Raw genomic sequence first — 126,789 nt, 5'->3', positions numbered from 1 at the left:
ATATATATATATATATAGATATTTAATTTTATTATTACGCATAACATACGTTATGTTGTAATAGTGTCCATAAGTTATTACTTACTTTTTTACTTTTTCTATTTTTGCACATTTTGTATTTGTATTTTTGCACATTTTGAACACCCCTCATTCTTTTGCACATTGCTGTCATTCTTCTCTGCTTTTTGAACTGCTGTAACAATTGAATTTCCCCAATGTGGGATCAATAAAGGATATCTCTATCTCTATGGCTCCTGCTGGGTCAGTTTGAAATGAAACGAATGAATGATTGTAATTTTAATAAAACTCAAATAAGTCCCAAAAGCCCCCAAACGTTTCTACATAAAAATATCAAGTTAAGACTAGACTCCTGGAATATTAAAAACCGTGACAAATAAAATAAATGTAAGTGTAATTGGATGCAATCAAGGTGAATTTTTGAATGACCATTAGGTGGCGACGTCACGTTGGCCATCAGAGCCTGAGCTCCGCGACTCTCATGATCTCATTAACGGAAATGGGCTTAAATGTAACATAACAACATGACGACTCCAGGATGCTCTGTTTACATTAGACCACGACTACACACACGTGCACATGTATGTATTTACACTTACACACACTCGTGCTTTTGGCCAACAGAAAAAAAAAACCTCGCCCCTCCCCTTTACGTCTTCTCGGAGCCCAGCAGCAGCAGCGACAGCAGTGGTTTACAGTTTCTCTTATAGTTTTGTTTGAACCTAAACATGACCCGCAGTTCACCCCCCTGACCTGACCTGGTTCCGAACTGTTCCGTCGGACCCACGCTCGTATGCTTCGCCTTCTTTATTTTCAGAGCGACCAGAGGCAGCGGCTTCTTCCTCTGAGCCTGTCTGCGGGAAAGGTGAAGCCGCCATCGGTTCACCGTTAGCCGCGATGAGGCGGATAACGGGAAACGCCAAGGAGGAAACTTTGATCGAGCTGCAGAGCGCCGCAGACTCACAGATTACAGGTGATGTCACTCTCAGATGATCTCGGGGAATGAACGGGTTCTGCGCGCTGTCTGCATTATAATGTCTGCTTCTGTCAGCCGACTCTCTCGTGGGTTTAGTGGCGCTGTTGCCGGACAGGAGCCACGTTTCTGATGAATCTGGATCCCAGATGATCTGGGCTATATTGTACCAAATCAGCAAGCAGTAAAACCCAATGGAAAGCGCACTGAAGTCATTCGAAAATGTGTTGGGAGGGCTACAGCAAATGAATGACTTATGGGAAGCAGCAAGAGCAACCACACATTCTTATTATTCCTTTTCTCTTTAGATCTTTTCTTAGAGATTAGTGCAGTAAATGATGCAAACAGGTTCCATCACATGACTGTCAAGATGGTTTTGGTCCAGTTTTCACTCATCATCATGTTTCTCTTTCATTCTGCACATTGAGTTGCTTGGTGGGGTTGAGGTGGGTGTTTGGGGAAACTACCAGCTTTATTGTGATTTTTTTTTTCTTTCCCAAGATATCCTTCTTAAATTCATCTGTGAGTGATCACCTCAGTGGTTTGCTTTTGAAACCCTTTTGAAGGAATAGACTAGAAGAGTGGAAGAACATACAATGATAACAGCATAGAACACCACCTAAAGCAAAGATGTGCATGGAAGGTATAATTACTGTGTTTTAAGGGATTTAACCACTTATTGTTAAATCTCAAGGAGACCTCACTTCCAAAGAGAAAACCAAACTTTTTAAACAGTTTTGTTTAGGGAGGCAGATTTATCTGACCTTGTGTTGACAGTTCTTTTTTCCTCCTATTAGTTTGTTATTTTAACTTTTCTGTTTTTCATTTATGTCCTTTTTTAGGTTCATTTACCCTTGGAAAACGTAAAACAAATAAACTATCTTTGCAGGAGCCAAAATGTACAGTGAAAAAATGAACCATTGCATTTTTTGGTAGTTTTCTTACAATGATGTATAAATATATATATATATATATATATATATATATATATATATATATATATATATATATATATATATATATATATATATATATATATATATATATATATATATATATATATATATATATATATATATATATAAATGTAAGCTTAAAACCACACTGCTGATATCCTTATTCAGGATCAGGAGCAAAGCCAGTATTTGAAAGAGCTCTCAGCTGTGATGCAGCAACTGAAATGTTATTTTGGGTTTGTGAACAGCTGGAAGCTAGTGGGAGAGCATGTAAACAAAGGCATGATGGGATATCAGCCTAGGCTTACTTTCGCGCCATTGTTTTTTGTAAAACAGAAATAAACACGCAATCAATGGAACGGACTGAGGCGTAATTAGATGACAGAAGTGCGTCAAACAGAAACCTTTACCCGTCAGAGGCTTCACCAGAAAAGTGGCCTCTGCACTCTTTATAAATGCAAAAGTAAAATACCTGTCAAATATCGTGGTGATCTAGTAAATAAATTCAGTAAAAGTTTCATCAACATCGGAAAAGACACAGAAAACTGCGATAAATGGTTACCTTAAATGTTCACTAAAAAGCTCATGGCAGCTCACGTAAATGAACAAAACAAGTAGAACCATTTATGCATTTAACCAATCGAATTGAGACCTTCATGTTGATGACCAATCAAATGGAGCCCTTTTATGTGAGATGCTCGAGGGTCATTTGGAGTTTAATCTAAGTTCTGTTGACTTTTATTTAAATAAAGCTGTTGCAGAGAAATGGAAATGATGTTTAAGTTGCTTTGTTTTGCAGCTTTTTCATTCATTGCAAATTATATAATCCTTCTTACTATTATCGCACGTTGCATGTTGTCCTCAAGTTGTGCAGCCCTGATCAACACGTTTTCTTTTGGACATCCATTCAGTTGTAGAGATAAAAACAAGCACCAAGTATTTGAATTTCTTCCAAACACATGATTCTATCTCTAAATCATCACTGAGAAGAAAACCAAAAACCCCCCGTAAATAATTCCCAGCATCCACTGTGACAATACACGCTTAGATATCTTGGTCCAAAGCATTCCTGCATACATTTTGATCATTTTTTATGGTAATTGTTGCGTTGCAATAAGAGACTTCTATCACGTTATCTTGGGTGAGTCATGGGGTCTTTATAGAGGCTTTTTGTTCAGGCTCTTATCAGGACAGCCCTTCAGGAGCCCACTAGCGAAGACAAAAAGGAAGCAGAGGAAAATCCTGTCCATCTTTTGTGTTTGGGGGGAACTACCTTGTTCGCAGCTGCCCAAACACAGTTTTATAGACAGCTCTTACTGGCCTACTGCCTCTAGATGAACAGCAAATGAAGCTGAACGCCACGCTCTGTTTTTGTTGTCGACCCAATGCTTGATTGCACCTCGTGTTTGGTGAAATCCTTGTCGGTACGTCTCGAGGGCTCAGTCATAGAGTGGATCTCATTGAATAACCCCTCACCACCTCTTTAATTGCTCACATTTCAGAGATTTATAACTTCCGATGGTGATCTCAATCTGATCTGTGTAGCCTGGCAGATGAAGTCATCCTTTAGGCAGAGGTGAAACAGAGCAAAGGAGTTGCTATGGAAACAGGCTTTGTGATTCTATTACCCCATTTAGTGGAGTGCTGTTAAATCACAGAGAAAAAACAACTTAGACCTAAACAAACAACTACTGTGGTGCAAATAAACTATCGTGGCATAGAAAGGAAATTTTCCGGGTCATGTTTTCAAGAAGATGGATTTCCTGGTCTAAAATGAGACGTGCACTGCCTGATATATCTCTTCTGAGTTGACCTGTTTGCTTCGCCTGCCATGGAACATGAAGAAAAACAAACAGCCTCACAGGCCGGTGAATGATGTTTTATATAAGCGAGCTCCTTGTGCAGCTCAGCCTGCAGAGGCTAATGTTTATGCTTGACAACATGGTTTCTATGCACAATATTTTAGAGAAAAATCAAATTTTTTTGTTTTTAAAGACTAAAATATATATACCTTTGGAAAGATTAAAAAAAACCTTTTTCCTTTCCCAGTTGTTCTTTACAACAGTTGTTCTCTTCTATCCAGGAGATGTTTTCTTCTCTCGGTTGGAATCTCTTTTACTCGAGGTTTCCTGGATTTGCAGCAGAAGTAATAATAGATGTCCTGATCATGAGAGGAAATCGTGTTTCCTAGTGATAGAACAAGCCGGGTATTTTTTCGACATGTTTTGGCGCATTGTCAATGTGTTTGCTCCCCTCAACAGCTTTAATGTATGCAGTTTCGGTTTCTCATAAAATGTTTGCATTTACAATATTTACTTGTTTTTGCGTTCGTGATTTAGTTTCTGAGACTTCCCTGTGCAAAATTTCAGACATATATGAACAGTGTTTGTTTTTTTTTTGTGCACATTTTCTCTGCAAACAGGTTAAACTGACATGACAGGAAATGAGGGGTGCAAGATAGCGATAAGACCGAGCGTGCTCCGTTCAAGCTCAGGATGTTGTGGCCATGCTGTAGCATGGTACACACTGGGCTGACTTAATGGTTGACATAATCTTATGATATGAAATTCAGTTCTTGAATTGCAGTCCTCCTTCTTTACATGCGAGACTCCAACTTTCTGTTAGTTAAAAAGAAAAAAAAGTTTTCCGAATTTTTTTAAAAACTGCATTGATACTCATATTTCAAACTCTGCAACTCTACGTCTCCATTCACTTCAATCTGAGAAGTCGTCCGTTCCTGGCCCATGTGGCATTAATCATATTCCTGGTTGAAGGGAAGTTGTATTTCAAGCTTTGACATGTAACCCCCCCCCATAGAGAGAAGGTTATGTTGACATAATCTGATGTTTTATTTGGTGGTTCAAGGCCACACACCTCTTTGAGTTGAGAACAACCACAAAAATAGGCAGTAAAGCATTTGACAGTAACATGGAGAGCTACTGTAGAGCTGACACCCACAGACTTTACCTGAGTCACAGAAGAAAATATTTGGTTGATACTGGCTGCTTTTTTAGTTTGCTACTGCTTCTTGCATTGAAGCCCCAATACAAATCAATCAGAGAACCTCTTCAATGTCTTTTTTTAAATGAATCAAAGCCCCAATCTGCAACTATGGATTCCTCTTAGAAAAATGTATACTACAAGTTTACATACAATATTTTTAACCAAATAATTTGTATCTGTTTGTTCTTTGAAGCTGGTCCAGCTGTGTTGACTGCTTTCAGGATAAACCTGCACTCAGGTATGGGCAGAGCTCGGGGATACGCCGCACCTGTCTGTCTGTCCTCTCGTCATGTTGTACTCGCCATCACTCATGTCAGTTCTGTCATCAGCAGTGGATTTAGCTTTCTACTGTGTTTAATGTAAATATAAATATACAAAATACACAAATAAATTAATTCATATTTTGAGGTAAAGGAAAAAAAGAGTATTAAACTAAATTACTAGACAGTAACAAAGCCAACATTCAGGGTATCTGGAAGACATTGAATAATATAATTGGGCGTAGTAAAAACACTTCATCTTATCCCGAGTATTTTGTGGAAGATGGCATGGTTATTAGTGACAAAGAAGAAATTGCAGATAGACTTAAAAGTTTTTTTGTTAATATCAGAACTGAACTAGCCAGAAAAATTGATGAATCTCCGTGCAATTTGATTGAAATAAATTCCAAAACAATGTTTCTCATGCCTACTAATGAGAAAGAGGTATTGGAGACCATCAGGACATGAAGCAATAAAAAAATCACAGGATGCGAATGGTGTTGATATGAGAACAATTCAAAATTTTGCTGAAGCTATTATCAAACCACTTACACATATTTTCAACTTGTCATTTAAAAGCGGACAGTTTCCCACCAAAATGAAAACTGCCAAAGTAATTCCTTTATTTAAAACAGGAGATAACCAATTTCTTTATTGCCTCAGCTTTCAAAAATATTAGAGAAACTATTTAATTCAAGATAACTTAACTTTATAGAGAAAAACAATCTGCTATTCAACAGTCAATACAGCTTCCAACCAGGAAGATCTACATCACTTGGCATAATCAAACTTGTGGAAGAGATTACTAACTGTATTGAAAAAATAAATTCATCATTGGAATCTTTAGAGATCTACAGAAAGCCTTTGATAAGATTGACCATCATATTTTACTGAATACATTGGTAAAGTATGGAATCAGAGGATTAACACAAAACTGGTTAAAGAGCTACCTGGAAGATAGACAGCAGTTTGTACAGATTGGTAATAATAAATCTAAAAATAGGAATATCATATGCGGAGTACTGTACCTCAAGGTTAAATTCTGGACCAACTCTGTTTTTACTTTATATTAATGATTTTTGCAAATTATCACAAATTATGAAATTCATACTTTTTGCAGAAGATACCAACATTTTATGTTCAGGGCAGAACTTATAGAAAATTTTATGTGAAATAACTCAGGAATTTTACAAGTTAAAATATTTGTTTAATAGGAACAAAGTGTCATTGACTCTAAAAAAGACTACATTTATGCTGTTTAGGAGAGAGAGTAAGGAAGTGCCAGTGCAAATAATTATTAATGATACACCAATTAAGAAAGTGCAAAAACATGTGTTTTTGGGTGTAGTTATTGATGATAAGCTTTGTTTGAAATCCCAAATACATTATTTGCGTTCAAAAGTGGCTAAATGTGTTGGAGTGATGAAAAGATGTAGATCGATGCTTAATCAATCCACCTTATTTATTTAGCATCATTCCTTCATTATGGCATATTTGAATTACTGTATAGAAGTGTGGGGAAATTGTTACAAAACAAATTTGAATCCTTTAGCTATACTCCAAAAGCGATCCATCAAATTTGTTCACAAAGTTAAATATAATGAGCACACCAATCCACTTTTTCTTATTACATTTAATTTAAAATTACAGGATTTGGTAGATTTAAAACTGCCCAAATCATGTATAAAGCATCAATAAATTCTCTGCCAACTAATATTCAATCTTTGTTTCAAAACAGAGATGCTGTTAATAAATATAAATTGAGAGGAACCAACAAATATTATCAACCTAAAATAAGGACAACCCTAAAATCGATGTGTATCTCAGTAAAGGGTGTCAAACTCTGGAACAGTTTATCAGAGGATATGAAAACTTGTAAAAATCTTTTTCATTTTAAAGGTATGTTTAAAAGATACTAAATGAATAAGTACCAATGTAACAATGATGAGTATGTGTATTCTTCTAGACTGTTGAACAATCAGTAACAATGGGGGGAAAAAAAAGAATGGGAGAAGAGAGGAGGGAAAGGTAAAAAGGAAAAAATAATAAGTATCATGTTTATATATGTGTTGTTGGTTGATTTTGTTCTTGTATCTTTTTTTCATTTGAGGCATCTTGTTTCCTTCTTCCTTTTTTATATGGGGTGTGGTGTGTGGTCGGAGTATTTGGGCATGTCTGTCTGTCTGTCTGGTGTTTCTCATATGTTTGCGTTATAATGTCAAATTGTTTAATCTTGTTGTTTTGTTGTTACGAGTGTTGTTGAGTGGGGGTTTGGTATAAGTATAAGCTTCTTCCATTCTCCTTTCAAATCCTATCTTCCAAGTCGTGTGTAGACTTATTTTTTTCATTTAATGGAAATTTTGATTTGATTAGAAATAAATTGGGTACTACTAATGCACGCTATACTATAGTGTTGTTTTCTATCAGAGCCAAACATGCATCAGTGTGTCTGCTCCATATCAGCTTGAAGGTCTCTTCTTGTTTGTTTGGCTCCTGGCAGTGAAGTGTGTTGTCAGATTGAGGCCTCGCCTCTGTGGTGATGCATGTGCTCTTGTGCTATAGAGATGGGGGCATTTGCTTTGCCAAAAACATGACCTACATGCAATAAAAATACAAAATGAAGGATTTAAAAGATAGTGTCATGCTGTTTAATTAAGCTGTTTAAAGTGATGGCCCGCTCCATTGCTGTTACCAAGTATCTTCTGGTTGGTTAACTCTGACTCTTTTTCTGCATGGCTAATGAGCTAAGTCAGGTGTGTGAGAGTGTTACACATAGTTCAAAGTAAAACATGTATAGCATTATACTTCCACTATAGTTGCATCTTTTTTTTACACTGCTTATAACAACAATAGACAAGAGACAAAAACTCCCAGTGTCCAGCAGATCCTGGCTAGTTGGCATTAAAAACACTTTTTTGAGAAGCAGCTTTGTGGCAGATCCTCATTCATTGTCCATCAATCTGGTGTCAGTAAAATAGCTGAAAAAACCCCAAAACATCCAAAATATTGAATAGGAATAGTAAAAGTAAACTGCATCCACTGTTGCTTGTTAGTATACAAAAATCTTTAACGGGAAATGACTGTTCAACAGTCAAATACGCACTTGTTGGCCTTCTTGAAATATTCAAGAATTTGACGTTTTTTTTTCAGAACACTATATAAATTTTAGTTTTTCAGCTAAATTAAAATCAAATCTGCTTTTGTGCACATGGTTATAATTCCAGCTAGACTTGCACAATAAATCACAAATTTAGCATTATCGCAATATCGAGCTGTGCAATACGCATATTGCAAAAAAAAAAGGGGTAAAAATTGCAATAATGGTTATGCTTATGGCAGCTTGAAGTATTTAACGAATCAAATAAATCCAATAATGCATTTGACCATTCAGATTGACCGCTTCACATTATTGACCAATCTGCCCTTTTATGTTAAATGCTCACATCCTATGTAGACTAGGTTCATTGAGAGTATAATTTAAGTTATGTTGACTCCTATTTGAATTAAGCTGTTGCAGTGAAATGAAAATGATGTTTTGGGTTGTTTTACTATTTGTTCCTGTATCGCAAGTTGTATTGTCATGGCAATATTGATCACTAATATCGCAAATCGCTACTTTTCCTCATATCGTGCAGCCCTACTTTCCAGCCTACATATGATTCTGCCTTGTTGCCATGCAACAACCCATCAAGTTTGTGCCAGCATTTGTGTCAGGATTAAACTGAACTGACTATGTTTACATGTAACCCATAGGGAACAGAGAGCATATTCTGGGCAAGGTAATTTTCAGAAGTGTTGTCTACATGTGTTGCAACAACACAGAGTTTCTGAAAATATTTTGAATACACTTCAAGTGGCCAAAGCATCATTGTTGTTTTTTTATGTCATTGCATGTTATGTAATTTTTGCAAAACAGATGTCCAGATGTCTTTAAAGAAAGAAGCAAGAAAATATGCAACGGCATATTGACACTAGAAAACTCTACAGTATTAAAGTACTAGTACTGCAAGTAAATTCCTTGAATATTTACTTCAGAAAATGTGTTTTCTTGATATAAAATTGTTATGACCAAGTTTCTAAAAAAACAAAACATCAGTGAGAGCATTGAGGATGAAATGTGGCTGGATCTTCCAGCATGACAATGATCCCAAACACATCGCCCGGGCACAGAAAAAACATTTCTAAGGTTCTGGAGGGGACTAATCTTTCTATGGACCTTAACCTCAGTCAGTGTCGCCCAGCAACAGCCCCAAAACATCACAGCTCTTGAGAAGATCTGCATGGAAGAATAGACCAAAATAGCATCTATAGTGCAAACCTGCTAAAGACCTACAGGAAACATTTGACAACCAGGGTTACATGACAAAGTATTTTCTGTTCCATCATACAAAAATATTCTTTAAAAATAAGACAATGGGATTTTCTAGATTCTGTTTTTCTTCATTTTTTGACATTCTAACAGTTTAAATTACATAATGAGCATCACAGGTTTTACTTCTCTTTTTTAGCGAGACAACTTGCAGAATCGGGGACTGCCGAATACTGCTTGACTGTACCTGCTGAGCTTTAGCTGCAAACTGCATTTTATGTATTGGTGCCAACATTTTTTGCAAATTTCTGTCAAAGTCCAGTTATTCTTAGTTTTCTTTATTGCTGTTTTTCATAGGCTGTTGCACTATATGTTCACTAAAACCTTCCCAGTGAAACTGCAAGATCAGCAGCAGCAGCCTCAGAGAATTTGTCCATAAATATGATTTATTGAAAGGTCAAAATGTAGAGTTCCTTCACTGATCTCTTTAATAATTCAGAGTAAAAGGTTCTGATATTTGACCAATGCATCTCGAAGTCAAAGTCAAGCAGGAAAACTTTTTTAGCAGATCTTTAAGATCTGATAAAATTAAAATTACTTTTCTTCCAAATTAGATCCACCATGCACTGTATTTGTTTTTAATATATCATTTATTCTAATATAATCTACAAATGTATTTTTAAGAATCATCAGTTATTACTGTAAATCCCCATGTTTCTTGTTGAGCATCAGGTCCATTATACTTGGAGCTTAGTTCCTTAGAAAAAAAGAGAAAACTTTTTAATATTGATTCTTGATGGGGTTTGGAATGGTTTTAAAATACATAGTGCATGACTGTGAAGCCTTTCAGAGGTGAGGTTTTCAGAGGTTTAGAGAAAACTTTTTAATATTGATTTTAATAATTGATAATATTGATTCTTGATGGGGTTTGGAAGGTTTTTAAAATACATAGTGCATGACTGTGGAGCCTTTCAGAGGTGAACTCTTAGCATTGGCTAATTGTAATTTCATGTCTGTGTAACTTATTGGTTTCATGAGACGTAAAGCTATTCAGCTACTTTTCCGGCTATTTTCTAAACCTGGAGGAGGTTAAAACACACATAGCTGGTCTTTTGCTTCAGTTTGCTCAAGCCAAGAGTCTGTTCAAAGTTGGAAACAAAACAGTGAGACATTTGACTACTCGGCCTGTCGTTCTTCGCACAAAAGTCCACAAAACAATCTCAGTGTGATTTCACCCCCGGGTTTGCTGTTAGTTTAAGTGAAATCACACGTTTACATTCTTCTGTAGTTGGTCTGGAGGCCCACGATCTCGCTGCTGGCCCCTTCTCATTGGCTCTGGCTACTGCTTGCAGTCATTCCTAATGACTGTCGGTTGCCTGCATGGTTTGGCTGGACTGGAGCAATGCGAGGCTGCAGACAGTCAGGAGGAGGGTTGGAGGTCTGCTGATGCAGCTAGACTCCACCTCCTTTTCCAATGTCTTCATGCTGCCTCCCCCAACAGAAGAGCCATTTCCCACAGCAACATGAGCGTGCTCTCTGTGCCAAATCCTGCCATGGAGAAGTAGGGAGACTAAACTGGAATGCTGTGGGCTGTGCACAAAGTGAGTGTGCACCACAGCCTTTGTGTGTCTCAGCCCTCACAGCTCAGCCTCTTTGTGGTGATGCTGCCAGATGACAGGCCTTTTTATTGGACCCTGTGAGACTGAGGCTTTCTGAGGTGGCTGCATGTTAAACAGTTATTGGCTAGCTTGTTATTCTTAAAGAGATAGATTGGTTTGAACAAACACCAAATGGCTGCATGTCTTTGAATATCAATGTTTTATCAGTAATTGCTTTAAATTAAATTAAATATCAGTCAGTAAAGTCCACGGTTAAACTTATTTTAAGCTTAATTTACACATTTTAAGGAGTATTATTCTAGTTTAAGAAGATGACAATCTGAGCATCAAGGAATCAACAGAAAAAAAAGGAAAAAAAACAATGGTTAGAACATTACTGTGCTGTAAAGGAGAGGCCAGACAGTTCTATGTATTTATGTCGGACAGGTTAAGTTTCGCACTGACCTGTTTGGTCTGCACCAGTGTTTTATTCTGTGTATGCTCTGCTGCCACTGGGCATTTTTGTCATTCATTTTTATTTCATTTATTCATTTCTAGAGAACATTCCACCACCAGCCAAGGATAAAGTGCTGTACACAAGGAAAGGGGAATACAATATATAAGAGAATAAAATACATAAAAACAGATTTAAAACAGAGATTGAACCCAACATACTAAAAGGCAACTAGGCAGATACTACGGCGCGATGGTGGAGGAACAGTTTGGCTTTAAAACTCTCCAAGAGTGTAACCTCTCTATAGCTGGTGGGATTTCATTCCAGAGTTTGGGAGCCAGCACAGCGAACGCATGGTCCCCTGGAACTTACATTTGGTTCTCGGAACCAGTAACACACACTGGTCCGCAGAGTGCAAGGACCTAAGGGGAGAATATTTTAAAAGCACACTAGAAAGGTAAGAAGGTGCAGTACCTGCCAACGAATTCAAAACAAAAACAAGAATTTTAATGAAAATCAAATATTGCACAGGCAGCCAGTATAATAAGATCAGAATTGGGGCTATGTGATCAGACTTCTATCTACAGTAAACCCTTGTTTTTCGCGGGGGTTACATTCCAAAAAGAACCCGTGATAGGCAAAATCCGTGAAGTAGAAACCTTTATTTATACAATTAAATACTCTATTATACATTGAAAAGAAAGAACAAACCATTTTACGGGCTCAAGTATTTGTTTCACAAATCAAAGTACTTTAGAAACGTTTTTTTCAACAAATGACTTCTGTACTATACTGTCAAATAATAATTTGAATCATCAATGTGAACAGAAGGCTTCAAATTGCGGAGATTAGCCCCGCCCACCGCGACGCGAGTAATTGGATTAAACGGGAGAAAATTTAAAATGAAAAAAAAATACAAAGTACAGTCGGACAAATAGTGACTCAGGTGTATTTCACTGGTATTCAGACTGAGCCGCTGCATCCTGACTCATCTCTTCAGTGTTTTCCTCTTATGAAGCCCGCGGTGCAGCTGTTTTTGTTCGGGAGAAGAACATAGTGATAAGCAGTTGTTGTTGCTCTTTTTCTATGGGTTTTAGAGAAACTCGAAATTGCAAGAGAATTTGCACGTACGTAATGTAAATTTGGCAAGCTGTTTTACGTATGTGTACACTTTAAACGGCAACGTTATTGTGGCACAGGTAGAGAATAAGTGGAGTGACTTTTTAGCCAATCAGAATGCAGAACACAATGCACGATGCAACACCGTGAAAAGTAAACCGCGTTATAGCAAGGGATCACTGTACCACAAACAAATCTGGCTGCTGCATTTTGAACCAGCTGCAGCCTTGCTATTGAAACCTAAGGCAAGCCAGCATATAAAGAGCTGCAATAATTTAGCATGGACAACACAAAAGCATGTGTCACAATTTCAAGATTTGACTTGGATAAAAAGCACTTTATCCTGGCCAAAATGTTGCAGCTGAAAAAGCAGGACCTGGTTACAGCATTTATTTGGAGGTCCAGTTTCAAGGTAGCATCAAGTTTCACACCTAGATTAGAGGCCACAGACTGTTCATTTCGCCCACCTCCCCTCTGGAAATGCTAAGTTGGATTGAATTTTGCGACACTATTCGCAGGGTGGATGTTAAAATAAAATTGCAATCCCCTCTTTGCATTTTCGTTTTAATTATGACACAGAATAAGCGGTAAAAGTAGAATTAAAGTAGAAAATGAAAAAGCATTTTGAAGTATTGATTTTTCATTTAAATTTTGAGTCATTTGATGCAGTTACATTTTTAAAATGAAACAGCATTTCTGTTAATCCCTTTTAATTGTCAAATTAGACATTTCTAAATGAATTTTGCTACACATTTCCCAGAGAACTTTTTGAAAATGAAATGACAAATACCATTTTCTTTATCATTTTAATTAAGTGACAGAATAAGCAGTGTTGAAGAAGAAAATGAAAAAGCATTGTGGCGGATTGCTTTTTTATCCGCAATCCGCCACAATGTGTATTTTTCATTTTGAAAATAAAAAAGCATTTCTGGTTTTGACTTTTATTTTTAATTATGCTACAGAATCGCTTCCATAGAGATCAAGACCATGTTCCATTCGACCATTGGGGAAAAACACAATTACTTCACTTTTTGTTTCATTAAGCCCAAGAAAGTTAGCCAACATCCACGACCTAACCTCATCAAGGCAGTCAGTTATTGCCTGAACTGTGCAGTCAAGACCCTTGTGTATAGGGACATAGATTTGGCAGTCGTTGCCATAAAGATGGAAATCCACCCTGTGCTTACGAAGAAGCATTCTCAGTGGGAGCATGTAAATAGAGAAAATCATTGAGCCCAGAACCGACCCCTGAAGGACTCCCCACCTCAGGGGGGTAACACTTAGATGAGTGAGGGCCCATGCTAATACTGAAAGGCCTGTCTGTGAGATAAGACCTTATCCACTGTAGAGCTTCACCAGAAAGCCCCATCCAGTGTTCCAGCCGACCAATCAAGATCTTGTGATCAATTGTGTCAAAAGCTGCTGATAGATCCAATAATAAAAGAACCACCAGATGCCCTGCATCAAACATCATTAAAACATTTTTAAAGAACGGTCTCTGTTTTATGTCCAGGCCTAAACCCCAGCTGGAAAAGTTCCAGGATCCTATGCGCATTCAACCAACTGTTTGTGCACAATGTTCTCGAGGACTTTAGCACAGAAATGTCGGTTAGAAATTAGCCTATAGTTTAAAAACTGTGCAGCATCCAGCCCTTGTTTTTTCAACAGTGTTCTCACTGCCACTTGTTTAAAATTAAGTGGAACCTGACTGGAAGCATGTATTCATTATGGTTAAAACAGCTGGAGCTATCACTGCAAACACTTTCTGAAATAACCTGGCAGTTAAAACATCCAAAGAACCAGCTGGTTTTAGACTTAATACTAACTTTTCTAGTTCAGTCAGGAATACCAGAAGGAATTAAGCATGTGTAAGAGAAGAACCTAATACTGGCAGTTTGGCCATGAAAAATACACAAAATACAGATGTGAACGCTCACTTAGACCATGGAGGAGACAAAACAAACCTTGTTCTGGTTGTTCACTTGCAAGGGAATCCTGGTGCGATTCACAACAGTGAAAATGCAGACACTTGAGATAACCGTTGAAATTAACCTCCCAGAGAGGCAGAAAACAGCCCAGAAGGTTAATTGAAGGAAATCCAAATTTTAGAAAGATTAAAAAATGTCTTGTGGTTGAACATGGTTTTATGAGTAGCTGAAGGTGCTTATTAACATGTGAACGGTCCCATTTTCTTCTTTGTGTCTGTTTTTGTCTTGAGGGTCAGTGGTCACTGCTGGTGATACTGACCCCATATGACCAGCCGGCGTAACTGCATGGATGCATGTAGTTTAATGTTTTCATATCAACAAGGGGACTGACAAAATAAAAGTCCTCCAAACCTTCATTTAGGTCATTGCATTTTCTTTTAATATATTATTATATATTATATTAGTATCCAGGAGAACCCAGCCAGTCTAATCTGATCCAGTATTAATTTTCTGTTTAATGTCTTTTACTTTGCAGATGACAGCAGTGGAAATGGTGTGGGTGTATTATCGGAGCGGGCTCAGCTGCCCGGACATATTGAGGTAAGTGGTCTGTGGCTTTTCTACAAAAGAAGAGAGTTGCCAGCAGTTTCTTGGCAGCTGAACATTATAAATGTGGACTTTTGTTGTGTGAGGGATTTAAAAAAAAATGTTAAAAAGTATACCCCAGAGTATGATTCTCATGTGATGCACAGTTTTTTTGTCACAGAAAATGTAGTGCAATGTCTGTTTCATAATTAACTGCAGTTTCTCTATTATAGTTGCACTGTAGCTACAGATGTGCTACATTTCAGCTTTAGCTGTGCCTGTTATCTTGTGTTATGGTTATCTTTGCTTCATTTTTCATTACCAAAAACCCTCTGGTATTGTACTTGATCCCGTTTAACTGAGCCTCTTATGACTCGCAGCTGTGATTCCTGAGTCACAGGACTCTTCCCACAGATTCTGACAGGAACACAAACAAGTTGTTGCTGCTTAGACAGGAAACTGTTCTCCTGTCCGTCTCCTACTAATGGTTCAGAAATCAATAACACTGATTATATTTCGACTCAAAGGTTTTTGTTTGGTTTTAATTGAAGCTATTACTTTTGTCTCTGTATGGTTACAGTAAATAACACTTAAAAGTCTTCTGGCCGTCAGTGGATCCATCAGTGCTGCCTGGGTGTGTGGGTGTCAGCCGGACTCTAAAACAGTGTCAGACTCTGATAAACAGGCAGGGTGGGGTTTAGCAGAGTTAAAGCATTCTTCAACAACACCTTCAGCTTCTGTTAACAAAAATCATCTGATTAGAAAAAAAAAGAATGTTCATAGATCAAGTGAATAACCCAAAAAGGAAAAATACAAGGCACAGCCATAGAATGTGTGAAGATTTGTCGAAAAAAGTAAAAATGATGAAAGAATATTTAATCATCTGTTTACCTACTCAATTCATCCACTTTAAAAATAATTTAATGAGATAAAATCAAGAGGACCCTTTTGAGCAAACTATTAAACAAAAGATAAAAATGAAGCCTGCACTGTTTTGGGAGACAGTATGAAATGCTGGTGTTAAATAGCAGCATATACACAAAGATTATAGAATAAATGTTTTCAATTTGCCAGCTTAGACTACAGACTAAGGTTAGGTATATTTTATTTGCAATACAATTAATAGTTTGTCATTTTGAACTTCTCTGGCCTTCATTAATGTTTTACTCTGTAATGATAAACTGCAACAGCTATATTATTCTGGCTGATGTGGATTGTCTGCAGTCAGATACGATCTTATTTCCGGTGTTTTATGTATGCCTGATGCTTTTGTAGTTACGTTTTGGTTTTGTCAGTGTCACTTTCGTTCCGTCTATGTGTGTTTTGCCAGCTCCTTTCACGTAGAAAGTTTTAAACTCACAAATGTAACTGTTGCTCATTCAGACAGATAAGCTACAGCCCACCAGGGACACTGTGTTCTTCAGGGATGGAGTGCGCAGGATCGACTTTGTGTTGTCCTACGTCGACGATAAAGATGAGAAGAAACAGGTGAGTCTAACAGAAAATCGGTGCCTTTTTTCCTCCTTCCTTTAATTTTTTTTTTTCAAGGCTTCTCCTTAAAGCAAAGAAAAGTGTGAAGGAGATGACACTAAAGCATGAAACTAGAAAGAGGAAGTATGTTTCAGCATATTTCTTTGAAAGAATCTCTGAAAGCACTGCACAAACCAGCTACCAGTTACTAAAAAACAATTCTATTTTTAACTGCTGAAAGACATTGCAATAATGTAAACTCCTAATGCTGACACAAATGAGAAGTGGGTAAAAAAATCAGGTGATAATGGATCATTTATGGAAGACTGAAAGGAGAAGGAAGCACAGTGTACTGCAGCTGCTTTGGTGTTCTCTCTTTTGTAGTCTTTATTAAATATTCATGGGGGAATGTACGGTATTCATTTTTCTGAAGCTCTTGTTTCTCAGCGTGGCTATTTCGGAACTGTTTTATCCCCTGACCTTTACTATTAATGGGATCATTTTAAAGTGACATACAGTAAAATGTGATTTCAGTGCTACAATGCTTTGTTTAAACGGACAAAAAATGTTTATAAAAAGGCTCAAGGTCCAGATCCTGGATGTCCTTGAGAACCACACAGCTGCTGTTTGCTTAAGTCTTGTGCTCACAGCTCATCTCTGTCGCCCCCATGTGGCAGAAAAGCAGTTGCGCTAAATATTACTTCCTTCTTATTGATTTAATCTGAAAATCAATGTCACCTCTTTGTTGATAACAATGTTTATAGTAAAATAACGTTATTTAAAAAAAGATTTAAGGTCATGCACGAGCATTAAACCTTTGGAATTTTAGATACTACATTTTTTTGTCACGACGAGTGCAAGTTTAGAGCCGATGCTGATTCACAACCTTTTACCTACATTGGTGCTGTTGCTTTTTAGAGAAAAAAAAAAAAAAGATCTGGTCTGTTGGCTTTAGTCATGCTCTTTTTACACAACACTTATTTCATATCTGTGACATAAGTCCCAGGCCAAAACACAGACATGGTGGAAGTATAAGGAAAGGTTCTTCTGGTCTTCACCTTTCAGCTTGTCCCGTCAAAACAGCTTTCACTCATCCGCACAGACGGTTTGGCAGAGGCTTTTACCCCAATGCCCCTTATGACACAACCCTGTATTTTATCCCGGCTGAGGACTGACACAGACCCAGACTTAGGCCCCCTTGTGGCCAGATAGTTCAGCAATAGCATGAAGGGTCTTTCCCAAGGACCCACGCTGGAGGAAGCTCATTACACCCTCTTGGGAATTGAACCCTGATTTTCCAAGGTCAGCCCCACATGCAGTCAACTGAGCCATCCAGCCGCTACTGCACAATCTTCTGGTTATTACATTTTATAACCTAAATGGGAGGAAATCCAGGGTCAGTCAGAACAATAGGAAGGTCAATAATAAAACGGTTTCCACCAATTCAACTGCTTCAAATAAATCAAACCCTTGTTTATAAAAAGGTTTTGTGTCAGCTTCCCTTTAGGCACAAAGCATTATAAAAAATTACCCAAACAAAGGAAATGTCTGCGTTCTAATTAAAATTTAAATGAATTTACCGTAAGTGTTCTTTTATTATTTTTTATAAAGCTTTAGTATTTGCTTTGTTAGAAATAAAATACAAATGAGATCTCTGGGTTATAACTCTTGTTTGATTTGACTATTTTGTCAATTTGGATCATAGGTTTCAGCCTCTGCTTCCTTAAAAAAAACTTCCCTGAATGAACTGAAAATCCTACCCTCTTTTATCTCAAAAGCCTTAGCTCACTCTTTTGAGTCTTGGAAAAGTGGGAGAAACACATGAACTGAAGAGCATGAAGTTCAGTACCTTCAGGTGCGGCAATCCCAAAAATCCAAACAGTGACTGTGTTCATTTTTTTTGTCTTACTCCACAGGAGAGAAGAAGGGCCTTTGAAGCCAACCTAGAGAAAACAGGACTCCAGTTGGAGACTGAAGACAAATCAGTAAGAAGTTTAGCCAAAGATCAACTACGCCATCTAGTGGATAGTCTGCCACATCAATTTAGGAAACATCACACTTTTTTAAATTAAAAAAAACTGCATCTGAAGAAACTTTGCATTAAGTTTTTGTTTAATAATTGTTTCTTCATCAGGACTCCAAAGACCAAAAGACATATTTCTTGAAGATTCACGCTCCGTGGGATGTTCTGGCCACTTATGCGGATGTGTTGAAGATAAAAGTTCCCTTCAGGGAGAGTGACATCCCTCATGGTCAGGATGTCCCGCTGGAGTGGCTCTCGCGTCCTTTCCGCCTGCCCGATGACATCATCCGCCCACAATGTGACTATTTCACATACCCCTTTGACAAGAACAAGACAGACTTCTTTCTTATTGAAGACAAAGACACATTCTTCCCACCATCCACTAGAAACAGAATTGTAAGTATCCACAAAGTGGTGCTGGTTACTTTATGCGCAAAGAGACATTATATTAAGCCACAGAGACTAGTACTGATTTGCACGTCGTCTCTAAAAATACGTCCTGTTTTCCTTTTTGGCTTTGAGGTCTTCTACATTCTGGCTCGTTGTCCATATTACGCTGAGGGTCGGAAGGACTGGGAGAAGACCGGAATCAAGCGGTTACTAAGCAACGGGACCTTCAACGCAGCCTTCCCACTTCATGATGTGAGATAGTCCGACAGCAGCCTTAGAGACACAACTCAAGTCTTTATCTTTTGCAGTTAAGTCAAGTGCATAACTAGCATTTGTTGTGTCAGTACTGCCACACGCGTAACACAACCACAATGATGATGTCTCAAAGATCGATTAAAAATAAAAGATTGTTTACTAGTCCTAAAGCTCTCTAGTTAGAGAATCTGAGACTTATCTGAAGCTCATGTCCAAGACGCCACCTCTGGGCTTTTGTTTGCAGTGTCGATACTGGAAGAAGGCGAGGAAAGACGACGGCGAGAGCGAGCGCTACAACCTGTACAAGCACTGGGCCAGGTTCCTCTGTTTTTACAAGGAGCAGCCTCTGAACCTCATTCGGTGAGTCGAAACCGGCGCCGTGTCTTTGCTATTCTTTCCTGATATTTCACGTTGCATCTGAAACTCTTCTGTTGAAAATTCTGAATCATTTATTGTTCTGTTCTCCGTCTTTGTTGCAGGAAGTACTATGGGGAAAAGATTGGGATCTACTTTGCCTGGCTGGGCTTCTACACAGAGATGCTCTTCTTTGCAGCCGTCATGGGCCTTATATGTTTCACCTATGGAGTCCTCAGCTATGATGATAACATATCAAGGTTAGTGTTGCGCTGAACCTTTTTTCTTCAATGATTTGTGATCTTCACTGGTGTCTATGGATTACATGAAATCCTCTTCACCTTTATCCACCTTTGTCATGGTAGGGAGGACACGTCAATAAGGGTGGGTTCATAGGATAGCACAAGGGTTAATATAATTATTTCCCCTGGCTCTTCGCTCCCAGAGGTTGTGGTTTGTCTTGATGCAGAGAAAGCCTTCGACAGAGTCGTGTGGAGCTTCCTTTATTCCGTACTGGCCAAATTCGGATTGGGTGGGGCGTTTGTCGACTGGGTTAAGCTTCTATACTCTTCTCTGTTTGTACTAATGGCATCATTTTCCCCTCCTTTTTCCTGCACCGTGGCACCAGACAAGGGTGCCCTCTTTCCCCCCTGCTTTTTATTTTGTTAATAGAACCTCTAACAATATGGTTACGCTCTGAACTAGCCTTTGAACGGTTTGGCACCATCCATAAGGTCTCACTTTATGCGGATGACCTTTTGCTGTATGTTGCTGACCCTGTGAACTAATTTCCAGCCATACTTAACATCTTACAGAATTACAGTGCAGCATCCGGCTATAAACTCAATTATCAGAAGAGTGAACTTTTTCCCATTAATGATCTCACCACAGCACTCAACCCTGCAATCTTGCCATTTCGATGGTCAACTAACGGTTTCTGTTACCTCTGCGTTCAGGTTACGCTCTCCTTGTCGGTGCTATTTTGTAAAAATTTCACCTCCCTGATTGAACAATTGAAAGGGATTTTGCCCACTGGTCAACACTTCCCCTCTCACTGGCAGGTCGCGTGAGCCTGGTAAAGATGGTTGTCCTCCCAAAGTTTTTATATTTATTTTAACATCTCCCAATCCTCCTGAATAAATCCTTTTTTGATAGACTGGACAGACTTATTTCAACCCTTTTGTGGGACGGCAAGCCGCCACATATTCGTAAGTCTGTGTTACAATCCCCTAGAGACAAAGGAGGACTGGCTCTCCCAGATTTTTGGCATTATTACTGGGCAGCCAATCTACAGAAACTTTTATTTTGGATGACTGACGAGGAGGATTCAATGCCGAGTTGGGTAACGTTGGAAAGAAGGTCTTTGCAAGTCTCATTGCGTTCTGTTTTGTGTTCGCATCTTCCTCCTTCGTACTTTCCTAACAACCCAGTGATTTCCACCTCCTTGAAAATTTGGAATCAATTCAGGAAGCAGTTAGGTCTCGTTGGCAGTACTGTCCTGACATCTGTTTTTAAAAATTGTGCACTTGAACCATCTACTGTAAAACCGACCTGGCTTTTAAAATCTGGCACACAAAAGGAATCAAATCTGTAGCTGATCTCTACACAAATGGCAACTTTTCATCATTTGACCAACTTTCACTTAAATACGGCATTCCTAAGAATCCCCTGTTTCGTTTCTTTCAGGTTCGTAACTTTGTTAAGAAACTGTTTCCTCACTTCTTAAACCGTCTCCCAGAAACACTGTTAGACTCTCTTCTCTCTGTTGACCCTGTGTGTAAAGGTTGTATATCAGTTTTATAGAAACTCATTTGGCTCTCTACTTCAACATCAACCAACGCTGTTGGCTGCTAAGGAGGAAAGTCTTAATTTTAAGTTAACAGAACAAGTCTGGAAATCTGTGTTATCCCTTGTTTACTATTCATCTATTTGTGCTCGCCATAGATTACTTCAATGTAAAGTTGTGTACAGGGTTCATTATACCAATTCAAAACTTGCCAAGATTTATCCTTCTGTTGCTGATGCCTGTTGCTGATGTCAAAAGTCCCCTGCTAACCGCGTTTACATGTTCTGGTCATGTCCTTAGCTCAAACAATTCTGGTTCTGTGTTTAATGTGTTAACGGGAGCTTATACCTATCACATTTCACCTAACCCGATCACTGCAATATTTGGAGTGTCCCCAGATGATGCTGTACCAGGCACGATGAAACGGGCTCTGGCTTTTACCACTCTACTGGCCCGTCGTCTGATTTGACTTAAATGGAAAGACTCCCGTCCCCCTTCGACAATTCCTCTCGCTCCGTCACGTGATTTATAATCTTAAACTTGAGAAACTTCGGTTCTCACTTGGAGGCTCAATTAAATCATTTCAGGCCACCTGGAATCCCTTTCTACAACTTGTCAGCACCATGGTCTTGCCTTCTGATTACAACTGAACTCTACCCATGTTTTCTACTAATTTTTCCTAAAATTGCACTTGTACTAAAAATTACCTATTTTTCTTTATTATTATTATTATTATTTATTTTTTGGTGTTGTTCTATTTTATTTTATTTATTTTTGTATGTGTTTTTTTTTTGGCCAAGGAAATGAGGGAGGGTTTTGGGAAGGGAAGATGGGAGGGCTGGCTGGGTCATGTAGATTGGGTTGGGGGATGGATAGAATGGGAGGGGAAAAGGGGTTGGGGAGGACTGTGACATTCTTTGATTGCTCTCGTTGTTTTCATAATTGTAACTGCTTTGCACTGGAATGTCTGTTTGAAAATGTTCAGTAAACAAAGATGGAAAAAAAAAAGAAGAAACATCTTCCGGTGAAGTGCACCCTCATGTGTGTTCAGACCCATAGCAATAATGCTGATAAAAATGAATTATTAGAGAGACTCAGGGGAAAATAAATGTTTTTCTTTATAGCAAAGAAATCTGTGATCCTGATATTGGCGGCAGCATCGTCATGTGTCCTCTTTGCGATAAGAAGTGCCCTTTTTGGAAGCTCAACTCCACCTGCCTCTCTTCCTGGGTAATTATTCTTGATTTAAAGACAAAAGAAAAATTTGTAACCTATAATAGGGAGAAATGTTTCAACTTGGTATACTCTTAATTTTTCCTGAAAATTTGAAACAATATATCCTACTTTTGGTCTTCTTCTGGCAGCAATCCCATCTGTTTGATAATGAAGGAACGGTTTTCTTTGCCATATTTATGGGGATTTGGGGTAAGTTTTATTTCACTTGTGAAATATTATTTTTACACTGAAACTCAACTTAATGCAAGACCACAGAGGGCAGAAAATGTGTGTTTTTGTTTTTTTAGAACAAAACTAGATGTATGTTGCTAAATAGTAATGTGCATCTGTTAAAACTCTGACAGTGACTCTATTTCTGGAGATCTGGAAGCGGCGTCAGGCTCGACTGGAGTACCAGTGGGACCTGGTTGACTTCGAGGAGGAGCAGCAGCAGCTTCAAATCCGCCCAGAGTTTGAGATCAAATGCACCAAAAGGAGAATCAACAAGATCACGCAGGTGCCTCCGAACCTCCTGTCAGACGTGGTGTTTATTAAATTCCTTGTGATTCCTGCATGCTCACAGAAACGCTGCATTTATGATTCATCTTTCAGGAAAGTGAGCCATATCTTCCCTTTAGCAGCAAATGTGCTCGCTTCTCATTGTCTGCAACCACAGTTCTCCTCTGGGTGAGTGATGGGCAACTCTGCAATGTTCCTGTTTGCCTCGTCATGCACCTTCAACACCCTGTTTCTGCTCCCCTCCAGATCTCTCTCATCGTGGCCTGCATCATTGGTGTCATTGCTTACAGACTGGCTGTGTACGCAGCCTTTGCAAGCATCATCAAAGACCCTCTGAGGAAAATCCAGCTGGTGGGCAGATTCATCACTCCACAGCTGGCAACTTCCGTCACTGCTTCCTGCATTAACTTTGCCATCATCATGATCCTGAACTTCTTTTATGAGAAGGTGGCCGTGTGGATTACTGACATGGGTGAGAGGATTTCATTGGAAAATCTCATAAAAACGTTTTCTTACTTGTTGACTCTCAGATGTTGACTCCTAACACGAGGTTTAAATGCTTTCCGATCGTGCAGAAATCCCCAAAACTCACCTGGAGTACGAGAACAAGCTGACAATGAAGATGTTTCTCTTCCAGTTTGTCAACTATTACTCCTCCTGCTTCTATGTTGCCTTCTTCAAAGGCAAGTTTGTGGGTTATCCTGGTGCATACTCCTACATGTTGGGCAATCTGACCAAACTGAGGAATGAGGAGGTGAGTTTTTTTTGTGAGTTTGTTTGTGTGATACGGAAACAAGCATGTAGCTTTTTGTTAAAGACCCACTCCAATGAAAATGGTGTTTTAAACATGTGCTTGTGGCATTTTTCTAATTATGGAGGACATACAAGCTTATATGCATTTCTGTAGTTAAATCATTGTGAATCAGGAGCAGATGAAAAGACGCTATTTCAAAAGGATTGTATTTGTTAAATTCGCTGGGCAGGCCACAAGCTCCCTGCTCCAGTCTGATGCAGACAACTAGATCCATGTACACCTTTTTTTTCCTGGTCTGAGCTGGCATCTGGTTTAAAACTGTATGGCTAAAAAGCTCTGATATTGCCTCGCCATTTTTGCTGCACTGGTAACGTTAGGTTGGGGGTGAGAGGGGCTGTAAACTAGCAGGAGAGCGTGTAAACAGATAATTTAGTTATGGGTGATGGGAAGGGGGAGCAGGGCTGTTCCAGCAGTCTTACCCACAACTCGGAGGCAAATATCTAATGAAATACTGCCAGTCTGCAGAATCTATAAAAGGACACAGTTTCTTTTAATTTGGCTAAAAAAAACATAATTAAAAGACCAATGGAAACTCTTTCACAATAGAAAAAAAGATGATTGGAGTGGGACTTTAAGCGAAACTTTAAAATCTGCTGCAGGAATCCAGTATTTTGACTAAAAGTCAAACTCTCTCTGTCCCAGTGTGACCCTGGAGGCTGTCTGATAGAGCTGACCACACAGCTGGTGATCGTCATGGCCGGGAAGCAGTTGTGGGGAAACGTTCAGGAGGCTTTGCTGCCGTGAGTTCTTTCCAAAAACCTTTTCTCGTGCACCATCAGTTGCTGAATCTTACATTTGTAAATAAAAAAATGAGTACTGAAGGTGATTAGGAAAGGTAAATGGAAAAGGGAAGCTTTTGTAATCCATCTTTTTCCAACTCAGTATTTGGGTGTGTCTGCATCCTTCTACTCACACAAACACTATAGCAAACACTATAGCAGGGGTGTTCAAACTTTTTAAAAAGAGGGCAAGATTTTGTGATGTAAAAATGTTTGAGGGTCAACCAATTAGCCTGCATTCTTTAAACCTTTCATGTCAGGAGCCTACAGGCCATTAGAAATTTGAATGCGGGCCCTGTTTGGCCTACAGGTCAGACTTTTGACATCCCTGCACAATTGGACAAAAAACAAGTTTGCTCCAGCACTTATAGAACACAGCAGAGGCAGGGTGGCAGTTTAAGCCCTGTAAATTATTGGTTTGTCTTCCGTGAAGCTTCTTTTGATTGAAAAAAACATTTTCTTACAGTTTAATCTCTAATCCTTTATTTTATGCACTGCAAAAATCACACATCCTCTTCCAAACATTTTATTCTGATTTTAGGTCATTGTATTTTTTTTTATAACTTAGGAGGAAAAATTGTTTACTGAAATAAAATGACTTATTGGTAAATAAATTCTGAATAATTTTTACTTAAATCAAAACTAACAAATTTACCTAAAGGAAAATCACATTGGCAGATTTATTAACTTTTTGCAAGCTGATTGATTTATTTTTGCTTTTGTTAAAGATTTGTTTTGCATTTTACAAGTAAAGCTTTTTAATCTTCAGGATGCAGAATCAAATAATAGGTTACCTGTTAATATCAATGTGAAATGGACAAATCCATCTAAAAATATTCTTATTAGGAAATAACTGTTTATTTGATTATTGAGTGACCCATAACAGGGAAGAGCATGAAAGTTCTATTAAATAAAGAATAATGTGACTAAAAGCAAAGAAACTGAACACAAAAGCATCACATGAAGGTCTGATAGTGAACAAAAAAGAATCTATGACCCTGAAAACCTTCAAAAATATGAACAAAACAGAAACAGCTTAGAAACTTCCCCCTGCGATGATGCTGCACCACCCATCAAAGGTCTTATTGGCAGCAAAGTCAAAAGCATGGGCATTTTTCTGAACTGATGGATTTTACTTCGAAAATATTAACCCAAGTACTCTTGCATATCCAAACAGATATTTGTAATAGATATTCCTAAGTAGAAAAATAGACCTTATAGATTCTTTATAATCAGAAGATTTCAGTTTCTACGAAATGTTGCATCTTCCTGTAACCACAATAAGGACATTTCTAAAAGCCAGAAATGATGGATTTCAAATTAGCTTTCAAAAAGTCTTGTCATCTGAATACTTGAGAGTTGCCATGTTAAAATCACATTTTCACATAAATGTTATATTTGTCTAATATTGGAAGTCTCTTAGTCGGATCAATGTCTCTCTTGACATCAGCAAGTCCAAAAGAAACTTCAGATCCTAAAAAACAGTTTAGGATGTGTGTGATGATGCACAGACAGCAGTAAAATACAGAATGTGTTTTTAACTCTTGAATCTGCTGCTATTTTCAAATAAAGTTAATCAATAAAGATAAAAATGATTGTACAAGTCTGTTCATGAAGTATTTTTTTATTTTTGACAGATTGATGCGAAACTGGTGGAGCAGCAGGAAAGGACGACACAATCCAGAGAACCATTACAGCCGATGGGAGCAGGATTATGTTCTGCAGAACTTCAGCCAGCTGGGCCTGTTCTACGAGTACCTGGAGATGGGTGAGATATAGTTCAGCTCTGTGGGCTTTGGGGTTTCTCGAATGAGTCCAAAAGTCACAGCTTGCACATTGATGTTTAAGCATCTTTTTCTGTCTGAATACTCAGTGATCCAGTTTGGCTTCATCACTCTGTTCGTGGCCTCCTTCCCTTTGGCTCCACTCCTGGCTCTTTTCAACAACATCCTTGAAATCAGGGTGGATGCTTGGAAGTTCACCACACAGTTCAGGCGACCGGTGGCCTCCAAGGCCAGAAATATTGGTGCCTGGCAGGAGATCCTTAACGCTGTGGCCATTTTGTCCGTTGTCACCAACGTGAGTTTGTCCTTTTAAGCTAATAAAGTACGTATAACTATAGAAATATAAACATTTGCTTAGAAATGTCATATTTGTTCTGGTTTCAGGCTTTTATCATGGCGTTCACCTCAGACATGATCCCCCGCATGGTGTACCTCTATGTTCTTAGCAAAGACCGCAGCATGAGTGGCTATGTCAACAGCAGCCTATCAATATACAACATTTCGCAGATACATCCTCAAAATATGCCAGAAGAGAGGTGGTATGATAACTCCACCACCACCTGCAGGTATGGAAAATGAAGTGTGTCTGCCTCCAACTTCTTTTAAGTCCCTTTACTGCTCCTGTCCCTGTGTTTACCTGAACTTAAGTTAATCAGACATCAAACTGTTTTTCCAGCCTCCCCTGATTGCTTCCATGTATCAAGAAAGAGAAATGACCCTATGTATGGAATTTAGACATGACTTTGCATCAGTTTTAGCATTTTCTGGCTTTCAAATTGTTCTTCACTGTCTGTGTTGAGCTTGTGATTTAATCATAGTTTTGGAAACATCTCAAATGTTTCTCTTTTTTACATTCTTTAGACTGTATTACTCCAGGCCTCTTAGCCCTTGTGCTATCTTAGATGACCCCACCCTTACTTTGACGTGTTCTCCCTACCATGACAAAGGTGGATAAAGGTGGAAAGATTTCATGTAATCCATGGACACCAGTGAAGATCACAAATCATTGAAGAAAAAAGGTTTAGAGCACTGTCTAGTGGGTCTAGATGACCCAACTCCCAACATTTAAGTGCCGAGGATAGCACAAGGGTTAATGAGTTTAGTTTCAGAGTCTGACAGATGGGAACATAATTATTTGATGCCACGTTTTGTACAGATACAGAGACTACCGTAACCCTCCTGGCCACCAGAGGGAGTATGATCACAACATGCAGTTCTGGCACATCCTGGCAGCCAAAATGGCCTTCATTATTATCATGGAAGTAAGCTGTTTCCTCACTTCCTGCTCGACATTGTGTTCAGAGTGAGTGTAAGCTCTTCATGTTTGTGCTCCTCCTGTAATGCAGCATGTGGTCTTCGTGGTGAAGTTCTTTGTGGCGTGGATGATCCCAGACGTCCCCTCGGACGTGAAGGCGCGGATTAAACGAGAGCGCTACCTGATCCAGGAGTACCTGCACAATTACGAGGTGGAGAGACTCAAAATGCAGCTGAGCGCCAGCTTCATCACGGAGCCATGTTCGGAGATGACCCTAACGTCCGACAAGCAGGAGATGCTGTCTGAGTGCCTGTAGCCTGTTATGTAACTAACCAAACAAAGAAGACAAGTCTGGGAGTTTTCCTCAAAGGGCTTGAACCTGTCATCTAAAAGTGCTAATTATTTGTGTTTCAACACTTGCCAAAATATGCATCAGAAGAAAAATGTAGCACTAACTTTTTTTTAAATTTAGGTCTGATTTCTGAAGCTTAAAAAAGGGATGGCGTGAACCAAGCAGTGTGAATGCAGCCTCCTACTCTCTTGGTGTCTTCAAACTGACTTTAGTCTCCGTATGTCTCTTCTGTTCTGTCAAGAAACGCAGTTTGAAAAGCAAAAACTGACTTCACAGAGCTGAAAGAGTTTTACAGTCAGAATCTTATCTCTGTAATGATTTACTAACATCCTGCATGAACAATCACAATCAAATGAAGGTGTTTGCATATCTGGACCAAACTGATTTTGTTTCGTTTTACAACCATAGTGGAGGAATTTAGGCTGATGTTGTGTCTTTGTGTGCGCTTTATCATATTTTGGTTTAGACTTTGTTCTGTGGATATAAAGAAGTGAGAACTTCCCTTTGGTGAAAAAAAACCTCCTTTATTTTGCTGAAATGCATGCAACAAGCTGCAAGTCACTGTAAAGCTGTAGTTTACAACAAGGGTGAGGAATCCAGGTCTCCAGAGCCGGTGTGTCTGCATGTTTTCCAGATAGCTTTGCCTTTACTCACGGCTCGTTTCCTGGATCAGGTGTGTTCAGCCAATCAGATCACACCTAAACAGGATATGTTAAAAAAAACTAACAAGAATTCAGTCTTCACCCCTTGTTTATAAAAATATCAAGTTGTTGTAAATATCAAGAATTATGTATTTAAAGATATTTGTTTAATTATTCATTTATTGATTTGCTTCTGCTTTGCAGCCTAATTGATTTGCAAACATATTTTCTATTAGATTTTCATCTCAAATTCTACTTTTTGTATTTGTCATCTCTGTGTTTTTAAGCAAAAACATCACAGTTTCTTAAATTTTTTTATTTTAAAGATTTTATTTCAAACTTGAATTATGTTACTGGACCACAACAGTACAATTTATACAATCTATATCTGTATAGTGAGTGGATTATTCCGAAAAAAGGACTTGTTAATCTTCCACTAGTTATTCTCTAATCTGTAATTTACTATGTAAATTAAAGTCTACACCTCAGCAGGATTTCTTTTGACAGTCAAAATAGTCAAAATCAAAACTGACTTAAATCTCAGGATAAAACATTGTCTTCATTAGTTGTCATTAAATATTTGCAGATTGAATGTTACCCACTAAACGCACGATGATCTGCCCAACAAACCATCGCCTTAAATATCTGTGTTTTACTTGTTTTTATATGTATTTCTAAAGAGCAATGTACAAGCTGGAAGCATTTTTCTATTCTTTATTGCTGCTTTGTCATTTGTAATGTCTTAAGTTGTTTGAGTATATAAATATTTTGTTGCTTCCTGACAGAAAGAGAAAATATTTAAAGCTGTTCATTCGAATAAAATCAGGAGAAAAACACTGTTCCGTGTATGTATTTATTAGTAAAGTTATTATTATTACAGTTCATGCAGCATCATGGAATTTGCTTCCCAGGGGGCGGAATGAACCTCATCCAGTGTGGGTCCTTGGGCAAGACCCCTCACTACTGCCTAACTACTGTGTGTAGCTTCAAAGGCGACCCTCTGGGTCTCCCTGTGCCAGTCCCCAGCCCAGAGAAAATACAGGGTTGTGTCAGGAAGGGCATCCAGCGTAAAACTCTGCCAAACCACCTATCCGGATCTGTAAAAGCAGATTCGCTGTGGCGAGCCCTGAAGGGATAGGCCTAAAGATGAACAACAGCATGCAGCATCATGGAAGTCGTGGTGCAGCATTTTTATGTTTGTCCAGGCATTGTTTAATGTTTAAATTTCTGAGTCTTTATAGGCTAAAAATAATTTGGTTTTCTGTTTTTAGAAATGTCTTGCGAAATAAATCGATGTTAATGTATGAGTAGTTTGTCAAATGATGAGGGGGCGATATTCCACCCATCTTCTATGGTTGCTTAATCCTGTGCAGGGCTTTCTTGCAGTGAGGCGACAGTGCTAACCACCATCCCACCATGCAGTATTATGAGATGACACTGTTGTAGATCTAAAAAAACAATGTGGGACTAGGTTGGACATTATTTCAATCCTGGGAACAGGTCTGGAAGTGGTACAAATATATATTCATTTGCATAGCTCCTGTGAATGCACTGATGAAGGGTTAAAACATTTTGTGAACTTAGGTCCTTGTATGTTTGCAGAAAAATTGTCTTGACATTTGTGTGAAAAGTTTAGTTTGCAGAAATCTATTGAAAAATCAATATTAAAATGAGTGAAACAAAATGATAAAAACTGCTTGTTTTGCGTTCGGGATTGGGAGGAAACAGCTGAAATTGCATGAGGTGCACTAAATATTTGAAAGAGCTGCACAGCTTTGCGTAGATAAACAACAGAGGTTAAATCCCTTGCTTTTAAAAATATAGTCTGTAATCACACTAGAATGCTCGGGTCATTTTAATTTTAAAAAAGGCATTTACAACAATTTAATTTCTTTTAAATAATGATTAATTTACCATTCAACTGATGTTTTAAAAACATACACAAGATCAATATTATAATTTATGTGGCTCTAAAAGAAAAACAAAGCAGCCCCTGTCCTTTTATTTTAAACATCAAGTCAGTCAGATGGTTTAACTTTAAAATTCTGATGTTACACAGTTTTTCCTGTCTTTTTGGTGTCACTTCAGGATATCTAGCATATTTTTTCAATTGTATACGATTAAAAATTAAAAGATTTTACTTTTTAGTGATGCAAAAGTCTCTTTATTTATCTCTTTCAACACCACTATGACTAGATCTCTTCTCTTAACAAACTTCCCATCGATGTGATGGTCACTACTTTAAACTGACAGTAAAATATAGTCTTGGTTTTCAAAGGCTTTCCTTTATAAACGTAGTTATGAACCATCATTAGGAGACTGTTAAAAATCTAAACATTAATATAAAAATAGTGCTTCTCAAACGTTATTTACAAAAGTAGATTAATGACAGTAAATTGGAAAAAGTAGATCAAAACTAAATCTTTTTCACAGAAGTCAGTGGATCTTCCACTTTGGCCGCCAGGTGGTGCCCGAGTCCCACGAATGATAAGGAAAGCTTCAAGAGCACAGTTTCATTTTCTTCCTACAGTTTTGCAGGAATTCATGTTGACATCTTTTTGTTATTATTATTATTATTATTATTATTATTTCGATTGGAGCATTTTTTGTTCATGTTTTTGTAGTAAAAAAAACGCTTGTTTGCTTTTTTATTTTTCCTTTTTCATAATCATGATTTTCAAGGAAGACATGTTCAATAAAGTGGAAAAAATAGCTGATGCGCTTAAATTATTGATGGCTTCCAGTGTTGCTGGAAGGAGTAGGAAAGGAAGGGGATGGGAGTGTATGTGTGTGTGTGTGTGTGGGTGGGAGGGGGGGTCCACTTATTTGGTTTCCATAGCACCGCCCTCCAGAGAGCTACAGCTTTCTTCTTTCAGCCCCTGATTGATTCATTTTTTGTAATCTTTATTATACATAATACTAAGATTATTATTTCTTTGTTTTAAGCTGGGTGTTCAAGCAAAAATATGTTTTGTTGAAAGCGTTGTTTTCACGTGGATTTAGCTGCAAACTAAAGATTTTCTTATCTGGTATTATGTAGATCTTTCAACCCAATATTTTTTGAATGTGGTCTCGCGCGCTTGAACTGGGTCCTGCGTGCTCTCAGCAGCTGGACAGATGTTGGTCGCGGCGCTGCTGTCGCTGACCTCGGTGCTGAACGACGTCAGATCAACCTGCGCTCACCACAGGAGACACGAGACAGCCTCACTCCCACTTTGATTTATTCAAGCTACTTCAAACAGAACCTTTACATCCAAATCCGTGACTTCATTGTTTTGACTTTTTTTTTAAATTAATTTCTCCTTTAGTGGTGCTGAGGCTCCCTTTGTGTTTTGGTTTCCAGCTCTGACAGAGTAGACGCTCGCTGTTTCCGTCGTCATGGCACTTGCTGGCGCGGTTACTTTACGCCAGGCGGCAGATGAGCTGGATGAAGGCGCGCACCTCGATTGATTCACCTTTTCTTGTGAGAAGGTGTTTGTGCTTTTTTTTCGGCGGTGAAAATCGTCCTCCTGCGGCTGGATCGCTGCCTCGCTGGGCTGCATTGGTTTTCTAAGTTGGTGTGTTGCTTTGGATAGTCGCTGCAGTCGGCCATCCTGCGCTGTAACATGACGCTGAGGCAGTAAAATAGAGATATACGTTTAGAAAAACAGGCCACCACACAGAAACTGGATATGGAATCCATGAAGACTAAAGCCACGGCGGGGGTCAAGGAATTCGCGGGGAAGACCCTGGGCCATTTGTACAGGTGAGGTACAGCATGATGTGTCCGTTTCTATTTATAAATGACTTATTCAATTCTTTATTTTTATACCGGAATATAGGCATAAGCAGCTCCTCAGGCCGCACAAAAACGTGTTTATAAAAAAAACCAACATGGGTTTGTAGTCACGCCTCTGACTAAGGACAAAATTATGCAATCAGGGGTGCGTGCGTGTGCGCGCGTGAGCAGCGTTTGCAGGGGTTTGCATGCCAACGGAGCCCGCGGTGCAGGGGCCTGAACACGAATCTTATTGGCAGGCAGGTTACACAGGAGGACGCGCGGGTCACGCACGGATTTTTGGGGGGGAATCCATTCACACTTTCTTTAGGTTTTGATGTTAGGACGCACGTGGCCTGCTGCGCCACGACCGACCTTCACGCCGTCTGGCATGTCAGGCTCAAACCACGACTTGCATCGTTTCAATTATGGCCTTGATTTGAGCCCCCTCCCCTCCCCCCATTTTTGATAACATGGTCTGTGGGCTTTATTTTTTTTTTAATTCACAATCTTTTTACGTACATATGGATTGATCTCATGTTTCCAGTATTTTTCTTATGTGTGTATTTCTGCATAAATTCGAGAGCTATGCTTTATTTTTATTATTTCAAATAAATGCCTATGCCATCTTTTTATGCAGGTTTTTGGTTGTTTTTTCTTTATTTCGTTAATCGTCCGAAAAATGCTGCAATTTTTGTTAAACTTTTCATTAAAAACATTTTTTTCTATCTAATTGATTTAAAAAAAAATCTTCATCGGATTACATTGACAAGTAAACACCTTCAAATTGAATAAAGGTGATTTTTGTCTACAGGGGTTAGGCAGAGGGTTTGAGGAAAGCCCGCAGACGGATGTCTGCAGGCTGTAACTCTGTGTTCCTGAATGCTAATGAGATGAGAGGGAAAGTTAGCGCGCTGCTGCAATGCGGTACAGTCAGGGACATGTTGGTCTCTTCTGAGCTGCTCAGACTCAGTTTTGATGCTAGATTTTTATTTTCCACTCCAATATTATTTTTGTCAAACCGCTTTTGGAATTCCACACCAATCAGAGAACGATTAGAAATGTTTTTCTCTCTTTTTTGGTCATTTTTTTTAACCTAAAATATATTATTTTTTAATGTAAATCCATATGATAAAAGCAGCTTTAAATGTCTCACTTCTCTCTGTGATTTAAAGAACTGCTTCATTTGTTTTAATGGTTACATAGCAAGTATGGGGCCCCCACAGCACGCCACCTCACATTAGAATGCACACTAAAAAATAAAATCCTAAACATTATCGTCTTTTCTTGTTTGAATGAGACTCGACCCCCGTTTTTCTGTCATCTGGCTGTTTTTAGGGGGATAGAAAGAAGGCAGAAAACTGGGGAGGTGATCGAGCTGACAGAGGATGGGCGGCCTCGGGAGGCCGCGGAGAAGAAGCCCCCGCTGTGCGACTGCAGCTGCTTCGGTCTGCCCCGCCGCTACATCATCGCCATCATGAGCGGCATGGGCTTCTGCATCTCCTTCGGAATCCGATGTAACCTGGGCGTGGCCATAGTGGGCATGGTCAACAACAGCACCATCCACCAGAATGGCAAGATCATCATCAAAGAGGTGTGGCAACGGCTGGCGCGCGCTTTTACGCACTGATATTTCAACATCCTTACAAGCCCCTCCATTTATATGTATACATATATATATAAACATGTTGGAAACATTTTAAACCCCTCCGCATCTTTTAATTGCCCATTTCACTTTTTTTTTTAGGGATTACGGTTCTTTACTGGGCAATTTTGACACGACTGTCATCAAATAATACATTTTTGAAAGCAGATCTTTTTTTAACAAATTCATCAAGCATTGGTTAGATTGTAAAGATTTATTTCTTAAATGCTTATTCATGTATGCGTCTAAGCTTATATTTCTGTAACATCAGAGATAAGGCAAAATTACGCATTAGTTGTTGACATTCCTAAAACGAATCGGACTATTCTTATTTCTGTTTCATATAATTCACTGAAGAAATCAAGTGTGATTGTTTTCAGTTTCTTTCTCCGTCTATTGGCCTCCAAAAATAAATGGTGGCGGTTAAATTACCATTTTAATCACAAGGAAAATGTTTGGGTCAAAAGATAAACCTCTGCACAGATGGTTTTGGTTATAATATGTTTAATCGTATTTGTATTTTATTAATAACTCAATTTTTTGCGCAAATTAAGAAAGCCAAGTTCAACTGGGATCCAGAGACGGTAGGAATGATCCACGGCTCGTTTTTCTGGGGCTACATCGTGACACAAATCCCTGGAGGATATATCTGCTCGAGGCTTGCAGCAAACAGGTGAGCAGCATCATTTTGTTCCTGCTTTAAGAAGGATCATGGTTGCTAGTATTGTCAACGGAGCAGCTGAATTCATGCCTTCTTTCTATATTTGTTACAACAATGAACAAAACAAATAAAAAACAAAAACGCTGGCGCGCGGAGGAGCAGCGGTAAAACACAAATCCTGATCAGCAGAGCTGCAGACGGGGAGTTTCTCCCGGCGCTGCTGGAGAGGGCAGAGCTGGCAGAATTGGCAGAGCTGGCAGGCCTTCAGCTCTCGGCACAAGGCTTTCTGCAACCTGTTAATGAGCTTCCTGGGGGCAAGTCGGATCTAATCTGCCCCCCCTCTCTAGGGGCATGGATACCAGACTAGGTCTAGTCGCCAAAGGCGTTCAACCTCATCAGCACCGCCTGTGCGTCACTCGGTGTGATTATGGCAGCGCAGAGGTTATGAATATGACAAAGCAATTTTTTATAGGTTGAACAGACGCAATCACTGTTAATTATTGAACCTGTTTGACGAAAAACAACGAGCACAACCTGATTCAACACTGACTGTCTTAGATCCTAAGAATTTAAACAGACCAATTTCATAAATTCAAAATAAGATTTTCCGTTAAAAGAAAAGTGGAACGACGTTTTCCCCTCTTTTTTTTCTTTTCTTTTTTAATCGAAAACGAAGATGGCGGGAGGAAGTGGCAGACATGAAAATATGACTGTGGTTTTGGCCTACATTCATTCTCTTGTTTTAGACTCTATCTGAAAACAAAAGCAGAGCCTCCAGAATTAGATGCAAACCTGCAAAGTCATAAATACTGTTTCTTTTTTTTTTAATCCTAAACTGTGCAGGATGGAAGGATTGTGCTTTTTAAATACCGCATGAAGAAAACAAAAATACTGAAAACGAATGTCCTTCCTCTTTTGACGAGAAAAATAAAAAAAACTATATCAGTTCCAAATGTGAAAAAAGCGAATAGCCATTAATGTGGGAGGTGTTGCTAAGCGACACACATGGATGTGATTCCAAATGCTGCTTAAATATTTATTTGTGAGCACGTCCGAACGCGCTGTACTCCGAAGGGCTTTACATGGGATATATTTAAAAAATAAGGTTAACAGAAAGATAATACAGCATTCCCTTTTTAAGAGTTTTATTTAAATAAAACAGTCTGCCTCACTCTAGGTCATGAGTCTATTTCCCTCAAAATAATCATTCACGTGTCCATCAATGCAGTTTAATGAACATTTTCATCATATTTTCAGGGTATTTGGGGCAGCTATCGTCCTGACCTCCACTCTCAACATGTTCATTCCTTCGGCTGCCAGAGTCCACTATGGATGTGTCATTTTTGTGAGGATCTTACAGGGATTGGTTGAGGTAAAATCATCTTTGCATCCCAATAAAAATAATATCCATAATACCGCCCCCCCTCCAAAAAAAAGGCACCACTACAGCAACAGAAGGCAAAGAACAACAGTATCCATGCATTAGATATTCAGCCAGATGAAATGTGAGAGGGGCTTTATTGATCCAGTCTACCACAGTTTGTTTTTGTATGGCAGTCCAGCTCATTCTGCTTTGCTGTCACACTGTGTACACTGAATGGAAAACAACAGAGGGATTGTGTACCACTGAATGAAAAAAAAGGCTGTAATGCACGCTGATCCTGTGAGTCACAGGCAAGCAGCCAGAAATAAGGCTGCTGTTCATCAAAGATCACCATGCTACACAATAGGTATTCGAAAATCAAAGGTAGATTTTTGTTCAAGCAAACAACGGCAATACGAAAGCAGGAGAATTTTGTCTTAACATTGTTCTGTGGTAAAGGTAAATCAGGAGTCCTCTCAACAGAACAGGAAACAAACCTGAACTGTATTTGAGGATCCAGTCCAACCTTTTTGTCTATCAAAGAGAAAATATGCAAATGGTATTCAACATTGACACAACTTACTCAAATCAGTGCCTGATGAACATTTAACACTCGCAAGCCTTTGTACTCCTGCAGAACAGCTCATCCACCATTCCATTTGTTCATGTAATTAAAGGGGTGAGCGTGCTAATTTGTGTTTGCTTATACTTTAGCCTCATGCATAACTAGGTCGTCCAGATTGACACAGTAAAACTTAAGAGAAACTGAAATGCAGCCTTAAAATAAAGTCTAGAAATGAGATTTAAAAAAAAGTTAGAATAATGCATGTCTGCAGTCAGAAGATGAGAATCTGAGTTAATATATCAAAGATATAAATATTATTGTCTCTGGGGGGAATTGCTCTGTGGTATGTTTTCAGGGGGTGACCTATCCAGCCTGTCATGGTATATGGAGTAAGTGGGCACCGCCACTAGAGAGGAGCCGTCTGGCAACAATCTCATTCTGTGGTAAATCTTTACAAGTTTTCTAGATGGATGACTGTAATCTAATGTGAATGTCCTGCATGTTTACACCTTTTTGCTGCCTTTCAGGCTCGTATGCTGGTGCTGTGATTGCTATGCCTCTGGCTGGGATCCTGGTTCAGTATTCAGGATGGTCATCTGTGTTCTACGTCTACGGTGAGACCAACTGATGATGATCTGCTCATGATGAGAACGTGTGCACTCTAAAACAGGAAGTTCTAAACTGTATTTTGAGCTTGACCAAACCTTGAGAGTGTGATTGCTAGAGTACAGTGAAAGTCAAATGGATTTATCCAGGCAGACTGCATTGATTTCTTTCCCCTGTTTCTTTGGTGTCAATAAATAAGCCTCCATCTTTTCCTGGTCTGTCTGTCTGGGATTTGAGCTTTCAGGCCCTTTTGGTGACCCGCTTTGTGTTGAATGCTTTAGCAGATTTCATTTGTCTGTAATGTGTAGGATGCGTTGGCATTTTCTGGTACATCTTCTGGATTTTGGTGTCGTACGAGAGCCCCGCTGATCATCCGACCATCACTGATGAGGAGCGCTGCTACATCGAGGAGAGTATTGGAGAGAGTGCCAGGCTCTCTGGTCCTGGAGAGGTAAGAGTGGATAAATAATGCCAAGTACAAGATGGTTCTCCAATTTTTCTTGACAGCACAACAAGCACATGGCCAACAGCATCAGCTTTAGTCAGAGAAACATCGATGTGCAGCAATAGGAATATCTGTGACTACAAGCCATCCCTTTATTGTATTTCAGAAATTCAAAACCCCATGGAGAAAGTTCTTCACCTCTATGCCTGTCTATGCAATCATCGTGGCAAACTTCTGTCGGAGTTGGACCTTCTACCTGCTGCTGATCAGCCAGCCTGCGTATTTTGAGGAGGTGTTTGGCTTTGAGATAAGCAAGGTAAGTTTGCAGCACAAAGCAGGTTAGAACTCACAAACACAACAAAGTTTTTTTCATGAGACTGACTGGGACAGCGCTGACCCTGTTACTTTGAACACCCTTTTCCCGGGTTTCCTTTTTTGTTTTTTGTTTTTTGTTAATTAGGGTGAAAGACAATATGAAGCATTGAAACTCAAACCTTATTCAGGCTCAAAGCAATAGTTTCAGAAAATGTTAAAACTACAAAACGACTATCGCGTCATACAAGAACAGCAAACATGATCCGATTAGAAAGCAGAGAGTCGAATAACTGCAAACAGCAACAAAAAAGAGGAAAACTACAACACACAACTATACCTCTGTTTTAAACAAACAGATAACAGTTCAATTACAGATTAAATGTTTGGTAAAGTCAAGCCTCCACTATTTCTTCCTTAATTTGAAGCATACCTGAAAATAACTACTGTCATATCTTTTCAAAAAACCACAAAAGGCTGGTTTCAAATGAGTTCCATGTCAAAAAATTCCTAAACTAAACCAAAATAAACGTATGTACCTCTCAGGTTACAAGTTTCTGGTTAAAATAGTATTTGAGGAACCCGGAAATTCCTCTGGATCTAAATATGCAAGTGAAACAAAAGCTGGCATGAAAGACATTTGTCCTCATAGGTGTTTTCATTCGGAGTCCAGGGCTCTGAAACGTTTGTAGGTTCTAAACCCTATCACATGACTAATGTTTAACAAAATGAAACAGGTAATAGTTTGGTCTTGATGGATTGTCAGATGTCAAACACATTTATTTCTTCAAGCTATTGCCTGGACATCCCCATGTTAAAATATTGGTAGAAACTATTTTTTTTTTAAACAAACCTCTGTTGTACTTATAGAAGAGTTAGGTTGCTATCAAAAGAAACAAGTGTCTTTCATTTGGCCAGAAAATTTCATAATAAAAAAACAACAACAAAATATGAAATCATTGAATTAATAGGAAGCATATTTATGTGACGTTTCCCTACTTAGACATGTTGTTAAGCATTTTTACACACACTAACACATTTATGACATCAGCTATGCTTAATAGAGTTATTCAGTCACATTATGGATTAAAATTCTAAAGTTGCCTTTTGTACACTGAAGTGTTTTTAGAAAATCTTTCTAAAAACATGCAAACTGCTGTAATTGAACATCTCAATCCACAATCAACATTTAAAAGCCACATTTAAAAAATGCAGCTATCATTAGCCTACAGGTGAAACATTATTTTTGAAATATTATTCAAAGAAAAAATATTCTTTTTACACAACAAAATGTCAAGAATAAGCTTTTTCACTTGGTCCTTAAGGTGCAGTTAAAAGTATTAATACATTTACAACCTAAATGTGATTTGAGGCATTTTTGAAAAAAAACAACAACACTTTTTTTGGTTACAGGTCGGCTTACTGTCTGCCCTTCCTCATTTAGTGATGACTATCATTGTGCCCATTGGTGGTCAGCTGGCCGACCACCTACGCAGCAAGAACATCTTGACAACCACCACTGTAAGGAAAATCATGAACTGTGGAGGTGAGATCTAAAGTCCACACCCCTCTCCATATCTGATAGGTCTTACTCTCCACCACTTTTTGTTTTTTATCCTTGGCCTCCAGATTTCCTCATGGAGACGATGTTTGTTTTTCACGTTTGTAAAAATCTATCAGATCAATTTTCCAGTTCACAACTGGACTGTAACTGTGTATCGATTTCGTTTGCGCCACTTGTGTAATAGCGAGCTGAGAATTGCAGCCTGCTTAATTCAATTGGCACCGCATTGACCGACAGCCTGTGGTGTTTTTTTGTGTGCATGTGACCTGCTGTCTCTGTTTGCTAGGATTTGGCATGGAGGCCACTCTGCTGCTGGTGGTGGGATATTCCCACAGTAAAGGGGTGGCCATCTCCTTCCTGGTGCTGGCGGTGGGTTTCAGTGGATTTGCTATATCAGGTTGGTGTCAGTTTCTCTGTATCTGTAATATAATCTAGTTTTTGCATGTGTTGTGGTTTATCTTGGACTTTTGAGGACGAATATTTCATGGAGGAGCATTTACATTCACTTTTATGATCTTATGTCTCATAATACCTCACTGTTTTTGCTCCCTGACATTTATTTTTCTTAAATATTTGACTGCAGGCAGCAATGTCTTTTCTTCTTTCTCTCCTACAATCAATTCCGTTCTGTTTATTCTAAGCCATACAGAATGCAGACTTCTTCGACTGGGTGCAAAACCCGTTTTCTTCCTGTTGTCAAGCTCTCTCCTGGAGTGTTTAATAATTCAGTGCAAAACGTCTCAAGGGAGACACCAGGCAGGCTATGTGCAGCAGCACACAGGAACACTTACTCATTCAGCCACTCGGGGTGGGGGAGGAGGAGATTTTGTGGCGGGCTGAAGCCTATTTGGTCACTGCTTGAGCTGCTTTTATTTTCAGCTCTATGCAGCTCTTTTATTTGACGCATGGTGCTGCACTGACTCTCTTAAGAGTCAAGTTGGACAAAATGTAAGCAAGTCTCCAAAACTGTCTGCAGGACTTTGATTGTGTCACATGTTCTGCACCAGGCTTTAATGTCAACCACCTGGATATAGCTCCCCGCTACGCCAGTATCCTGATGGGCATCTCTAACGGTGTTGGGACTCTGTCTGGAATGGTGTGTCCGCTGATTGTTGGTGCAATGACGAAAAACAAGGTAATACCTTTTTAAAGCACAGACATGTCAAAAGCCTCTTATTTCACGCGAGGTCAAAGGGAGTTTAGAAAAGTCAGGACTACTTTACATTTCACTTAACTGTTTAAGTAAGCAATATTTGTGCATTTATGCAGCGGATAATGTGGGAAACGTGTAAACAATAACTTTCAAATCCTGGTTATATAATGATAATCTGAACAAGTGCAGCCTGTCTAGTTGAGTGCATCGAATCAGCATGGAAAAAGGTAATGACAAATGAATGAAAAATGTTGGATAAAATAAAGAAAGAAATCATAGCAATTTCAACACAATCAAATGCAAAAACATAAATAAAGGAAAAGATAAACTTTTTTTCATTTTTAAGGTGACATGTATGTCAGCACAGAACTTCTTAAATTTAGTTTTTCTATTAAAAAATCCCTGTAATGGTCAAATGTGTGTGATGTATTTTTCAGACTCGAGAAGAATGGCAGTACGTTTTCCTGATAGCTTCCCTGGTGCATTATGGGGGTGTGGTCTTCTACGGGATCTTTGCGTCTGGAGAGAAACAGCCTTGGGCTGACCCGGAACTGACCAGCGAGGAGAAATGCGGCTTCATCGATGAGGACGAGTTGGCTGAGGAGACTGGAGACATCACTCAGAGTTACGGTGCTTTCGGAGGTGCTGCTAAAACATACGGTGCAACCACACAGGTGAACGGCGGCTGGGCCACAGGATGGGAGAAGACGGAGGAGTATGTCCAGGAAGAGGCGCAGGGCGGGGGCTATGGATATAGGCAGGATGAGGGATCCTCTTAGAGCCAGCACACGGGGATGGCCGACTACACCCATTCCCCTAAACGTGCATCAGATTTATTCTGAATGATATCAAATCTGAGGAAAAAAACAACCAAAAAAAAAAGCCACAGTCCATTGTCATATTTGCACAAATTCAAAAAATAAGAATATATAAATAAATCGTTAAAAACTCAATGTGAGAGTAATGAAAATATTAAAAAAAAATATTTCAGATATTTGATCAATAGAAATGTAGCACATATCAAATTGGCAGTCTGTATATGTACTATTATGCATATTTAAAATAGATATATTTATTTTGAGTGCAATTGTGATTAAATGTGAACATTGTCATCATGTGTTGAGGCTTCCCAGCTACACTGAAGCCTTTAGGGTTTCAAAGAAAAGACATAAGAGCTGTCACATATGAAGCAGCAAGAGAACCATTTCGGTGTACAAATACGTCACTTCACAGCACAGTAAACAGAACTAGACACTATGTTAAGATAGACTGTACTGTATATCTCCTGATGCACTCACACTAGTGTCTTTTCAATGCACAACTTTGTAGTTTTTATTTTTCGATCACTAGCTTCTGTGTGTGAGTATGTGTGTATGTGTGTGTCCTGCTGGGACGGTGGGACCTGGTACAGATTTAACTTGTGGCACAATGACTTGCAATGTGGTTTTAACTTTGAATTTGAAGAATAAGTTTATATATAGAAGTTGTTCTCACTACTAAATTTTTTAATTTTAAGTTTTATGTTTTTGCCCACAGTCTGATCTAAGCCATGAATTCCCCTGAATATACTGCACATAATAGTCAGGCCGCTTAAACTTTTACAACTTTACGTTAAACTAAGTAGATATAATATATTTACATTTTGAACATTGTGACATGTCACAAATAGTGATGATAGATGTCCTTAAATAATATATGTGCAATGGGAAACCCAACTCAGTATGAGTGTCTTTGTAGTTTAGAGCCAAAAGTCAAATTATTATATTTTAAAGAAACAGACGAAGATAATTTAGGATAAAGTAAAAATGTTCACCGTGGGATGACTGTAAATTCAAAAGTAATATTGGCAAAGCCCCGAAATAGAACCATAAATTTAAAGTTTTTCATATTTTTATTGATTTCACAACTTTAATTGACTTTTAGTCAATACAAAGTGTTTTGTGTGTACAATTAAGACAGTAAAATGGTGTTTTACACACTTAAAATAGGATTTGTTTTGTCTTTTATCAAGTATTTCATGATAACCGCAGGTATAGTTTGATGAAATTTGAAGGGAAAAAAATCCACTGGTTGCTAAAAAAATGTGTTTCTTTTCAGTGTACTACCTTTTCCCGTTACTCTTTAGATGTGCACTAAAACACAGAACTTTGAGCTTTTGACTAAAATGTCACAAATCATTATAGAAGTTATAAACATTCCTAATCAAGTATTTGATACTTGTTTACATTTAGATGCAGTTTACATAAAGTTCACCCAAAAAAAATGATGCTTTGTTGCAGTTGAAGCCAGTTTAGGTGAAGTTTGCATTTGTAGAAATGATGCTTTTTTGGTTTTGCCAGTGTAGACCGTAAGGAAAATATATTCTGTGAATCATGAATTAGCTTCTGCTAGTAACAATCACGAGATGGAAAGCGACACAGACGAAACAATTCATGCTTTACTTCACATTGCAGATCTGATGAGGAGAAAATTAAATTCATTTAGTCTTTAAATTGTAGTGGGTCCGTGTCATCACTTCACCTTGTAAATGTGTCTGGATGTGTATTTATGCATGGAACAAAGTGAGGTTAGTGTTAGGTCTTTTTTATTCCCATTTTTTACCTGTTCTTTCCAATATTTTTTCTTTTTTCTTTCAGAAACTGTTACTTATGCTTAAATTTCTTTGCACAATAACCAAAAGTGAGAAGCAGTTTGTGGGCTTTTAGCTGGAAATCTAATGTTTCAAAGAAAACCATCAGCATTGAGGTCCACACAAGAGAAACCTGCAGTGGGCAGTCGATACCAAACATGACTCAGTGTACAAAGCAATAAATCCATAGTAACAGTTCTGGTCAAGTGTCAAGAACAGTCTTTTGGGTTTTTCTTTTTAATCATTTGTTTAGAAGTCGTGTTTTTGTGAAAACAAAATGTAGAAAATAAATAATTGTAAAGAAAATAGGAACATAAATGTATGAAAATATAGTAACTCGAGTCCAACACAAATGTCTTTGACATGACATGTCGGGGAGTTTGTGGTTGGGCTGCTCACCCGATGAGAATGATACTAAGAGTCCTGCCAGAGAGGCGGCCGCTCTTCTTTTTCTAAGTTTTTGCTTTGGTGTGGTCCACACTGATTGTACGCTATTGACCCTCCTATGTCTGTCTTTCTCTTTCACTCCTCATTTAGCTGAATTTGTGTCTTTGATTCAGTGGCAGGACCCCCATCGCTCTTCCTGTACCTGCTTCCCCTTGTACAGCCCCCCTCCAGCTCTCTCACTGTCACAATATTCATTGACATTATGGATGAAACCTTAACAAAGCGATTCAGAAAAACTGAAAAACGTGCAACTTGAAATAGTGAGAAGTTTCCTGTTTTTGTGCCTCTGAAGTTGCAGTGTGATTCTATGGCTTCTGTTGCTGTGTAAAGTGAGAGGTTTGTTGATGTCAAAATGAAATACTCTATATCCTTTTTTGATATAAAAAAAACTTAAAACAAGTCTGTGTTTGTTATGTGTACTTTTTAATAGGAAAGGAAAACTGTAAGCACAGTCACTGATACTTTTTTAAACATTGAAATATTCTTTTCTTCTGCGCTTGTTTGCAAATTGGAAAACAAAAGTCACTGAAATTTGTGTTATTGATGATGCCTTAATCCCCTCTTGTGGAATCTGTGCATCCTGTTAGCTGCTAAATTTTGAATAAATTGATTTATTATGAACAACAAGGCATTCACTGTAAAACCACATGTGAACATCTTTCAAATGTATTTTACAGATACAAAAAAACAACTTTAGAGCATGAATTAAGAGATGCTGCAAACAAAACAATTAAAAAAAAATTCTGTTTTCTGCAAAAAAGCATAAAAGCACAAGAAAAAAATATCAGTCAATTGTTTGATTCCTGTGGAAATTTCAGGAAAAGGAAACTGAGCGGCTCATGCAAGGCCACGGAAAGTGCAAAACTAATGGCTGCCCTCCTCCTTCAATGGCTGAAATCAATAGGGTAAGTCCCCGGAGTTTGGCTGGACCTATTGACTGATCTAACCTCTAAATGGACATGAGAAGGAGGAGGAGCACTTATTGAGCTATTTGGAGGTGTAATTTCGATTTTAGAGCCAGGTCCCGTCCCATCAGAAATCTTCGGTTCAGAGAGACGGTCCGAAGACAAAATATTGGGATAAATCAATACTGCTTCAAAGTATAGAAGTACAAAGTAGAGTAAATATTGTCAGATTAGAGTGGGAACAATATTAAAGGAATCTGCGTTTAAGTCAAGCAACTGTGAGTTTCTTGGAAAAAAAACAAAACTGAAAAGGAAAAATACTTATAATGATTGATCAAAATTATGTTTCTTTTAGGATTAACCCTTGTGCTATCATAGGCACTTTAACATTGGGAGTTGGGTCATCTAGACCCACTAGACAGTGCTCTGAACCTTTTTTCTTCAATGATTTTATCCACCTTTGTCATGGTAGGGAGAACATGACAATGCAAGGGTGGGGTCATCTAAGATAGCACAAGGGTTAAAACAAGTAAAGCTACTATATATATTATTGTTCTTTTTATTAATAACAGACAAACAGGGAACATATTGTTTTTGACATAGATTGGTTGAACACACAAAACAAAAGAGTGAATATTATGCCACAGAAATCTCTGACATTTTAGAAATCTGTGTCTTGATTCACACCTGATTTAGATGATCAGCAATTAGTGCTGCATGGATGGCTAAAAAACCCAGCTTTGGATGTGTGGTGAGTTGCAAAACTGCTTTACAGTCAAACCTCAGGTTTTGGCTTAGTCTGTATGCTCTCTTCTCTGTCATTGATTGTCAACTTCAGGGAAAGTTTGCCAGGTAGCGGCTACTATGACACCCTGCGACGGATTGGCTACTTTTGGATGGATGGATGGATGGATGGATGGATGGATGGATGGAGGGATGGAGGGATGGAGGGATGGATGGAGTACTAGGGCTTTCAGCTGCAGAAAACAAGTAGAAATCTAAAATAAATCCTTCCTTATATGTAGAGTAATGCAAATTCTGTCAAGCTTGTGTACTGAGTTTAGTCAAACAACAAATCTATGAAAGGACTTCATATGGATTTTTGTATTCTGCATTTGTGAAATCAAATCCAAACCACATCTCGTTTCTAACAACACTGACATCAGACAACTCTGTGTGAGCTCTGAAAGACTCAAGGTGACGCAGAGACCAGAGTCTAATTGATGCAAAATATCTGCATCAGGTGAAAATTACGTCTTCTCGTCTTCCCATCTGTGATCATGCATGTGGATGTGCGTTTTAATGGGGCCCTTTTCCCGGCTCAGCTCAGTGCTTTTTGTTAATTTGACAAGCTCAATAAATGCGTCATCGGTCAACCACAAATGCTGTTTTCTTACAACCAACCAACCAGAACCGCCAACCTGTCCCAGTACACGCAAGAGAAGTGACCCGTGATGGTTCATGACCATGAATTGACACATGAAGGAAGAGGAAAAAAAACTGCTGCCTGTCACCATCAAAGAAGAAAAAAAAGGCGAGATTTTAGAATATTTCTGTTAATTTACAGATAAAAATAATAAAGCAGCTGGTTGTGCATTTACATAAATTTCATTTGAGTGTATTTTTTTTATTTTTTATTAGTGTAGCACGTGGGTGTGTGTTTGTGGATCCTAACATGACACAATGAACACATATGTTCGGCATCTGAAATGGTTGTTCAGATGTGGGTGGGTGCAGGTGCTGCTACAGCCTCAAGCAAGGGAGGGTAAGAGGGGAGTGGAAGTTGATGCCAAAATCACCCTGTAATGACTTTTGGGGAGGGTGGGGCGGCTGTCCTCAGGTTGGGTTTAGACCCCTGGGATTCTGTCTCTCATAAATAAGCTTCTCATTTGCACAAATGCCTCCCACTCAACCACCCGGAGCAGGTTATTGACTGATGAGGAAGGATTTCCTTAGGATTTATAATCACAAATCATTAGGACTCATACTTCCAAGCTTCAGTAAATGATTTAACATTTGTGGAAAAAAACCTTTGTGTTTGGAGACATAGTCCATTCACAAACCCTCACACGTGAGCTGTCCATGGTGCTTAATGTCCCAGGATCTCTACGTACTATGATCAGGGGTGTGTCTACTAAGAGGCACTGATTAGAGTGGGAAAAACAATGCATTCATAATCTGATTGGATATGCTGTGCAAGTCACTTTCACATAAATATTAACATTTCCTCACCACAAGTCTGGCTTAATGCCGATTGGTCTGAAAGGCTGACGGCTGCACCATCCTCCCGACCGAGTCAGGCAGCAGGATGGATTCCACATGTCAGCCTGTAACTGCAGCTGGTTGATGTTAGTATCGTCAAAATCCTCCGCTCCTCCTGCAACTCTCTCTTCCATCCTCGTGTGCCTTCCGGTTGGGAAGTGCGTCATCAGTTCGTCAAAGGAGTGCCTCTGGGGCGAGGCACTCTGATACCAGGAGAGCAAAAATTCAACTTCATTTCAAAGATCAAACCTGAAGATACACTTGAAGCACAGCGGCACATTTTTATTTATTTGCCCACAGCTGAGCAATGCAGCATGCAGTGTAAAATAGAATAAGATTTTCCTGCCCTTTTTTTGTTGAAAATAATAATACAATAATAACAATAACAACAATAATGCTGTTTTTATTATGATACAGTTTTTATGACATAATTAAGTCTAAAATGTTGTAAAGTATGTGCATTATCTACGCATTTTTACAGCACATATACCATTTTTTCAAAAGTCAGGACCATAAAGAAACACAGTCTTTAACAAAAAAATCCATTAATGGAAACAAGACATTCAGACTGAGTGTGTTTCTGTGCACAGACATGCACACACATGCAGACAGGCTTTCATTCAAACCTGCCTCATGGAGCCCTGTCACCAGATGGGAGGTAATAGTAAATATGAGTGTGCATGGTAAAGAGAGAGAGGGTGGGGGTTCTTTTTTCAAAACCCAAGGCCTCCTTTTGTCCTTCTTGTCTGTCACCCATGGCTTCACTGTGGGGTGAAAAACACACTCCAAATCTCATTAAAAAGTGGGATTCTGGGAGGAGGACCTTCATGTCTAATGGCTCTTTCAGAAAGTCTACAGTTCATGTGCATCGTGACAAATACATTTTAACAAATTACTTACTGAGATAAAAAATAAAAAACAATAAACAAAGAAATATATAAAGGTACCTCTCCCCCTCCAGACACTCTAATGCCACACACACACATTTTTTCTTTGATGCCTTATTGATCTGATTTCATGCTGTCGCCACTTCATGTCCACCTGATTTCATTAGCTGCAGAGATGTGACACATCTGATAGAGTGGTCTCAAAGAGGAGGGATAATGCAAGAAACGCATGATCTCATCTTGCCCCTCTTTTGTTGTTCATTTAGACAGTGGTTTCTACAAGATCTACAAGAGCTGACCAGAAACATCCTCCATGGCTGGCCAGGACAAGATAAACGATATTTGGAACACGCCTCCTGTTTAGCTAAATAGTTGTTAAACCATTTGTAGTTAATGCTGGTATGAATAGCTGGACAGCATGTCCCCTTTTGTGCACACTGCAATTTACCAATTAGAGCCTGAAACTGCTTTGAAATTGCAGGCAATTACTCCTCGTCTATTGGGAAAGAAATGGCTGTCCTTAAACAAGCATTTATTTGACTCCTAACTAGCTGAAGCCATTTTTTATGACAATCTAACAGCACTCACCCGTAACGATCTAACGGTTTGTGCCGAGCGTCGTTGCAGTAAAAAAAAAAAAGAAAAGCCTTGCTGCATGGCGCCTTTAAGAGCTGAGCCTGTGAGCACAGACACCATGGGACAAGTGTGTGGGTGAGAAAGGGGCAGACGACACTCATATGGGAAAAAGTCACAAAGGATGCTGCCTTTAGTAAATGTACGAAATGTCATTAAAAAAATTAAGGTTATACAAAAGAAACCTCAATTTGGTGGATAAAGGGGTTTATTTAGGGATTTTGATTTACCGCACGCACGCAGGCACTCCTTAAATGTCAGAAAAGCAATACTTGTTTTTAGATGTACACAATATCAGTTCTAAGACAAGAGGACACCTCTGAGAGTTCAGCGAGTGTGACGCTCACAGCAAAGAATCAGATGAAAAGACTAAGATAATGTCATGATCTTTCTTTCATCATGTCAGCTTCCTTTGTTATCTGCAGCCTCTCTCCCTCCTGCTCCTCCTCACTCTGTCACAGCTGCATGGTGACTCAGAGACTGCAGAGATGCTGTATCTGAATGGCACCCTGGATGAGTCACGCGCTGATCGGACACTGAAATAAAGCAATCTCACTCAAACAAGTGCACAAAAAGCACCTTAGGAGGGTGCTGTCTGAACCGCGTTCTGCACAAGTGTGATGTATCCGTTCTGTCAGATATGAACGTGAGCGTCCTGATCGACAGGCTGTATCAGCTGCTTGTTATCTGGCTGTCCTCTGCACCTCCACAACGTGCAAACAAGCCCATTTTAATGGTGTTTCCTTTACACAGCCTTGACCCCCGCTGCACAGAAGTGTGTACAATCACTGTGAAGCTGTCAATCCACTGCTCCTCAGAATGCCAAGATTCCTGCTCAGCCGTCGCTCTTTTCTGTCCAACTGTCAGTCTGCCTTTCTAACACTTGGCGTTCAAGAATTCCAACCACGACTTTGCTTCATTGACTCATACTTACAAATGTATGAAAAATGCTTGGTTCAGTGGGTTTAGGAAGTCCATCAATTCAGCATAGAAATAAATGTTTTCATGTTTTGGGCCTCAGTTTGAGAATTTGTGTCAACAGTTTTGCTTTTTTCAAAATATCAGGTTCAAACTTTTGAGTCAATTTGTTTTCAATTCTCCTGTGTTTGCTGCATTTTTTCACTTGTCCCCAGTTTCTTTTCCATCTTCTCTCCTTTTTAATCACTACTAACACAAGCAATGAACTATTGTAACTTCAATATTTCAAAAAAGGAATAGCAAAGAAGAAAATAAAATCTAATGGAAGTCTATATCTGCTAAAGTTTGGCTTAAAGTGAGATAAGCTGGGAAAAGGCTGGACTGAAGAACTACACTAAATGTGCTTCAAGATTTATGGGGAAAAGATGTCTAATTATAACACATTTTAGTATCATTTGTGCTTTACGTGTCTAAGTCAAACTGTGTTTCTTTAAATAGTACAGTGCATTTTACGACCGATCTCCTTTGAACTTCAGGACCACCCAGCACTAAGCAGTAAGCACAGCAGAAGTCACAATAACGTAAATTCAGTCTCACTAAAGAGGAGAAAGTTACCACTTCATGCAGAGTAATCTAATGCTTGTTACAGTTATAAATAACCATAAAGTAGCAGTGTCTTAACATGACGATGAACAGTTTCTGCGTTACATCACTTGCAATAACAGTTTGTTCCTCCCAGAAACCATGGTTTCCTCTATAAACGTGATTCTTCTTTTAAACTTGGTTTTAGGTAAATAAAAGATTTAATCATACATCTTTTTTTATACGAAGTTCTCACTTTTTCATAATCTAAAAGAGATTGAAGCAATTACGGGACAGTGCATTTAAAACCTGCATTCCAGCAGCCAGCAGAGGGCAACTGTGTAAGTCTGAGTGAGTGAATTTCTCACACAGAAAGTTACATTAGCCAAAACTTTCTATGCAGAATGTCTATCTCAGGGGTCGGGAACCTTTTTGGCCAAGAGAGCCATAAATGCCACATATTTTGAAATGTAATTTCGAAAGAGCCATACAATAATGTAGTGTCCCTTCCCCACACTGAGGCACGGAGACTTAACCTCTTTTAAAGTTCTTTATTCCGATTACTGCAGACCGCAACAAACGCCCTTCAATTAATTCAGCAACTCCTGAATCTCTCCCGCCGACACGAGAGCGCTTCTCCCAACTTTATGTTCACCTGCTCCCGCTGCAGCCCTCCCATTTCCCTTATTCGGCCCATAGCTGAACCCCATTGGTCCAAACTACCTAACAACAGGCTGAGCGACAGAACTGAGGGCCAATCAGATCTCTGCTTGACGCGTTCAATGAACTCCAGAACTTTTAACGCGGCCCAACAGCCAAGTCCAACTCAGTCCGCGACAATTTGTTTAAAACTAAATATACAAATGAATGTGTGCATTTGATTTAATTTCAAAATTTTTAAAGTACAATAAGTCTGTGGATTCTTCTTAATAACATTGTTATTCTGTTGCTAATAAATGATGAGTATTTCTCGTGGTAGTTTTGCTGATGGTCTAGTCTGGTTGATACGTGGTGAGTTTCTGCTTCATGCAGGCGTTGAGACTTTAAACGTGATCGTAGGTCTGAATGTTCTGTAGATGTGAGACAGACTGATCACATGCAGACGGGGAGCCAAACACACACTCACACACTGCAGTGAGTGACGGGAAGCGGGTTTTACGTTTTTACAATCCCTGCGCGATTCACCTGCTGCCTGTCCCCACAACCCCTCACCCCCACCCTCTGCTTTCTTCCTCACACAACCCGTCTCCGCTACTGCGCGCTCTTTCTCAGAGATGGGAGCGCGCAGTTTTAGGCACGTCAATTCACAGGTTTCCAGTTGGTACAAACTCTGTGAAATAATAGATAATAGTAACTGATAGCGCTGGCGCAGATTTCTCTCTCTAAGCACCGCTACTACTGCGCGCCTCTGACATCGCATCGCGCCCGAGAAGGACTGGTCTAATGAAAAAAAAAAAACTATAATAAAAGATTTGTCTGCGAGCCACATGTGACCATCAAAAGAGCCATATATGGCTCGCGAGCCATAGGTTCCCGACCCCTGGTCTATCTGAATATTTGAATTGACTTCTTCATACATAAACGTTTGGTGTATGATTATGGTCCTAAGCTAAATATTAGAACAAGTGTGCTTAGTGCTTTTTGAAAGTGCAGCATTAATCTCTTGTTTTTAGTTGGAAAGGAGGACATTGATTGATTTACAGAAACTGTAGACAATGATAGCATCCAGATGAAAATTAGTACAAAATATACATTTTTTTTACTTTTAAAAATGCTTTTTTTTGAGGTAAAACAGTTTGACTGTCACCATAATCTGACTGATTGTTTGAATCTTGGCTTCTTGACTTGACATGAACCTCAAATAACACAACTTTAAAATATGACTGGGTTGAAATTACAGTAAATCTGTCACTGTAAAAGTTTTATAAAACAGACTACAAAAACAACAGGGGTTGAGCTAGAGTCATCTTTGTTTTGGAATGACCGTGTTTGTGGGCAGCTTATACGTCAAACAAAAATGAACTTTTCTGTCTTTGAACTTTCATGATTGACGCAGGTACAGTTGGCCTTCTGCTGATGTAGCTCTAAGTGCATGAGTGCACGTTGTGTATTGATCAAAGTTTGTGCATGTTAAATTCTGCTTGTCCTTGACTATTCATTTATTTCTCTTTTGTTAGTTGCTCTAATAGTCATATTGGTTGCTATGGGGACACATCTGCAAAGAAAGAAAAGGCAAAAAAGAGAGAAGCACTTGGCAGGAGAAAATCTACAACCACAAGGTTTAGGCTAAACAGTATGTTCTGGCTCCCCTCTTCTGTTTTTTTTTTCTTTTTTTTTCATGCAGCTCTGCTTTGACTCAAATCCCACACTGATATGACAACAAAGGTTGACATTTACACACGAGCATCTGCTTTAAACAAATTGTTACAAGGTACAATGAAGTATTCAGAAACCAAATTTTCCTTGAGATAAACATGATGAACCTGCCCGTCATCAGGCTGAGGGTGAGGTGTGGTGTGAGCTCTCCTGTGTTGACAGGGGTTAAAAGACTCGCCAGTGATAATACAGCCGTTTCAGGCACTCCATCACTTGATAATTACATTACATCGGTACTCCATTGCTTCCACTCGCTCCTGGTAATCTTGTTAAAATCCTGGTGATTGGAATCCCTGGGACAGAGACAAATGACAGGGAGTCAGCTCCCTGTGGAGCTGAGCCCTCTCCATGTCTAGATAAAGGTTTTGAAGTGCATTGAGCTTTTGTTAGGTAACCATGGAGCTTCGCGGGCATACATGTACTTTAAGGCATACCAGGACCCTTCAAGGTCTGTTTGCATGCTTCTTCCTGCCTCAGAGAGGACATGGCTGATTTTTTAAAATATATTTTCTTTCTATTCAAAACTACCTTACACTCTTTTAAAGAAAAAAATGGCTCCTTGTTTCTTTTTCAGTCTAGAGTCTTGAGATGAAGTCCCTCTACTGCCCTCTAGTGTCCTTTTTTTGATAATCCATCGAAAGATTTTCATGCATTTTTGTGATTTTGTTTAAAATAAATCTTTAACAGAAAGCAATACATGGGTGTAAAAATAAACATAGCTTTTGTACTCTCCTTGCCTGCTTCCAGCTGCAGGCTCAAAGGTAATGCAGAGTAATTTGTGGACCAGCACCTCATTCAGAGGCTCGGTGGTTTAATTAAAGAAAAGGTCTGCCCTGCAGCCATCGAGCGCCTGAGCTGCCAGCCTTAGCCGAGGTAACCGGCATCAATTTGTCATGAGTAGAACAGGCTGACATATTATTTATTAGTCATTCATAAGGATGTCTGGCTGCCACACACCCTGCGACAGGCTGTGACATGGAGACGAGTTTTGAAATGTTGACAAAATCCTATTATAATGAAGAATTAAACACCTCTGCAAATGCCTTTTTGACAAGAACAGGCTGACTAAAGGTACATTTGATGACACACAAAAATTCATAGTATTCTTTAAGCATTTTTTGCATGACATCTCATTTTCACTCAACTTTGTGCGCTCAAGTAAAAGTCAATATGTTACAGTTAGATACTACAAGTTTTTGCTTTATTATAAAGTAAAAATCAAACATTGCAGTAAAAATTGGAACAATTTGTGAACTCTAGTGAGCTACAAATAAATAAACCTTTATTCCAGCATGAAAGAACTGGTGGAATCTTTAAATTACACACTTCCTACCTTGTGATTGTCTGTGAATTATAAAGTCTTCGGCTTTAATAGTAACTTTTTGCTTGCCTCCTACAACAAGATCAGCACGCTTTCTTCCTCCAGGCAAATATTTGTTGAGAACATGTGGGCAAATAGGATTTTCATACTCAAAACAGATCAAACCCCTTTCAATTTGTGTAAATTCCAGATTTTACCATGTAAAAATATGTTTTACATATTTACATAAAATATGAAGAAGGTTTAAATATGATAAAAATGGAAATTTATTTATATGAACACTTTCTTTAAAAAAAAAGCAATCCTGTATGTATATTCACATACCATATTTTTCCATTTTACAACAGTTTCAAAAACACATCCTATAACATCCTATAAAAAGTGATTAATAATCATAATGAGGCAATATGAATCTATCAACTGCCAACATACAAAGGTGTGCAAAAAAACATGCCAAAAATATTTAATTATCCTCGAAAACACCCATTCTACCTTCAATCTGATCTGCCTTAATCTGACAGAATGATAAAACACTTGTGTGTCTCTAATAAGTGTGTCCCATCTGATCGGCCCCGGGTCCTCTTGACCTAGGGGACCAATTTAAGTGGTACACAGCACATGGTACTCTGTTGAATTATACCCCCCCCCCCCCCCCCCCCCCATCTCATCTATTCACCAGCACCATAGTGGAAGGGGATGACAAGTTGGAGGCGGATTAGAGTTCAGTTGTCTTGGCAACCCAAAACGCCATCTGTCATGTGCCGATCCCCATCGTGTAGCAGAAACATTGTTTTAATTCAATCATATTTTCCCTGCCACAAAGATATAATGGTAAAATCTAAGAAGTCAGGTTAACCAAAAAAAGACAGCTGAAGCTTCTTAGGTTACAAAAACAGAAGACGGACTTACTCCACTTCCCTGCTGTAATCCATAACAAGCTAAGAGTGAGTCTCTGACACCTGAGTGTGCAGTCTGGCTTCATTTTACAATCAAAGCTGCATTCCAGATGCTCTGGGACTATTTATTAACTCTGTGGGTGTTTCTGAGTCATTGTTACATTGAGTTTAATAGGCCTTTAAAACTTCATTAGTATGTCTGCTATACCTGCTCTGAGGCCCATTCATGCAGGAAATGATTCACAACAAATACAGCGTGTGCACAGTCTCCAAATCTTTAGGCTGGATGGAGGCTGCGAGTTAGAGCACATTTAAAGGAAATCTAATCTTATCGGAAAGGGTTTGTGTGTAGGGGGGCAGTGCATGAACACATTGAAGTGCTCATTAATATTCATAATTGCTTGGCTCGGATGAATGTTAACCAGTGGAAATGAGCAGGGGGTCAGATGGGAGGTGAGTTTGAGAAGGACGAGGCGAGATAGACACAGCAACATGAGGGACTAGTCCCCTGGGAGAGGCCGCAAATGAACCAGCAGCCACAGCTGAGACTAGACACACACACATACGCACACACACACAAAGAAGGAAATCCGGTTTATTGTTGCTTCCATCCCCTGCCTGACTTTATGTGACCAAAAACCAGATTATGTCAGTATCATTTTGTTCCATCAGAAAAGTAAAGCCAATAACACATTAAAAGTGTTGGGTTGACACTCATGATGACCAGGGAATGTTTTTGTGGGTAAACAAATACAAAAAGGAAACAAGACATACCAGACTTTGAACAATGACAAAATGTCCAAAGTTAGGAAGTCAGAACAATTGGTGGCTATAAGTGAACCCAGTTTGTTGGTTAATATGTTGAAAAAGCATCAACAAAAATGTAAAATACTGAGCTTTTCTTGCATAATTGTAATCATTCAGTTGACTCACATCATCAAAAGGTTTTACGCTGCACCACAGAATCTAAGTGAATTGAAAGCATCTGAGAAAAATAAGGATTTAAAATCTGCCGGACGTATAGATACAGAACCCTTTGTCCAATATGGTGTAATGAGAAAAAAGACAAGCAACAGTGAGGTTTAGAAATTTTTGCATATGTGTTAATGTAAGTACTGGAAAAATGAACATCAGGTTACCATGGTTTTGTGAGCCTGATTGTGCTTTCTGGATCACTTTGACATAAATCAGTTTAAATTTTTTATTTATTTAAGAAATTATTTGTGTTTTAAACCAAATCCACACTTTTTAAAAGAGTTTGTGTTTACAGCTAAACCCTTCAAGTAAGTTGGCTGTGGTAATACTTACTTTGTGATCAGTCAAGAAGAGATTCTTTACCCTGTTTCATCTTGGACTTCCTGGTTAGGGTCTACTTAATCCTAAACACAAGAAACAGGATTCAGCATTCTTGCTTTCTGTCTGTGTGTGTTTTCCCAAACTCACTTGCTGTAAATTGACACCACACACTTACAGGCGTGCACAGAAGGGTTCACTTTAACTCTGTCTGTGTTAAGTTGTGTACTTACATGTGCCGACCTGGTGGGAGGTTGACATCTGGCTGAGAGGGATGAGTGTCTGTGTGAGAAAAGAGAAGACGCTGTGAAGGTGGTCTTTGGAGGAATCCTGCACTTGCTTTCAGAGTTTGGTGAGTTGAATCTAGTTTTGTCTTCTTAACAGCAAATGTTATTGATCTTCAGCAAAGCTTGATCACAAAATATCTACGAAAAGTTGGTGCGTCAGCTTTCTCTGTTATCACCAGAGTTTGAAAGACACTTATTGAGGGACTGCTAATATGGATTCTCAATAACTTTTTTAAAAAACAAGAAAACAGTTTTGAAAATCTAAAAAATTATGAACTAAAGTTTATTTTTGGATTTGATTCTCTCAGTTGGTGTATTTTCTTAAATGTAGTGACATCTGTTAGCATTTTTCTTACTTATTTTATTTTTTCAGTGTAGAAACATCAGGAAAGGTTTAATTAATCCAAACAAATACAAATTATTTAGAATTACTCTTTCTTTTATATTTAGTTTACTTTAAAGCAATGTTTGGAACTTTTATTTTTACAATATTGGGAGAAAGATTTGTGTTTTATAGGGTTCTGCTAGAGTTCCAGAACACACAGCCCTGTTGTTGCGGCTGCAAAAGCAGCAGCAGCAGGCGATGTACCCCTCCATCCTGTGCTGATGTGGAGTTTATTTAGTCTAGAAGCAACAGAAGAAAAGTCAAGATGTGAGCCCTGTAACAGCTATCACTGAAGCCTCCATCTCAGCTGTCTGCACCGAGCCTCCTGTTGCTCATTTACTACCATGACATGCTATCTTTTCAACCTTATGAAAAGGTCTTTTGAACAGTCGACCAATAGAGGAAAGAAAAAATGTGACTCGCAACAATTAAATCTCCCACAGGTTGTAAAGTTAGCTGTTGCGAGACAGCCTTTTTGGAAATGTCAGTGTTGGAGGTGATCCGAAGACCACATTCACACAAATCATTTATTTACACTCTGATTTGCCCCTCGTGCTTCACACGCATGATTTTTGGTGCCTTGCTCCAACTCATAACCATGATTTATGGTGCGACTTTTCTGATACGTTTGTGCGTGATTCTTTCCTTTCAAGTTAGCAAGCACTGAAATGATAAAGACGCTGGCTTCATGGCTCAATAAACATCTGTAGGAAACTACTGAAGCAGATCCTACTTTGGAAATATGCTATAAAAATAATAATAAATGAGGGGGAATGGCCACAGTGATACATGCACAAACCTGTGTAGGTGTGTGGTGCGCCTTTGGAGCACCAGTGTGTGCTTACAGATGTGGACACTTTTCAGAGAATAAAGGCTGCTACTGTCAGAGAGCTGGGCCTTTGGGTGACCTTTGCCATGCCTTCCCTGAAAAGCCATCTTGTAGCAGAAGTGTGACTATTGCACATGGATGTTTCCTCAGAGACATGCTCTCATGGCCTTCTGGTTAACTTCCAAACTAACCTGAAGCCTGGCATCCTGTGGCTCCCACCTACACCTTGTAAACACATAAAGCAGACCTGTCTTGGGTCTTCGCTGAACCCTGTGAACTCAATTTCTAAACCCTCACACTCATCTCAGAAAAAGATTCTGCCTAATTTCCTCTGTGAGCTTGACACAATCTAACTTTAGAAGAAACAGCCCCAACATTTCTAATAATTATCTGAAGCCTCTGTGTGTGTTGAAAATGCTTAGCCATTGAAAACGGAAAAAAAAAGCATCCAGGAACTTTGGTTTTCTGTCTGGTTTCGACACAAAATGATCATTTCTAAGAACACAAAGAAATGAACCAACCTGGGACAAAAATAAATGCTTACCCCATTTTCTTTCTGACCGCTTTCTTCAGACTGGGTGCACATTGACCTGGGTCAGCTGTAAGTTTGGCACTAACAACCTTCAGGTTTTTCACAAAATCCTCCTGCAAAGAAAGAAAGAAAGAAAAAAAGAAAAGGGTTCGAAAAACATTTCCCTGCCTATCTTGACATGTTGCATGTTCATGCCAGTCATTTTATGGTGGAATCCTGAAGCCACAGAGTATAACAGGTCAGCATTGTGTCTTTTTCTGAAAAGCTGAACAGGTTTTGTGGCAGTTGTGTCAAAAAATAAAAACATCATGAAATCATTTAGGAAAAATTCTAGACGTATGAGATATGCTGAGGCAGTCAGGGAGGAACAGTGCCCAACTAATTTTGGAGTGTTCTCAATTCCCTGAAGACACCAGAAATGTGATTTCTACTTTAAACTAGCTCCTTTACGCCTTTATTATCAAAATTTCAGCATTTATTCATGATCCCCATGAGAGACTTTCTTTGACTATAAGGTTTGAAGTTCAAGTCCTAATTTAAGGGCAAAATTCTTTATTGAGATAACCAAAATCACTTACATAAAAAAAAAATCAACAACTTTTTTTTGCAAACAATTTAGCATCTGCATGTTAAAAGAAAGATTAAACTTAAAGATTAAACCTGGTCAAAATGTTTATAAGATCACATTTTTTTTACTTCACCTATTCCATGGCGAAGGAGAAAAACCTTGGTCAAATAAGCACAACATGCAAACAATCAAGAAAGATAAAACAAATTAAACAACCTTTTGAACTAAATTCTGCAGTGGCATCACTTAAACAATAATTTTTAACTAAAATGTTTTCTTTCCTTTTTTTTCTACCTGTGTACTGTGTACTTAGTCTAAGTTCTTAAAATGAGTCTGAAAAAAACTACAGAAATTAAAAGGTTTTTCTTAAAAACGTTGTTGGTCTTGCTTTTGTAAAAGTAAACAATTTTCCTGCACACAAGCAGTCAACATGAGACCCTAAAGACTAAAAGCTGACACAAAACTCAGCCAAATGATCTGTAGTGTGACTGTATTTATATCTGTAAATACTGATGGTGAAAGAAAATTGAAATATTTACTTTTATGTTCTAACGTGAAATTTTTGCCGTTTCCAGCAAAAGAAAATGTTTTTATGGTTTTGACACTTTTAATAAGGCTTATAATTTTCAAAAACGTCTGTAGTTCAGCATAGCATAGAATCTAATGCTATTGTTATAGTAGTTTTTGAGTCTGCAGGCCTGTTTAAACTTGTTACCTAAATGAAGATCTTTCATTTGGTACAAACTGAGCTGAGGCCTTAATTGCAGCTGAATAAGTCTGAGTGTTACAAACTCTTGGCATGAAACTGCACGGGGGCGGAACTTGATGATGGAGCCCGTTCTGAGAGCAGGTCAAATGAGCTGTGCAAACTCAGGCCAGGAGCTGCACATCCTGCAGTCGCTTTGGTCCCGTTGAGCTCGAGTTTGTTTTGGCTGTGAAAATAAGGCATGTGAATAGAAGCTGGAAACTTGTTTTAACTTGTATTGTTGTTTTTGTTGGTTTCAAACACATCTTATGTTTGTTTTTCTGAGAAATTAACTTCAACGTCTACTGAATGAGTTTTTTCTCAAAAACCACAAGATAATTTTTTTTCCTAGGCGGGACATTTGTGGGTGAGCCGGTTGGAATTTGATGGATGACGGCCAATGTGTTAAGAGTGCTAATTATGACGGCATCTCTTAAAGAAATGTGTAATTCGTTAAATTATTGAAAGTTGGCAAGCCACAGGTTAAAGGTCACTGGCAATTATAATGTTTTGTCTATGTACTATGTAATTGCCAGTTTTCAGTGCCATAAATCTGGATGAGAAGGGCTGTCAGCTCTCAGATTTAAATGTAAACATTAGCACGCTTTGCATGTTCCAGTTCTTCCAATGCTGAGAAAGAAAAACCCCACCTGCTGGAAGGTGTGGGGAGGTGATGAGAACTGTAAAAGAATACAGAAGCAAATGGTCACAAAGATTTTGGATTTCCTTCTTTTTTTTTCACATAAAATGAAGATCATTTTTCTCTGTGTTTAAAAATTCTTACAGATATTATCTGTAAGAATCCAAACACTGTTTTGTAGAGATGGTTTCACAGTTTGTAATATTTTAACACAAATACTAACTGCAAAACTACTTTCAATCAATTGAATGTGCTTTTTGAATTGTCCTCTATAGGGTCATCCAAAGTCCAGCTGAATGGGAAGCATGGACAGTGACTTGGAAACCATGACTCCCAGTCTCGACTGTCCCATCAGTCCAAGTCAAGTAACAGGCTTAGGGATGAACGGTCCTCTTTCCCCCAAGTACAGACACTCAGGACCAGGTCTCTCCAGTCCTCAGGAATATAACCAGTGGCTGCCTTTCCGTCATGATGCCAGCCTCCTGCCCATGAAAGAAGATTTGGCTTTGTGGCTCAACAACATCATGGGTGAGAGATCCTAAAAACATGTTTCTGTAGTTTGCAAAAAGAAAGTGGACTCATTTCTTAAAAAAAAAAAAATCATTCACTGAGGATTTTGTTTTGAAACGGAAAACATCAGTCAGAGTTAAAAATAACACAAAAATCCATTACCTTTGGTTTTCATGACAGCCTTTTTTTTCTTTAAAAAAGACATGAAATAATTATTCAGTTTAAAACATCAGCATTTTACTGTTCTCCAAAACCCCTCCTTATGTGGGGATTTTCTTTTTTTGTTGCTGTTCAGTGAAATAAAAACATACAGTCTGCACATGTCACGACCCATTCACCGATGTCTGCAAAAGAGATTCAGACGTGATGAATTTGTGTCTAATGTCGCAAAAACAAAGTGAAACACATAGCGCATGTTCAAACAAGATGTGGAGCAGCAAGTATTATTTCTGTAGAAGGAAAATGTTGGTATTGTAATACACGCAAAGGCTAAATCCTTTTCTTCAGCTGTTTGAAGGTTTCACAGATGATCTTCAAAAAACTTGTCAGTGATGATCATTGAAAAGCATCATGTTCACTTTAAGAACTTGATCCCCAAACACATTTGCAAAACACTTGAAAAACATAAAACTGTATTAAATTCTAAAAAGAATATGTTATCTGCATTCCAACATCTGTATTGCAAACATTCTAAACAGGCAAAAATGGCATGAAAAGTTTAACTGAAACAGATTTACCACGAAGGAACAGCTTCTGAGTTCCCATTTCTAATGAGCTTTCCTCACCCAAAATGATTTAATGGTAGGAAATGTGATTTTTAAATGTTTGTTTTGCATGTTTGTGGATTCCCCTTCAGGTGTTAACTTGACTGCAGATTGTCTGATGGAGCAGCTGGATAATGGTGTTGTCCTCTGTCAACTGGCAAAGCTCCTCCAAGAGAAGATGACAAACGTCAACACCGCAAAGGTATAGAGCACATGCAATTAGATAAAAGACGATTCAACCATGTAAATTAAAATGATCAGTTGCCATGATTGAATTTTTAAATAGAAACTGATTAAAAATGTATAGTTGCTGGAAAAAATAATACTAACAACATTGTGTAAAAGTTATCATGTATAAGTTGTTTTATTAGCATTAAAATGTGGGTTTTGACCTAAAAAAAAAGGCATGTCCAAGCTGTTTATATTTCAGAAAAAACTGTCCTTTGCTTCAACCGATGATGTCTTTGAGTGATCATCAACAGCCGATCTAGATTTATGAAAATCAAAATAGTGTTACATGGTAACTATTTAATTATTAAAAGCTTGTTTTTCAAAAATAAAGGCAAGATTTAAAAACCCACTTACATAAAAATCAGGTTTGGGTGCTTTGAACATTCTTTTGTGTTATTATTATCACAATAAAGTACATGTATAAAGAAAATTAATCTTAAAATTACACTTCTGAGTGTTTCTTTATTAAAAACGCTGTGAAGCAGGAGCAGATGAAAAAAATGTTGGAAAAAACTTGTACATATGATGTAGAGGCTACTATGGTATTCTGATGCATGCCCTATAGATGATTAAATCCATGTACGTCTTTGTTTTTATCGTCTGAGCTGACATCTGGCTCAAAGCTGTACGGCTGGATAGCTCCAGTATTACTCACTACTTTCTGTTGCACTGATAATGTTAGAATGGGGGAATGAGGGGCTGTAAACTAGTGAGACAGTGTCACAAAGGGATGATGGGAACTAGGAGGGGATTTTCTTCGCACCAACGATTCCGTCCACAGCTTTGTGGTGAATTTCTGATGCCACTCTGCAGCAACTATGTCCTAGAAAACAACCCCATTTTTTTTTACTTTGGTTAAAAATGGCGTAATCATAATTAAGAGGCAACAGGAAATATTTTGACAATAAATCAAAATATCTATTGAGTCTTTAGAAATTTCACTCTTGGAACATCAAGCTGCTGGAATAGAATTTTTAATAACACCCAATGCGGATGCTGCACGTTGACACTGAACCTGTTCCAGAGGCACAAACGTGCCGTGGCTACAAGAGTGAGTTTCCATGGAGATTCTTGAAAGCAGCAGACCCCTGCGATGCAAAAAAAGAAAAAAATCATTGTAGTGGACCATGTTATCTTGTGTTTCTAGGGACCCTACATCCATCAGGGGGTCTTGGATATGTAACCTCTTTGCACAAATCATTAAAAGCATGCAAATAAATAGATTTTGTTTCAAAAACGTTACAGATTTAGGTATAAGAACTATAAATCGAGCTCTTAGTTCAATGTACATTGCTCCGTAAAGAGGGTTCCACAGACTGAGCACTTGTAAAGGTGCTCTATTGAAAATTTGTAAAGAATAGAACTATAAAGTAGGTCAGATCTGAAGCTGTCTGTGGTGCATTAGCTCACTTTCTCCATTCATGTTTCCTTGCACTAAGCCTCATAATGCCACGGATGTCTTTTGAAAAGTTCCTTTTTTTTCTCTTTGCACATAAAACGCTCGGCATAATGGAAGATGTGTCAGTCCTTTTTAATGTGCTCATATTTACGCACAGCTTTGTTTCTAAAGGTTGTTGGTTCTGGCTTATGAACATTAATCCAGTAATGTGTTTTGAATGAGCAGACATTTTTCCAATGTCCCTTTTCTGTATGTGTTCATACAAACAGTCCCAGCCGTTTGTGAGAAGAGTGATCCACTGGAGAGCTGATGCAACATCTGGATCATTTTTTGCACGAGACAACACTGCCAACTTCCTCTACTGGTGTCGAAAGATTGGCGTTGATGAGTCCTACCTTTTTGAGTCTGAGGATTTGGGTGAGATGAGACTGGAGACACTTTTTTTCTTTGTTTCTTTGGAAAACCGAAAACTCACAATGCACATGGTAGACTTCTCATGAAAGAAGTTGCGGTCATTTTTCAAATTGAAATGGATGTGAAAATAAAAGATGGTTACACATGTGCATTTCTTTTTAAAAACAATGCTTTTTAAAATCCTTTTTCCAAGCTTTTTCTATGTTTTTATAATTTATCCTTTCTTTTCTGGGTAATGAATTCACTTTTTGCAGCATGATGACTGTTGTCAGCAGAAAATGCTATTTAAATAAAATACCGGTACAGATTGGATTGAGTTGTGAAGGACATGTGCAGTTCCCCACTGCTTGCAGTATCAGAAGACCTTAAGCCTTCAAGCTGGCATGGCTCTCTGTCATTAAGCTCTTTATGAACATCTTACTGGGCATGTCTAAGCAACGCTGCAGATGCGTGACAAAGATAATGTGCAGGTAAAGCCTCACCCACAATGAATCCTTCCTGCAGGCACAGTAACCTGCTTCTCTTCACCAACGCTGGTCAGCGTCTCTCCACTTATGAGGTGGATCTGATGCAATCGTGAATTTTAAAGGCTCAATTACTCTGATATCTGTTTTAACTGCTTTAAAACGAAGCCATTTTGTTGTTTTTTTATAATTCAAATACAAACATTTCCCTCATCCAAGGTGTCCATTTCCCATACAGATGAAAAGATACCACAACTACATTTATTTATGGCAAAGATTTTCATGCCCTCATGCCTCCAGCTGGAACCCATAGGAATTCCTGTTCATCTTTAAAGATAGAAATGCACAAAGGAGCAGGGATATTTCCAGAAATGTGCTGCCTCTCCCATTTTTCTTTTGTCAAGGGCAGAATTCTATCAGTAGAATCATCTCTCCTTTCATTCAACTGACTTTTGTCTGTTTCTCCACAATTGTTATTTGTTTATTGTGTGTCTGCTGTGCAAAGTCCTCCACAAGCAACCTCGGGAGGTGTGTCTGTGTCTCATGGATGTGGGACGGATTGCTGCCAGGTAAACAGAAATTAGGAACCGGGGCGCCAAGAAGAAATCATTTAAAAAATTGAACCTGCATTTGTTGTGTCTTTATTTATTCTTTGAAACTTTTCCACTTGTCATGACGTTGATGTCAGCAGTGGATTTCAGAAAAGGTCAGATGCATCAAAAGAGCAGAAAATTTGTTTAATGCTTCAATTAGGAAAGTCTCTTAATGAGGCCAATTATTTCAGAGGTGAGAGGAAAGACAGCTTTATTACGTTAGTGTGCAATAGGCACTGAGAACAAATAGTTTTAATAAAAAATAATAAAAACCTCAATGTTGTTACTCGATACAGTAAAAGGCAATATTCACAGTTCAGTTTATGAGACGGAGCTGCTGTAATTCATGTGAAAAGGTAACATTCTCATCTGTGGGGAGACAACTGTTGATAGATAAGTAAGTAAGCATGTATTTCTTTATCTAAATAGCACAGAGAGAGACTCGCAAACACGCAACGTGCAGAACATCACTTCTGCCGGTAACAGTTTCATGAAAAGCTTTGCTCTTTTTTATTAGACAAGCTCAGACCATCATCCTTAAAATCCCACTCTGATAATTTTTTGATCTATTGTAAAAGTGTTCCCAGTGGTCCTTTAATTATATTTATGTCATTTTTAGCCCAAATTAAAAGAACTGTCATTTTCTAGGACATAGTGTTTGCAAAGCGACAAAAGTTTGTTAGAAATTTGCCTCTGAGTTGTGGTGCGGGACCATTGGCACAGTGTAAGCCTGCCCCTATTTCCCGTCATCCATTTGTTTACACTCTCTTCTGCTAGCTACTGATTCACAACGGTTTGAATAAAAAAATGCAGAGAAATGCAATTTTGAGCCTAATTTGTCCTCCATCATCAGAAAAATGCCACAAGAACGTGTTAAAAGCACAGACAACACAATTTTCACTCGAGTGGGTCTTTAAAGATGATTTAAAACAAAACAAAGCTAAACCAGTTCACCAAATGAGTGCAAGACAGCATGTTACACAGCACAGGCTTGTATGAATCCTTTCACTTTACTGTAAAACAGACAAACTTTCCAACAGAAATAAATTTACTTAAATTTGGGTTTGATACATATATTTTCCCCCCCTGTTTTTAGGTTTATCATTCCTGTCAACTTCAGTGCATAAGCTCACAACAGGATCAGGGTCATTAATTGACAGTTAACAACCATTGACTGTATGGGAGAACTGGACAGAGTGACCCCTTCCCCTTGCGTTCCAAACAGCAAGTACCCACTGGGTACATTTTTTCCGTTTTGCAAATTATTCAAGTTATAAACTGACCAATCAAATGCCTCAATAAAAGTGTGGTCTCACATGCAACATTCAAAAAGTTTGATTGTGGCCTTTCCCCATGCTCACTCCTGATAGAAATATAGTAATATAGAAATGTTGACTCAGACTGACTCGGACCAATCACTGCTCACTGATGTCATCTGGTTCCAACATGGTGACATCTGTATCGCAAGAAATGGCCTTTTAATTCATGTAATTGGAACTGAAAATACAACATTTTCTGTGAGTGAGGTCAAGAAAAATGGACTGAGTTAATGTACACAACCCACAACTTACCTGTCTTAAGTATACACCTGTCATCTCATGAAACTGTATAATTAATAAAACCTTTAATTCTTAAAGTTTTTGTCAGAACAGCTCAATTTGAATTCAACTTCTCCTGCAGGTATGGTGTGGAGCCCCCAGGTCTGGTGAAGTTGGAAAGAGAGATAGAAAGAGAAGAGGAAGGATGCTTCTCTCCATCATCCCCTCACACATTTTTCCCATCCACCTGTTTTTATTCACCATCTCAGTCCTCGCTGCCTCTAACCCCCTCGCCTTCTCCTCCTCTCACTGCTCCCCTCGCTCAGAGTCTGCCTGAAGCCATCCCTGCCTCTGATCTTCCATCAGCCACCACAAACCCAGCGCTTACGTGTTCATCCCCACCTGACCCCTTCCTCTCAGCCTCTAACCCGTGTCCAAATGCAGCCCCCACACAAACACCTTTGTTCTCCTCGTCCTGTGCCTCTGACACATCTGCTTCATCTCTGCTGTCTGAGCCTTCGCCAGACCAAACTCTGGTCTCTGCTGACAAAGCCTGCCCCACAACAGCAGACAAACGCACCCCTTCAGTCACTATTGCCTCCCCACCTGCAACACCCAGTTCACGTTCATTCAACAAATCTTCAGGCAGGAGAAGCTCAGGCACCAGCATTTTGGATGACATTGTTAGTACTTTGTTTCCACTGAAACGATCTTCTAAATTATTGACGATATCTGGAACATTTGCATCCAACCAATCCTGTCTGTTGAATTTCTTTCAGGTTAGAGGCATCATAGAAAACCCCCCCTGCAGCTGCCCCACACGCTTTTCTGTTGAAAAGCAGCCAAAAGGCAGCTACCGTGTCGGGGATAAAGTTCTGTATATACGGGTGAGAATCTTCTGTCATGACGAAAGCCTATTTCCTCTTTTATGGACATTTCCTGTTCTCCATCATTTCCTTACTTGCACAACGCCTGACTGGATGTCTGCAAAAAGCAAAACATTACTCATACCAAACATCATGAATTAGTCAAACAAAATACACAACTTTTTGTCATCCAGCATTTAGGGACTTCAAATAAGCTGTTGATTTTGATGTCAAAGTAAAACAAAAACAACTTTTTTTGTCTTAAATCTATCAGAAATCACGGAGATGTGCATTGTGGCGTCACATCAGAGCCACAAATCACAGATTGCAAAAGAATTTGATCCATAACCAAAGTGCGTCACGGATTCTATAACATCTAATAATGCGTAAAGTAGAAGGACCTTATGGCTATTAATCACCAGTTGAGTCAGCTACAAGTGCAGAACACCAGTGTGACTGATTTGCAATTACTTTGTGCAACTCATCGTCCTTTGGTTGTGCTCCACCACTATGTGTCTGTATGGAGTCAGAAGGACCAGGAGGCAAGGTTGCTTGGCAACCAATGGTCAGGATAAGACTGTGCTGACAATGATTGTATTCAGGACATAAACCTTCATCAAAGAGTACCAACCCAGAGGACAAACAAACACGTCTCTCTGTGGATGATTCTGCAAAGGCGTGACCCTGGTGTGCTTTTTAGATGGCAGCTCAGTTGGGAATAAAATTCCAACCAAAGAGAGGGAATAAGTTTTAGACATATTTCAAGGTAAAATTCTTCTCCGAAAGCAGAAAAAAAAGCAATATGTAGTGAAGCTAGCTAGTGCAACTGCTGCTAGATAGGAATATATTTAAAAATAAATAAATGAAGTATTTTGGATAGAAGCTAAAGAAATTTAAAGCCCAAAGTTAACCTTTTGATGCCTGAATTTATTTCAAGCAATAAAATTTTTTTTTTTAAAGTTTTTGCTTTTAAATATTTTCCACACGGAAGGGTGTATGTATGTCAGATGCAAGGTGCAGCGAACTATAAGTCACATTAGGCTAGACAAAAGAATCAGAGATCAGTCTGTCTGTCATTCAGAATTGAATAACTGTGTTCATGTGTTCATGGTAACTGACATGCCACACGTTAGTCACGATAGAAGCGTTAGCCATGGCAGAGTTTTCACAATACCCGTAATTCCCAACATTGTTTGCAACATGTACAAAAACAAACGCTAAAACAACCGTTACTGTGGCTATGCTGACTACCAACCTTGTCTGACAAAACATAGTCTGACCCCACCACACGTTAGCCGCTTGTTTGCAACTCATAAAAACAGACAAAATGTCAAAACATTTTGTGAAGAAACTGGATTTTCTAGAAAGGACTGTATTTGTGTTAGTTCGTAACCCCGTCAGTTTCTTACTCACAGAAATAATGAATAACGACTCAGAGACAGTTACTTATCTTTTGTAGATTTACTCCGCACAAAGACCACAGATTTGTACGCAGGGTTACAGACAGATGAACAAGATGCATTCAAAGTCTGAACAAAGGGGTTCAGCAAAAGGCCTGGCATATATACCTTGCATTTGCATATTCAGAACCTCATTCGATGGATCATGGTGTGAAAAACACACCCACAGACTGTTGCAGGCTAGATACTCGAAGGTCAGAGCACCTAAAGTGTCAGATCCTTTGCAGACATTTGCCAGAACGCATACACCAGAACACACAAAGATGAAAAAGGGAGGATGTTAAAGGAATGTTGCAAGACAATAGTCTTGGTTGTGCTCTGTCTGGAGTGTAATATAATTTTGAGATGATAATACATTGTAAATCAAGGTTAAGCCATTAATGTAATAAAAGGTAAAAGTTAGTTTAACAAAATGAAAAAGGGAGTTTCTAACTATTCTGTTTCTAATCATTCCTAACACATTTAAATATCGTAACGCCAATAAACATGATTATTTTATATATAAGGCACTGCGACTTATAAAATGCACTATCGCTTTTAAAAAAAAAAGTAGCTAAAATTACTTAGCTAAAAGTAGCTAAGTAGCAAAATTTAAGAGCAAAAGTGATGTGATGCTTATCTGCACCAACAGGCATCAAGGGAATACATTTGTAATAAAAAACATGACTTTTCAATTGAATGTAGCTGTTAAAGCCCCCTATTTAGATTAACAAAAAAATGTTTTATTGCACTTCCATAAAATACTGACCTGTTCTTTAAAGCCCCACTCCAATGAAAATCATGCTTTTGGTGTTTTTAACATGTTCTTGTAGCATTTTTCCCATGATGGAGTACATATATAAAGAAATGTAATCTTAAAGTAGTATTTCTGAGTATTTCTTTATTCAAATTGTTCTGAATAAAGAGAAGACGAACATTTTGAACTACTGCTGCAGTTTAGAAACTATGTCCCAGAAAACGACACAGGTTTTTTTTATTTTGACTGAAAAATGGCATTCATCTGTAAAGGTGACTGAGAATGAATCAAAATAGGATTGGAGTGGGACATTAAACAGCTGTACAGTCTGAGCACCAACTGACTAAAATAGAAATTGAATTTACTGCCCTTTCAAACATTTTAACTTGTGAAAAGTTTTTCTTTTTTTGTAACATCTCAAGTTTTCTTTATTTCCTGTCTGTTTGTGCTCTGAATCTCCATTAAGCCTTGCAAATACAATGTCTTTGTAAAGCATTGTCCAGCTGTCAGTTTCTCAACAACAATTACTAGTTTGTAGACACAACTTCCGCTCCTTTTTCCTTTTCTCCTGATTGCTGACAAGCAAGCAGCCTTCAACTGTTTAAACAGTGTGATGCTGCTCGTCGAGCTTCACGGCACCCATCACCTTCCAGCTCACAGATGTCTGCATTTGTGCAGGGAAATGCACCCTAAACCTCAATTACCATATACCACGGCAGCCCCTGTGCTGCTCCTAGGAGAGCGTTTCCCTCCATGTGTACAGACCTTTTTAAAGAGCAGATACTATTGATTACCAGGACAAAGTCATTAGCGAGGGGTTTAATCAGACAGCTTGTTAATGAGCGGCTGAGCATGACTGCCCCTCCTCTCGTGTAAACTTTACACTCGACCAACCCCAGCTTCCTCAACCCCCACCCACCCACTTCCTCTCTATTCCCTCTGGAGGCTATTCAATCATTCTGGAGCTGGAGAGCTTTGCCATTCTTTGGGGTTGTAAAGAGAGGAAGGCTTTCCTTTTTCTCTCTGCCCAATTAGGCTCTCCTCTAGCTTTGTGGCAGGATGTGCTCTGGCTGTGAGAGTGAAAGGAAAATATGTCCAAACATTTGACAAAATTATACAAACTCTCTTGGTTCTCATCATCTTTCTCTCAGCACGATGTAAGTTGAGTAATACTACAATTTTTTTAATGATATGATCCAATTACATTAAGTTAAAACCCTTTTTTCTGTGGCTTCCAACCTTTACCATATAATATTCTGAAAAGATTAAAATCTTTCATTTGACGTAAAACATCAAATGATAGCAAATTGACAAAGCAACAAGACAAAGAAATGAAATATGATTAAAGGAATCACTTCAGAAAGAGATCAAGAGAAAGCAACTCAGAAAACCTTTTGCCTAAACATTCATATTAAAACGAACACTTTAAGATGAAAAGTCTTTAGTTTGGTCCATTTGCTGTTTTTTTATCTTAACCACTTGCCTTTTAATGATTCAAGTATGCGTAAAGCCTCTTCTGTTCCCAAATTTAGCATCACCTTCAAAGCAAAAACTTAAAAAAAAAAATCTTTATTTTATTAGAATGCATTTCTGGAACGGGGCTATTCTGCCGTTTCATTTATTTTCTATTTTTTTATTTTACAAAAGTAAAATGCAACAATAGATTTTATTGCATCATACATTTTATTTTTTTACTTGAATAGTTTTACTTTAAAAAAAAAAAATCAGCTTTCTTTTTTTTTTACCATTTGTCCTACACATGGGATTGCCAATTTTTTAAATAAACATTTTTACTTTTTTCTCCCTTTGTATACGAATTCCTGAATATTACACCTGGTATCAAGATCAAACTGTTACAGTACACTTTTTTTCTACTCTTGTTTGATAACTACGTTTTACACTTACCTAAAAAATGTAGTTTTTGAAGTAATATTACACTTAATTGACAGACTTTGAGGATTTTATTAGAAAAAAATACTAAGATCAGAAGAAAATAGTCCAAAGAAAGACAAAATTCATGTTACAGCCTCATGAACGCTACAGCTCTCATTTTTACTTGTTTTGTAAAGAATATATATATATAAATTTTACTTAATTTTTCTATTTTCAGACCCCATTGATTTGGGCAGAACCTTAAGATGAGGATGTGGCTAAAGCCTGCCTCCTATTGGTACATCTGTGAATGACTCCTCATGCATCTTTCAATAGAATCAATGAAGCTGCCAAGGACGGACACATGGGAATCCAGACGGTCGGGCTGCAGACGAAGCACACTTTGTACAGAGTCCTTTAAAGAGGAGGGGGGAGAACAGACAGAAATAAAGAGTCTCTGCCCAACAAAGGATCCACATTTAACTTAAATAAATTATATATTTTTTTCTTAAAAGATCATTTTACTTTGCAGGCATATGTGAGTCAGTTGTGGAAAAGTTCAAATTTATATTGAGGCTACAAAAGGAAAGTTAAATGTCAATGCATAAATAGTCTAGTCTGTTCTTTATGCAAATATTCGCCTCTAAAAATTTAAAAGAAATTTGAGACTAAATACAGGAAAACAACTGAGTAGTTTCTTCCCTTTTCTAAGCATTATAAATTAACAAACATTGATAAGAAAGATGATTTTTATGAATGACTGTAGGTCTGATTTATGCCGCTCCCACATTTGACAGCAGAGGGGTTTATCCAGAATGTCAGATTTGACCCCTGTCAGCCTCAACATTTTAATCTGCAGACTGACAGCTCAGGTGACCCCTTTGACCCCTTCCTTTGTAGCTGCAGGGGTCACCTGTCGGCACATGCACGCCTGTGCTCACACCACTGATATATCCCTTTTATTTATTTTTTTTCTCTTTCGCCTATATGGCACGTGCCTATTATCACATTCCTAATGGTTGTCTAATGAAGGGTTTATAGGTGATAAGGCGGGAGGGGGTTGGGCTGCCTCAGACAGAACAATGGATGGCTTTGCAAGGCCTCCTGGGAATGTTAATGTCTTCTGGGAGGTGAGGGTCCATACTAAACTCATCTCAATTTCTTCCCCCCTTCTTTTTTCCTGTCGCTCTGCAGGCTTCATATAGTGGCAGTTGTTGCCATGGCAGCAGATTTTATTCAGCGATAAGGACAGGTGTCCTTTGGTGCATTGATTCATGTACAACTGGCCTCAGTGAAAACTACTGGTTTCTGAACACCATGTATTGGTGGTTTAATTCAAAACAGTGCTTATTATGTGGACGTCGTTGCAGACCTGCCTGCCTTTGTGCGTCACTGCGTGTGCCCATGCATGCTTTAAGGTGGATTAGGGTAGCATGTGTGCTCAGCTGGTGACATGAGGCGCAGTTTCATTCGGTTTAATGAGATTTTGACAAAGCTGTCCCAGAGATCATTTCTTTTCATGACACGTGCACAAAAAAAGCTTGTAAATATTAAAGTCAAGCTGAAGGAGAAAGGTTTGAGCGGTATATGAGCACCACAGAGCATTCCTGATCAGGTTTTCACTGCTTTGATTTTTTTTGTTTTTTTTTGCAGATGCTAAACGAGCGTCACGTGATGGTGCGTGTTGGTGGAGGATGGGAGACCTTCATGGGTTACCTGCAGAAGCATGACCCTTGCAGAGGTGGAGGTGGGTCGGCGGGCAGACCTGAGGTCAGGGTTTTTCGGGAAAAAGCCAAACCACCCAGCCTGAACTTCTCACCTGACAACTACATGGTGGTTGGCGCCCATTTCCGTGGCAAAAAGTAGACTGCTTCTTGCTCCAGGCAGCGCTAACTTGATTGATATTTCAATTTGTGAGTTATACCCGTTTTGCTATAATGCAAAATAGAACTTTATTTACTGATGAGGCTCACATATTACCTGTAGCAGTTTGTCACAAAAGCTTCCCAACAGCATTTGACAAGTTGCAGATAATTTGTGGACAAACAAACATTCTCTGCTGCAGTCATGTAAGGCTGTTTGTGACCGATAAAAAAAAGGTAAGAATTTTAATCATGTCATTTAGACGTGTAAAACAGTGATGACAGTCGAAAATTGTGCTTTTTTTGTTACTTTCATATGTTTTACATAGTTTTCTGAGTTTAAAGCATCAGTAATAAAGTGTACTGCTGTAGTGCATTTTCTGAAATAAACAGCCAAGTATTTTTCTTATCCTGCATTGTTTGTGCTTATTAGTTTTTGGATACCTATCTTTATGGACTACATCCCTTAAAGACCCACCTGATTCTTCTTTTGAGCTAGTTTAAACGTGTTCCCAGTGGTCTTTTAATTATGATTATGCAGTCTTTAGCCTAAATCAAAAACTCTCGGACATAGTTTCTGCAGAACAGCAGTAGTTATTTAAAAATTTGCTTCTGAGTCGTGGGCAGGACAATTGTCGTGGAGTGACACACCCCTCCTTGTTGCGGAGCAGGGCAGGGAGCTTGTGGCCCGCCTTGCGCACTTTCTTCGTAAAAATAAAGTGTGCACATCTTATCCTGATTTACATCGATTTTACTAAAGAAATACTCAGAAATGCAGTTTGAAGTTTAATTTTCTTTAAATATGTCCTACATCATTAGACAAAATGTCAAAAACACAATTTTAATCAGTGTGGGTCTTTAAAATCCTTGCTAGGGGTTTTGTGTGTGGGGTAGATGAAGTGGCAGAGCTAGAACATTCTATACAGGGGTGTGTGTTTGTGTGTGTGTGAGGGGGTAGCAAATAACAACAGCAGAGTGGGAGGCCACAACAAATGAAAGGATCAAAAATATTTTTTTTGAAACTGTTTTATTATTGTTTTATTATTTTAAAACCAGCGGGGCTTAAAGAAGCTTCTATTGATGACTTCTTAATCTTCGTCAATGATCATACTAATACTGACTCAAAGCTTGGGGGGGAGTAGGGGGTAAAGCTTTTTGCTCCCCTCGTATATCTGCCCCTGGATGCACTGCTACTGTGTTTTTTGAGGGTGCAGCATGTGTCAAGGAATATCTACATTCTTCTGGTTATTAAGTGTCTGTTATTTCCAAGTTAAAATGAAGGTAAACATTTCAGTGTCTCATGTGCCTTTGTAATAGCAGGGCTGCAGTTTCTGTTTTGAATAACATTTTAGAAATTCATTTAAAAAAACCACATTAAAACGAACCTGAATGACAGTTTACAACATTTAATTGAAATGCAACACTAGCTGCCTTCTCATTTTCAATATTCTGATTGAAGTGAGAAAAGGCCTTTAGGAAGCAATCACATCCCATCAGACTGATGCAAAGCATCAAGTCGTCCCTCTAGATGGCACCATGTCCTAAGTGACAACAAAAAAAGCATGGCTTTCCCCTGCAGTGTGCTGCCGCTTTGATCATTGCTTTCATCTCTTGCAAATTCACTGTGAACATTTACTGGATATCTGCCTTCAGTTTTACTCCTCGTTGACCTCACACAAGTGGGATCCCGCTGAATTTTTCAAAACAAAAGTTCTTTTTTGTTGTAGTCATTAATCACAAGTATGCAACTTTGCAAGTGAATACTGTGGCTGAGAGGAGAAAGCACAGAGACAGCAAGTCAAAGCATAGTAGTAATTACATATTTTATTTTCAATAAAATAAATTAATGAAAAACTGACACACATTTGTTTTTTCTCTTCAATACCTTTTTGAAGAAACTAGTTTGAATGAGATCATGCAAGACTGCAATGTCTTTGTTATCCTCACACAACACCTGACGTGGATGCACCCAGTACAAATGACTTGGAGAAAAAAAAGACGTGCTCTTGAAACAGATGCCACTCTCAACTGTGACATTTTTGCAGGGCATTTCACTCTGCACTCTGTACAATGTTTCTCATGAAACAGGAAGCCCCCCCTTTATGAAGGGCCCTCCAACTCTTTTTTTTCTCTAAATGCTTGATTTATGACTTCAAACCAGGAACTTTAATCTTCAAATACAGAGGGGAAAATATGTAACTTAAAGGTTCAGTATGTAATACTTTTGGACCTCTCCTAATGGAGCATCAGTACTTAAAATATCACTTTTTCCAAATGATACACACATAAAAAATAATTAAAAAAAAGTCTCGACATTGTGTGCCTTCACAACACACTTGCATCAAGTACACATAATACATTTTACTGCTCTTATCAACACCTTTGTCTAGAATTTAAGTTCATGGTTTCCTACAATTTCTTGTCTGATTCTTTTCAAAATAAGAGCCCAGGAATATTGACTTTTATCAAGATTTCTTTGTGAAAACACATCACAATTTAGTTGTACTGGCCAGCATTTGCACTTGTCTCTCTCTGCAAGCATACAGTGTATAACTGTTACACATCCCGGCTTCACTGACTTTATGAGATGGAGCAAAGTGCAAAGATTCAACAAGACATTGAAAATTTCATGCCTCAAATGATTTTCTTAATGGTGATGGTGAGAGGACCAAACATCACACAGTGTTGTTAACACACAACAATACCTTATTTGTTTTGTTTTGTTATTTTCTCAGAGAGTTAAAGGACATAGTTGATAAAATATTTCCTGATTTATCTCAGGCAATCATTACATATAAACACATCATTAACTCGTGGTGAATTCTGTCATTTCAAAATAAATGACTTCCGACTCATGACAATGAAATTATAACCAACATTTCTGTTGGTATTATCGCCTAAAGCTGTTGCCAGGACAATCAAAGATTTACCTATGGAATATTTTGAAGACACAAGCTACACTCAACTTTCAAGTGTTTTTTTTTATGTTTTCAAATACAATATTTAGAGTATGCCCCCAAGAGTTGCTAGCTTATTCAATAGAAAATGTCTCATCTTTTGTGCTGAACTTGATTGGCGTCAATAACCCTTTAAAACTGAACTGTCTAGTTTAGAAATATTTGACTTCAGGGATCAAAATGGGTCTCTTGAGTGAGGATTTAAAGAAAAGAAAAAAATTAAGCTGTTTGGGGAGAGAATTATGGCAGTCAAATTGTTGTGCTTTTTTCAACATGTTATAAAATGATGAATTTGAGTCTTGTCGTATGAAGACAGAGATGTTTCTCCACAAAATTTGGGATTTTAAAGTCAAATAGCAGTTTTTGTTTTTTGAGGAACTCACAATTCAAAATAGTTCAAAATACAAGTTTGCTACTTAAATAATAAATATAGTTTTGACTAGGCAAACCTATCTTTCCCATGTCCAAGCAGCCATAGTTTCACTGATAAATGTGCTAGTGGGACATTGTGAAACTTTGGTTCTTTGATCTTTTTTGTCTCCTTTTTGAACAGTGCTATCTCTAACTCTGTATCTCATCATGAACTGCTCAGTCGCTGTCATGGGAAAAATACAAATCGTTGCCACTAAAAGTAGGCAGATCCTCCACAAACTCAAGTTTCAAGTGTTTGGTGCAGCAAAAATTGACTGACAGGGTAGTTAAAGCACAGCGACATATAGTCACGGAACATGTCATGCTTTTTTCAAGTTATTCAATCAAAACAATTCTGTTTGCTGAACTCCAAACTGAAGTGTCTTCAAATCTTGACTTGTCAGCTGACAATAGGGGAAAAAAAGACCTTAACAATAAAAAAAAATAAAAAAACTTTACACAAACAATGAGTTAATTCTACACAGATGCATTTGTACAAATACAATTTGTTTTTCAAGGCAGATTTACTCTTTTTATCTCACTAGTCACTCTGCAAGATCCATTCGAGACTGTACACGTTAAACTGTCGCTAATGTTTATTGTTATTGTGCTTCACCAAAGTCAAGCAGTAAAGAGTCACTGTCAGCACTTTTTGTTTACTTCAAACATCGACACACCACTGAATGAATTAGAGCTGCTGACAGGACACTCGGACCTGATATTTGTTTGTTTATTTGTTTCCTCTTTTTTAGGATTTCCCTCATGGTCTCTCTGGAGCTCGTGTGCATAAGCAGATGCTACTGCTCGAGTGTGTCCTGTGTGTTGGAGTGAGTGTGGCTTCGTGTAATTTTCTTTTTAAAAAAAAGCACCATTTTGAGACAAATTCACTTCTGAGAAAACAGTCCTCTTCAGATGGCAAAAAAAACTGAAAGAAAAAAGTCCTGTTTGTTCCCCGCTCAGATGCTGCTGTGTTTGTCACTCTGGATGCTTCTGCAGGTCCCTCCGAGGTTTTTCAAATCAGATGTTAGGAGCTCGACTTTTGCTGCTCCCGTCACTACTCAGGCACGCTGAACATTGCGAGGGGGAGAATGGCGGTGTTGTGACATGGTAGTTTGACGACAAACAGTTTTAGAGTTAAACATCAAAGTTGGAAGGGTGTGGCTTGTGCGTTTGGTGGGTTGGACACGCCTGTGTCACACTGTTCCGTTCTCTTGCCTCGGCTTGTGGGTCGTCGTGCGAGCAGGCGTGCTCAGAGAAGGAGCCAGAGTGCAGAGGAAGCCGGCAAGCAATGTGAGGCCGAGTCCCCCCCAGGCACAAAACATGGACCAGCCATAGCCATGACTAATGTCCTCGGGGAGGCCATACATGTGGCGGGGGTAACGGGACAGCTCAAAGTTGATTCCCGCCACGCAAGTGCACAAAGAGATAATGCAGCACGTTCCTGTTGAAGCAGAAGACACATATAGTCATTCAGAAGCCCTCCTGATTGATTCTAAAATGTTTGTGTGTTACTGACATCTACTATGAATCTCAATTGTCCATCTGCCAACAAACACGGAACATTTGACAAAATTATTTGTTGCTGAGTGGTGGATGTTGGTTTATGTGCTCTCAACCGTACCTCCCATGAGAAAGAGTAGCCCAGCTACATATTGCATGAGGTCATGCTGTTGGCAGCATCCCAGCACTCCAATAATCCAACCAAAAAGAATGATGGAAACAGCCATGCCTACGAAGCCTGCCGTCATCCTTCGTAGATCTGCAATTTGAAACAGAAACGTCACAACATTTACTAACATTTGCAGTTTTAAAAACGTAAACTTTAGGTAACTAAAAGCTGAATATTTGTTTGTGTTAGTATTTATTAGATAAGCATCACTTGTTTGTGAAGATTCGCTCTCATCCAGATTATGTTATAACAAAATTTCTATTCTTTAAAGCAACCAAAGCATCACCAAAAAAAAAAACAAAAAAAAAAAAACAGATGAGCCCTACAACAGAGTAACACAAAACTACAATTTTTACATATTATTTTTAATCAAGACCCTGCAACAGATTGGCGGCCCGTCCAGGGTGTACCCTTCGCCCAAAAGTAGTTGGGATAGGCTCCAGCAACCCTGTGATCCAGTGTCAGAAGTCAGAGCTCTGTCTCCCCTTATGGTCATCGGCGGGAACCATCTCCAGAGTTCTAACCACACTACATCTCCCATCAATCCCAGCACACAGTTATGGATGCCACACACCTGACTTTCATTTGCAATCACTCACAGTATAATAAGCACTGTACTGAGCCTCAATCAGTGCGAAATATTGTTTGTGACATTCTCCCTTCATTACTGAGCGTTATATTCAGACCTGATCTTCTGATTTCCTGACCCTGTTTTGTCTCTGACTCCTTTTGCCTGCCGCCTGCCCCGGATCTTGCCTGAATCCCGACTACCCCAGTCTCTTTCTCTGATGCTCCCATGATCGTCATTGCTCTGATACAGCTTTGTGGATTTTTAGCTGAGCTAATAAACCTGCTGCACTATCTATCTATCTATCTATCTATCTATCTATCTATCTATCTATCTATCTATCTATCTATCTATCTATCTATCTATCTATCTATCTATCTATCTATCTATCTATCTATCTATCTATCTATCTATCTATCTATCTATCTATCTATCTATCTATCTATCTATCTATCTATCTATCTATCTATCTATCTATCTATCTATCTATATTTCTAAATGTCACAAATGTTAGACAAACTTTATGACAGGAAATGGGCAATTGCACATCCAAATAAATGGATTGAAAACATATTTTTATCCCTTTTGATTTTTTATTTATAATTGAATCTTAACAGCATGTTAAACACTGGAGTGCATGTAGCAACCATTCAAATGTGATTTTCTTAAGTAAATATGTAAATCTGCATTGATGCACTCTAATAACAAAGACAGCTGTCACACTAGGTTTCATTTGAAAAATATTTTGGACACTTTTTTCTAATGAAAGTTGAGCTGCAATATAAAACAGTAGCAAAGGCATATAAAAGTTTAATGAATGGTCATAGGTCACACTTGAACTCAGACTGGTAGCAGCAGTGAGTGTGCTCTACCAGCTGAGTCTTACATACATACCAATATAGGGATCACCATAACTCCACACTGACTTTAAACATAGGTTGACAAATGACTCCAATACTTTTATTCGCAAAATTGTGGACGAGACCTTTCTGACATCGTCATGGGTTAAGCATGTATAGCTACAGCAAGCCACCAAAAGGACTCAAGTCACTTCAATTCAAAAATACAATTTTAATCTCTGAAAGGAAACAAAAGACTGATGCCAAACAAATGCAATCCACAAAACAGGCTATTTGTCATAAAAGAAAAAAATAACCTTTGGGAGGCTTAACTGACAAAGAAAGAGCATTCTTTGAATAGATTAAACCCTGATCTGCACCACCATTACAGACAGGAAATGTATGATAAAGTGCTGGAGTAGCTAATGAATTATAGATTATCATGGGCAGTTTGCAGTGACACCAAATCACTCACATTAGATAAAAAGTCCACGCAAAAATTGACCAAGTGTGTGTTGATGAACTGTCTGCGGAAATCAGCCAAATAGAGCAAATGTGGCCGGCTTCAGAGAAATGAGATACTAAATGAACCAAAACAGAAAGTGGGAGAATTTCAAAGATTTTATTTCCAAGATAAAATGAAAACCCAAACAATCTCTACTTTATTAAAATCAGCTTAACATACAAAATCATAATGTTGCTGCATCAAACCTATGGAGTTTAACAACAATATAACAAACTATTCTCTAACACACACATACCATGTGTTTAAGATTACCTGAATGGTGTTATTTAAAATAAAACTTTGTAAAATTAACAGCTTATTTAAATTTATGAGAAACTGTTGTTATGGTAAATAAAACATTTAGTCCTTGGTAACTGCTTAAAGATCAACTCCAACCAAAATTTTGTTTTTGGTGATATTGTTGCATTTTTCTGATGATGGAGGACATGTGTTTAGAAAACTAGTCTTAAAACTGCATTTCTGAGTATTTCTTTATTCAAATTGTTGTGAATCAGGAGCAGATGAAAAAAAAAATGAAATTGGAAAAAGCTTTTAGCTGTGACGTAGAAACTACTACGGCAAGCCAGAAGCTCCATGCTCCGGCTCCATTCCGATACATCTAAATGTAGACGACTAGATCCATGTAACGTCTTTGTTTTCCTCGTCTGAGCTGGCATCTGTGCCTGGATAGCTCCAATTCCGCTCGCCATTTTTCTTGCACCGCTAATGTTAGGCTGGGGTTGTGAGGCGCTTTTTAAAAAACGGCATAATCATAACTAAAAGACCACAGGGAATACTTTTAAAATAGATTAAAAGATGATCAGAGTGGGTCTTTAAGCTCCTTCTTAGAGATGAAATCTACATCTTTAGTCAAGGACAGCTTTAGTCAATTCAAGGACTTTTCTTAACAACAACTTTTAGGCTCAACAAAGAGAAATGTGAAAAATAATATTCAAAGAACTTCAATTGTGTGGACTAAAATGCCATGTTATTTTGAAACAAGAACATAAAGAATGATTCATGATAATGGAACTTAAAAATTGAATACCCCAAAAAACAATTAGTTAAAAGCAACATACACATAAAAGTGATGCTAAAATGCTAAACTTCAAGAACGTTTAGCAAAGATGGACCGCAGTCGATTAATTCCGTCCTACTTCTGATGGTGGTTTGAGCATCTTGTACTTATATTGTACCAACTAAGTGATATTTTAACTCGGAAGTCTTGTTCAGTGTTGTTACTGATCATATCTTCCACTCCATACCCATGGAGTTGCCATCTTCTGATGAATACTTCATGCAGTATAATGCACCGCATCATATAGCACCAATTACCTCCAATTAGGGCTCTTGAACTGCTTTAAGTTCTGGAGGATCAGAATATTTCTATCATGTCAGTGTAATTTTCCAACCCCCTTGTTGAGTCTATGTTGTGATGTAAAGACGAGGCAGTTGTCAAGGTAAAAGCTGGTCAGGGTTATTTATTACAAACAAACCTGTTGAAACCCTTTTATGTATGTATATATCCCACTTGAAAAGATGAGAGAGGTCTGTAATGCTCATCATAGATACACTTCAACTTTGAGAGACAGAATGTAAAAAAGAATTCGGGAAATCACACTGTATAATTTTTTAAGAATGTATTTGCATAATGGTGCAGAAGTTAAGGATTCAGCTCCTACAAAAGGGGTGTCAAACTCATTTTGATTCAGGGGTCACATTCAACCCATCTGATTTCAAGTGTGCCAGACCAGTAGCAAAAATATCCTATGTTCAACTAGTCAGCTGTAGCTTTGCTTTTGTTTTTTGCCTCAATTTTCTCTCCCCCTGTCTATCCTGAAAGTTGACATTGTTTGGCCTTCACCAGGCCATCAATATCAGGATTCAAATCCTGTGCAGCAACACATTTCACAAAGTCATTCAAGAATGCAAAATACAATTAAATACAATAAATATGCACAACTGTGAAATATCTGTGATGTCAGTGCTTTTATCAATAGCGACCGAAAATGCAGTACATTTCTGAATTCTTGTTCTTCATTTCGCTGCCCAGGTCTCCTGAGAGATTTTGTATCTGCAATCGTAATCCTTGACAGACTTATGTTGGAAAGGTCAACTGCTTTTTGGGGCACACAACTTCTGTATCCTTTGGCATGCATTTTTTTCGAATGGTTTGGATGTTTCCCCCAACTTGTTTGGAATAAGCTCCATCACTGACGTCACGGCTGGAGTAAATGCAGATGGTTGTTTTTTTCAGTCCAGCTAATACTTTGTTAATGTTCTCTTTGTCAACCGCCCCTGCAAATAGTGAAACTTTTCTTTATGGTGAGTCTCATAGTGGCATCGAATAGTATATTCTTTGAGCACTGTGACCTATTGATTACATATCAAGCACACTGGTTTTGCATTCAGCTCCGTTCGGCACAAAACATAACTCGCCACAGGAATGGGCTACAAATATGATTTTTTTAACGATACTTATAATTTTTTTCTCTTCACGATTGGGCCAGATTAAACCATCTGGCAGGCCGGATATACCCTATTAGTCTGTTGCCTATTTGTATGCCCTGTCCTACAAATAAGCAACAATTCTGTCCTCACAGACCTGTTTCTTCTAGCTCTTCTATCCTCCACTAATTACCTGTATTGTTAAAACATGTTTGAACTGGTTATTTTTATAAAAGACATCTGTCCACACTGAGTTACAGCCCAAGAGCACCATACTCACTGTAAAGCACACGTGTCAAACTCAAGGCCCGGGGGCAAAAAGTGGCCCGCCATGTCATTTTATGTGGCCCGCAAGAGCATAAAAGTTCAATATTTCCTTAAAAGAAAAATGTTATTTAGTTGATTACATATTATTTATGTGTAGCTGTAATTATTCAATGTTTGCAGGTCTTATGTGTGTATGCAGACAAATTGTTGTCATCAAACCATCAGTCGGATGCAAGGCTGTGTGCAGCCTTTTTTTGAAAAATGTTACATGTGTAATACATGTTCTTTCTAGCTCAGTTTTATGTTGCTTTTCTTTCATCACTTGGACAATTTGATCCTTCATTAATGGAGTTATGTGGGTTTTAATAAGTGGACAAATTTTAAAAGAATTTATGCTAGAGTAACAAGCAAACATATGTTTTCTATGAAACTGTAATCGTCACTTTAAAAAGTTATAATAAATCAATATTGAGTAATTTAACATTCAGGAGTAGTTACATTTATTCTTCATTTCATTTAGTTACATGTATTAGTTATATCTGGCCCTTTGAGGACAACCACTATGCTGATGTGGCTCTCAGTGAAAATGAGTTTGACCCCCCTGCTGTAAAGCAGGGGGTGGGAAACATCATGGTTTAAGGCAGCTTTATAGCTACTTAAAAATAGCTCAATAAAATTGCATTATAGCTACATAAAAAGCATTTCAACGTTCTGTAGTGGTCTAACCAGTCTCTGGACCTCAATCCAACAGAGAATCTGAGGAGGGAGTTGAACATTCATGTTGCTCAGTGAAAATCCCAAAGTATCACAGCTCTTTTGGACCCTGAAATAGCAGCTGTGGTGCAAACCTACTGAAGACCTGCAAGAAATAATTGTCGTTACCAACCAGAGTTCCAATACAAAATATTGAGGTTAACTTTGTTATTGACCAAAAACCTTTTTTTCTGCACCACTGTACAAATAAAATATTTAAAAATCAATGTAATTTGCTGGATCCTTTGTTACATTCTGTCTCTAAAAGTTGAATTGTACATTTTCTGAACATAAAAGACCTTTCATTTTTTTGTGTAACAACCTCACATTTACATACTGGTGTACATAAAAATAAAAGTAAATAAATTAGCCAATGCATACATTTGGGAACAAACCCAGTAAAGCTGTTCTAAGACTAAGAATTCACCTGTCAATCAAAAGGCTGCACTGTTGTTCAAATGCAATGTCTACTTCAAATCAGGCATTATTTTCAAAGCACTGTCAATGTGAAAACAGTTAAGGGCACTTTAGTAACATAAAATAAAACATTCTTGCAGTGAAAGAACAGGCATTCACACACAAAAATGGAAAGAAAACATTGAAGTACATACACAGAAACATTCAAACACTTGCCCCCCATCCCATCATCTCCTTCAGCACAAACATAAATTGGTATGGGAACCAGAGAGAAAGTATGTTTATTTCTGTTTTTACATTTCACATTGGAGTAAATGTTGCCTGACTTACTTTTGTAACAAGCCACCTAGTGGTTACTTGCTAAATTGACCTGGCTCCAGGTAAAAAAAACACACACTCACTTATACATTTGTTAAGTCATCAAAAAACCTTAACGAGAGTGGGAATGTGGAAGGAAACCAGATTTCAGGAATAACTGACTCATTAACTGAAGGAAAAATGTAATTTCTATGAGGAGAGGCCTCTGCCAGAGTTTAAATCAGGAGCCCCTTCCTGGGAGTTGACAGTGCTAACATTCATTTGACCCAGTCTCTAAATTCAGACAAAGAATGATGGGTAGAATGAGACTTACGGAGTGCGTGCCACTCATCCTGTCGTATGGTCTTTGTAATATCAGTCGGTAAATTTCGGGGAAGGATGGACGAGGAGTAGTGATATTTGACTGGACTGCATCTCTGAATTTTTCCTGGTGAAGACAAAATGAGGAAGACTGTCATAACCGAAGCATCAAAACCTCAAAGTTTCATAAAAGTTTGAGACTTCGCACAAGAGAAAATGAAACAAGAATTGAACTCACAACCTTTGCCTCTCTTTGGAGACATTAACACAACGTATGAGCACACACATGGCTCTGCAGCCTGAGATTTATCCTCCACCTTTACTGAATTTTAATTTCAGAGCCAGCTCTATTAACCTTATCTGCAACACTCCCACGCAGTAATTAAGGAGTATTAGGAAACAATGCAAAATATAAATTACCTCTCCTAAGCACTGACACACACATTTTAAATTTTAAAGTAAACGGCTTCACATTGTTGCATACATCTTGTTCTCTAGGATTTTATGGTTTTATTTTCTTAAATGTATCTTGTATTGAAAAGAACTATATGTTTTATGTTTGTGAAGTGTTTCTTTTTTTTTTTTTTTAACTTGTCCTGTCCTGGACTGGACAGAAGTGTTTCTTTTTTGCTAAAGCAATTGGAACAAATGTTTGAGTGTTTCTAAAAACCTAAAAATGGTCACAGATTTTACATCACAAACTAAAACTCTGATATTTTGTATATTTTTAAAACTTGTTTTGATCAAATTTGTGATTAAAGGTTTGGTAGGAATTGTTATTTCCCAATTCATCATTGTTTATGTGAAAACAAGTATTTCCGTGGTTAGTTCCTGTTCTGTTTTAGTCGAGGTCCCCTTAACCTTTTACCTACATTAAATAATCGACCTTCTAAGATTTTAGCTCATCATAAACTGGTTTCAACACACTTAGTGTACAGTTCAGGTCGAATAAAGTTAATCTACCAAATGCAATGATGGCTGCTATCTTATTATTCAGAGAATTTGGTGATTTTCTCTTAAGTGATATTAATTCGCTTCATCGCCTTGATTTTTTTTAACAAGATGTGTGTTTTTCTCGTGTATGCTTTAAAAGTCCATTAAATAAAGCCCTAAATTATTACTGGAGTTAAATCTTTTACAGTTTTGGGTTTTTCCTGCATCCTGTTTGGCTGGACTTTCTCAGGCATGCTTTGTTGCAAACATATTTAAAAAAATGTATAAACTAAGACTAGAAAACATAAGTCCAGAACCAAATAAACGCCCAGTCAGCTTTGAAGTTCAATTAGCTGCAGTGTATGAAGTATAAGCGGTTCTAGCTCAAAGAATAGTTCTTTTTGTTCCATTTGTTCTCAAATTTAATGTACCCCGCAGCAATTATAAATAATAGGTGAAAAAAAGAATGAGTAATGTTAATTGCTCCTTTACAAGAACCAATATTTAAACTAAAGAAAACTACTGGACTGAGGCATGAAAGTGACAAAAGAAATGTGACGACAGTCTTTACTTTGAATAAATCTGTGCTTAAATGCATAAAACATTTGATTTTTTTTTCTTGGATATCATAATAATCAGATTCAATCCTACTTTAAATGTGGTTACATTTAATCGTGGATCTCTTCTTTGGTTGCTCAGATCACACAATTTAAAGTGAAAAGCAAATAAAAAGTATTAGGAGGAAACAAATCATATTTGTACTGTTATGTACACCAATGTCACCATAGGTACTTGTACTATTGTGGCTCAAGGTTTATTTGAGATATTTTTTGGTTGTAAAAAGTAGTGTTTTTCAGTGTTTCTGGATTTAAAAAATACTGCACTATTTCAGATAGAGGTGTAACGATCCATTTTAACAACGATTTGATTCATATCCCAATTTGTGGTTGCTAACAGGAGTCATAGTCGATATTGGTTGATTTTGAATGATCCGAATAACTGACCCAAATTCGATCCAGGACATCTTTAGCCAAAACTGTGACTCAGAGGTAAATACCTGGATACTGAACAGTGCAGGTGAAGTTTTCCAGATTCCTGTTTTTCTTGCAAGATAATCATGGGTAAATGGGTTTATTTCTATAGCACCGTTCCCAAATAAAAATCAAAAAGTGCTTCACAAAAGTAAAAACGGACAAATGACAAGCATGTGTACAAACAAAAGAGTAAACCAGAATTAGTGTCAAATCCATTCACATTTTAGCTTCATAAGGTTGTTGTTTTCCCACATCAAAATGATACAAACGGAACAGTATTAGAACATTCTCCCACACTGTATGGTCACATCTTTGCTTAATTTAAAATGTTTCCATGCATTGGACTGGAATGATGGCTTGATCATTTCTTGCTGTCCACATGTGTGTTGTCTGCATTATCTTATAGTAAAATAAACCTACCGTGTCCGAACCCAAATTGTATTTTCCGGGATATAATCCATTAATTTCATTTTGAAATTATTCTCTGATGGTATAGTTTGATTTGATGAACAACTTGCCTCAGACAGATTGATCTGGTTGGATTGTAGCAATACAAATCGATGCATTGATTAAGTCCATTAATTGATACACCTCTAATTACAAGTTGTCATGCATATTATGGCGAGACAGGCGCTGATTTGTATGCATGTAAAGGATCTATTGTGTAGTGGACTCTGCTCCTCATCATGTGGGGGCATGCTGAGTTCAGAACAATAACATCTCAGCCCTAATCTTACCAGTTTTGTTTGCACTCAGTGTCAGCACCTTCTGTCATTCATTACTGAGACTCTGATTGATGCCTGATTAATGGATCATTGCTGCTTATTAGCAAATGTGTTTTGGTCCAGTCACCCCAAAACCAGCATCAACATTTGGATGAACCCTGTAAATGATTGTTGTGAATATCAGCCAAAGGCCCCTCTCTGTCTTGGTGGTTTAGCACCATGGACAGCGAAATTCCTCCAAAACAAAAGCATCCTGGGAGCAGTCTTCCAAAACAAGGCAAGCGTTTGCACGACAGAGGCCTCGGGACGATGCTGTGTTTGTTTCTGCACAGGTGTGAGCATCACGGCCCGGTGTTTACCTTTGTAAATAAGGTCGTCGGTCTCCAGGTCAAATCCCTCCCGGTGACACGTCCTCCACAGGCCGGAGATGGTGGAATTGAACTGCCGGCTGCAGAGAGACTCCATGGCGGACGCTGCGGCCAGAAAGTGCCGCTTCCCCCTGATGAGGGGAGCAGCATCCGGGCCGTTACCTTTCCACTCCAGGCTCTTTGGAGGCATCTGGAGGGGCAGGTTATGGCTGGAAATGTAGATGTAGCCCGGGTCGTTTCGCTTGTTGGCATAGTTTTTACACCTCTCCCGGTGCCTGCGCGCGTCCGTCTCGTACCAATAATCGGTGCAGATCGCCATGGTGAGGAGCCCCAGCGCGCACAGAGCCAGGAAGAGCCCTGCGCTGGTTAATATTTTCATAGCGGCCATCTTCCCATGCAGCGCAACGGAGAGCCCGAACAGTCACAAGAAGGTTCCTCCGTGACCGAGATGCTGGTGCGGGGACCGCGTGAAATCAATCACGGCGGCGCGCGGAGTCCCGCTCTGGGAACATGATGCCGCGAAGCCCGCGCCGTCTGGACTCGGTGCGTCGGTCTATTGTTGTGGTGGCCGGTGGACGCTGCGCTGTTCCCACCATCTGCTACCAGAGACGAGGAAGAGGGGATGGATGGCTCCCAACGCTGAGAGGAGGCAGGGGCAGTGATGTAGTGGCGCTGTCTCTCCTCCAGGTTGTTGTGGCATGGAGAGAATCATACAAATCTGCTCCGTTTGAAGTGGCAGCTGTGGTCATTTTTCATGCGTGAATGAGATCCCTGCCATGCGGTAAACAAGACGATGACATGTTCAGGCAGAAGGAATCACAGCACAATCATCTCCACAACAAATTGATCATTTACTTTCTGATTTCAAGCACCAGATTGAAGTTTCACATCACAAATGACCTAATTTGCGTCCTTTTTTGTACTTTCTAAGAACATATCCAATAAAAAATGGAAGCAGAGTAACTTCTACAAATAAAAAAAACGTTCTATTAGGAGTAATCAGTACTTGTGGTACTTAGAGTACTTAGAGATGAGCAGTTATTATCAGGACATGGGTAATCCTGGAATTCTGAATCGTCCAAGAAAAAAACTGAATCCATATACTGAACACCTCTTTATATTTGTTTTGATTACACAGAAAAATATAGTTAACTAACAATAAATTCCTCTGTGTTTTGTTTTCTATTTTGGAAACTTAAGTGCTTTCATGCAAAGCCTCCAAGGTAACAAATGAAAAAAGACAATTTTTTTTTAAATCTGTCATTTTTGGGTGGATGGATGCTGCTTTGGTTTCCAAAATAACCAGAAACTGGCAACCTTTAAAAAAAAACTGATCCAACAATAATGCTTCTGCTTATGCCAGTCCAGGCTCTGAGAGTGCTTCAGGGTTTAATAACATGAAAATATGTCCCAAAATTAATTTGAGATGCTCCAAAACGTTTGGAGGACCCCTAAATGAAGATCCTGGGGCCACATCCATACCCTCTCACCCATCCATCTTCAGACCCCAGGGTGACAGAGCCTGCTTGGCTCCACCCAGCCACTGCTGGGCAAAAGCAGGCCACTGAACAAGTCAACAACAGAGCGTGAACTTAAACTTTTCCTGCACAAACAGGATATTTTCATGAGCACAAAGACTCATGAAAGAAGAAAAAGTACATATATTAGCTTGTGCATTTTACAGATCACACATTTTACCAGACTAAATGTCATTATGAACCTGTGATGGACAGGCAACCAGTCCAGAATGTACCCTGTCTTTGCCCAACGGTAGCTGGAATAGGCTCCAGCAACTCAATATCCTCAAAAGGGATTAACCAGGTTTGGAAAATGGTTGGATGGAGGGATCATAATTCAAAGAAACTGATATTTTTTGTGATTTTCTTTATGCGTTTCCCCTCAAAATCTTTTAGAAAAGTATAATCTTTAAAGTGTAGCTTTTTAAATCATTTCAGATTCAGCCTAATTAGCCATGTGCACAGAAGGCAGAAGGCAGTCTTTTCTAACACAAATTCTATTAATCAGTAAGAGGCACATGTAAAGTGAAGATGACTGAAAATTCTCCAAACATGTGCTTTATGTTTACAGGTTGTTTGCATTGTTTCCAAATTATATTATTCTATTTTTATAGAATAATTAAATAATTTGATAGAATAATTATTATTTTTATTTTTTATTCTATTTTTTTTTTTTTGGTGAAGTGGTTAGCGCTCTTGCCTCACAGCAAGAGGGCCCCTGTGGTTCAAGTCCCGGCTGGGGAACTTGAAACAGAACGCCAATGGGGAACCTTTCTGTGTGGAGTTTGCATGTTCTCCCCGCGCATGCGTGGGTTTTCTCCGGGGTCTCCGGCTTCCTCCCACCATCCAAAAACATGCTTCATAGGTTGATTGATCACTCTAAATTGTCCATGTGTGTGAATGTGAGAGTGCATGGGTGTGTGATTCTGGCCCTGCAACAGACTGGCGACCTGTCCAGGGTTGCCTTCACCCGAAAGTGGCCGGGTTAGGCTCCAGCAGCCCCGTGACCCTGAAAGGGATAAAACGGATTAGAAGATAAATGAATTTTTCTATTTTTAACCTAATTACACACATTTTGCTCAAGAAGGTAAATATTCCTACTCTCTGTTTCCATCAACAGTTTTTATTATGTTTTTGTTTTTCTTCTTTTGAGACTCCAAACTAAAGATGGCTTTATTTTTTGTTCCCAGTCTCACAAATCTGTTCTCTAACTTGCTGCATGACTGTGGTTAAACTATGGCTATGGACAGAAACGACTGAGAAGGAAGAGCATCTAAAGTAAGAACTAGATACGTACAGACTCCAACAAGGTCAAGACTATTCACAGCTGTATAACTAATTACAAAGACACCTATTTAATGACCAAAAGTGAAGTCTATTTGTTGAATTGACCAATGCACATTTTTCCAAAGAAAGTTCTGATCTAATTTAACAGCATTTAGATTAGACTCAGTTATTAATGGTGACATCTCAACTGAAATGCTCATATTTGCAACTTTCCTTTAATTTTTGGGGTTAAACACCCACCAATAAGCGAAGCAGCATCCAGCTTGATAGTCTGATATCTCATCAGCTTTTCCATTTGGAATCCATATAAAGCTGAATCAACTACATACATTAAGTCTGCCAACAAAATTAGCACTGGAGTCCTCTAGATATGTAAATAATATCCTTGAGAAAACTTCTCTAAAGGAATATACCCCAGACCCCCCATGCATGCTTTAAAGAGAACTTTAAAAACACTCCAACACGGGTGCAGACCTCATTACCACCTTAAAGGATTATTAGACATAAAGCCAAACTTGGAGGTATTGATTTACAAACTTTCTTTTTGCATACATTTGCACATATAATTATGTATGTAGCTTCTGCATTCAAAGTATTTGTTCTTACAAAAAACTTTTTGATTGAAATCTACATAAAATCTGCAAAACTATTTCTACTGCATACATTTAGTTCCATATGATTTGTTCATTTGTAACCATTAGTGATAACAACCTCCTGCATGAATTGTAATGCAAAGACACAATCCATTAAAATCAGTCAATGTGAAGCTCTGCTCAGCAGAACTTTGGGGTCTGAAAGCACAGCAGCACAAGTCGTAAAAACGTGAAGACTGAAAATATATAAAACCTCTGAGACCGTGGGGATGTTCAAGTCGTTAGGAACATCTTTTGGAGCAGACTCAAAATTTCTGAAAAAAAAAACGGTTGGGTTGATATTCTGGGATTGTGTTTTCACTTTACTAGTGAGCGCTCTACTACACTGTTAAGCAGCGGCTGCTTGTTGTTGGTGTGCCGTGACCAAAGAAAGCTCCCACAGACAATAAGCTGCTCAAGCGCTGATGACTAAGGAAGGCAACCCACGGCGGAGTCGTTATGGCAACAGAAGCATGCCAAGACTGTGGCAATGAGAGCAGCGTGAACCAGAGCCGATGCCCCCTCCCCCTTTCCTCCATATGACATTTTCTGCGAGCCCATCTCTATGTAGACGTGTTTGGGAGCGCTGAGGTGAGCGTAACAATTCTCCAACTCAGCATCTTTGCAAACGCTGATATGACGACATTACAAATCCACTGTGGCAGATGCAACGCTTTGCTTCCCAACTGCCACCCGTGACACCCCATGTGTAACAAAGAAACAAACATTTGTAAAATGTAGAGTTTTATTTCTTCAAAAAAAGTAACCATGAAAATCTCCTTGTGTCTAATCTATAATTATAAAATTGTCTGTCCCTTCTCTTCATATAGTTGTTAGCAAAAAAAGGAAAAAACAGAAAATGAAACAATAACAGATGTTAGAATGTTTTACAATCATTAATGAAAAATAATATATATTCAGCGCAGAAATGGGTTCAAAAGGTGGAAACTAATGTGTGAGCAAGACCAAAAACAGATAAAAACTGGAGTACTTTGGTGTGGCATCAACACTAATAATCTTTACTGAACTGAGCTTATTTCTAAATAAAAGAGGATTAAGGAAAATAAAATATAATCAATTTCAATAAATATGCAGCAGCTACATTAAAAGTGGAGGATGCAGAATTCCAACATTTCCAAGCTTTAGATTGGACTGCACTGTAAGAAGCAGGTTCTGGAGAAGGGTCAGTAAAACTGCAGAGAATATACTTGTACCTGTGTAAATAAATGTGCAAACATCACGATTGTCAGAAAGACATTTTGGTAACAAAGTTCAAACCTTGCTAAGGTCTCTTGTGATTTGCAGGTATGGCACACTTTAGAGTTCAACACAAACCTCCTGTTCATTATAAGAGATTTGGTTTCAGACAAGTCCTTAAAGTGCCACTCAGGGGGTGAAACATTTGTTGCACTGTGACATGGAAAACGCCATGGATGAGGAGCAATAAATATATACGGGCCCCGACTGTTTGTTCGTGCAGGAGTTGTTCAGTCAATGATAGCGGAGAGCAGAGCCATGACTGCTATGCCGCAGAAAATGAGAAGGATTTGTAGCAGGGAGTGCCTGAAAGACAAGACAAAAACACTTAGTTTACCAATTCTTTCTGGAAGAAGGAGATTGTGTGGTTTCCTGCACGACTGAAGTTTTAATGTAGTTAAACCTTAAGCCATAACTGCAATTGGATGATTTCATTTAGTACACACAACAAAATCAACCACTTTAAAGACCCACTTTGTTGAAAATCGTGTTTTTGGTGTTTCTAACATTCCTGTGGTAATTTTCTGATGATGGAGGACATGTATAAAGAAAATTAACCTCACAATTGCATTTTTTTCCAAATCATTGTGAACCAAAAAAAGAGCTCATTAGTGATGCAGAAAATACGAATGGCGGACCACAAGGTCCCTGTTCCAAGCTCCCAGCAACCGCTGCTCTGCAGAAACTATGTCTGAGAAAACAACACAGGCTGTTTGATTTTGCCTAAAAATGGCATAATCCTAACTATAAGACCACCATAGATCAAAAGATGATTGGAGTGGGTCTTTAAACTCTTTTTGGTTTTTGTTAGTAGGAAATTGGCTAGAAGCACTTTATGCAAAGATTGTTTTTTTGTTCTTGGGGTGCTCAAAGACAAAAGGCGCACTTGTGCCGGCCTCACTTCTTTTGACATTATCAGACTTTTTTGTTAGAGCCCTCAAATGTAGCTGATAATCTGTGCCTTGCTGGTTTTCTTTGTCTATTGGCTTGCTAGTACCAACTTCTAAGAACAAAAAAACATCCCAAAAAACCTACTTTTTAGGAGTTTCCTTTTGTTCCATCAAGCACAGCTATGATCCCCTTTACCGAAATAAAGGTAACTCTATAAACCACCCCCTCATAGAGAGCATTTATTAAACTATTTAAGAAAGTCTGACAATAACAGCCTCTTCCAACTCTACAGAACTGTATGTGGACTCTTGAAATGTTAAATCTGAAAAGTGATACAACTAGTAAGCCATGTTTTCAAAAAGATCCTATTGTGGCTGTGTGAAAAGAATTCTAGTCAACAATGATTTCAACACAAATATTAAAGCTAATCTACAATATTAGACCAAAATCTGGTTCACATACCTTAAACTAGACTCCTTTAGCAGGTCAGGCACTACATTTACCAAGGCTATGTAGAGGAAACCTCCAGCAGTGAAAGGCAGGATCCAGCTGCAGGCATTTTCTACATGTTGCAACAAGAAAAACATCAATTCCTCATTATTTTGGTGTCAACAGTGTTACAGGTTTACAACATTTTCAAGTTAGACTTTAGTTTTTTGTTTTTATCTCACCTGTCCCTTTAGGTGACTGAGCACACAGAGCAAAGCAAGCCCCCAACACGCCCACCAGGGCTGTAGACATCTGCATCCGTGCAGCACTCCAGCGATCAAACCCTGCCCTCAACAGAATAGCAAAGTCTCCTACCTGTGGGTTACAACAGTCACACATAAAATTCAACAAATGATGACTACAAGGTTTAGATTGACTAAAAGAAAATGAGCCACTTTCTCACTTCATGGGGGATTTCATGGAGCAGGATGGCAAAGGTGGTGAGGAATCCAACCTGCAAAGAATGCCATACTTCCATGAATGTTGTAAAGTTCACAGAGAGGGCACGTCTCTCTGTCTAAACAGCATTTAGTTACTTACACACAAAAAAATAAACAGCCCAACTTAGAGTAAGACAAGCTTATTCATAAAATATCAAAACTATATCATAACCACCTACTTGAGAAAAAAGTAGTAGCAATTCAAATCAAGTTAAAAGTTGGTTTGTGACATAAAAAGCACAAAGATGCGTTAAGCAGAAAATTCAAAATTTAAAGTCTGTGTAGTGAAACATTCAATAAAGTCAGTAAAACGATGGCGTCTTTACTGAATAGGCTGATTCTTTTTCGGAAACCAGCCACCCCCTATTTCGTAACTTATAAGTTTAACTATTTCAATCACAAACTTGGAACCTGGAGTTTGATTTAGCAGATCAACGGTTTCTCGTAAACTTGATGCAGCAAAATGCAGCAAATAAAAGAGGCAACGAGTAAACACAAAATACTGGCAAAATGTTTGAGACATCTCTTTAACTTCCTCTCTGGCGCGTTGGTCCACAGCTCCTGCTGCTTGCCTTATGTCTCTCCAGCTGGACTCTCAACCCACAGCTTCAAACATACAATAACCTACTGAAGCAGCACTAATTCACCAGGTTTCACATGCTCTATTTTAAACTAAGCCTAATAGAATAAAGCACGTAGAAATATGACCCGTTATAGGCTCACGAAAAGAGGGTTCACGCCGCAAATAAAACATTATGGACATGAGGGGGAGAGGAACTAAAATAAATGCAGTTTTACCAACATTTATAAAGGAACGTTGTGCAAAAGTGTGTTTTCATGTTTATGCTTTGCTCCTTTTTAACCTAGATGATACTAGTTACATTTGCAACCCTATTTAAGGTGGCATTTTGAAATCCTTTCATTTCTTTTAACTACAACTCATCCAGTTTTGCAGCTTTCCCTCATGAAAGAAAGACTTTTCAGTAAATGAAGTACAGTAAACCCTTGTTTATCACGGGGGTTACGTTCCAAAAAGAACCCATGATAGGCAAAATCTGTGAAGTAGAAACCTTTAATTTTTTTACAATTATTATACAATTAAATACTCTATTATACATTGAAAAGAAAGAACAAACCATTTAACGGGCTCAAGTATTTGTTTGCCAAATCAAAGTACTTTAAAAACGTTTTTTTTCAACAAATAACTTCTGTACTGTACTGTCAAATAATAATTTAAATCATAAATGTGAACAGAAGGCTTCAAATCGCGGAGATTAGCCCCGCCCACCGCGACCCAAGTACTGAAAATGTAAAATGATTATGAAAAAAATAGAAAGTACATTGGGACAAATAGTGACTCAGGTGTATTTCACTGCTCTTCAGACTGAGCCGCTGCATCCTGACTCCCCTCTGCAGTGTTTTCTTCTTTTGAAGCCCGCGGTGCAGCTGTGTTTGTTCGGGAGAAGAACATAGTCATAGGCAGTTGTTGTCGCTCTTTTTCTATGGGTTTTAGAGAAACTCGAAATTGCTAGAGAATTTACATGTACGTAACGTAAATTTGGCAAGCTGTTTTACGAACGTGTACATATTAAACTGCAACGTTATTGACGCACAGGAAGAGAAGAAGCAGAGTGACTTTTTAGCCAATCAGAATGCAGAACACAATGCACAATGCAAATCCGTGAAGTAGCGAAACCGTGAAAAGTAAACCGCGTTATAGCGAGGGATCACTGTATTTAATTGATCAAACATCCAGGTCTGCTCGGTTTAGAGCTGGAAACTGAGAGCAGAAATTTAGAGTGTTATTTTACTGCCAAGGTCACGGCGGCCCCTTACCTTTTTGCTCACCAAAAAACTGCCGGCTACTGCCAAACCGTGAGTGAAGTTATCGATGCAGTTGGCCAGTAAATTCAGGTATCCGCTCGTCTGTGTCACACACATGAAACAAAAAGGAACAATAAAAACAAACCCCAATAAAAAAAAGAGCTATGATTAAACCCAAAAATATTGCAATGTCAGGACATTGGAAAACCAAAAAGTACAGCTCTGAGCAGTCATTATAAATGTGAAGGAAGCATTCCTAAGCTAACATTTCAATACAACAGCTTCACAATGTCTGACAAGGTAACTTTGCATGTTGCTGTAAAATAATAAAATCTTACCAGTTAAAGGGCCTGTACCGTGCAAAATCCCATTTTTTTAGTTTTTAAGTGTATTATAAAGGTTATTCCTACATTCCAAAGTGGTGTTTTGATCCATTCACACCCAGCAATAGGCGGTGCCTCAGAGATCGAGTCGTTCTACTGCAAAAATCACTAATATTTCATTTAAAAAAATTGTTCTTTTGTGTGCCAAAGGTATATTTTATCATATACATGTATATTGTTAACTATAAAAGGCTTAAGAATAGCATGGTGTAGGCCCTTTCAACAAAAAGCCGTCTATTTAAGTGGTTTTTTGAACAGTTGCATGTATTTTTCCTGTCTTCATCACCTTGATTTTCTGTGGTTGGTCTTGTTGCTTTGAAGCTGTCCAGGATTCTGCTTTATGTCCGTTTGTGACGGAGCCTCTTGCTTTTCCGTTTAAAGTTGTACTCGTCTGTGTCTGTCAAAAAAGAAATTAAAAAAAATGTTGTTCAGCTGCACCAATTTTCTTTTCTTCCAGTTGTCATTGTTTTACAAATAAATTCAAATGCGTTTCACAGATATTAAGGAAGGGACAATACAGGGAGTTTTACTGGAGCCAGCTTAGTTCACCAGATCACTACTAGAGGACTGGTTACGCAGTGTCAAACAGCCCAATTCACAGCCTGGTTTAACCTTTTGTTACTTTTAATATCCATGACAACTATTTTGGGGGGCAATTTCTTCAAGTCTCGTCATTGTATATATCAGAGTTAAACCTGCACTTAGAACAGAGACAAACAGGGAATCCTCATCTCTACAACAGCCTTCCTAACTGAAATCCAAACACTAGTTTTTCCCACCTTTTTGCACATTTTATAAAATGTTTTCGTCTCAACAAATCTGATCAAAATGGCACCATGTAGCTGAAACACTGACTGCAGCTACTACAAACCACCGAGGATCATTGAGAACAGGCTAATCTAAAACCAGTGTACTGCTGCTTCTACTGCAGACCAGTATGGTCTCGTTTAAAGTGTCAAAACATTGTTGTAATACATTTAAAAAGGATTTATTATTTAATGATTTATTACATTACACCAAGCTTAGTGTAGACCAACTGAATGGGTTTTCTTCACTATTACTTGCTTATGGGCAAAAAGAAAAGTGGTTGTTTTGTCACACAAATCATAAATCAAACAAAAAACAAAAATGTGACCCAAAATTCAAGGTTTCAATTGGATGGTGAAGAAAGTGCCTTGTTGCATCTCTAATACATTCTGCCCACTTTAGCCACCGACCTCCATAGTACTGTCAGCAGTTTAATCTTCCCCCAAATGTCTGTCACAGTGTTTGTCCACTGGAAGAAGAACAGCTTTTCAGGCGTTCAATCTTTACACACAATGTAACTCGCTGTCAGTTGCACTTCTTCATTTACCAGATAGAAAATTAAAGCTTTATTTACACTAAGTCCAAACAAACAACACCATGGAATTCAAAGCGACTGATTATTCTGAGGCCTGAGCTTCTGTTTTCTGAGAATAGCCAACTTCCTTTTTCCATAAATCACAAACCACTAATGCTTCTATTGAAATTGACAATCAACATAAGTAAAAGGGAAATAACTCTCTTTCCTCCTGCTGTTACTGCCAAAGAACTGAAATGTGCCTCTGATTAAGGTTTGAAGAAACAATAAATCAAAGGAATTTTTAGCACCATCCATCTCCTCTAATTAACTCAAGTATATTTTGATTTAAAAAAATAAAAATAAAAAGACTTAAAATAGGGCTGCACGATATGAGGAAAACTTGCGACAACTAACTAACTTGTGATACCTGAACAAATAGCAAAACAACCAAAACCCTCATTTCCATTTCACTACAGCAGTTTAATTTAAGTTAGAGTTAACTGTAATCTACATAGCAGGTGAGCATCTAGCATAAAAGGGCTCCAACTGATTGGTCAGATGCTTAAAAGGATTTATTTGATTGGTCAAACACGTCAAGCTGCCATCAGATTGTTTTAGCACATTTCAGGGAACCATTTATCGCAATTTTCACAATATGTGTATTGCACATCTTGATATCGCGACAACAATAAATTTGCAATTTCTGGTGCAGGCCTAACTCAGAATACTTCAAGGAAGAAATGACACAAAGAGGCTGCACTGTCTCACTATACATCTCTTTCACAATCTAAAAAAAGAGCATATCATGCTGCTGTGTCTTGAGGCCAAATTCACCCAAAATGCATTATTTCTGTGGAAACACTTACAGCTTAACTCATTGCTTTGTTAAGATTCAATCCACTCTTCCTGTGCCTCAGAGTGAGAGCTAACTGTTCTTGTGTGGAGAATGAAATGGCTCAAGCATCTGCTTCATCCCAGCGCTAAAAATAGACCCAGGCAGAAGAGCTGAGCTGCGGATTCCAATCTTCTTCCTCAATGGAATTAGAGACGGAGCGGTGGATGAACCCTCCTTTGCAAACATACAGAAACCAAACACTCAAACACACCCAGATGTATTCCAAATATTTTTATTCATCTCCGATGCAGATTTGACCAGCCCCTTTCATTTTGGTGTTAATCAGGTACATTACATAAAGGGAGTTTTATCTCTTATTTTGTGGACCAGATTTATTTGTCATCATCCAAAACTAAAGCTCCAACGACTGCTCTACTTTTTTGACAAGATGCTACACGGAGTGCAATGTTTACACCACAGACAGAAGGGCAGTCTTTACTGTGTAACTTTAGAGGAACTGGGATACATTTATGCCATCAACACTAATTCAATCTACCCCCACACATTTGGTGTGGCCTTGTAAATATGATAAAGGGGCCTGTTGTTTTAATTTACCCGGGCAACCATGACCAAAATAAAACCCTGCTATGTCCTGAAAGGACTGACTGTACAGAATTGCCACTGTTTAAGCTCCTTCATTACTATGAAAACCTCTATAATCTAAGAAAGGTTTTTAAAACTCAAAATTCTAGGTTCTTTCACCTGCAGCCTAACTAACCAGTCATGAAACAAACAGAACTGTCATTTTTTTTTTTTATAAATATGTATATATTTTTTTAGGTGGAATAATTTTAAAAACTCTTGGGTGCATGGTAGGTCACCTCGTGCTGTAGTCATCAAAACACTGCTGACAGATATGCTGCCCAAGCATGGAGGCATCTGCACCTAACATACCAATGAAGGCTGCAACATGTGAGGGCGAGCAATGACATGAGAGAATGTCAGCTTCTGCTGGATGGACTTACATGCAGGTTGGAGTTCAGATCTGAATCTGATGTGTGATCCTCACTGCTACTTTGGTCTGGGAACATTTTCTCCAGCAGGAGGAAGGCCAGGAGACCGCTGATTACCCACAAGCCCTGGGACATGTAGTGGTTATGCTTACCAGCTATGGGGGGGGGGGGGAGAGATTTTGGAACACAACGGTTGGCATTACAAAAGTACACAACAGAGTTAGGTAAAACACTGTCCAGATCAGATTTCCAAGTCATCTCGCTCATTGTGCTCTTGAATAAAATGACCTCGTCTGTGATATCTGTGCAAGCAGACTGTCATTTAACACAGCTATCAAGTCACACATTTAAATAAAAGACGTCAAACGCAATAGGAACAGAGAACCCACCTGAGGAGCTGGAGAGCGCCCACACCTCAGGAAGAAGGTGAAGGAACACATCACCAAGGAGACCGCCAATAGCAAAGCTCAAGAGCTGCTTCAGTCTTTGGCACCCAGCTGGCGAAATACACAACAGAAGCAACAGCGTTCCAATTAAAGAACAATTAATAAAGAGCCATGGAGAGTGTGCTGTGAGCAATCATTTTAGCCTGAGAATAAGACACTTCCACTGCTTTACTTCATGTTGGTTTTCATTCGTCACTTCAATATGTCTGTCCCTGTTAACAGCAACACAGCTCACAGAAACAGGAGTCTAGAGAAATCCTCTTTTTAATGACTAACCTGAGGTCACGGCTACACTCAACAAGCCACAGACTAAACTACATCTGAAATGCCACGTTCCTGTGGGTGGGGCCCCTCCCAAGGTCCCAGAACCTCAGGATTCCCTACTCTATGAAGCTTTCACTGAAATGCAACAACAATGGGTGGGTGTAGCACACAGTGATGGTATAATCAAAATGACAAATACTCAAGTAGGCTCTTGTTACATAAAGTCTTGTTTGGGCTGATTATCTATAAAAAGTATTTGTTGATTCATTGTCCTTTTCAGACTTTATTTTGGCATATTATTTTATTTTATTAACTATACAAATTTTGTTTTTAATATAAGTCAAAGTGTGGAGTTAGGGGAAAGACTTATTCTCCAGACCTTTAGGATGTTAAACAGTAACAGCATATAAACATTAAAAAAAAAAAAAGTTAGATATTCATTTTATTCCAATGTAAGTCTACACGTTACTGTGGAAAGCAATCTTTGTACACTTGTGTTGCACTCAGGAAATTGACTTGGAAGTTAAATGTTAATCTTTTAAGGTGGCATTGGAAAAGTAGCATACCTTAAATTCCAGAATTACATAAAATTAAAACACAACAGGGTTTAATTCTGAACATTATAAATGTTGGCCAAACATCAGGATGAGACGTTGGAATGCATAAAAATTGTCGCATTCTGCAGACATGGACTAAAGTTTGCAGAAATTTCAAGAATATTCTGGAACATTAAATCCCTCTGCATTAATGAAAATGATTGTATAGCTTAACTTCTTTATCTGGCTTTGATGTTAGGATTATGCTCTTTGTTGAACAAATAAAGGAAACTTTTTAATGCTATTACAACACAACTGATTTATTTTCTGCATATGTCTGTAAAGTTTGTAATACGTTCCCACTAAAGAACATTTTGATTTTGATTAAAGTCTACACATTTCATGCAAATAAACAATTGAAATTACATTCAGACGTTGACATTTTAATGTTATTTTAAAAAAAGGACATTTTGGATAAAAAGCAATATTTACTTGTATTTCCCTCTCTTACCTTCCGTTTTAAGGGCTGCTCCAGCTTCAATGGGAATCACAAGCAGAGGGAATACCCCACTGAGGCCTACAGCGACAGAGCCCACCAGGGACAGGATCCAAACATGTGTGCGCTCGCTGGCTAAGAAGTCTGCTACTGCCTGGAAGCCTGGAAGGTCATCGGTCAGACTGGGGCCCGTGCCTGCAGCTGTGGCCGTTACTTGAGACATAGAGGTTTGTGTCATCTTCCGGCTGCTTGATGCACCCCTGGACGTCAGCATCAGCAGAGTAGCAGCGACAAACAGAGCACCCAAAGCCCAGCTGGGCTTGTAGCAACGTCCACCATTCATCCGTCCCACGGTCCAAAAATCTCTGGCCACCAGTAATCCTGCAAAAAAAAAACAAAAGTTTAGACAAACAAGGCGGACATCTCTTGCGGATGTGTCACATTCTTGCCTTAACTGTGGCAGATGTTTTTAGTCATTTTTAAGCTTCACTAAATCAAAGAAAAAAAGAATAGAAAAAAATTCAAGTAAATATCTAGCTTTCATGTATGAAATGTGTTGCTGATTGTGTTGCATAATGTTTAGTTGCACAAAATATTGTAATATTATTGTTTTTTTTATTTATGACATATCTGTGGAAATAGCAACCAGACAGATCAAACAAACCAAATGTAAGTAACTTTATTTTATTAAATATAGCATTATATGAGCTTCACATAATACACATTTAGACACTAAATACAATGAGATGATACTATGAGACAACATTTCACCACAAAGCCGTCAAACTTGAATCTTTCTGATAGTAAAACCCCTTTTTTCCAACACTAAACGCTAAAAATAAGACAAAAAAAAGACCCCATACATTCCCATTTGATGAAGACGCTGCACTTTTTCCACATGTGGAAAACTCCAGAAGATTCCTCCTGCCTCAGCTTCAGTCGACTCCCCCCCACATTTCCTTTAATGTCTGTTTAAAATAAAATTTAAAAAAATACCTACCCTAACTGAAACGTTACGTCTTGAAAATATGCACAGGAAAGAAAAGTGTGAGCAATTTTATTTAACACGAAAAGTACTTGTTGAGGCTCTACTTGTTGGCTAGCATGAAATTTGTACATATAGGGATAGACTCCTTTTTTATACTAGACAAAATAGACTACAACACGTACATAAAACGTATTTTTTTTTTTTAAATGAACTAAATCTACAGTTGGTTAAAGTTAGCTGGCAGGGCATTAGCTAGTGGAGGCGCAGTGGAACGCAGCCTGCTAAACAGATTTTAGCTCTGACCCGAACTGCTAATCGATGCTAGCGCCGTAGCGGCTAACGCGGCGTTGGCATCACTTTCAGAAACTTATTATTGCCGTTGTCAACGGACAAAAACCCGAAAACCCGTCCAGAGAGGGCAAACGGTTAAAGAGGAGACCGGAAGTGGCGTTCTGAGCCCCAGTACCTTGTGGTTTAGGCTGCTTGTGCACCAGTGTGTCCCTGCCATCCAGGCTGGCTTGGTGAAGACAGGAACGAAGCGCCGCTGAGCTGCTCCAGACTCCCAGCTGCTGCTGCTGCTGCTGCTGCGGCTGTGGGCTGACGGTCCCGCCGCGCGCAGGTTTCCCAAACAGCCACGTATCCCGATCCAGGAGGGAAAAGCATCAACACGAGGGGGGAGTCTCAAAATGAATTCCGCCCCTCAAAAAAAGAGAAGGAAAAGCAGGAAGTTTCTTTCTTTTTCAATCCAACTTGAGTGCTGCACATTAATACACTAAATGCAGTGAGTGAGTAACGGAAATGCCTCAAGGACTTGTGTTTAGAAAATTCTACTGGTGCATTTTTTTCTATTGTCAATTGAAAACACAAAACCATCATTTTAACAAACATGGCATTTAAACTATTTTGTTTTTATACAACTGTTGTGGAAATTAAACTACTGCTAGAGTCACACAAATAATATGTATTACAATAGTAGTGGGACTTATAGAAACCTAGGATATTTGATTTAATGTTTTAAGGTAGAAGTCAGAAAAAACCATTCAGACCATTGATTGTTAATGCGGGCCTTTTTCTCACTGACTAAATCCCAGTAGGTGCCGGCACATTTTGGACCCTAGTAGGGTTGCCCTTTATCACCGATTCTGTTCATAATCTTTAATATGGACAGAATTTCTAGATGCACCCAGGTGACAGAGGGGGTCTGGTTTGGGGACCACAGGCTGTCTTCTCTGCTCTTTGCAGATTTTGTTTTCCTGTTGGCTTCATTGAGCCAGGATGTCCAGCATACATTGGGGCGGTTTGTGGCTGAGTGTGAAGCAGCTGTCATGAGGGTCAGCACCATTAAATCTGAGGCCGTGGTTCGTTAATGGAGCAAGGTGATTTGTCCTCTCTGGGTGGGTGGAGTACTCCTACCCCAAGTGGAGGAGTTTAAGTATTTTGAGGTCTTGAGTAGCTTGGTCACTCGGAGAGAACTCAGAATAGAGCCTCTTCTCCTCCATGATTAGAGAAGCAAATCTCCGGATGCTTTCTGGACACCTCCCTAGGAAAGTTTTCCGGGCATGTCCCACTGGGCAGAGGCCCTAGGGAAGACCCAGGACACACCAGAGAGACTTTGTCTCTTTGCTGGCCTGGGACTGCTTTACAGTCCCCCCAGAGGAGCTGGAGGAAGTGGCTGGGGAAAAAGAAGGCTGGGCATCTTTGTTTAGACTGCTGCCCCAACGACTCGGTCCCGGATAAGTGTAAGAAGATGGATGGATGGATGGACGGACGGACGGACGGACGGACGGACTTTGATTACAAATATAACTGAACTGTTGCTTTTTTGGGCATGATTAAAAACAGATATATAAAGAGAACATTGCATTTACTTTTTTCAATGGGTTTTTACTTTTCACAAATATGCACAATTGACTTCCTTTTAAGTTATCACACCCTGTGCCACATAGGATCACCTCACTGCAGAAAATGTACCCTAATGACAATGATTAAACATTGCAGAACATTAGCATTTAATCTTTGCTGTTTTGCATAACACCTACGTACTGTATATACCATTCTAACTCTAAAGTAGAGGCTCCAAGAAATGTATTAATTCTGTGTCTAAGCATGCATAAAAAAGGAAAAGAACAGTGCTTTTTTAGCTCTCTTGTGCATTAACAACTCAGTTGTATGATTTACCTAAATGCCTAAGATTTACCCAAGCAGAAATGACTCTGGAATGTAACAGACTTTCTTACATTACTACTTCTAGCCTTTAGGATGGACAGTTGTGGTGCAGAGCTGTTTACTTCTGTGCAGAATCTCTGGTTATGATACAGTTCTAGGTGTTAGCCCTTGGAACATTCTGAAAAATAAAACCCTTCTACATCAATACAGCTGTTTATCATAATGGTAGGTAGTTCTGTGTGTTGAAAACAACTACATTTTACAAAAATACCTTTTGTGATGTTAGGGCAATATTCTCTGTTAAACCAAAAAAGAAAGGACGCAGAACCTCTTTGCTCCCAGTGACCTGGGGCCTCATTTATAAAACTTTGCGTAGGATTTGCGTCAGAAGTGGCGTACGGATGAAACATAGGACGTGCGTACGCACAGAAATATTCGGATTTATTAAACCGTGCGCACGCACATCCTACGCATCTTTCCCTTTATAAATCACAACCGATTCTAAATGCAGCGCAGCCTTTTGCGGCTACATGACACGCCCATAGTTGCCCATAAATAGTCCGTGAAACGCCCACAAATGAATATTCATGGCTTGCTAAATCATGGCAAACACAGAGAGGAAATCAAAAAAACGTAACTTCACTCAATGTGAAGTAGAAGTTATCGTTGGCGAGGTGGAAAAGAGGAGAAAACGTTGTTTGGAGGGCACAGTGTGGGCATTACTAATGCCAAAAAGGCACGTGAGCGGCAAACGGTGGCAGACGCCATAAATGCTGTAGCCTCACAACCATCCGAGGGGGGGGGGGGGACCGGAGCGCTAGATGCACCGGGTGACACGCGTGGTTCCTCCGAGTGCTCCTCTGTAACGCCGGGCCCAAAAGCCCGCAGAGGTCCAACAGGACGGCTGGAGGAAGTCAGAACCGGCTCATAAGCCACTCGTCCTCGTTTGCCAGCAAGTCTTGTTGCTGTCTAAAGATGCGTTCACTCCGAATTCTTCCATTTGCCACATCTTCTATTAAGAGCGCAAGATCAGCCATTGTGCGTCATTACGCATTGTGATGGGGCATTCTATTTCCATCCATTTAATTACATCTGACAAGCTACAGATGTCGGTAATAATCCATGTGGAAATGGGAAATTGTTCAGCGCAAATGTAATTTCTTGTTGCTTTTTGAATGGTTGAGACATACGTCATACACTGTTTTTTTCAAAAATAAAACTAACTAAAGGCATATGCATGAATACCATAATTCCATAGCTTATGAAGAAATGTTTTAATATGAAAAAAACTTTCCCCAGTGGACAATTAATACATCTGTCCGTCCGTCCGCACGCCCGCACCTATCTGCTCCGCCAGACGGACACACTGACGAGAATATCAGTTTTGTACATTATTTCGTTCTGTTAACTATATTATTTATGAGGATGAATTGCACAACATGCCAATATTGCAGAACATATTTCACTTTTCTTTCTGCAAATATGTGTTCATTTGAATTTCTGTTGTAATTTTCGTTTGATCTTTTTTGTTTGTTTCACTGCTGATCGATCAAATGGGTGTTCGTGTAGGCTGTCAATTTTGAGACTTGCTTTGTGAAGTTTTCATGTTATTTCTGAGAGGCAGTATTGTCATTTTCACTTTCACGTGTTTCTTCCATCTGCCGCCGTTTCTCATTTCACCCGTTTTTGTGCGTACGCCTGGGTCAGAGCTTGCGTGAAGGACCGCACATTTTCCCGTCAAGTTTGCTTTTTATAAATCTCAACTATTGCGTAGAGAGTGGCGTACGCCTTCTTTTGTGCGTACGCAACGTTTATAAATGAGGCCCCTGGTTTCCATCTTGTATGTGGCAATTCTGCTGCCATAGGTGTTTTAATGTGTGAATGGACAAAGGGAGTGTGATTTCAGCAGTGTTTTAACCTTAGTGTGAACGCAATATATAATAACACGCCATTTTAGAAATATTGACTATAGTCTCCATTATAGAGACTATGAATATTAAATAAAACATTTGACTGTTTTATTTATTTATTTTATTCCAAGCAGCAGTGTGTTGTTGTTCATGTACCAGATTTTCAGGCTGTATAGAAGTTCATCCAAAAACAATTGTCTTTATTTAGATGACCTTCTGGCCAGCTCCCTCCTGTTTGCCGTAAAGGGTCCATGGTCCATTATCAAAGAAGTTCTTTTCAAAGTCTTCTTTTAATAGGCTTCCTGACCACCAGGTGGTGCATGTGATGGGGATTTAACATGTTGGTTGTAGTCTGACATTTGACCTTGGCCCTAAAAATAAACCCTCCCAAACTAATGTAATTATTATACCCTTTAAAAAACATAATTTAGTTTAAATTTTGGATCAAAATTATGTAATTTGAAGGCTAAAAATGTTTAGCACACTTGCTCCCCCCACAACAGTATTAAGAAACTGAAGAAGTACGATGAAGGTGTCTTGATGTGCCTCATCTTTTGCTACCACTGTTTTACACATTTTAGGTGCAGAAAAAAGTTTAAGTTTTCTGCTTTTTTAAAAATAGACCAACGGACAATTGGTCTTAGCAGAATGTGATGTGAAGATAACAAAAAAAAAAAAAAATACACGATTAATATCCGCACTTAGTCATCTTTGTCTGACTTGAGCAATACATGCAGAAAGAAAGAGGAACTATGTTGTTTGGTGGGATTGTGGCCCAAAACCTTAAATGGCTAAATATGGGCAAACTCATGCGCTTTTTTGTTTGGGAAAAAAGCCTTTCAAAAAGTTAAAAGTCGAGTTTCGTCCATTAGACATGGACAACAGAACTGTGGAATTGTACATGTGTCGTTTAAAAATACAGATGCTGTGCTTTTCCGCCGTGACTAAGTTGTTTGTGTTGGTGCTTGCGTGTATTTTATCTCCATGTGCCTTGTGATTCATCCTCAGTTAAGAATACTCAGTCTGGTAGCTGAACCTCGTGTACTCCACAGTTAAATGAGGAATCGGGAATAAGAAGTGAGAGGGCTGGATGTCCCTTAACTCGGATGTCAAGCGACTGTTCTGTCATTGTGAAACACATGATGACCACTGAAACCTCTGGGAACCATAGTGCAGGAAACCTTGGCCCTAAATTTGAACAAACCACCCATAAAATAAAATTATTTTGAGAATATTTAACCTTTTTCTTCAAAATGTGCTAAATTTCCATATATCTATGTGCTCAAAAAGTCTTGTTAGTCAACAAATTTAACCCATCTTATGGGTCTTTTTCATGAGAAATTCCTCATCAAATGCTGGGAACGGTTTCACTTTTAAAGGTCCCCTCACATTCTTTAAAAAAAGCTATTTCCTTCCCAAAAATCTGACTGTGTGACCAACAAATATGATCTTTTGAATACATTTGCATCAACCCCCCCTTTTGCCTTTATAAGACAGAATAAACAAAAACAGAATGTACACAAATAAGTTCCCTTTTTCTTAACATTTTAACTATTGAAGTTGGATTCCATCTGTTTCAGATAAAATGAAACAAGGTATGTCAGCCTTGACAGCGTTTTTCAGAGGAAGAGTTTGTCACCTTCTTGTTTTAATAAGGAAGAAGAAGAAGAAGGAGAAGCCTTTTGGTACCAACCTAAATTGGTAGAATTAAGGAAGTTTTTAGTTCCCCTGCTAATACTGAGATATATAGAAAGCCTGCATTTTTCAACAACCTTTGGCAATTTACTTCCAGCAGTTCAACATCTCCCTTGTAGACACCTTTACAGCTACCCAATGGATATGTAGGGTGACGGTAAGAGCCGAGCACAATCTGTTCTTAGTGTGGGCGTTACTTAACTCTATACTGAAACAAATGCAGCAAATCTAGATAAAGTTTAAAGCTAATTTGTTAATTTTAAACAAGATTTTTGTTTAATTGCTATTATATTTACATATGGATTCACCTAATTTTTTACTTTGTCATCTATGTTTGTTAGCTCCAACATGTTTTGTTTTTGTTTATATTTTTTCAAATTTCTGTTATTTTGGTTTGGGATGATAGTGTGACCTTAAATAAATTAGAAGTATTTGAAGCAAAACCTGGCATCTCTATTGTTTTAGTTTTAACAGAACTCTTCAAATCTACTAAAAAAAGTATATTTTTTATCCTTGTAGAAATAATAAATTTAAAAAAAAAATCTCTTCTGTTCAAAAGTAGCCAAATGAAATTAAAATTGCTTGTTTATCCAAGAGTACACATTGGTCTTTTCTTTTGCTTAACCTTTTTTCTTTTTTTCCCCCAACTGACTCAAAAGAAATGGTGAGCTGAGCTAAAAGGATTACGAAACTTGGATACTACCACAGGAGTTACAGAGTGTGGACATCAACCTCCAATCATTTTGACCAAACTGATGTTCAGCAGAGGAGTGCAACACTTCCTGTTGCGACGTACCCTGTATCCTGTTTTCCACAGTCAGTGGTCATGCGTGTCATTCCCCTCTGCAGAGCAGTGCAAGGCGCAATCTTGTGATCTTGTGCTGTGAGCATAAACTGAAGGGAAACATGAAATGTTTGCTAAAAAAAAAAACACAAAGTAAAAAAACATTTAGTTTAATATAGTTTAGTTAAAAATGTGAGCAGGTGAGCACTTCACTGTTGCTTAACAACAAGGTTTTTGTAGCATTAAGTGAGGCACCACAGAGTTTGATAAGTGCATTTTCCGCACGGTATGAGTAATTTCTTAAATTAAATGCAAAGAAACAGTGAGTCTTGCACACAACATGTCCAGAACGTGACAACCCAAGTCGTGTGACAAGATTAAGAGGTGTCAATATAACAGTTTGTATAGTTGCACGGGTTTTCATCTGTAGAAGATAAGTATCACAGGACTGAAACTATGAAGTGCTAAGTTTCACCTTGTACCAAAACAGAATGCCTCTCTCAGTTAGAGATGCTGCAGGTCACAGGCAGGTTTTGCAGTTTCACTGTGTCAATAAAGATTTAAGTAATTAGTGAACACTAGAAGTTTTACTTAAGAAAAGATGTTCATTGACGTGTTAATTATTTTTTAAGGAGGGCCCAGTGGATGACAAGCAGTTTTCTGCTAAAGTCTCTTCAATGCCAAACGTAGTGCACTTGAAGTTTATTTGATTACTTGAGTATAAGTATAGCAGTTAAACTGTAGACCATGTAAGTGTAGTGTAAAGTATACTAACTCAATACCTTCTTCAGACTAAAGTGAAATATCTTACGTTTACAATAGAAAGTATATAAAAACTAAACTTCAAGTATACTGCTTAACTTTTAGTATAGACTAAGGTTGTGTCCGAATTCGTTCACTACACAGTACAGTGCAATACCTTCAGTGTGTTTGTCGTTTTTTGAGGTGTTCAAATCTACAATTTCAAAATCTAGTCCCTTAGAAACGTCCAAGAAGTTCCTGAGAAAAACCAGTGTGCATCGATGCTTACTAGATTGGCAAATATAGACATCAATGAATTTAATCAATACATTAAATCCAATATTTAGCTTTCTAGTGAGTAGGGAGGAAATTTAGACGTAGCCTGAGAATACTTGTAGGAACACTTAAATAGACTACATTTTTATTAAGACTCACTTAAACACTAGTCAAACAATGAGGGAATTTGTTACCACTTTATGGTAAATAAGTAGCATGAAAGAGCTTTGTTTTTGTGTCATTCATGAGAAATGAACATTATAATACACTTAAAAGCTCAAAATGGTAACTTTGCATGATATAGGCTCTTTAAAAACATTGTTTAGCTTGGTAAACTTGCAGATTTCCTCACTTTTATGCTAATTGTCCAGCTAGGTTTCAAACTAGTGTTCTTATCATAAAGACAGAAACATAAGAAAGCAAAGAAAGAAGAAGGGCTTTGTTTTAAAATAAATTTTGCTAACATGAACCATTTAAGATTGCTAACACATATTTGAAAATGTTTAAAAGAACGTTTTAATAATGTTTTTAAATCACATAACTCTCAACCACGGTTGGTTCTTTCTTTTTTACCTTCATCTGTTGAGCAACAGCAAACTGAAATTTACTGAAACTAGCAGCCTTTCTTCTAAGTTGTCCTGAAGACAGCATAAAAGTCTATTTTTCCCAAATTACTCAACTTAGTATTATTAGGACCTTACTGAAAACCAGTCTCATGGCCTCCACGTCGCCTACACAAAGCTAAAATTAATACATTTGTGCTGATGTTTGTCAAAACCTTCATTTCTATTTGCCGTTTTGTTTTTGGATCTTCAGCCCAGTTTTATTTATCTTGCAGACGAGGCAGAACTCATTTCCCAGCAAGCACTCAAAAAAGGCCTGACACAGCAATTCACAGGAGCTTTAGCTGTATCTTTTCTTTACCCAAACCACAGCTGTAAACAGTTTTTGTTAAAACTGATAAGTCCATCAGAAATGAGAACATTTTTGTGACTACTTGCAGATTTTGTTGTTTTTGCCAGTGATCCTATTGTGAGAAGAACAACGCAGAGAAGAACAAAAATGCCACATTGTGATGGTTTGACAGTAGAGGGTATGATACATGCGAATGGATGCTTCAGGCTTTGCTTAAAAATTATTCACACACTGCAAAAATCGTCGCTCCAAAAATACTTTAAATCATTTAAATCATTTTTAAATAAGCAAAAAATACGCCAATGGGGTAGAAATGGTCTTGCCAAGAATTCTTATTTTGAGAGAAAAATTCTAGTCACAAAGACATATTTTCTCAAACTACGATTATTTTGTTGTTGAACAACTTTGTGGTTAAGATTATTTTTCTCGCAGAACAGAAAATAAGATTACTTGACACAAAGCATTTTTACTTTCTTATGATTCATTGCAAGTTTTATTATTCTGCTTTGGTCTGCGCAAAACAAATCCTAATACATGTGTGGGAACCTTTAACTAGTGAGGAGTTGAGTGTGTTATGTTTCTAAGCACTCCAGTTTATTCATTGTACGCTTTGATCTAATTTTTCATGACATTTAAATTAGTACTCCATAGAGCAAATTTTGCATCCATATTTCCTTAGGCTGCTTGACTATACTGTCATCATTCTAAATTGGTATTAAATCTTACAAAAAAGCAAAAGGAAAAATTTCAATAAAAGCAGTAAAAGAAATACAGGCCAATAACAACATTTTGTTCATATAATGGTTAATAATATAACAATTGTGTCTACTTTTGGCATATTTAGAAGCTTCATGATCAAAGCTGAAGTTCATCTGAAGTGCCAAAATAACCAAAAACAGTTTCTCAGTCAACAGCATATTTTTTCTTTGGCAAATTCCCCTTAAAATGACTTAAAAACATCAGACTTGGATTCAACAGAATGTAGACTTTCATAAGGGGGACAAACTATTGCCTTCAGACCTTGACAAACAAAAACTCTTCCGCAGAATTCCCAGAAACCAGTGTAATATAGATTTTATCCAGAAAACATTTGGTTAAAATTCTTATTGTTGGATTTAAAAACTTTTGGTTTGTGATTCATGATGAACGTTATTTTTCACACAAAACTTAATTTTATTAGACACATAAAAACTATCAAACCGAGATGTGTGTTCTTTATTTGTCTAGTTTAAAAGCAGATTGTTATATTTTTTGTCATGCTGTGATGTATAGAGCCTCGGATGTGGCAGTCATTTGCGTCATCACTTTGAGCAACAATAAACAATGTTGGGTTTTAGAGTTAACAATGTTGGAGATGTGCGGATGGAGGTAAATGTTTCCAAGTATTAATCAGGGACTGTAAGTTATAAATTAATGATAACTCTGCAAGGTTTCAAGCTTTAGTATTCTTTAGTGTTACCCTCATTTCACACATTGATTTTCAGACAAATACAGACATAAATGCAGACTGATTACATTGACGGCATAATTATCTCCAAACTATCTACAGTCCTGTGTTCCTCCAATGCTTTCAGCTGCATAATTGTGCTGCTTTTTGTGCACAATCATAGGTGAATAATCATGGAATTAAGCTGGTTTTAAAGACGTTTTTACTAGTTTACCATATGTTAACTATAGTGTCATAACATGGTTGGCTTGAGCAATTATAATCATAAAGATAACATATAAACTTAGAAGAACATACAGCTCCTTTACATTACAGTTACATTATTCTTGGAAAATCTTAAAATAAATCTGGAAATAAAATTCAATAACAGGCAATATTGTGATTTTTATTACATTTAGGAAAATATGAACTTTATTGTATTGAGTGGAATTGCTTCAATGTTTGTAGGAATCCATCCAAAGGTTCTTAGGTAATAACCTTTTTTTGGTCATTTTGTTCCAGTCCTCCAAACATTTCCAAGCCTATGCCATTGTTTTGTTTTTCCCCCTGTCAGACACCTAATTCACAATGTGATTTCAGCAGAGGCCTGACAATGAGTCACAGATATTTGAATCAGAAAAACATGAAACATGCAGAAGAGGGACACTTTTGAACCAGGGTTGGGAAACACAACTCCAAACAGAATGAATGCAGTCGAGGCTGAAGCCTTGTTGTTAAGACAAGAAGCTGGGCTTTAAAAATAAATAAATAAATAAAATTAAAAGCAGCATTTCACTTTAACACAAACTTTTTTTGTTTTTAATTCACTCTGGCAGTAATTTTGATGAATTGTTTGGAAAATCCACTCATGCCTGATGATAATTCATGTTTTTGGATGATATATTTTGATGTTTTTCCAACAGGGATACAAGCCAGCTGAATCCAAAATTTGAGCTTTTAATCCACACATAAGGACACTTCCTGTCACTTCGGATCTCTTTGCTGCCTTCATCTGACATTCCCCATCAGATTCAGTCTTGACACTCGCCTACAAAGTGGTGAACCCAACAGCAAGTTCTCCGACCCCTCCCACTTACCGCGCTCTTGCAACCGATGGTTCCTGCAGCCTGCAGCATAAAGATCACATCTTAGTGAGCCCACAGAAACAATAAAGAATGTCCTCTTCCACTGATTCATGTGTGCTCGATATCAAAAAGCAAAGCAAAAATCCAATCTCTTCCTTTTCATTTCTTGCTGCAGAGACAATTTTTTTTAGGATTACTAAAGACCAAAGCATCAACTCTGACTCAGCTTTTGCTAATATGCCTGATGCTTGCTTGTCACTTGACTGTACCATCGGGAGGGGAAACAAAAAAGTTTGTCTGTTTTTCAACATGTAAAGTTGAGGGTGCATCTGCAAACTTTACTGAGAAAAAAGGATAATTTTTGAGATTCCATTTAGTTTCCGGTGAGCTGAGCATCATCTGATTATACTTGTATTAAGAAGGTTAGTCATGGTTACTTCCATATCATACACTCATGCCCTGTGGAAAGCTTTCAAAAACAGCAGCATGTGACCTGAAAGATAGCTTTGGTGTCTGCATGATGTGTCAACTGTTTGCAGTATAAAAACTGAATAAACAACATGTTTAATTGCTTCTGCAGTATATGAAAAAAGAATTTCCAACCTTCTCCTTGGCTTCATCACAGTACTGTAGTATGTGGAAATAACTTTGGTGTAATAAAGCTGTAGCATTATCTGGCACCATCTGCTATCTGCAATTTTTTGTCTTTCACAATGTTTTCACACATAATAGGTTTGCACACTAAGGTTTTCACAAGTTTTAGTTGTGTCTTTAAAGATCCAGCTCAAAGTTTCTCAAAGCAACATTTCAACATTTCTGTAAAATGAATTGAAAGAACACATCTTCAACAATGGTGGCAGTGGCTCAGGTGGTTGATCATGGTCAGTGGTCCGATCCCCGCTCTCCCCAACCAACTGTTGTGCTGTCCTTGGGCGAGATACTTCGACCTCCCAGCCTCCAGTGTGGCTCCACTGGTGTGTGAATGGGTATGAATGTCAGTCTGCCCAGGGCAGCTGTGGCTACATCAGTAGCTTACCATCACCAAATGTGAAGGAATAATGGATAGACAGGAAAAGCGCAGAAAAATCCAATCTCTTATTATTGGCATTGTTTGATAAATGAAGGCCAGTTGAATGGCAGTGGATTGGGCCTTCACTGCAACCTAATGACAAACAAAAATACCCCAAAAGTTGTAACTGGTTCTTATGGCAAGAGCCTGAATCACCCTCAGCACAGAACGCCTAAATGGATTCACTTGAAGGAGACCATCAAGGAACCGAATCTGAAAGACACAGTTCACAGTTCCTCATTTGATCGCATGTTTCTCTTGTTGAGCATGTAAAGTGCACTGCGTGTCATCTCTGAGGCCACAAAAACACAAAACTGACAGAACTATGAACCACACTGTTTTGCAAAACATTTTTTTGTATTTTAAGCAACTGAGTGTTTAAATATTAGGGTTTAGGATTTTGACACTTATCAAAGGGTAGCTGCTTGTTTTCAACAGCACAATTTCATTGTAAAGTAAAACTTTACTGAGTGAAATTCCTTTTCACTCAGTAAAATCAAAAATCTTTTAAATGATCAACAAGTTCAGTTTTATCCAAACATTTCTACGCTAGATAAAGCATAATAAAAAGGTTTATGGCACCACATTCTTTGCAGCATCTTTGTTTGAGATGGCCCCGCATGCTACAGCAAAACTATATAAACGACACTCTGCTCCTGTTACAACCTCATTGAAAACAATTTTAGGCCTAAAACGGGCCCTAAAGCAAGGAGAAATTTACATCAGATTCATTTAGTTTTACATTTCACGCAGTTCTCAAAGCATCCTGTGTGTTTCACAGACTACAAAGACTTTTGTTGAAATTTCTCATATATTTTATGTTATTACATTAAGGTGCAAACAAACTTTTTTACTCAACAGATGTTTTCAAATAAACATTTTGTTTTTCAATAAAAATCTTTAAAAATGTCATAAAAATACAGAGTGGTAGTTACGTATCCAGTAAATCTCTCATCTTATTATCAAGTCAGATTGAAAACTAAAAAAAAGCAAAATTTCCATTTGTGTCATTTTAATTTTTTTAAATTATAAAAATGTCACCAAAAGCAATAAAGAAATGCTAATGAGGTGGTGTAGCATCATTTTCTGTAAAACAACAAGCTTTTTTTTCGTAGCCTTGCTTACGTTTTTTGTAAACTTTATATTTAACGCAGAGTTCCATTATTTCTGACATATTTTCTTTATATTTTAAACCTGTTTTAGTCTTTCATCTGCTTTTTTTCATGACTAACAACTACAAGTATACACCACTTACCATTTAACCCTTGTGCTATCCTAGGCACTTTAACATTGGGAGTTGGGTCATCTAGACCCACTAGACAGTGCTCTGAACCTTTTTTCTTCAATGATTTGTGATATTCACTGGTGTCCATGGATGACAAGAAATCTTTCCACCTTTATCCACCTTTGTCATGGTAGGGAGAACACGTCAATGTAAGGGTGGGGTCATCTAAGATAGCACAAGGGTTAAAAGCACCTTACAGGGCGTCATGTTCACAGAATGGCAGGCAAAACGCAGAGTGTGCTGTTGTTAGAAGCTACATGACATAAAATGCATTTAAACTATTTCATGACACCAAGATACTCATTCTAAAGGGTAACATTTTGCAATATGCTTCATTTTATCCACATTCATTTAATTCATATCAAATAGTTTAATCTAAAAAACATGTTGGCGAAGGAGTTTACTGTAAATTGTTGTGCTATATTTTATTGATAGTTCTTTTGACAACCAGATTTTAGTCTTTGCAGAGTGTTGTCACCTGTTGATTATAAAATAATCAGACTGTGAAATGCCAAATTTTTAATTATTATTTCACAATAAAAAATGATTTTAGAGGCTCTTTGAGATAAATTTTGGTATTATTTAAGAAAAAATTAAACAAAAAGTTTTTTAAAAATAAAATTGAAAAGAGTTGCAATAGAAATAGGGCTAGATTTGTTGCAGTGTTTTTTTATTCTTTTTTGTAAAATGTTTAAGCGTTTGACATCAGTTGTACTCAGACATCTGTGATTCTGACATGAGATGCTTGGGTGTGTGTGGTTTACACAGCCCCCCAAACAGAGATTCAGTGGTCAGGGATAAGAAATATTGCACTGCTTGTAGCTGTGAATTATTGTGACCTTTTCCATGATTTCAGCTATCTGCTGGATTTTGTGTACAAAGATGAGGCGTCACAACTTTGCACCTGCACTGATCTCTGCTAGTAGATCAAGAAAACCTTTGTATTTTCAATCTATAGCAAGTAATATTTACAGTGCACAACCTTATCAGAGCCCAGCATTCTTCCTCTTAAACAGACAATGCTAATAATATATGCAGGTTTGTGTTAGACAGCTAGTGTGTAATCAAAAAATGTCAGCATTGCAGATACATCTGTGTATTTTTAGTTGTTGCAGTAGTCATGGTGTGCTCAGAGGCTGGCCACACAAGTCTATAACTGTAACAGAGAGCCAATGTTGAATGTCCAACTTATTTAAGTACAGTATTTTAAATAGCAGTACGCTTCAGATTGAAAACACACTGCCTTTGTGTAAGTTTGTCAATTTGACATTCAGTCTAAAACCAGAGGCACCCAGTTCCTCTCCTGAACAGCATCTTCTCGGTTGGACAATCATATTCTTTGTTTATCTCAGTGTGGTTACAGCAACACTGTACCTTCATCTTATCTTCCAGCTGTGGGGGCCTTTGTGTGTAGATACAGAGCTTTCAAAAGGGGTGTGATAGGTTTGTAAGGGAACGGCTGCCAAACCTTGATATTAAAATGACATTTTAGGGTTAAAGTTTAGCTTTCAGGGTCCGATATCCTCAAAGTTTTTTTCAACTTTGTGACAATTTTAGTGTTGAATCTGGCAAGCCTGAAGCAGAAAAAGTAATTCAATTAAATGTTTTAATGACATTTTCAATTAAACTGCATTAGAAGAAGCTCGCTTTAAAAAAAAAAACTGTCATTCTTTTCTTAAAAGGAGAAGATTTCACTGAGGGAAGCCCTCAATGATGATTGGCTGCTGAAACAGGGAACATTATATAGACCCTGATAAATGTGGTGCTTCATGGTGTCCCCTGACAAATCAATGACCAGGAACCTTTAGCAGACACACTCTACTGCTCCCACCCACACGAATTTTACAGAAGTTAAAAGTTCCTTTTTTCATTTTACTGTCAAACAGTAGGCCTCCTTTTATACCATTTTGTGTGGCTGAAATAAAGGCCTCTGAGAGTATAGCTAAGGCCACGAGCAGATGCGATACAACAAGAGTGAGGGAGACATTTTTTTTTTCTTCAGTCTTCGTTGAGTGAGAGGAAATTTTGAAACGTTGTGCAATGGTGCCACAAACGTTTTGAAAGGTTGTAAGAGGGTTTTACCAGCAAAGCGTCTGAAAGTTGGTCCATTGGACAAAAGGTCTCCATGTTGCATCCATACAGAATGGAGAGCTACCTCATCCCTCCTGTAAGTAGGATTCATTTTTATTTTACATCTTCTTGAGACTTTTCTGCATTTGAACCTTAAAATCAAAGATACCTGAAGCGTTTGATTCTGACGTAATTTTAAAATGAAAATTGTCACAACTTACATAGATTACACATGTAATTTTATTTTTTTTGAGGAAAAGGTGACTAAATGTGGTCTCCATATCGATTTGAATGCAGGATTCGAACTGTAAGAGGCTTTTTATACTACGGGCAACACGAAAATGAAACTCAAAAGTTCTTCAGAGTTTCAGAAGTGTAAAGAAAATTGAAAAAGAAATTAAACTGGCATTATTGCAACGCACAGGTTGGGCTAATAGGTAGAAAAATAAAAATGTTTACCAGAAATGTTCAGTTTATGTGAAATGCAGAAGGTGAGTCATATTTTATCCAATTTAAAACATTTAGTGGATCGAAAATTAAAAGTGTGGCACCCGCACCATGTTTGCTTTCTAGCAAAGAAGTTTTACATGTATGTTTGTGGTTTTTTGAAATTATTTACTTTGTTTTTGTTCTTCAGCAGCACACAGACGAAATGTACGAGTCTGACATCTACAGACACCCAATTGCAGAATATTATAATCCATATGTGTTAGATGCAGATATCCAGCCAGGTGAGTTTTTTTTTTTACCTGACTGCTCATTTTGACCTTTACGTTTGTTATAATCAAGCGATGTGTCAAGTGGCTTAGAAAACATTTTTTAAATGTCAAATGCCGATTGTGCCAAAAGGATCTTCATGACCAAATGTGTGAATTCTTTCCTTTTATTAGAAGCAAAACGAATACACATGTATCATTTTAGTTAAGCAGCTATATTTGTATTTTATCTCCATAGTTAATTGTGGCAGTGCAGACTTTTCTGGTTTATTGTACATAAAAAGAGCGGCGTGTGTGCAGCTGGAGCGCACCACATTCGGGTGGAACACAGGAAACAGATGCCTTTCTTTCGGGCTGCTACAGACATAGAACAACTTTCGCCCCATGGGGTTTTTGTTAATACATGAGAGGGGCTTTACTTTCTCTTGTAGTCGACTGTTTTTAATGTTACGCCAAAACAACTGAAGAGGAGTCGTGTGTGGGTGGGGGGGCAGATAAAAATACCTGTTACTGACTTTTCACACATTTCATATCTTAATAGAAGAAACTCAAAACTACAAGTGATGGAGAGTGGATTATGCTGCTTTAGATGATATCAACTGTTTTTAGTGTGTTATATTTGGCAGTTTTCAATAGATTTTACATTTGTTCATAGCTCTGGTCTTTGCATGTAAATCTATACAAGCTCACTCAATGTTTTGACCTATCTTTAAATAAAATGTTAGTAGAAATGAGAAAACAAAACACATTTTAAAATCCTTTGTTAAAGGGAATAAAATCACAAAAATATGCCATAAATTCCACTTTTTATGCCATCTCAAAGGACACGAGTTTGCAGATTTTTATGTTTGCTCAGCTGCTTTTAATTGTGGTCTCATCACAATATGGATTTTAAGGATGCCATTTAAAAGTATGATCTACATCTGCCGTCTGTCAACGATGTTTGTTGCCAGGTCCAAAACAGCAAAGTTACACAACAAAAGGTTTTTCTCATGAAGTCGTGTCTCATTAATTTATGTCTAAAACCCTTTAGATCACTGGGACTACCACCCTCACCCCCATGTGCACCCTGTGGAGTTTGAAAACCTCCAGGAGACCAACTTCACAGAGCTGCAGAGCGTGCAGGCACTTCACCCGCCTGGCCTCATACGACACGACGCCATAAGATACGATGCAGAAAGCCTGCTGGATTCTAATCTGGCTGCTCATCCACATGTGTTGCAGCAGTCAGTAAGTCCTCTTGTTTTGTTAGCCCACAGATCTCCTTTACATTTTAACCAGTGGGACGCCTCCATTGTGGAGTGCTCTTAAAATAGGCATTTTTGATTAGTGTTAGACTTATTAGGCAAGCTTTTTTGACAGTGGTCTACACCAATTTGAAAATCTTAAAATCAAAATTTTTAAAATCTGTCGCAAATAACAGTTTAAGCAAATACTTTTGCTTTTTTTTATTTACTTTGAGTTCGATTAAAAGGATCATAAGTCTGCCATTTGTTAAAGTGATGCACTACAACTCAGGTACAACATACGAAGAGGTGTTTCTGGTGCTTTCATGTTATACAATGAGAACCTACAGGCCAAAAATCACACACCCCTAAAAGGTTGATTCAACCTAAAATCTTGTGAAAGCTGCAGCTTCTGTACTAAACTGTGTTGGACTTTGTCCTCTAGAGCCTCCAAAACACCAAATCTAATTAAAGCTGTGAAATAAGATTTATATTTGGAATGAAGATTGAAGGCAGTGGAGGTATTTTAAAAGAAATCAGGAAGTGAATCTTAGTGAGTTAGAAGATGCCTTAATTTTAGTGTTTTTTATTTTTATTTTGAACAGACTCAGGAAAGTGTGCAAAAGTTGCTTAAAGTCACATCTGAATGCTTCAGCCTCTGAAATTGTAAACCAAAACACACACACTCCCATGCAGCGAGTTTCACCGCCGGTTCAGCCATTCTTCACTTCCATGTTGAGTGCTGGTGAGGCATTACAAACGTCTGTTCAGCAAACAAACAGAGGCTGCTTTCAGGCACATATCTGTGCCTCACTGTTGCATTTGCTCAAAAACAACAACACTTTTAAGCATTGTTCTAAAAGAGAAACAAGTAGAACTCATGCATGAATGAGAAATCATTTAAGAAAAAAAGGAAACTCTGGATTATATTATTCATTTGGCAGATTTAAAAATTCTACAGAATATGATGTTTCCTGTCTTCTCTCCTAAAACATTTGGTGTCACGAAGAAGCCACACAGCACGTGTGCTTTTATGTCACCGTCCCCTGTGAGAGAAAATTTCCCTCCTCAAACGACTTCTGCCATTTTTACAGTGGAAGAATGCTGCCGGTGCATTTGGGGGCTATAAACAAGAGAGGGTGTCAGTATGTCACTCTCGATGTGATATTAAAATACCATGTGAAACCCGCTGGTCACAAAAGGAGCTTGCATGTAGTTTTCCACAACTGACTCTAATCGTTGCAGGAGGATATTTATAGATAATTTTGCCTGGGCCGCTTGACAGTTACAGCAGCATCCACACATCACAGCTCATGCAGAGAAAAATCTGCTCTGCAGCTCCAAGTGAGGGGAAATAATACAAATTTTTGTGTTTGTGGGAAAGCTTTGGGCAATAATGTAGAAGCTCGATCCATGGAAATGGAAACTAAATTGTGTTTCTGAGCTGGAAAAGGTTAAAATAGAAAACTTTCAGACATGACTGAAACTGGAAAATAAAGACACCTGAAAGAGTGTTTATTGTAAAAATCAAAAAGAAAAAAGAAAATCAATGAAAATGTGAAGAAATTTCTTCAGCTTTTGATTGACTCAAACCATTTTGTTTCATAAGAGTTAAAGCATGGTTAAAAAAATGCTGGAAAAGTTGTTTTAATGGCAGCAACAAGACATGCAGTCACGTTCTCCCGGTGCTGAGCTCATGTGCTGTGGCAGGATGGATGAGCTTGGTTTCCTGAGTTACACACGGCAATAAAAAGAAAAAGAAGAAGTTAGACGAGAAGGAGAGGACCACAAATGTTTGAAAGGCTAAAATCTGATTTGGAGAGCAGGACAAAGTACTGACTTTAGTGAAAATAAGCTTAATATACAAAACTCAAGTGCTGTTATGCTGTATTAGGATTATTCTAAACATTATTTTAACACACGTGGGGAAGTTTCAGGTGGAAATTGAACTTTAAGGTTGGATCACACCAATGCAGAAGTAATTATATTTTGCTATTTTTGATTCTTTTGTTTAAGGTAACATTTTTCCCGCGGGCAGTCTATCCACCACACGTGTCCCAGCGCAGCTCTGACGATGAAGAGCATGGTGGAAGAAGTCCTCCATTGGAGGTGTCCGATGAGGAGCACTCCAGAGATCGAGTCCCGTATGTCTCACCAGGAGAGCTGGGTAAGGATGCAAGCCGGAAGTTTCATTTAGTCATTTTTCATTTGTGTCATCTCTAAGTATGTAATTGTGATGAATCCCAGCAGCCAAAACCGACATCTGGAGAAACGTTGTACTTAGACTCAAGTTAAGCATTATAAAATCCCTAAATTTTGCTTTGATTGAACACATTAATCTTTTTTCTGTTTTATTGTTGACAACTGAGTCGAAGATTCCTCTTTTTTTCTCATCAGTCCCATTTATTTGTTAGTACACATCTATTCCTGCATTTCTAGCCTGCAGTTGATTCTTAAGGCTGTTTGCTGTCGACCTTTGGACAGGAGCTCCTTGCTAAAGACATCTTTTATCTGCTTAAATAAAGGCTTTTTTATGTATATATATTTAAAAGTTAAAATAACAATTAAACTTGAACTAGTTCACAATGTGGCTCTCTTCCACTCTTCTTCCTTCAAAAACATAATTTAAAAATTTTTACTGCAACCTTGCAGTTTTAGTAATCCTTAAGAATTCCACATTTGACAAAGTTGTACCAAAAATATTGTTTTGTCTAAGTTTTTCTGTTATTGGACTTGTTTTTATTTTTTACTTGACTTTTTGTCATGCAGTGTGTCATGCAGTTTGGCTATTGTAGTCTGACACGCGTCAGACTGCAATTGAGCAACCTTTATGCTAAAAGTTACTCAATTAACAATTGTTGCTTAAGAACAATTTCTAAAAAAGCGATTTTTTTTATTTCAATTTGTAAAATATTTAATTTATTTAAAATGATTTCATAAACTGAAGTTGACAAACAACACGTACACTAAATTAAGTTATTTCTAATTCTGCAATTTGATGTTCCTCAAGGCAATAAGAAGAAGATCCGTCTGTACCAGTTCCTGCTAGACCTTTTAAGGAATGGAGACATGAAGGACAGTATCTGGTGGGTGGACAGAGACAAAGGGACATTCCAGTTTTCTTCCAAACACAAAGAGGCCCTCGCACACCGCTGGGGAATTCAGAAAGGGAATCGCAAAAAGATGACCTATCAGAAGATGGCTCGGGCTTTGCGCAACTACGGCAAAACTGGAGAGGTGAAAAAGATCAAGAAGAAGCTGACGTATCAGTTCAGTGATGAAGTTCTGGGGAAAAGTCATCTGGAGAGAAAAACATTCATTTAGCAGGTGGTGTCCTTTCTGATGTAACTGTAGATAGTTAGTCGCACAGTCTGATCTAGTAAGTTTTAAGTACAGTGGTTCTAGTCCCCTAAAGAAACTGATGCATTAAACTTCCACCAAGCTCTCACCATTTCCCAAAGAATCTTTCCTCCATGCCGTCACTTTGAAACTTTTTTTTGTAATTTACAAGTGGTTAGTTCAGGAGAATGTTACCAAACAAGTTCAAGTTTAAGAATTTCAGCCTTTTATGGTCATTTCAGAGGACTTTAGAAAGACAAACTTCAGACGTCCCCCCCCCCCCCCCCCCCATCTTTTTCAGGTAAAATACAATTTGTGCAAATTAAACAGTTAAGTCTCCTTAAAAAACTCATGATATGACTTTCAGCAACGACCTGTAAACATGATGCCACGAGATAAAAACACAAGCTTTTAACTTTTTGTAGCAAGGAACTGCCAAAAACATGAAGGTTGAATCCCCTGAGGAAGACCTCTGAAGAGGGCTTCACAGTGTTCCTTCAATATATGCAGTGTTCCTCCTTCTACAATTTTAATCTCCTGTGTGAAACACGCAAAAGTTCTCGTCTTTGTGTATCATTTTTGTGTGTGTGTACATAGTCTGTTAACGTTGCAAATTTATATTTAAAACAGCCTAAATGCGATCATTGAACAGGATTAACTGTGATTAGTTAATATATCATGTTACATGCAAATATTTACATAAAAGGAAAGTAACTGTACAAATAAATGAAAGTGTCTTTAATCAAAAACTGTTTGTACTAAGTGTTTTATGTGCATACTAGCAACTGCAGAGTACACTTCAACTAACATCAATGACAAAAAAAAAAGCATTTGAAAGGGAGGAAGAGGAAACTAATCTGCAAAATTGAATAGTGTTAGGTTTACAAATGTGGTCTGTTATCTTTTGGTGCATGTCAGAGAGTAACTGGTAGCTTAGAGGAACTTGGAGGCTGAAATGGGCCCAGAAGATGAAGTGGCTTGTAGTGCTTGTTCATCATCTGACTGTGAATCCTGACACACAATGCCGGGACCAGCTCTCTGTTTACAGTGTGTGAGGTGTCACATCTGGGCTTTAAATGTCAACAGCCTACACACAGAGAAATTAAAGTTTATAGTTAATTTACATAACTTGTGTATTGGTTTCACCCACTGTAATACATCTGTATCCCTGCAATAGATACGAGGAAGAAACCAACATGTTTGACAAAGAGTAGTTCCTATTGAGCTGGTAATGTTGGATGGATATCTTTTTGTGTTTCAAACAAATGATAAGTTTATGCACTGAGGCCAGTGGACAAGTCAGAGCCTGCTTTGTGTCTTTAACCCTTTAAAGTCCCACTCTGATCGTCTTTTGAGCTAAAAGTGTTTCCAGTGATCTTTTAATTATTATTATGTCGTATACAGCTGAAAAAAATAAAAAACTGTCATTTTGTAGGACATAGTTTCTGAAGAGCGGCAGGAGTTCATCAGAAATTTCCCTCTGAGTTGTAGGATCATTGGTGCGGAGTAAGCCTGACACCCTACTTCCTATGATCTATCTGTTGACGTGCTCTCCCCCTAATCTACAGCCCCTTACAACCCCAACCTAAACTTTGTGGTGCAACAAAAATGGCGAGAATATCGGAGCTTGGACAAGGAAAGCAAAGACGTACATGCATCAGGTGGATGCATCCGAATGGAGCACTGAGCTTGTAGCCTGCTATTGTGGGTTCTACATCACACCTACAATCTTTTTTAACAATGGCATTTTTTTTTGTCTGCTCCCGATTCACAACAATTTGAATAAAGAAATACTCAGAACGGCAGTTTTAAGATTAATTTTCTCAATGTATGTCCTTCATCATGAGAAAAATGTTACAAGAGCGTGTAAAAACACCAAAATGACCATTTTCATCGGAGTGGGTCTTTAACACTGGAGCTTTGGCCCCAGGCCTTGTACGGATAAAACTGATTGTGTAAACATTTCACTGCTACAACACTGTACAGTAGTGAAATGTTTACACAATCCATGAATCCATGTAAGTAAGCTAATTTTGTAGGGGGGGGGGGGCGGGGGTTACATTAGCGATGTGTTGCATATCAGCACAGCCATTATGAAAAGCCACTTTTTTCTGCAACGGCTGATATTGATAGCGTGAAGAGTCTAGGAGTTACAGTTATTCAAAAAGCACGTGTTCTGTCAACAACATATCCAGTGTTAAAGGGTTAATCCAGATTCCTTTTTACTTCATCATTAAACCGAAAAAGGTTGTGAACATCGTTTGGGCCAGAGTCTGTGTCCTTTGATGCTCTGGTTCTTTAGTGCATGCATGGAACCTCATCTAAATTCTAGTGTGGATCAAAGGTTTGAAAATGAGGATCTTGGTTCATTTACCAAAAAACTCTGGTGTGGTTCAAAAGCACATGGGCTGTCCAGCAGACCAAATAGGAGAAACAAACCAAAAAGAGGAAATGATATGAAGTTTGGGCATTTTAAGTAGAAAAAAAAACTGCTCAAAATATAAAACCAAAATTATGCGAATCACAAAAAAAATCCTAAACCTTCTTTGTAAATGTAGTTTGGGGATATAATTTCCAATTCCAATCAATATATTTGAGCATGTTTCTTACTTTACCTCACATAATGGCTGTGTGTATCACCAACAAAATACTTGATTGATTCAACCCTGACTCACTTCTTTTTCTTTGAAAGTCCATTCATTTGTCAAGTTTCCATTCTAAAGCTGCATTTTTTCAAACTTGGAAACAGTTTTTCCATCATTAGTTCGTATGTGCACAAGTAAAACCTGCATGATTATAATCAGGAATTATCCCTAGTAACATTTTGCCTGAAAAAACTATAAAAATCAGTCTTAAAGAATAATCTGTTGGTTGATTCTATTAATCAATACGTTTATTTGATTTGACGGAATCTTGTAATCTTATTCCAGATCATGTCTGAATTAGGTCTAAAGCTAGAAGGACTAGCCAGCTTTCTTGTTCATGATGTTTTTTGTTTTTTTTTGTGGTCAGACCTCCTTTCAGGCAATACCGCCCCCCAGAGGCCGGTGGCTGTAACCGTGCTGTTTCCCAACCGCTGGAGTTTCAGTTGGTTCAAAAAACAAAGACAGGTTATTTGAATTCATGAAAACAGTCTATCATTTCTTTGTAATGGTGAGTTTTTAAAAACACAACTTTTTTTGTTATCATGAACATTTCAGCTACATTTATTAAAAAGTAACTATTATATATTCTACCAGAACATTTTTGTTGAGAAAATGCAAGTTTGCATTTGTTTTTTAATGATAAAAGTCGCGAACTTGCATTTTGCTTTTAACTGCACTGGAAAAACAAAATAATAATGAGAATTATGTTTTTGTATAAAACCATATCATATTTTAACTTGTGTAAGGTACACATACTACACTTACGTATGAAACTCAGAGCACTTTTTAAATGAGAGTCACATTCATACATAACTTTTTGCTCCCCGTATGTTTTTGTAAATGCATGTAATGCTAATGTCTTTCTTACTCACACCCTCCCACACGGGAAATCTTTCAGAGCCACGCAGTTTTTTTTGGCTCGGGGGACCCTGGAAGCTTGTTAGCGGGGCATCGAATCTGAAAACATAAAATGTCCGCAGCTGTGACGTCCCAGTTCTAAGAAGCCTACAGCTCCGCACAATGCTACTGTTGTAGCTGACGCTAACAGGTGGGCCACAATCCAAGAAATCACACCAAATACAGATTAATATAGATTGGAAAATGATTTCAATGTTTTTATTTAGTACTTTACAATGCCACAAGGGTACCAACATGCTTAACAATAATAGAAAGAGAGATAAAAAGAAAAGTAGAAAACAATCTAGAATGTTAAAAACAACTGCATGAAACTACGGGATACAAAACCCATAAAAATACAAATAAGAATAAAACTAATAAAAGAAAATTGCTCCAAGACAAACCAGTACCTGAAACAGAGTTTTATCCAACCTTCTAGTTCTATTTTGAGCTAAAAACGAAAAAATGTTTTCCTTGAAATCTGAATAGATCATTAAAGCATTTTTTATATATAATTTGTTCATGTGTTTTGATTAAAAAAAAAGATATTAAACAGCAGGTTGAGCAAGAAACTTCAAAACAAAAATGCTAAAAGATCAAGCATCATCTTCTGAAGTTCTCTTAGTTCCTAAGGTGGATCGGCAGTAAAAGAGCA

The 126,789-nt window shown here is 38.3% G+C and overlaps 6 protein-coding genes across 10 annotated transcripts; 4 read left to right on the top strand and 2 right to left on the bottom strand.

Moving 5' to 3' along the window:
- Positions 1–662: 662 nt before the first annotated feature.
- On the top strand, positions 663–29,676 carry ano5b (anoctamin 5b). 2 transcript variants are annotated; one of them, XM_011489726.4, is made up of 21 exons: positions 663–991; positions 5,144–5,188; positions 15,154–15,218; positions 16,587–16,691; positions 18,590–18,658; positions 18,808–19,092; positions 19,219–19,338; positions 19,586–19,701; positions 19,821–19,955; positions 22,606–22,711; positions 22,846–22,906; positions 23,062–23,213; positions 23,309–23,383; positions 23,462–23,687; positions 23,791–23,969; positions 24,672–24,769; positions 26,446–26,576; positions 26,682–26,887; positions 26,977–27,158; positions 27,749–27,854; positions 27,939–29,676. In XM_011489726.4, the coding sequence occupies exons 1-21, from the start codon at positions 916–918 to the stop codon at positions 28,161–28,163; spliced, it is 2,763 nt and encodes a 920-aa protein (XP_011488028.1). In that variant the 5' UTR covers positions 663–915; the 3' UTR covers positions 28,164–29,676. The 2 variants fall into 2 exon arrangements, with proteins under 2 accessions (XP_011488028.1, XP_004067171.1); XM_004067123.5 differs by lacking the exon at positions 5,144–5,188 and having other exon boundaries at positions 665–991.
- A 1,999-nt stretch (positions 29,677–31,675) lies between these two features.
- slc17a6b (solute carrier family 17 member 6b) lies at positions 31,676–44,386 on the top strand. The gene is made up of 12 exons (XM_004067032.3): positions 31,676–32,585; positions 33,936–34,191; positions 34,797–34,915; positions 36,161–36,275; positions 37,187–37,274; positions 37,359–37,445; positions 37,746–37,888; positions 38,049–38,198; positions 39,608–39,740; positions 40,045–40,155; positions 40,766–40,893; positions 41,349–44,386. The coding sequence occupies exons 1-12, from the start codon at positions 32,512–32,514 to the stop codon at positions 41,688–41,690; spliced, it is 1,746 nt and encodes a 581-aa protein (XP_004067080.1). The 5' UTR covers positions 31,676–32,511; the 3' UTR covers positions 41,691–44,386.
- An 11,819-nt stretch (positions 44,387–56,205) lies between these two features.
- On the top strand, positions 56,206–73,164 carry gas2b (growth arrest-specific 2b). Its single transcript, XM_011489749.4, has 8 exons — positions 56,206–56,412; positions 60,322–60,574; positions 61,413–61,522; positions 63,220–63,367; positions 64,334–64,397; positions 66,102–66,642; positions 66,739–66,846; positions 72,547–73,164. The coding sequence occupies exons 2-8, from the start codon at positions 60,343–60,345 to the stop codon at positions 72,757–72,759; spliced, it is 1,416 nt and encodes a 471-aa protein (XP_011488051.1). The 5' UTR covers positions 56,206–56,412; positions 60,322–60,342; the 3' UTR covers positions 72,760–73,164.
- Positions 73,165–74,559: 1,395 nt separating this feature from the next.
- On the bottom strand, positions 74,560–88,075 carry tmem276b (transmembrane protein 276b). The gene is made up of 4 exons (XM_004067035.5): positions 87,259–88,075; positions 84,221–84,334; positions 77,745–77,882; positions 74,560–77,564 (listed from the first exon to the last, which is right to left on the bottom strand). The coding sequence occupies exons 1-4, from the start codon at positions 87,653–87,655 to the stop codon at positions 77,317–77,319; spliced, it is 897 nt and encodes a 298-aa protein (XP_004067083.1). The 5' UTR covers positions 87,656–88,075; the 3' UTR covers positions 74,560–77,316.
- A 3,355-nt stretch (positions 88,076–91,430) lies between these two features.
- On the bottom strand, positions 91,431–102,686 carry slc39a13 (solute carrier family 39 member 13). 3 transcript variants are annotated; one of them, XM_004067124.4, is made up of 10 exons: positions 102,356–102,686; positions 100,917–101,282; positions 99,549–99,656; positions 99,172–99,314; positions 96,274–96,384; positions 95,617–95,706; positions 93,744–93,794; positions 93,523–93,655; positions 93,314–93,413; positions 91,431–92,266 (listed from the first exon to the last, which is right to left on the bottom strand). In XM_004067124.4, the coding sequence occupies exons 2-10, from the start codon at positions 101,242–101,244 to the stop codon at positions 92,191–92,193; spliced, it is 1,140 nt and encodes a 379-aa protein (XP_004067172.1). In that variant the 5' UTR covers positions 101,245–101,282; positions 102,356–102,686; the 3' UTR covers positions 91,431–92,190. The 3 variants fall into 3 exon arrangements, with proteins under 3 accessions (XP_004067172.1, XP_078800532.1, XP_020569156.1); XM_078944406.1 differs by lacking the exon at positions 102,356–102,686 and adding an exon at positions 101,902–102,285; XM_020713497.3 differs by lacking the exon at positions 102,356–102,686 and adding an exon at positions 101,765–102,241.
- Positions 102,687–117,022: 14,336 nt separating this feature from the next.
- Positions 117,023–123,341, top strand: spi1b (Spi-1 proto-oncogene b). 2 transcript variants are annotated; one of them, XM_004067036.5, is made up of 5 exons: positions 117,023–117,408; positions 117,949–118,042; positions 119,061–119,257; positions 121,270–121,420; positions 122,264–123,341. In XM_004067036.5, the coding sequence occupies exons 1-5, from the start codon at positions 117,367–117,369 to the stop codon at positions 122,575–122,577; spliced, it is 798 nt and encodes a 265-aa protein (XP_004067084.1). In that variant the 5' UTR covers positions 117,023–117,366; the 3' UTR covers positions 122,578–123,341. The 2 variants fall into 2 exon arrangements, with proteins under 2 accessions (XP_004067084.1, XP_011488089.1); XM_011489787.4 differs by having other exon boundaries at positions 117,026–117,408; positions 117,952–118,042.
- The last annotated feature ends 3,448 nt before the right edge of the window (positions 123,342–126,789 follow it).

Source organism: Oryzias latipes, chromosome 3, assembly GCF_053564925.1.
Source record: "Oryzias latipes strain Hd-rR chromosome 3, Olatipes_Hd-rR_3.1".
In the NCBI taxonomy this organism is placed as follows: domain Eukaryota; kingdom Metazoa; phylum Chordata; class Actinopteri; order Beloniformes; family Adrianichthyidae; genus Oryzias; species Oryzias latipes.
The sequence above is the reverse complement of the archived record's forward strand: the minus strand, read 5'-3'. Positions and strand labels throughout refer to the sequence as shown.

Bases quoted from the DNA above. Each gene is read 5' to 3' on its own strand.
- ano5b (XM_011489726.4), top strand. From the start codon at position 916: ATGAGGCGGATAACGGGAAACGCCAAGGAGGAAACTTTGATCGAGCTG. The intron at 992-5,143 runs GTGATGTCACTC...TGTTCTTTGAAG, and splicing joins CGCAGACTCACAGATTACAG to CTGGTCCAGCTGTGTTGACT. The intron at 26,577-26,681 runs GTGAGATATAGT...CTGAATACTCAG, and splicing joins CTACGAGTACCTGGAGATGG to TGATCCAGTTTGGCTTCATC.
- slc17a6b (XM_004067032.3), top strand. From the start codon at position 32,512: ATGGAATCCATGAAGACTAAAGCCACGGCGGGGGTCAAGGAATTCGCG. The intron at 32,586-33,935 runs GTGAGGTACAGC...GGCTGTTTTTAG, and splicing joins ACCCTGGGCCATTTGTACAG to GGGGATAGAAAGAAGGCAGA. The intron at 37,446-37,745 runs GTGAGACCAACT...TGTAATGTGTAG, and splicing joins ATCTGTGTTCTACGTCTACG to GATGCGTTGGCATTTTCTGG.
- gas2b (XM_011489749.4), top strand. From the start codon at position 60,343: ATGGGAAGCATGGACAGTGACTTGGAAACCATGACTCCCAGTCTCGAC. The intron at 63,368-64,333 runs GTGAGATGAGAC...TGCTGTGCAAAG, and splicing joins TTTTGAGTCTGAGGATTTGG to TCCTCCACAAGCAACCTCGG. The intron at 66,847-72,546 runs GTGAGAATCTTC...TTTTTTTTGCAG, and splicing joins ATAAAGTTCTGTATATACGG to ATGCTAAACGAGCGTCACGT.
- tmem276b (XM_004067035.5), bottom strand. From the start codon at position 87,655: ATGGCCGCTATGAAAATATTAACCAGCGCAGGGCTCTTCCTGGCTCTG. The intron at 84,335-87,258 runs GTAAACACCGGG...TGTCTTCACCAG, and splicing joins CGACGACCTTATTTACAAAG to GAAAAATTCAGAGATGCAGT. The intron at 77,883-84,220 runs GTAAGTCTCATT...TTCAAATTGCAG, and splicing joins GGATGAGTGGCACGCACTCC to ATCTACGAAGGATGACGGCA.
- slc39a13 (XM_004067124.4), bottom strand. From the start codon at position 101,244: ATGAATGGTGGACGTTGCTACAAGCCCAGCTGGGCTTTGGGTGCTCTG. The intron at 95,707-96,273 runs GTGATGAAGACA...TGTGTGACACAG, and splicing joins ACCAACCACAGAAAATCAAG to ACGAGCGGATACCTGAATTT. The intron at 93,414-93,522 runs GTGAGATAAAAA...TGCAACATGTAG, and splicing joins TCAGTCACCTAAAGGGACAG to AAAATGCCTGCAGCTGGATC.
- spi1b (XM_004067036.5), top strand. From the start codon at position 117,367: ATGTTGCATCCATACAGAATGGAGAGCTACCTCATCCCTCCT. The intron at 119,258-121,269 runs GTAAGTCCTCTT...CTTTTGTTTAAG, and splicing joins CACATGTGTTGCAGCAGTCA to GTAACATTTTTCCCGCGGGC. The intron at 121,421-122,263 runs GTAAGGATGCAA...ATGTTCCTCAAG, and splicing joins TGTCTCACCAGGAGAGCTGG to GCAATAAGAAGAAGATCCGT.